The sequence below is a fragment of the Mytilus edulis genome, chromosome 10 (assembly GCF_963676685.1).
Source record: "Mytilus edulis chromosome 10, xbMytEdul2.2, whole genome shotgun sequence".
NCBI lineage: Eukaryota > Metazoa > Mollusca > Bivalvia > Mytilida > Mytilidae > Mytilus > Mytilus edulis.
In genome coordinates, this window is record NC_092353.1 from 53012637 (window position 1) to 53134532 (window position 121896).

Below are 121896 nucleotides of genomic sequence, written 5' to 3' on the forward strand. Positions count from 1 at the left end.
GGATGAGTTTATCCCTTTTCAACTGAATTGTTTAATTTGTTTTGTTTGATTTCATGTTGTTAAACCCCTGTCCTAGGTAAGAGAAGTGTTCGGGCCTTCCAACAAGTTTGGCCGAGCGACATTCTGCTTGTGCATGTCTAACGTCCGGATCCTGTAAATACGTAGTTGTGTATTGTTGCTGTATATCAGTTTTGCTTTCCGTAAATTATTTTGTTCATGAATCAGGACATTGTTTTCTTGTTTTCTTGTTTACATTCTACATTTCAGTGCCTTCTATATCCCACTATGCCATATATGTGTTATACGCATAGTAAATGGCCGTACGGTAACCTATAGTTTATTTTTGTGTCATTCTTGTGAAGAATTGTCTCATCGGCAATCATACTACATCTTCTTATGTTTATATATATACATGACTAACTTTTTTTATTGATTGGACTTTCAAAAGCTGTTTATCTTTTCAATTTACAATAAGTTTATGTATGAACTTATTAATAGAAAGGCACCTATCATCACAATCGCATTATTAATGATGTAATGTAATGTATAACTTCAGTTTAAAGCTATAATTATGGGTTAAAAAAATATACATAAATTAGCAATCATCATTTTTTTTAAATATGATGTTCTATACAAAACAAACCAACAATTTGAGACTTCCAAAATTAAAAGCTTAAACACATCAAACGAATGGTAAACAACTGTCATGTTTTATTTTTAGTATTCTTGAAAATAATCCAGAAAACAATGCTTTTGCGTAAATGATTTATTAACAGCGATTGTTATTAACTCGTAGATACAAAACTAAAATACTTACAGAAAACGTATAAAAGAAATACCATTGTCGTATACAAAATGACAAGATAAGAGTTTCACTTATAGATAACACTACACAACTTGTTCGATAACCTTGTTTTGGTCATTTTCGAACTATTAAATGATTTATTGTACCGTTTTACACTGAAAAACAGAATTTGTAAGAGTCATGTAATATACATGATATATGTTTGACGTTCTTCAATTATGTTTGTATTTTTAAAAAAGTACAAATGCCTACATTTACATTTAAGGATGTGGTCATGTCAGGTTTGCAAATCTTTGTCAGCATGTTTGTACTCTTTGTTTTTTTACTACGTTAAAGGGTAAAATATATACTACTTTTTTGTTCATAGAAGATTTCAATAGTTCCTGAAAAGGTGATTGTCAAATCGTAGATGATTTTAGATTTTTTCATCACGATTTGAGACCCAAATAGTGCCGTTGCTAAATATAAGGTTATACTCCTTGTCAGCCTCATCTAGCCATTTTGTTTTTAAATCAAATACCCTTAACCAAGGAATTGTATATTTAAAAGGAATGGAAACGCGGCCGACTTCAAAGAAAATATTATGATGCATCTCTTGCTTTGACCGGGTGTTAATTACACCCCATCGCTCTAACTGGCTCATTACTTATCTGGTAGAAGTTATCGAACGTGGTCATTTAATCTGACACTAGTTATCTAACTTGACAATGATATTTTTTTCTTCTTAGGCATGTTTCTGTAATAAAAAATAATGACTAAAACATCATTCTAAGGGGCATTCTGTTTCAATTTGCTTGGCGTAAATAAATCATATTATTGTTATTTTTGAAGATAATTCGAAATACACATTCTATTGTAGAGTAACGGTACTTACATTGTGTAGTACGAACGTGGTAAAGTAGCTAAGTGATAAAATAAATTAATCCAAGAAAAAAAAATATAACAATACAACCACATGCAAAGTTAGTAATAAAAAACTTATTATTCAATTTTTTTTTTATCGTATTATTTCATGAAGGTATGTCATAATCAGATGATATCGGACATTTTACGAGTGTTAAAAAGTTTTCATGCAAAATAAAGAACATTTTAAAAATGTAACTAAATGACTGTTAAAGAAAGAAGTTAATAAATTATTATGAAGGAAGGAAAATTTTAACAACTGCAGTATATTATCTAGATAAAAGAACTCAGATTACAGGTGTTATAATAAACAACGGCATGCAGGATGTTCCAATTTGCAGGTATAATATATCATGTATCACTGATAAGCTAATTTGTCTCTGGTCTTACATACTTTTAAGATGTTAAAAATTAATAATGTCGAGCTCACCTGTTAATTAATGCTAAATTATGCAGAGATGCAATAAATTTTCTAATTAGAAACAGTTCAAACTTTCCCACATTCGCATTTTATTTATTTAAACATGCACCAAAGGAATACTTTTGCGGCCTATAGACTACTGCTCTGGGAGAAAAAGGAAGGAACAGTTTTGCTGTTTCGTATGGTAATTTGCGGCAACGCTTTATAATGGCAAACTGCATTCTAAACAACGATTTAGTATCTAAAGCAGCATTTGAAAAAAACTTGAAATGCATAACATCGTACATGGTATATTAAGGCACAATAAATCCCAATCGTGTGTCTTTTATATATATATCTTGTCTGTTATTTCAAACAAAATGGCGTCAATGTGAAATATAAACATGGGATTTTGAAAAATCATAACTAATTCGTTTTTATCACCATTTTCATAAAACCAACACTATGCGATAGAAAAAAGACTAAGCTTTTAAATTATATGTCAATGTCACATCTATTTCAAGTAGTTATTTAACTTATACCAAAATACAAAGTGTCGATGTATTTGTTGACGCACAACTTCAAATTTTCAACATGTTTCGAAATAAAATCATATATATTGTACCAATTACATTTAGCATTCGTAATTTAGATCAAACTGTAGAAAAATATTCCTTCTTTAAAATGATATCTCATTTTCTCACTTTTTTCTTTCTACTTTCCAATATAATAAAGAAATCGTAGTGCACTCCCAGATTGATAGACATATTTTGACAGAATATTGAAACTCAAAACTGAAATTTCGAAAAATCGTAGAAAATTCTTAAAAGTTACAAGAAACTTCAAAAAGAGCCTAAGCGATAGAATAAGGTTTCAGCTTCATAATGATATCAACTGTTTTGTTTTGCACTTCGCAGTTTTCAAGTTTTTAGAAAAAAATCAAAACACAGTATTTTTTGTTTAGTAATCCGGATGAAACTCCCTCAAGTTTCAAGACCGAGGTCTATTCTAATGAGAATTTACTCAATACAATATTACAAACGTATGTTTGATGAGGCATTAAAATGATACCTTAGGCCTTACTTTTTGCTAGGAATAAAAGTTTATTCTTGATTTCGGGTTTCTCTCTCATTTATATCGTCTCAAGCAAGATGACCCCGTGAATTAAAAGACCGATTTATATGACAGGAAATGGAACTCCGTCATGATTTTTTATATTATTCATCATACTTCCGCCTGAGCCAGACATGGTTTATAACTCTGCGGGTGCGCTGTTGGTATCCCGATTGATCTCGAGCCGCGTTTCCATTCCTTTTAAATATACAATTCCTTGCCTTAACCTATCAATAATTTAAGCTTATTCTGTTGATAATGCTCTTTGACTGATAGCATCAAGCTTAAATTCAAGATCTTTTTAAATTTCAACTAATTACATCCTTAAATGAACAAATTGCAACACTATTACATGTTGTACCCACATTATAGAATGGTCCTTCTTAAATATTGTTTCAATCAAGTTCATAATAGAACTTTTGTAAGACCAACATTAGTGAATAAAGTTTTTAGGAATGCATTTTACTATGTTTTTTTGTCATTTTTTTTTAATTTAACCGTTATATCTATTCTTATCTGAAATCATAATTTTATGATATCAAATGATGCAAAAACGCCCCCAAGTGGATCATCAGGTGCAAAGCGCGTCAATTTTGACGATTTTGTGTCCTTAATATTGATCCCGATGACCCAGTGATCCTGGTAAAGGCACCCAGCTGTAGCCTGCATGTAGAGGAGACATAAGTGAACAAATTAATTCTAACAGTTGTTAGGTGGGAGTAAATCTAATCTTGGTTCAGCAGTTTACAGAAGGTCGCTGTACCAACAATACGGAATTTCACGATTCTTTGCCGATTTTTGATTTCAGATGGACTGGAAACCGAAAGTAGTCGTTTCCTATGCGTATTTCAATAATAATTACGATCCATTGTTATATGCCTGCGGGTTTGTTCTGTGTTTGCAAGTTTTAGGCCTCTGAATTCATATGAAAGACAGAAAAGGGAAGCTAACCCCGCCAGAAAACCGAGTTTCATCCAATTTCAATTTTCCAAGTCCGTATTTGTGCTCCAAATACAATTTATACATGATAAACATGACTAAAGATAGCCTCATGTTGACGGGACATGCATAACTTTCGAAATAAGTTTCACAAAGCTGACTTCTAAATGTATGGAACGCCATTAGAGCCAATAACGGTGGTCTGGGAACGCCCGTCATATGACGGGTACTGCATAGTAAGGTGAAAAAGCTAATCCGTGTATCTGGAAGCCATACTAACCTATTCTGACCCAAAATAAGTTGAAAAACATCCAAATTGTAGCTAAAACTTGGGGGGAATGGTTTCAAAACAAAAATTACCTAAATAAGTAATTAAAAAGGTTATTTGTTTTAGTGACGACCTTGACTTAGAACTTATTCTTTTTTTTTATCATTTCCTTGATTAAATGGTGCTGTCAATCGTCAGCATTCGTTCAATAAATCGATAGAAAGTAAATCAATAAAAATCTATGTTTTATATGAAATAATTAATTTGTTATGTTTCAATTTATGAATTTGACTGAAAAATGCTCCACAATGGAGATTTAAAAAAAAGGTTTAACCATCATAACATGTAAAAGTCTCACTAAAGTACCTTTAACATAATTAAGGTGAGCAAAAATAATTTCTAGATTGAAACCAGTTTAATTTGTTTTCACCTAAAGCAAGTAATACATTTGTTTGATATTTTTATAAATGAGAAAGGAATGAGCAAAACCCATACCGTTTTTATAAACAGACGTAAATTGATAATTGATTTTCTAATTAAAAATTTTGCCTCAAAGCAATATACTTTTTTGTATTACTTAAGAAATTTGAAATTTATTTTGTAAATAGAATGACAATTTTATGGCATAATTAGCTATCAAAGGTACCAGGATTATAATTTAGTACGCCAGACGCGCGTTTCGTCTTCATATGACTCATCAGTGACGCTCAAATCAAAAATATTTATAAACCCAAACTAGTACAAAGTTGAAGATGTACAGAAGCATGGTTTATACATTTCTTAAAAGAATTATCGTAAACTACAGTGACATTAATATTAAACAAACAGAATCAGGAATAATGTTTTAATAAAAACATGCACAATATAAATGTAGGAATGTTTTATATGAAGTTTAAATTACGCAAATACCTATTTTATTGATTAATTCATTATCATTATAAGAGGGAGCAGAACCTTATCATTGTTTTCCTTACACCAAACGTCAAAGACATAGACGCGATAAGAACAATTATGAGATATTCTTCGATTTTATATCATAATTGTAACAGAACTTGAAGTCTGTGACTTTTTTATATTTCTTTTGGTTTCTTATGAGACATGTTGAAAGATATTAGCCTCAAACAGATAAAGATATAAGTCAGTTAATAGAAGAAAAAATGATTCTCACCAGAATGAGCTAAAAAGCGAATAGATGTCTAAGAAAATTTACATACTTTTATTTTCAGATTATATTTCCTTTTATTCTGGTTTGAATCTTGTTATCGTTGATAATTATTTGATATTTCTTTTATGTAAGCTTTAAGCTTATCATTTATAAAATTCATACAAGTCGCCGATTTTGTGAATGCGAAATTATTGTGTAAAAGACGAGGAGTACCAATCTGTCAACACCGTCTCTGAGTATGGAATGTTAACGCTATGCAGATGATCCATTAGTGGATTTGGATTGTTTCCTTTTCTGCTGTTTGTACGGGTTGTTGTCCATTTGACGCATTAATCCTTTTCTATCTTTCTATCTGTTTGGTTAACGCATCAATGTAAATATAACGGCATTTGACGAGACTGTCATCAAAGTGAGAGGGTTGGCGCTATAAAACCAGGTTTAATCCACCATTTCTACATTTGAAAATGCCTGTACCAAGTCAGGAATATGACAGTTCTTGTCCATTCGTTTTTGTTTTGTTATTTGATTTTGCCATGTGATTATGGACTTTCCGAATTGATTTTCCTCTAAGTTCAGTATTTTTGTGATTTTACTTTTTTTTTATACAAGTCTAGACAAATAGATCATATTTCTTCTGACAGATTTTCAATTTGTTTAATAACCATATTTTTTGGCCCTTCAGTGTAATCAAACCGTAACATTATGTAATGGTTTTGAATGCTAGGAACACAAATGTATAATACTAGAATTACGAGGTCCAATGACGGAAAAACTATTAATCAATTAGTGCAACTTACTTTATCAGTAGATAATATTGGACCGACATATTATCATCAACAGGTTCCATAAGGACATTATGGTGTTGGATTGGCTCATTGAAAACGGCACTTTATTTCGTCTATTCGTATCATTGGCTTTACACAACATTTCCTTATTTTGATTAAAGATATTTATAACCGGTTTCGGTTTTTAATGAACAAATTTTAGTTTCTTGTGTACAATTTGGAAATTAGTATGGCGTTCATTATCACTGAACTAGTATATATATTTGTTTAGGGGCCAGCTGAAGGACGCCTCCGGGTGCGGGAATTTCTCGCTACATTGAAGACCTGTTGGTGACCTTCTGCTGTTGTTTTTTATTTGGTCGGGTTGTTGTCTCTTTGACACATTCCCCATTTCCATTCTCAATTTTAAAGAAGAGTCGAAAAATATCAAGGTCACATTAAAATCTCATAAGTTGAAAAGAATCTAACATCGTCATTGCAAAAAACAATTTAACAGACGGAATGTATGTGAATGATTTTTTTTAGAAACAATCGTACTTTATTTGGCCTTTTTAACTTACTTTTATTCCAGCGTCACTGATGAGTCTTTTGTATACGAAACGTGCTTCAGACACAAATACGAAATTTCAATCCTTGTATCTGTTTATAACCCTGTTTTGCCTATAAAAAAAATGCAAGCCTCTATATATTTACAGAAAAAAGAACTTTTGTGCCATCGAAAGAAGGGGAAATCCATAAAAACTTTCAAAATCAAATCCTATTAATTAATGGTACACATGAAAAACAACTGCCGTATTTCTGACTTGGTACAATCATTTTCATGTTTTGCCCTTTGTCTAACATGTTGGTTGTCTATAGCGTATAAATACGACACACGTGTTGTGCGTATACAATTTTAGGAGTGATATTTACTTTGAGTTTATTTTACACTGGACGATACTCTAAACAGATAATTGAATTAAGATCGAGTTATACAAAGTAATACAAAGGAGCTAACAAGTTCTGAAGACTATTTCATATTTGATATTTGTAATCGTTTCAAATACATACTAATATCCAAAACTAAAACAATACGTTCTCTGTAAGCCAACATATATGTAGCATTCGCCTTGTTTCTGTGTGGCAAAAATAAATAATATATAAAGCATTGATCAAAACAATTATTTGGAAGCAAAACAAATTAATAAAATAGTAAATCTCTTTTCTTTGCAAATTAGAAAAACGTTAAATAATACTATTATAGATATTTGGAATAAGAAAAAAAGGATCAACAGCGAAATCTTTATAAACAAGGTTGGAATTACTTATAACGTAATCGTGCCAAAATAAACTAAAAGCTACACTCTAACCAACAATACAATTGGCATTAAATTCAAATAACTTACAACTCAACAATAACAGAAAAAAAGAGAATAATCAAAATGAAATTGCAGTAAAATTAAATTTTTATTTCTTCAAACTTTTAAATAATTCCTGAATTGTGAAATTAACTGAAATATTGAGTATAATGCAGACGAAATATAAAAATATGAATATGTTCTGTGAAAAAAAAACCAAATAAAGATCAATACAATAAGACAAAAATCGTTCATAAACATGTTTTATACAGAGCAAATCTGTTCAAAATGACCAAATACAAAGACAGTAAATCTCTTTAGTGTAAACCAGAAAACGGAACACTCACACATCTTTATCACAGCTGCAACATTAAAACGGTTGTAAGAACATATTGTTGATCAATTCATTTTTTATTGAATATGATGTCTCATCAAAGATGTACTTTGATACTGAAAGCTGTCAATATGTGTCACGATATAACAATTCCTACACTGACACAACTATCTCCGTGAAAGGATCCGTTTCCTTGTACCACAAGTCAAGGACATATTCAGGTAAGTTAACTGCATATATTTAGTTGTTTATAACAGCAATACATATATAACGTATTATTTCATTATAATTATATCCACTGCTGGTGGACGTTTCGTCCCCGAGGGTATCACCAGCCCAGTAGTCAGCACTTCGGTGTTGACATGAATATCAATTATATGGTCGTTTTTATAAATTTTCTGTTTACAAAACATTTTGAATTTTTCGAAATACTAAGGATTTTCTTACCCCAGGAGTAGATTACCTTAGCCGTATTTGGCACAAATTTTTGGAATTTTGGATCCTCAATGCTCTTCAACTTTGTATTTATTTGGCTTTTTAACTATTTTGATCTGAGCGTCACTGATGAGTCTTATGTAGACGAAACGCGCATCTGGCGTATGAAATTATAATCCTGGTACTTTTGATAACTAAATCATCTAATAGTATATCCTCTTTATTCGGTACTCGGAGTACAACATGGGTGCTCAAAACACCATATCCGATAATTGGAATTACATTCAAAAACGTTCAAATTAAACGATAAAAGAAAATAGTAAGTAATCACAAATGAAATTACATTCAATTTGATATCAGATGCTTTTTCTATAAACTTTAATATAGCTTCAAAACTGTAATAACTGTAATCATGGTAATCGTGAGTATAATGCAACATGGGATTAAAATGTTAATATGTTCTGTTGGAAAGCAAATTAAATAAGTCTTTCAATCGATCGTTCATAAATATGTTTTTAACAGAGAAAATTTGTTCAAAAGGAGCAAATCAAAGAACAGTAATTGTTATTCTAGTATACAAGACAAAGAAAAACTCACACATCTATATCACAGCTGTAACATTAAAAATTTGATAACAAATTGGTGATACGTTAAAACTGTTTATGCCATCAATGATAAAACTGATATATTAAAAAGAACGTATTAAGCAAAACATATATAATGTCAAACCAATACCATAACAGACACAATCAATAAAAAGGGTTATATAAAAGTCTAATGAAACATCGTTTTTGTGGCATCAATTCACAATTGATGCTATGAAAACGGTTGCATAAAACCGTAAGCGCAGACGACGTATGACATATATTAAATGTATATTTTTTTAACTTTGTCTTCTATCAGTTGCCTTATAATGGAGATAACAATATTGTATATGAAGCTCCGACAATATCAATTAGTGACTTGATGGTCGCAAACACCAGTTTACTGACTCCGCTAACGCGTCACGAGTATATATAATATTCAACAATCAAATCACCAGTTGAAACCGTCGGAGCTAGAAATGCAATACAGATATCTTTATTTTATATATGGAAATGTCATTATCTTTACAATGTTGACCGTGAATATTATATCATATATTAAATTTTATCCTATTGTTCATTGTGCATGTACTCGGCACAACATGTGTGCTCGAAACTCCATTTCCTAAAAGATTAATATCAGAGTGAATACGATATTCGGGATCAAAAATTTTATGATTACAAGACCTGATGTTTTTTAAATCAGCAAGCAATTTTTGGAATTTCATCGGATATTGAGCTCCTTATTTATAAACTAGTATCTATTTCCGGTTAATGGTTGATTTTTAATCAATTTTAGAATACATTTTGTACTATATCAAGATTATACATCGCGTAGGTTTAAATATAATTAATAGGGTTTACTTTAATACATAATATACGTGCTGTGTCCTTGTTGGAGAGGTGAACGACTTTGATGTTCACATTTGTATTCAGTTTAAACATCAACACATCTTTAACAACATTTTAATTGCAATTTCTGAGATATTCAGTTACAGAAGATTTTGTTAAATGTTATATCCAAAGGACGTCTATTAACCCCCACACAGGAAGCCATGACATGGTATCTTTATGGAAAACTCTACAGCAAGGCATCCGATCATCTGGTTTCTTTCTAATAGTTCTAAACGTCCTTTAAATTTGCCCTAAATGAAATAAGAAGTGTTATGAGGACACATCGAGCAATCTGTTTAATATTAAGCTTTAATTATAAAAAAGAACACATATCTACTACGGACCAATTAACTTTGGTATGAGCAATAATACATTTAAGTTCGGCATTCTACAATTAACTAAACAAAACCATAGTTATTGACATTACACAATTTTAAACATTTTAAACAAGAAAATTAGAAGTCTGAATTTTATGAAAACAATAAGCAAAACACAAACAAATAACAAAATCACAAAAATGACATACAAAAACTAACGAATACTACTGAATGATAGACATGCAACAGTGGTGTAAAAGGTCAAACATTAAAATAAAGTTGAAAAATAAAGTTAAAAGGTTTGAACAAAAAAAGAAATTTCGACATTTCATATTCGGCTTAGAAATTGTCTGTTCAACACAAACTCTGAATATTGAACATCATTGGAGAGACATTAATTGTCAAAATCCGGATATGGCGTAAAAGTTGTTGCACCTCCTGTTTGCGGTATACCATCCTCTCCACAAGTCTTTTTGTTTTTGATGGTATTACATTAATAATAAGATCCATGTTACATCTTGTGATCAATTTATTTGGTAATCGTCAATGGCAGTCATCATAGTTTAAAAAAGTCAGTTGTTCTACCTGTTAGTCAAATGCGTTTTCGCGCTACTAGGGGGAAATAGGCTTATCCTGCTTTTTTACCTATTACGCTAAGGGGAAGAGTTGGATCATAGTATTGAGAATGGAAATAAGGAATGTGTCAATGAGGCAACAACCCAGCTGGCCTTTAAACTAAAATGTGGACTCATTCAGTGATAATGATACGTCATACTAAACTCCGAAATATATAAAAGAAACTAAAATTAAAATTCATACAATTTTAACAAAGCTCAGAGGCTTCTAACTTTGGACAGGGACAAAAATGCGGCGTGATTATATATAATTTTTTTTATATCTAAATCCTCCTCCTATACCACTAGCTAATGTAGAAAAACAAACACATAGCCAGACATATAGTAAAACTCAGTGTAAAAAAAGTCCGAGTCCGAAGTCAGCATAGATAACAAAAGAAACTAAACAAAAAGACAATGATTCACAAATTAACATAGAACTACTAGCATTTACTGACATGCCAGATCCAGACCTCAATCTAACTGATTGAAGGATTATGTCTTCATCATATGAATATCAAGCACAATACCTTCCTTTAGGGGTTTAGTATCATACCATGATAACATATAGGAGACGAACATAACCCGTATTATGCCAACAATTGGTTTTAGAATAAATGTGGTTATTGCCGATGCAAAGATCCTATAAGTGAATCAAAATTAAAGCCAAAAGACACCATCTTTAATTACCTTATAGAAGTCAAAGTAATATGCGGATTGAAAAAAATTGTATTGATCTAGCTGGGAAATAATGGCTTTAGGAAACCGGCATATCGAAAAGTGTACACACATTTTTATTTTACATTTCTTTAGTTATCTGTATCATCTTTGATTGAAAAAAATGGCAAATGGTAAAAATTAAAAGTAAACAAAAACATTTTTTTTTATGATAAAAGATCCTAATGTCATTTAGGAAGTAGAGAAAAGCAAGTTGTTTATTTAGGACTTTAACGATTAGCAGCAAGATATATTCAATAAAACCGTATCTTTTGTTCAAGACACATCCTGAAATCAAAAGGCTTTTGTATTTATTGTGTAAACTACTTATAACATATTATTCTTTTTATCAAAGCATAATGTGAGGGAAAAGACACAGACAACAGGAACACATTAGACAATGTACGCAACAACTTTTGATAAAAATAGTAATTTTGAGATTGAATAAAAATGTCAACCAAAATCAATGAAACCATATCCCCGTAAAAAAAATCTTTCTTAAAATCTACGTAAACTCGTGAATGCATTATTTTACTATGACTTTTGCATAAGAGGGGCTAGAACTAAAGCCTTTAAAATGTTTGCCTTATAACATAATCATTTGAACTGTTTACAACTATGCATGTACTATGGTGTTCTCTAATTTTGCAATCAAAATCATATAAGACTCCAGAGAGAGAGAGAGAGAGGAAGAAATGAACAAAAAAACATTTAGTTGTCTTAAATTAAAGTGTACTTTATCTTATTCCGTTTGATTCATTCAATTGCATTTAGTTTAAATCAAAAAATATATACAAGAAGATGTGGTATTTCCTCTTTTTATTCGTAAACTTTAAATTCTTATTCTCTTTTGTTTGCTTTATTTACTAAAATCAGAATCAGTAGTTTTCCAATTTCCAATTAAGCTTAAAGATTTCGCTTCAAGCATTCCTGTTCATGATAAATTCGGAAAAAGCGCTTCAGTCGAAGATCGATATCTCTGCTCGTGGACTATCAGTCGCCGAGGGTTAAATCAGGTCAGTAGTCAGTAGTTAAGTCCTGAAATAATTCACGGCAAACCTTACATTTGTACAAGAGTAATCCGTATTTTATTAATTGTTATTTTAGATTTTCATAAATTACTTGGAGAAAAACTAAGGTTATACCAATTTTGATTAAGCAGTTTATAAGCCCTTGTAAATCTTAGTACTGTTCAATAATGTTAGGAATAGATAAAAAGGAGTCCTTTTACTTGCTTTATATTTAATGATTATAATGAATTGCAAAATGCATCATTTCCCAATATGTGAGGGTTTAATCTCGAATAAAAAAACTACATTAAGCAACTGTATTGCATATCCCTTAAACGTTACAAATATATTGTCAATATAAGAACTACATGACAATCAAAATCTAATTAGCAAATATTTTAACTCTAGAAACAACTTTGAAATTTAAAAAGGCTTATTTCAGCTTCTTTTCTCTAGCAGTAAAAAAGGGACGAAAGATGCCAAAGGAACAGTCAAACTCATAGATTGAAAATTAACTGACAACGTCATGGCTACACATTTAAAAACAAACAAACAAATACTAGTACAGAAGACAAAACATAGAAAACTAAAAACTAAGCAACACGAAACCCACCAAAAACTGGAGGTAATCTCTGGTGCTCAGGAAGGATAAGCGGATCCACATGTGTGGCACCCGTCTTGTTGCTAGTGTTATTGCCGTAAACTAAACAAAAACAAAATTTTCTAGTTTTCTATTACTCACTTCACTCCCGAACGAATCCAAATATTTGTTTAATCAGGTTGAGAAAGAGTAAACGAACAATTAAAATAACAATGTAATATAATGAAATTTGCTGATAATTTTTAGAAAAGTTTACTCAAAGGGTGAAATATGTCAAAACTGCATCATGTAGAATTCTTATTCATAACGGGACAGAGCATAGATACAGTTTTGTGATGCATTGTTTTTATACACGTCGCACGTGGATTTAGAAAAAATCCATTTAAACCCATTGATCCTATCTACTATAATTTTAAAACCGTTTTTAAATCTTTAAATATATGTACTAGTTTTATCAATTACTTCCTTACATTGATTTTCTTTAAAAAAAAAAATTAAAGACTGATCTAAATAGTTATCATTTTATACGCACATATATAAGACAGAGAACTAATGATCCTAAATTATGTTAACTTATGTTTTGACATTTGCCTGTAGCGGGCTGGCACTTACCTTTAAGCGTTTAAAATTTCTGTTTTAGTTTAATGATAATTTGAACTGTCTTCAACTATGAGCAAACAATGAATTTCTTTGAGTAATAAATTTAAAAAATGACACCTTTGTTTTGTAAATCCAACAATGTAATATAATAATGATAATGAAACTTCGATAGCAATCATTGACAACCTTTTAAAATAGTATATGTTTTTTAAAGTAGCAGTAAAAATAAAATTTATTAAACTTTAATAACTTTTGTAAAAAGTAAAGACAACGCATATAAGAAGCACTTTAATAAAGTTCAACTACCTCAGTACATGTGTGTACAGCGAAAAAGAAAGCCCAATCTGTTCATAAACTCGTGAATTATTTATCATGTGTTTCTTTGTCTAATACGTTCTCCTATTTATTTGTATTGTAGTCCTGTAATATTATGTTGTCATTTCAATGTTATATTTAACATTGCCATTAAACCAGGTTCAACCCACCATATTTTCCTTTAAAAATGTCCTGTACCAAGTCAGGAATATGGCCATTGTTATATTATAGTTCGTTTCTGTGTGTGTTACAATTGAACGTTGCGTCGTTTGTTTTCTCTTAGTTTTGAGTGTATATTGACATTGCGATAAGACGTGTCACGGTACTTGTCTATCCCTAATTCATGTATTTGATTTTGATGTTATATTTGTTATTCTCGTAGGATTTTGTCTGATGCTTGGTGGTCCGTTTCTGTGTGTGTTACATTGTAGTGTTGTGTCGTTGTTCTCTTCTTATATTTATGCGTTTCCCTCAGTTTTAGTTTGTTACCCCGATTTTGTTTTTTGTCCATGGATTTATGAGTTTGAACAGCGGTATACTACTGTTGCCTTTATTTATCTATTGAATTTAAAAGGCTCTGCAATTTATGTTTAAAATGATATTAAATTTATGAACTAATGGTATTCAGAAATTTTATACTCCAAGTGTGATTATCTTTTTAATGAGTATGTCCCAAGCAAGAGGTATTACTTTATACATTACCAGTAATCAGAAGAACAAAGTTATTTCTTTCTTTATTTTCTTTATCCTTTTTTGATATATATTATATATAATATGTTTCAAATAAGAAGGATAATATATATATATATTTCAGTTATTTTGTTGGCTGTTGTTACCTCATTAAAAGATACGTATATAACTAGTGTACTGTATGTAACCATGAAACCTATGTTATTTATGAATATACCAAAATTGTCTAATTAGTGAATATGTTTAAAATACGCAACAGATATAAAATTTTCGTGAAATTCTGAATGATTGATATTATGTAGTCTTTCCTCCGATTGTAATTAAATGATAAACATGTTTATATCTATGATATAAGCTGTATTGCTTCTGGTTTAAAATAAAAGTAATAGTTTAGGTTTACAAGGGGAAAAACACCTGCCAAACAAAAAGCACGTTAATGAGGTTGTATTACCAGTTATCAGTAAAATAGGTGTGTTTTTAGGTAAGAGACATTTTTATTGATATCAAAACTCTAAAGCTTTAAAATCGACAGAATTAAATTATCATTTTTTGATTGACCTGAGAATGATGTAAGGATGTAAAAATCTGTTGATACAAATATCTTTATTTTATTTGGCCTGTTGCCATGTCTGTAAAATAGAAATTTATTGTAACTGTTAAAATTAAAAACACAGTTAAGGTTATTTGGTCAAGTATGGTTTTGACTGGTCGAGTATTGTTCAGACCTTTGGTTGAGTATGGTTTAGACTGAAATACATATGTCGAGTACAGGTCGGGAATGGATTAAGACTGTTTCAAACTGGTCGAGAAATACGTGTAGTTCAGACAATTTTCAATGGCAAAGATAAGGGTCAAGTACAAATCAATACAGTCGAGAACGGTTAAGAATGGGTTCGAGTAATATCGAGTAAAATTCAAACTAGTTCAGACTTAATCAGACTGGTCGAGTATAGATCAGTACAGTCGAGTACAGACATACATGTACGACATTTTAGACTTAACCACGTTTGTTATGTAAATAAAGAGTAAAATAAGAATGCATTCCCTTTAAAATGATGTATTCATAAAATATTGTATAACATCTTATTAAAGCGTGTGTACTAAATTAAAATATAAAAAAATAATCACTTTGATTAAAAATGCTCTTATGTTCGTCTGTAACACCATTGTAACACAGTTGCTGAGGTAATTCGGCATTCAAAAACATGTGTAACCTCATCATTTTCTATATATACCTGTCCAAAGTAAGGAGCCTGAGATTTTCATTCGTTAAATTTCTGATTGTTGTATTTGTTTCTCTTTTATTATTTGCGTATAAATCAGGCCACCGATTTTTGCAATTAAACGGTTCAGATTTTGTCATACAGTACACCTCTTTTCCCCTTCTGTACGGTTTGTCGTTGCTTATTGTTAACGGCTATATGGTGAGGTATACTTGATTACACGATATCATTCAAACTTGGTTTGGTAGTTGTCTCAGTAAACACTGTCAAACATGTTACTCTAATTTAAAAGTTGCATGCGATATCGATTTAAATACATCATAGTATAGCTTCATTATCAATTGTTGGATAACAGTTATCGTCAATTATTTTGTAGAGGCAAACACGAAATCAAATGTTCATCGAATTTCCAAAGGTTTCTATATACGAAAATCAAGACTCATAGAAACATGAGAAATATGATTGGTTCATCAATCCAAAAAAAAATTAGTACCCCAAAACAAAATGAATTCACAATAGGCATAAAAATAAGATAACAACAAATGATATGGCATAAAGTAAACGCAATTTGGCATAAAGTTAATCAAATAAACTAAGTTACAAGTTGTCGTTTCTGTTCCATAGATCGTGAACTCCAATCACCAAGTGTACGACCAGAAATGTTTTATCAAATCATAAAAAAAGGGAAATTCATGCCCTGTGTATTGGTATTTTTATTGTATTTTAAAATACTTACATTAGCTAAAAAACCATGGTTTAATGAAACCTTTTTTACGTAAGATATACCAGAGAACAATTGTAATACAACTTCCATTAGTGACTCTATGCCAATTCCAAATAACCCAAAGTCTGACAAAGGTTGCCATAAGGATGAAACTTCCCTTTGTGGATGGTAATTCATGACTAGATGTGCAGGATCAATGCGAATAGGACAGTCACACGTATATCCAACATCAATAAATGCTTGAGGGCATGTTCGATTGAAGAAAGTTCTACGAATAATTTCGCACAGATCGTCGTAAAAACTGAAAATAGAATTATTGTTCTCTCAAAAAGGGATCTTTTGAATCATAGCTAAACAATGACTAGATAGAAAAAAAAGCCTTTTCATTGTAAATTTACGTTCCTTCATTTCTATAATGACGTCATAAATAGTACTCATTTTGATATTCCACTAAAAAGTCGAGGAAAATGGGTAAATATTCATCGATTATTGGACATGAAATATAGAGCGCATACGTCGACAAGTAAGAACTTGTGTAATAATGTTTGTAAAGACATTGTATATATGACTAACTTGAATATATGGTTTGTCGACGCTCTATGTTTCATGCACCTAACATGCCTAAATTTGGTTGAAATCCTTGCAATTTTGTCACATTTTGCCAAAATCTCTTATCTTGACATATTTGAAATATAAAATTCAACGCTGTAGAATAAAAAATATCTTAAAGTCAACTTAAAACATGTTTTATCTTGTAACATTGAACTTTATGATCGGGGCGAAATATGGTCCTTGTCGAATATACTTTCTGATTTACAATACCATCATTTGAATGACCAGTAAAAGTCAATAATATTTCAATAAACCTAAAACTTACACATATTAAGAAACTTCTACTATTATGATTTGCACCACGTGACCTGGGTTCTTTTGATAATTTTCTTCACTTTAGTTGTGAAATAAAATTATCAATTAGTATATTCACCAGTAAGTCTTGTGTGAACAAAATGCACTTCTGGCGTATTAAATTTTAAATCTGTTGCCTTTTGTTAGCTATTATTCGTGTTTCTTTGTCAATGGTGTTCTCCTATTTATTTGTATTGTAGTCCTGTAGTGTTGTGTTGTCATTTTAATGTTATATTTCACATGGCCATAAAAGAGGGAGGTTTGGCATGCCACAAAACCAGGTTCAACCTACTAATTTTTCCTTTAAAAATGTCCTGTACCAAGTCTGGATTATGGCCATTGTTATATTATAGTTCGTTTATGTGTGTGTTACATTTGAACGTTGTGTTTCCGTTGCGTCGTTTGTTTTCTCTTATTTTTGAGTGTGAATTCATATTACCATAAGACGTGTCACGGTACTTATCTATCCCAAATTAATGTATTTGGTTTTGATGTTAGTTGTATTTGTTATTTTCATAGGATTTTGTCTAATGCTTAGTCCGTTTCTGTGTGTGTTACATTTTAATGTTGTGTCGTTGTTCTCCTCTTATATTTAATGCGTTTCCCTCAGTTTTAGTTTTTTGCCTCGATTTTGGTTTTTTCCATGGATTCATCAGTTTTGAACAGCGGTATACCACTGTTGCCTTTATTTACGGAAAAACCAGTCTGTTTCCGTCTTGAATTTTAAACCGACGATAAATTCCCTAAGATGATATTTACAAGTTATTGTGTAATTCTAATGGAAAATGCACAATGTTTAACTATTTACATAATGGGCAGAATGAAATAATCATGGTTAAAAAATTGCTTCGACCTAGGGATTAGACTTTCATTTTATATAGGGTATGTCTTATCTTATATGGCCAATATGCAAAATTGCAAAATTACAAAGAACCCATAATTTTCCGTATGCTCCTTGAACAAGTAGTGGTAAAATTAAGAAGGATACTCGGTGGAATACTGTACATCATATTTTATTCTTATATAGCAATATGGCCAGTACAGATTCATTTTGAGATTAAAAAAAATAAATGTTCTAGAAACGAAAACAGCACTAGCAATCTAATCTTATCACAAAATTTTAGTCGAATTCTTGTTTCATTTGAGAATCTATGAATTACAAGGCGGGCATCTTAAATTCACGTTGATTGTCATTTGTATATTTACAAAAAGACAAACTAACAGTTGCATACGTGTGCATGTATATAATGAAAGAGTGATTTTTTTTCATTATACCTTATACATTGCTGTAAAGAATTTGTTTAAAAATTTTATTTTTTTTACAAAAAGGAAATGCATTAAAGAACCGTTGCAACTGTCCCAATTTTTTTTGTCTTTCCAAAACTCAGGAGGATTATAACTTGTCTATATAAAATATGGAGTAAGGTATCAATTTAGTTAATATTAAAATAGTTGAATGAAAATCTATACTAACCATGTACCTATCTGATTGTTACATGGCACAGCATGCGAATTACCCATTAGTATCTTATCCAAAGTAACGTTCAATCGCAAAGGATTGTATCCACCAATTCTTCGATTGATCCTGATATCGTAAGCAGAAGTAATATTTCCTGGAATACGTATAGGTTTTGGAGATATGTCCAGATATGAAAAGCTGATAGAACGTGTTGCTGGTATACCTAAAAACACAACTGAATATAAATTTAAGTAGAAAAAAAAATGTGTTACAATGAACAACACTGTTTCCTGTTGAGGAGTTTGTAATTATCTGTAGTATCAATTAACCAGCTCAAGCGTATTAGTTAAAGATTTGTCCACTTCATATATTCAGAGTATTGAAGATCGTACATATTCTGTCATGGTTGCGTTGCTAGAAATATCCTGATTTAAGTATCTTATGAAATAAAGAGTTCACTATGGTACGGCTGAAGTCTATTTTCCAAATGTTTAACAAATGGGAAAATGACTAATTGCTTTGAATTCCTTCTTTTGTATCTTCAACTTTTGTCAAAGGACACTACCATAAAATTGATAAAAATTAATCTGCAATAAAAGAATAAAACTATAACAGAAAGTGACTTAATATGATAGTTCGTATTTGATAGCATATATAGTCTATCGAAACTTAAATACTCATCTAGCGATGGTCTAGGAATGTGTTAAATTTTAGAAAAGGGGAACAAATCGTTAGACAGTTCTTTATAATCACGAGTAATGGTAAATTATCTGTATTAATGACATATAACGAGAACTACAGCATAACACACGTAGAATTGTTTTCCTCGCTTATGCCGGAGTGATTTGCTACACAGCAATAGCTATTTTTAGTTAGGCCACACCAATTTAGTTTATTGTTCTACGGATTTTTGGACTCCAAAATTTGGGCCTAGCGATCGATTTGAAAATTTAACAAAAAAAATATTTAATTTGCTAATTTTTTAGGCGAATCTTGAAAAGTAAAGGCGAGCGATTATATTTGTTTTTTGTAAACATAAAATAGTAGGCTTTGATACAGACCAAACAGCAAGCTATAAAGGACCCCAAAATTATAAGAGTACACAATTCCAACAGGAAAACAAACGATCTAATTTATATATCCAAACGGGACAATACCAATAAACAACATAAATAAACGATAACTGCTGAATGGCAGGTCCCTGAATCAATCAGGACAGGTGCATAAACATGTAGCGGCTATGGATAGTTTTGTTTCGCCAGCATACAATATAATTGCAGTAGAAGGCAAATCCTTCAAAAGTTCTTTGTACTTTATTCTAACAACGAACATTTTTTTATAGGGAATATAAGTAAGGGGGAAAGAACCCAATTTTTTGTTCTTTGCAGGTATTTTCACTGCTATAAATATAAATCAGAGCACTCCCACTTTGGATAAAAAGGTTTCATGCTGAAACAAATATTTTCATAGATATTTACACAGACTGTGATTTTAAAAACAAATGTTAATATCTTTTCATAATATTTACAAAAAAAACGGTGCGGGAAAAGGACATGATAACATTTCCGGATGCGGGAAGCGGGAATTTGAAAAACATAGGTGCGGGCGGTTCCGTCGAACAAAGAATCAAATTGGTGTAGCCTTATCAGCAATTATACATGGAGATTTATCAATAATTTTGAAATAATCTATTACAAGTTACACACGAAAAAATTAGACAATTCATAAATCTTGTGGATGTATATTTTGTCAAATGGTTCATATCGAATTCTTTTAAAACAGTACTGCTTTGGAATAATGATGCACTTTTCTAAACTCTTTTTTTCAAATGGCTCCTAAAATTGCTACGTAGTTTATATATGTTCTTGCCTCTGAAATGTAGGATTGACCTTACCTTGCGAAACGCTATCCTAGATTGATATTTGGGTCTAAAATTACTCGCGAAATAAACTAAAATACACTTTTGGTTTACATTTTTCCAAGGACTTCAGTGTTAAAGTGGATGTACATTGTAGCTTCAAAGCTTCAATTCAATAGTACATTGTATTGAAAATTATGAGCGTATTTGTTTCTTAAGTTTTAATCTAATTTAAACTTAACGTCTGTGTACACTTATGATCATTCCGAGTAATAGATAGAAAAAGAAATATATTTGACTACATAGATATAGGAAGATGTGGTGTGAGTGCCAATGAGACAACTCTCCATCCAAATAACAATTTATAAAAGTAAACCATTATAGGTCAATGTATGGCCTTCAACATGGAGCCTCGGCTAACACCGAACAACAACCTATAAAGGGTCCCAAAATTACTAGTGTAAAATCATTCAAACAGGAAAACCAACGGTCTAAAGCCTCGGTCGCACCTTACCGGATAGCTCGAACGGACGCCTAACGGATAACTTTTTTTTAAATCCGTTCATGTCGGTTTAACGTCCGTTCTTATCCGTTAGACGTCCGTCCATATCCGTTGCATGTCCGTTAAAGCGTACGTTTTATCCGTCGACGTCCGTTCTGTCCGGTTGAAAATTTTGAGCATGTTCAAATCTTTGAACAGACGTCCAACGGATAAAATGTACGTTGAACGTCCGTTAGGCGTCCGTTTTGTACGGTATTCGTCCGTTTGGTGTCCGTTTTGTATCCGTTCCATGTCTGTCTTCACAATCAAGCAGTTTTTAGTCAGGCCAGACATTGTCCTTTGGTGACATTTTGAAGAACAGACCAAAATCATTTACACAGAAACATTTTGAATATTAATACGATTTACATGTATTATTATTGTCGCCTTTAATTTTTCCATATATCTTGTTCATCCGTTTTATCCGGTACGCTTCCGTTAGGTGTCCGTTTTATGCGGTACTCGTCCGTTGGAAGTACATTCGACATACGTTCTGTCCGGTTCGTTTCCATTTCTCGTACGTGGTATATCCGGTGTGTGTCCGTTAGGCATTCGTTACACGTCCGTTTTATTCGGTCAGTACATCAACGGACTCCCAACGGATAACAATTTTGTCAACGGACAACATTTATTTTCATCCGTTAGGCGTCCGTTCGTGCTATCCGGTAAGGTGTGACCGATGCTAAATCTATATAAAAAGCGATAAACGAGAAACAGGTATAAATTACATGAACAAACGACAACTACTGTACATCAGATTCCTGACTTAGGACAGGTGCAAACATTTGCAGCGGGATTAAATGTTTAATGGTACCAAACCTTCTCTCTTTTTCTAAAGCAATAGCATAACATCACAACATAGAAAAACACACGATAAAATATTAATTGGCAGGCTTAACTCAATCAAAAAACGAAAATTAACACACTATGAACGAATAAATTTGATCTGCGATATCTGAATGCAATGCACAGTAAATAAAATATAAGGGACAAAAATTCAAGGCCAAAAAGCAAACAAACAAGTCCAAACAAAGCCATGACAAGACACCACTGCTAAATATTTAACCCTTAAAAATAATCATTTTTAAAAAAAAAAACGGTTTTAATAATACAGGTAAATGAAAAATAACTTTGTCGTTTTAGGTATACTACAATTATGTGTATAAAATTCTTCCAATAATTAGGAATACCAAGAAGTTCTGTCATATAAATACATAGACACAAATTGGGGTAAATATCAACAATAAAACTATACAATTAGAGCTAGCTAAAACTTCCCTGTACAGATTAAGGGAGAATAATCTTGAACTTCATACAAATGTAGTACCAAAATTTGAAAATTAGAAGATATTCCAAATAATCAAAGCTGGTATATTGGCAAGATCCATATCAATATAAAATAACAAAAAAGCATTATAAGCAGTATCAACAGTTCGAATTAATAAGAAAATACATTTTGAGAGTACTCGCAGTTACTGACAGCTAGTTAAAAGCCAAAAACAATTAATAATATAAAAAAAAACATGTATCAGAGACTAAAATCAACTAAAACACATTCCATCAATTAAGTATTTTAACGTCATAAACAGTCCAGAAGACATGACTTGTGCAATGCCAAAAATAAATGTAACGACAGGTAGTAGGATAATGAGGAGCGACTTCTATAGAGATAAAAATTAACGTGTTTGTGTCGCTGTACATCCCGCCTCAAAAGAACATACAATTTAGTTATGTTTAAATTTGCTAATGACAAAATCGATATAAGGGCCAATGTAAACTATATTCAGAGATCTAATTACAATATTGGTACGATAACCCTTACTTATAAGTTTTTTATGGTTCGATGAGTTTAAACGGATCACATTGTGATTTCCTCGCTTTGAGTACAATATTACCGTAAAATTTAGGATGTGAAATGACATTTTTAATAAGTTTTCTACAGGTACACAATTTATGTAAATAATGGCAACATTTTAAACAAACATGTTATTCGCATATCTATGTACATGTCAAGGTTTTACCGAGTGTAAGCACAGTGGGCAAACGATGACAAAAGCGATAACTAGTAACATGTGGCGTATCTTCCTCTGTTAAACGGAAACGATTATATTTTGATTGAAAAGAACACCAATGTAAAAAATGAAGCACAGATCCTTCATTTGACTTAGAACAAAACAAATATCTTTTTCAACAAATGCCTCGTTATATATTAAGTTACAAAGTTGTATATTTCTAATAACGATTTCTATCAATGGTGTACATTGTTACATTGATAAAATAAATGCTCAAGAGTTTCAATATTATCATTTTCATCACATAAATGACATTTCCCATTAGACATATGCATTATTTGTAGTCTATTTTCGGTGTAAATAATCCTGTGTATACATTTCCATTGAAATTCTTTAAATTGTCTATTATTATCCATTTTACTAAGATTAAGCTAAATTTGTTTCCAATTTATATTTTCGATATACAAATTTTCCCATTTTGTTTGACACTAAGGGGTCTTAGTTATGTCCAAGATTAACTGAAGGAAGATATATATTTTAATGTCAAGCCTTTGATTTTAAGGATTTGATTTTATTATTTTTGTATGAATTGATCAAACCCCAATTAGATTCTTTTATAATTTTGTTAATTAGAAACGATTTCTTGAATCACTTGCTCGTAAAAGGCAATTGCTATACAGAAAAATAAATTTAATATGCTATTGTACAAAACTAAACTATTTTATCAACTAATAAATGCAGGTACATACTCTTTATTCTAGTTGATACATACAGTGGTTTTATTATTATTATAATAAAAGAGTATTAAACAGAATACATACTGCAGTCTTTCCATCTCCACAAAGGTAGTGCTAAAAATACAGAAAACGAAAACATCTTTTTTTTTACTTTTCTTTTCACAAAAAAAGAGGCTCATAAGACCTTTATAGTATTTACCTGCAATTTCAGTGTCAGGCATTTAACTTATTTGTAGATCTCACTTATGTATACCGTTTTTCTCTCTTTCTATAATATTATATAAGATAATCACCCTAACCGGTAACATTTCCTAACAATAAGCTATTTCTTAAAATAACCCAACAATGAAATGTCCTATTAGTCTTTAGACGACTTCACAGTTAGATCTAAACAAGTTTAACAATTACAAAAAAGGTACACCTATATATGCGAGTTTTGTTCTTACCGCTTGAGATGAGAGCTAATGTTTTATGTATTTGACCTGCCGTCACGTTTTTAAAAAGATGAAATTCCTAAATACTATCTATAAACAAGATACCATTAGTAGCATTGAATTAAAGTTTTCAAGTGTTTGCACGAGTAGTTTCAGAGCAGAAAATTAGTGAAAAAGTAATAAGTCCTTTACAAAAAAAGGTAAAAAAAAGTGTTTAGGGCAATTACTCCTTGATGGGTCAATTGACTTTTTTGATTATGCTGACTTATTTCTAGAACTTACTTAGCTGAACTTGTACACATTTATAATTTCTCTCTATTTATACTAACATTCAAGAAAAGAACAAAACAAGAATGTGTCCATAGTACACGGATGCCCACTCGCACTATAATTTTCCATGTTCAGTGGACCGTGAAATTGGGGTCAAAACTTTAATTTGGAATTAAAATTAGAAAGATCATATCATAGGGAACATGTGTACTAAGTTTCAAGTAGTTGTGACTCTAACTTCATCAAAAACTACCTTGACCAAAAACTTTAACCTGAACTTCGCACTTTCATTTTGTATGTTCAGTTGACCATGAAATTGGGGTCAAAACTATAATTTGGCATTACAATTAGAAAGATCATATCATGGGGAACATGTGTACTAAGTTTCAAGTGGATTGGACTTCAACTTCATCAAAAACTACCTTGACCAAAAACTTTAACCTGAAGTCGGACGAACGAACGAACGGACGAACAAACGGAGGCACAGACCAGAAAACATAACGCCCCTCTACTATCGTAGTTGGGGCATAAAAACAGAAACATTTTATTAAAATTGTTTTCAACACTAGCCTTTTAATTGTTGTCTGAAAATTTCATAACAAAAATATCATGACCCGTTTATCACTGCAATTCCTATAAATTTTGCTTTATTGTTTTTTGATATAATTGAACCAAAAACTGCCTTTGTCCCCTATGTTCCAATTTTAGTCACAGCTGCCATGTTTGTTGATGGATCAAAACTTTCAATGCAATTGTAAACTAGATACCATATGGAATTTTCAGTTAAAATTTGAAAGTATTTTGCCCATTATAAGAAAAAGATTTGGGAAAGTCATAGGCTTGCACATTTGAATATCTTGTCAATACTACTTTTTACACTTTCTCTTTACCTATTGAAAGATAAGAGATAATAAACTAAAACAGTAAAATTTCAGAAAAAAATCGACGACTGACAGACGATGACGACGAACAGACGACGACGACGAACAGACGACGGACGCCAAGTGATGAACTAAGGTCACATGTCCCCTTTGGGCCCGGTGAGCTAAAACAATGATAGTGTGATCACCACTATTTGACATTAAGCTTAAGTGAATTGTGTTTTTTTATCACTAAATACATGAATAAAATTTACTCAAATTACTTACAATTTAGAGTAAGAATAATCTTTTTTTTTTGTTAGTCTTGTAATTTTAGCTAAATATTGTATGTTAGTGTTGTTCCCCACAAAACTTTTTTTATTTTATTCGTTGTTTGAATAATTGAAACTACAAGTTTTATGTAGTGTTATTCCTCGAGATCAGGACATGAAAGAAAGTCATTATTATAGTATTCTTAACTTTTAAACAAAAATATTGCAAACGACCCTAATAAATTGTTTTGATACTAGTCAAGTATTTATCAGATATTGGACAACCTAATTAATAGCTGAAAACTAATTATGTTAGCAGAAAAATACGAATAAATGACTATATATGTATTTATATGTACCTACACGCATCTCTAAAATACGATCCGACATAGAAGTTATCGCTACATGTATAAGTATTCGAGTTTGTTGTTGGTTTAAATGGTTCAAGAAGGCATCACCTATCTAATTAGTTATGAAAGGTACCAGGATTATAATTGTATACGCCAGACGCGCGTTTAATCTACATAAGACTCATTACTGACGCTCAGATCAAAATAGTTATAAAGCCAAACAAGTACAAAGTTGAAGAGCACTGAGGACCCAAAGTTCACAAAACGTTGTGCTAAATACGGCTGAGGTAAACTATTTCTGGGATAAAAAAAATCCTTAGTTGTTCAAAAATTCTAATTTTTGTGACAGGAAATTTATAGGAATTACCATATAACTGATATTCATGTCAAAACCGAAGTGCTGACAACTGGGCTGGTGAAACCCTCGGAGACGAAACATCCACCAGCAGTGGCATCAACCGAGTGTTAAAAGTTATTAAAGGTACCAGGATTATAATTGTACACGCGCGTTTCGTCTATATAAGACTCATCAGTGACGCTCAGATAAAAATAGATATAAAGCCAAGCAAGTATAAAGTTGACGAGCATTGATGACCTAAAATTCCAAAACATTGTGCCAAATACGGCTAAGGTAATCTATTCCTGGGATAAGAAAATCCTTAGTTTTTCGAAAAGTTTTGTAACAGGAAATTTATCCAAAACAAATACCATATAATTGATATTCATGTCAACACTGAAGTGCTGTCTAACATAATATCGGCATGCGTGTAACCTCTAGATCTGTTAACGGAATATGTTTTAAAGATTTTTTTAAGATTTTAAGGACAGTACAATATAAGACATCCCTATTCCTTATCACTTTATCAAACTGATCTAAAGCTTACAAAAGCAAAACTTCAATGTCATAGTTTTATGAACGCTTCTCTGTAAACGCAAATAAACCCTTGTACAATATACTTTTTCTTGGTAAATTTTATGTTACTATTTGCTTAATGTGTACGTTTATTGGGTATAGTATTTAGTATCCTACCTGTCTCACATGTAGACCCAGTATATCCATAAGAGCAAGTACAGTCATACCCATTCGGACCTTTTCGACATGAGCCATGATTACATGGATTTGGCATGCAAGCTGGGGTAAAAATTAAATGATTAAATATGTATTTTCATCGACTTGATATACTGGTGACTTGCATAATGACCATATTTTCCCTTAATTATAGAAGTAAATATAAACATGAAATTAAGTGATGTCGCGTAAGACAAAAATGTTAACTTTCAATACATTGTAAATCTTAAAAAAATAGCGAAATTGAAGTCATCTCTTCGTGCATTTTTATGAATGCCATCACGAGTTGATTGACCGATATTTAGCTTTGTTCAAAATGTTGTTTAAACAATCCCGTCCTCTTTCCACAGATGTGAACTACCAAATTAGATTTATCCCTGTATTTGCACTTAAATGAGCAACAAAAAAGGGTGCCACATGTGAAACAAGATCTGCATAGATGTCTGGAGCACCTGAGATAACCCGACATTTGTAATCGGCCTCGTATTGTTTAGTCTTTAGTTTTCAATGTTTTGTTTTGAGTACTTTTGCTTGTCTGTTTTCTCTTTAAATCATGGCGATATCAGTTTAAGGTCGTAAAGGAGATGCGAAAGATACCAGAGAGAGATCCAAATTTATAAGTTTTACAGCCTTCAATACCTAATCTGTGGTAGTTTGTATAACCAAAAGTTTTGAAATTTGTTTTTTTATTCGTGAAAGGGTAGGTTTATCACTGTTAAATATACATAGTATGGAACGCCGGAACTGTCTTATAGTGTAAACATTTAATGTGTTCTGTCGCTTTGTCTTTACGTCCTGTCGTTTCTTCTTTATGTTATGTGCAAATGTCTGTATTTCATGACACGGCATCTCTGTGTTATGTCAAATTAGTTACTTGTTTGGTCAAACAGTAGTATGATATGTCATTGCTAAACTTTGTTGTGTACAATAGGCATTACATTATGCTTTAACTACTATATATTCTGTGAATACTTCGAAACTTTTTGATCAACCATCTTTACATTCTCTCATATTTTATCTATGTTGTGTCTACTCTTCTTTTACGTAAGTCAGTTAAAAATTGCGTCCTGTCCTAAATGTGATTGTTATGCCGAATATTCTAAAGATTTTGATTTGATACACCTTTGTTCTATGTAAACATCATGATATTATAGTCTTTTGGACTTATGTTGTGTTTATACATATGTATCTCCAGTGAAAAACACAACACATCATTGTATAATTCATATGCGTTTTGCCGAACAATTGATACTCTATGTGAGCATTCATTACGTCATGTGCAAATGCCTTTTACATCATGTGCAAACAACTTATACGTTTTGTGCAAACTTCGTTTACCTAATGTGCAAACATCGTTTACCCTATGTGCAAACATCGTTTACCCTATGTGCAAACATAGTTTACCTTATGTGTAAACACCTACTGCGTTATGTGCAAATACCTATTAAGTTATTCATAAAAACTACATCATTATGTGCAAACACTATTACGTTATGTGCAAATACCGCTGACATTATGTGCAAACACCGATTACGCTATGTGCAAATGCCTATTACATTATGTCCAAACATCTATTACTTTATGTGCAAACACCTATTACGTTATGTCAAAACACCAATTACGTTATGTGCAAACACCTATTACGTTCTGGTAAACGCTTTTTTGACACAGATTAAAACAAAACGCATCAGTGATATACACTTTGAAAATTAAGAAAATTATAAGTTTTAGCTTTCTAAAAAGCTCTGAACTACTTCGCTATATTCTTTTTCAAGGTAATATCCATTGGATGCTGAATGTAAACTGAAGGTAATAGTTGTGCATCGGGTTGTTGATTTAGTATTGAAATGTGGTATTTTTATGTACTGATTGATATAAAAATGTTATATAAATATTTAGTTTTTAGGGAAAATTATGTTGTTCTACTTTAAGAGTGTGCGTTATACATCCTTTCTTTTTATATTTTGTTCACTTTACTTGTTGAAAATTAAAATATTTACAAATATATAGACACGATTCCCGAGATGTGTCTCTCTGGAGGTGTGCCTAGATTGACAAAAGTCATAAAATACATTTAATGCATTTTTGAAAACATTGTACAGGAACATTGTTCAGCAAACAAATCGTGCATATTGCAGATTAGCAATGCAAATAAAGACGTTTTAATGGTTGATATTTTTATTTTCAATTTCAGTGTGTAATATATGCATAATAAAACGACCATGAATTAATAACATTTGATCTGAAATGTAATACACATAGTTAATTTGATGGCTTAATATCCTCAGAAGAGAACAGTCTGTAATTTTTTATTTCATTTAAGCCAATAGTTGTTGCTGAATATCAGCCACATCATGAAGCAACCAAACATAATTTATATGTGGCAAGTACATTTTGTAGTTATTTCAAGATGGCGTGTATATCGACTGAAACTAAAAGCTCTGTCCTGTTATTCGAAGCAAAAAAAAGCTACATGTAAAAAAACAAAATGCTACCTCATTTCTTTACGGAAAATTGACACAGAAATTAACAACTTTAGGTCACCGTACGGCCTTCAACAATGAGCAAATCCCATACCTCATAGTCAACAATAAAAGGCCCTGAAAAGATTATGTAAAACAATCCAAACGAGAGCACTAACGGCCTTATTTATGTAATTTTCTCTTTCATCAGCATCAAGCGGATCATTTCATAGGTCGCCATATCTTGCATACATAATCATAACATGGTTTTGGAAGGCATTGAATTACATTTATGAATTGCAGACTTTTATACATTATATATGCGTCTATTTAGATTATATTGACCGAGGACGAAGATATTTTCTCGCCACCTCTTATCTTGTATTTTTTTTTAATTAGCAGGGAGTTTTGACAAAACTGAGTCCCGAGCCCCCTCTTAATCAAACTGCTTATAGATCCAACAAACGCAGCTCCATCATTTTCAAAAATTCTGGTTCCGCCACTGGTCATTGAATGAGAAATCAAAAAGAGAAAAAAAAGTAGGTCCGTGTGTTTGTTTATTAAATGATATCTTAATGAACAGCTTCTCTATTTATTTTACATCGGATGACAGCGAGGGCATTCATGCGTATTGCTGTCATCTAAATTTCCATTACGTAACCTTCGTTTTGAAATAATAACCGATCTATACACATGATAATAATAAATACGGGGACATTATCGAGTGCAACATTACATTCTATCACTAGTCCTTAATTCATTTTAAATGGATACTCCAAAAAATATATTTTTTTTAACATAAATTAATAATATGAAAATGTCGTTAAACTCGTTAGATACATAAATAAAGGAAAACATCTTTAATATTTATACACACGTACAGAAAAAGTGTGTTGCCGCATGCGGAAGAATATCTCAAGAACGTTTGCAATCTCCCATGCAGAGCTATCTGTCTTTGCTCCCTCTCTCTGCGTGGGACATTGAACGTTTTGCTGGAAAATATGAATGCCCACTCAAATTCAATCTATTAGAAAAATCGAATTATTACAGAAGAGTGTCCACCATGCACTTGCACAGCACTATAATTAATATAGTGCAATAGAATGATATACAAATGGATGAAAATTATATATACATGTAACTGTAATTTACAAATATTAAAATAATGTATAACAAAAAAAACTTAGAGTTTACTGATTTGTTTCACTACTACGATAGTCCATCAGCTAGTTTTCAAAAGCGTTCTAGTTAAGGAGTTTGTGTTACACCCCAGGGTACCGCAACTTTTTTTGATAGAATTCAACTTCAGTATCTTATTGATAAAATACAAGGTGTTAGACCCCAAAAAAAGTGTCAAAAAGAGGTTAAAAAACGTCCCTTACAATGGTCCCCTTATTTAGCTATCACGACTAAGTAATTTTTAATTAATTTTTTTTAATATAAAGAGACTGAAAAAAAATAAAGTATAGGTTAAAACAACTAAAACAGATATAAAACTATCATATTTAATGTAAAACTAAAGATTTTTTGTTTAAAAAAAAGTGTGTATTTACATTACAAACAATCCGATTTTTTGGGGTTAAAATTAAGGCATATTTTCTCATTTCATAAAGAAATTCGTAATACAATTATCCGTTTTTGTGAATTAAACTTTAAAATTGACCAGTATGCAATGTTTAAACTATTTGCAGTATGTATATATCGTCTAAAATATGAATTATTCAATAATACATATGTACGTGCAAATACTCGTGAAATACCGGAAATCATCAAATTACCGTCTTCAATTCAGTTGACAATATATTCACACATACGCACTTTAAGCTTATCAATTTGCAACTGAAATCAAACATTTAGTTGTCGATCATGTTGTTTTTTTGAGACAAATTATTTTATAAAGTAAATGTGTAACAAAATATTTATGAAAAAAATACAAATTAAAGTTAATTTTTTGCGTTTTGAAAAGGTGCACTCTATCGAACTCAATAAAAGTGTGCTTGTTTACATTTTGTGTTTTAGCTATGTGGTGATTGAGTTAAGATTGTTAAGTCTTTCAATCGACAAACATTGCTTTGAACGTAGGTCAGTTGGGGAATTTGTTAAGACTTTTTACTTTCTTTGGCACACAATTATGTCGATTTGACATACCATCTGGTTACTATTTATTTGCTTTTCGTAATATTTACATTGTTCCTCATTTGATAGTGCTTTTTATCATTTTTCTTTCCTTTTTAATTGGATATATTGCTTCACTATTGTTTTATAAATTTTGTACATATTGTCACACTACATGTGCTTTTATAGCAGTCATTGGGAAACGGTTTGGCGATGCAGGGCTGGGCGATCTCCTGTTGGAGTCTGGAGTTATTGGGTCAGGTTCTTTGACTGGACTATTTTAAGGTAAACATTATAATCGAGCGCTGCGATTGCTCAAAATTGTATCGGAAGCTTTTGAACGATTACGTTGGGAAGCATTTGGTTCTTGGCTTAATTCAAATGATGAGAATGAATTTCTCGATCCTAATTTTCAGCATCTGCTTTGTCAAACTTAGTTCAAATCAGACAAAATTTAACAGAAAACAACTTAAAAACCTTGCTAATTTCACCTTCTGTTGGTAAACTATTTGAGGCATTTAGTGTATATTGCAATCTAAGTGAGGGACTAATGAAAAAGTTCTGGAATTCTTACATAGAAATGGTCGAACTTTTATTGGTATGTATAAGAGCAACAAGGGAAGGTAAGTGGGAACTTCATGTGGCATGTGTTGAAATAATGTTACCATGGTTTTTCGCATATGACCATCAAAACTATTCCCGATACATGTCAGTATATTTGCTTCACATGCAAAATCTGCAAAATACATATCCTGATGCCCTGATGTATATCTTTCATCGGGTGATTTTTGTGTTCAGAGAAGCTCTCGTGGATTTTCTAGATCTCCAGTTGACCAAACAATCGAGCAAACGTTGAACAGAGATACCAAAATAAGAGATGGCATTGTTGGTTTAAGTTTGAATAAAGGTTCTGTTAAACGTTGTTTGCTAAATGCACATGACAGAGCTTCAATATCATCAAAATGTCGAGATTTGGCATGAATAGTTAATCCTAAAACATCCACACAAACAGAACTTGACAAAACTCGAATGAAATGAGATGAAACTGACGTTTTGAAATTGGTTCAAACACTGCAAAGGTGGACAACCCCATTTGAGACATCTGAGCAGCTATCAGGCTTGTCCTCGGGCACTGTTTCTTCCTCTGAATTAATGTGCAACGCCTATAAAAAGGGAATGTTGGCATCAGACAATTTATCAGTGAACGGCTTGTTCAAAAGTCTATCGGCAAATGGAAGCTATTCCTGAGGAAAGCATGTGGATATTTGATTGCATGGCAGTCATTCAATCCATCACAAGGATACCAAGTACTTTTTCTGATTTGGCAAATGTTGTTTTTAAAACCATCCTTTCAGTTTCAAAATGAGCTCACCGCATTGATTTTGTCACTGATCAGTATCCCACAATATCCATAAAAAATAGAACGGGATCGCAGGTCCTTGGGAGGGCAAATCATAACAATAATTTCGAGACCATCACAATCGTGTCCTCGGCAATGGAGGAAATTGTTGTCAGTTGATAGAAACAAAGTTGCTCTTGTTAAATTCTTTGTGTCGGAATGGATTAAACAATCCTATAGATTTACACTTGAAGGAATTGATTTATTTGTATCACTGTTGAAAATGAAAGTGACAAGTGTAAAATGCACTGAGCTTCTAAGCAAACAGGAAGAAGCCGACAAAAAAATTTTCTTCATGCAAAACACGCAGCTGACAAAGGTTACGATTCCATTGTAATAAAATCAATCTCATGTGGAAGTATTGGCCTGCTATTTTCAGAATCGCATCAGTTCAAATATTATTCTTCTGATAGGTACGTCTTCCAAATGCAGATTATTAAATGTGCAATCAATGTGCGCAAAATTTGGGGAGAATGTTTGTAGAGCACGGACAGGATTTCACGCCTTTAGTGGTTGTGATTCAGTTAGTGCTTTGTCTGGTAAAGGAAAAAGCAAAGCATTTGGCGTTTTGAATCGTTCTGTGGAGTTTTCAGAAGGTCTATCCCGTCTTGGTGAAAATTTTAAAAGAGGTAGGCGAAGAACTGTCAAAAACACTCGAGATGTTTTTGTGTGCTATATATGGATACGATTATAATAACATCAATGAAATTCAGATTTTTTTTTGCAATGCAAAAAACATTCATTGTCATCTACTGCCTCAACAAAAAATGCAATGTTAAAGCACATCAAACGATTCAACTTTCAGGCAAAGATTTGGAAATCTGCTCTATAACACAACACTGTTCCATCGCCAAACAATCAGGATTTGATTGTTAAGAACGATTTGATCAGCATCAATTGGCTAGACCAACCGCCATGATTCCATGTTTTCCCCTTTCTTACCTTTGAATTTATTCAACTGCCATTAGTTACTTGATGTTCTATGTTTCAATGTAAAAAATATACTTTTTTTATCAAGAAAACTAGTATGTATGCTTTGGTTCATTCAACATCATGAATTTTGGATATTACCCTCCCCCTTTTTTTCTTGGTCCTATACGATTTAAAAATTAAATAAAAATTAGCCTCCGTATTAATAAGATATGATTTGTTCAATTTAATAAGGATAATTGTACCGAATACTTGGTTATTTTTTCTTCTTTCTGTATATATGTGTGAAACAAAATTTTTGATATATTCTTAAATAAGACCCCTTTTAACCCCTTTTGGACACTTTTTCAAAAGTCTAACACCTCTTAAAATATTCTTCAGACATTACTCTTTAGACTTATACCAAAAAATTGCGGTACCCTGGGGTGTAACACAGAACTGAAATTTTGCCTTACCAGCTGATGGACTACGATGAGGTTGAATGTATCATCCACGCACGGACTTGTCTCAGAAAAAATATATATCTGTACTTTAACGTCCCTTTCAGGTAAAGAGATGTGATTTGGTTTTCTGAGACAAGTGCTTGTGACCGTCCACAAGAACTTGCGGTCATCCGATGTTCAGTACTTCAGTACTTTGATTCATATCTTTAACATAAAGATGTTCTCAAAAAGTAATAAAACATAACAAGGGTTTTATATTTTTTACAAATGTCTTATTATCCTTATTTTATCTTGATTCATTTTGAGAACTCAAATCGTATCAATGACATACTGCACATTTAAAGATTTTTGAAAACTGGGAGTTAGCTGGTAATTGTTTCATGGTGCTTTAAACGGATGAACAAGAGGGTTCCGAAATTCAAACAATACAAAACATGACAAGTGAACTTTCTTAATTTATAATCAGTAGCAGAAAAATTACAGAAGAATTTAAGCCTTCCCTTTCGTGTTAAAGTCTGTCACAGTTTTCTTTTCGTTATATAGGTGATTTCTTAAAAGAATTTTGACTAAATATGTTACGTCGATTTTCAGGCGTAAAAGATTGCATCAACTTAAGATTGTTTCCGCACTTTGAGGATACATTGGATTGAATCATATGAACTGCATGCCTCGCTAGCTATTAATAAAAAAAAATGTCTCGCTTTAACAGTAGCCGAGAAAAGGGGGACCGATATATCTAAAAATGGCAATATTTAACGGAAACTGTAAAAACATAAATTTTAGAATGATAACATTTAGATCCAATATATAGAATATATCTGTATGAAATTTTATATTTTTTTTAGAATAATGATGTGCAGCGAATCCATTTTATGAACATTTAATTGTGTATTTAGTTATATGTATCAAACCATTCGCGTTCATAACTAAACGCATCGAAGCTTACCGTTTATACCGTATATCCCGCAATAATATTCATTGAATTTTTTCTCTCCGTTCGGAAAATAAGTTGATGTTTCTAATTTATACGAATATCGTTGAAGTATTGAACAAAAAGATAAATTCATATCACAACTGTGGAATAATGTATTGATTATAAATGTACTTTGTCGGTAAACGTGAAATTTGTTTGTACGAGCTTTAGAAACAGGACGAAAAGCGAGGCCTGCCGAATTTTCTCCTGTTTCGCAGCGAGAACTACAAATGTAATTAATACATTTTATATTTCTGACAATGTACATGTATTGTTTACAATTTACACCTGGTATTTGAACATAAGTTGTTTAAATCTTAACCATTGTCTCTGATTTTTACAATTATTGAAACGCGGACTCGAAGAAAAGCCCAAAATGAACTATTACCCAGAAAGAAATATCCATATTGCCGATTGATCAATATGAAAGCGGTTAGCAGGAAAATTTATTTGTACATGAACAAACAAAGCAAAAAAAACTGTGTTTATCTGTTATTTGTATACAATAACTAGCTAATTGCAGGATAAAAGCGAATTACTTAACTGTAACCGTTTTTTTTTTTTAAACTGGTGGAAAAATTAAATGGGGTAAAAAAGTAAATAGATTAGCTGACTATGCGGTATGGGTGTTTTGTTAAAGGCCATCAGGGAATCTATTGTTATTTATTTCTTTGTCATGTGGTCTCTCGTGGACAATTGTCTCATTGACATTCATACCACATCTTTTTTATAGATAGTCAGCTATTTTTTTAAATTCATAGGGAAAATTATGTTATGATGACCATTTTAGCAACGAAATTATTTATTTATTCTTATAGCATGTATAGACAACAAAAGAAACGGTATGCACATCACTTATAAAAAAAATAATAGAAGAAAACAATAACAATTTACTAGAATATGTATTTTTTTGTATCGTTCTTGATGACACGGTTCGAAAAGTTACCGGACCAAATACGGATAAATGAAAGTCATTATCTGGAGTTTCAAGTTGCGGTATCTAATTTCGATTATGGCCAGTGAAGGTGAAACAAGGCTGATAACCTTTTCATTCAGAATAAATATGTGTATGCGTTATTTTGTGGATTACAGGATAAGACAGGTAAAAAAAAATAGTTTTTTTTAGAGAAAATGCAGCTTTTTGTTACACCCTTCTTCCTGTCTGATCCAAAACCAGATTAAATTTTTCCAAAATCCCTGTTTGTTTAAAAAAAAAAGAATGACAGACAAGAGGGGCGGGTCACCTGACCACCCCTTTTCAGGACACCCACCCGTCTCAACACGCCTTGTCAGGGACGGAGGAAATAGTAAGTCTTAGGAAGGTTATTCAGAATAATATTCACAACTGTTAAAGGAAATGAACGAAAATAAAATCTTAAACATTTTGTAGGATTCCTTAGCTGCTACATGAATCGTGGGATACGTCATTACATGTGTAGCATTAATTTAGTACACGTTTCTCGCTACATGAAAACCCTACTGGAAGGGTAATAACAAATCATCCTAGTCTCTTGTGAAGATTTGTCACATTGGCATTCGTACCACATCTTCCTTTTTATATCGTATTGTTCCTTTCGGTTGCATCATTAGAAACTAGAGTCGTGTCTGTATATTGGTTAAAATTTTCAACAAGTGAAGTGAACAAATTTTCAAAGCATGGATTCACTTATAGGGTCTTTGCATCGGAACTAAACATATTTATTTAAAAAAACAGTTGTTGGCATGACACGGGTTACGTTCTTCTCATATATTTTATGATAGTATGATACTAAACCCCTGACGGGAGGGATTGTGCCTGATATTCATATGATGAAGACATAATCTTTCTATCAGTTTAATTGAGGTCTGGAGCTGGCAAGTCAGTTAACTACTAGTATAGTCTATTGTTATTTATGAATTATTGTCATTTTATTTATTTTCTTTGACATCGGATTCGGACTTCTCTTGAACTGCATTTTAATGTGCGTATTATTATGCGTTTACTTTTCTACATTGGCTAGAGGTATAGGGGGAGGGTTGAGATCTCATAAACATGTTTAACCCCGCCGCAAATTTGGGCCTGTCCCAAGTCAGGAGCCAATGGCCTTTGTTAGTCTTGTATGATTTTTAATTTTAGTTTATTGTGTATAATTCGGAGTTTAGTATGACGTCCATTATCACTGTACTAGTGTACATATTTTTTAAGGGGCCAGCTGAAGGACACCTACGAGTGCCAGAGTTTCTCGCTACATTGAAGGCCCTTTGGTGGCCTTCGGCTGTTGTCTGCTCTATGGTCGGGTTGTTGTCGCTTTGACACGTACATTCCCCATTTCCTTTCTCAATTTTATGCATAACGCACACTCTTAAAGTAGAGCAAAATAATTTCCCATAAAACTAGATACATTGTATGTATTTATCATTTTTACACCGATCAATATATAAAAATCCACAGTTTGTTAGAAAGGTCAAACTTTTAATTTTCTTTATTTTCAAAATGCATATCATTGATGCGTTTTGTTTTAATCTGTGTCAAAAAAGCGTTTACCAGAACGTAATAGGTGTTTGCACATAACGTAATAGGTGTTTGCACATAACGCTATAGGTGTTTGCACATAATGTAATAGATGTTTGGACATAATGTAATAGGCATTTGCACATAACTTCCATGGTGTTTGCACATAATGTAAGCGGTATTTACATATAACGTAATAGTATACCATGATGTATTATGTTTTTCACTGGAGATACATATATATAAACACAACACAATGCCAAAAGACTATAATATCATGAGATTTACATAGAACAAATGTGTATCAAAACAAAACGTTTAGAACATTTGACATAACAATAACACTTGAGACAGGACGCAATTTTTAACTGACTTACTTAAAGGAAGAATAGACACAACATAGATAAAATATGAGAGAATGTAAAGGTGGTTGATCATAAAGTTTCGAAGTATTCACAGAATATATAGTAGTTACAGCATAATGTAATGCATATTTTATACAACAAAGTTTAGCACTGACATATCATACAACTGTTTGACCAAACAAATTACTAATTTGACATAACACAGAGATGCCGTGTCAGGAAATAAAGGCATATGCACATAACATAAAGAAGAAATGACAGGATGTCAAGGCAAAGCGACAAAACACATAAAATATTTACACTATAAGACAGTTCCGGCGTTCCATACATAGCATTAAATTTAGTTTCTGGTTATGCACGGCTGCGCGACTAATTTTAAGATTAAAATGTGTTATTATTGATGCTATAGATGCTTAAATCCCCGTCAATTGGTCTTACGCAGATTGTTGATTCATTTGCAATCATACCATATCTTCTCATCTTCTTTTTAGGTGGCAGTGCACTACTGATTGATCTTGCTGACGTTTAGTAAATAACATTTGTTTTAATATTGGAAAGGATAAGGTATGATTGCCAACAGGAATTTTTCTTACAATGTTTACATGTATCTTTCAACATCGTATTGCAATTAATACTCACGATTCAGTTCTGTTAAAAAAGGGGGTAACTGATTAAAAAATCATAATAAGATAAGCACTTACATATATTTTCCATTATTCAGTATAGCGTGTGCATAACTTTGAACTATTTTTTTATGGTTTATCTTGTCACTAATGTGACAAATGCAATAGATGTAGACTTCTTAAAAAGGAAGTGTGTTCTGTCAATTTCTGTAGTTTTCGCTGTTCTATATTGCTAAGGCGAACGCGTAAAAAAAAACCCATAGCAATTGGTATTGTCCTGTTGATAGTAATGCTTTGGAAAATTTAAATTACTGGTCCCGAAACAGACTTGAAAAAACGATCATTTAAAGCAGTTTAATATTGTATATCTACTTCTACGGTATCGTTATTAATTGCTTGTTCTTGTCAAACAGCAGCTAGTGCTCTGCTGATGATTGATTCTTTGCTGTCATTTTTTAAATGGAAATAAATAAGTCTGTAAAAACTCAGTTTATAGATATTTTATTGCAATGAAATAGCACTGCTAATTTCTAGTCAAAGATTGACCTTAAAGATTTAATTTGTCCCATTTATTTTGTTTTCAGGTATTCCTGATGAAGTGTTTCAAAAAAATGAAATCGGTACTAAAATTGGATGATGAGTGTTGGTACCAGGGTTTCCGCTGGCGGTCGCCATTTTCGCAATTTGCGAAAAAATAATAATTGTGGCGATAAAAATTCGTCATTTGCGAAAGAATTTGGCGAAAGAAATTTATAGAACGATTTATTTTCCTCCATCTTGTTTATTTACTTTTTTCGAGTTTCTCGGACTTTACCTATCAGACAATTCTCGGAATTCACCTTGACATCATTAAGATTTGGACAAAAAATCAATAATCAGCTGATTGCATTTTATAGCTATCGACAACAAAGGACTAATTAATAAAGGTGTTGATTGAATTGTTTGACAAAATGATATGGTTAAATGGCTTCCGCTAAATGTCACATACAGAATTTATTTACCACTTTGCGACGCACGTGTTTGAAGCAAACTTTTGACGTCTCCTCTCTTTTTAAAGATAGTTTAGAAAAGATAGCTGTTGTTGTGACGAAAAATTTTCAAAAACAAGAAAAATCTCCGATTTAAAACTGTAATTATCCTTTGACTTTAATATAGGTATTTGATTAGGGAGACTACTTTAAAGTCGTTTGAGTGACACGTGTGTTTCAAGCATAGTTTTATGTCTCAACTTTTTCATTTACGATGGTCAAAAAATGAAACCTGTCGTTATGAATAAATCTATCCAAACGGTTGGGAACATTACCCCTTGAATGAGAGTAGCCCTTCAATGTTATGACTACACATGAAATGAGGGATCAAAATATCATGTGATAAAAGCTTTTGTTTAGTTATAAAAACCACTTCTTAGTACAAAATTAAAGGGCACATCAATATTTTTCTTTTAAAGAAACTTTCCCTATGGTATTATATAATCAAAACCTGTGCATTAATTTTGTTGTATTCCAGGACTTATATCTTCTTTATTATTAAAAGTATAGTGGCCCCCTCATTTAGAAAAGTTGTTTAAAATACAATGAATATTTTTCCCTTTTATGTTAAAAACAAAATCTGTTGTTTTAAAGTAAATGTTTAGTGTTTATTCATTAAATGTAGACTCTAGAATAATCATAGACACAATTGGGCAAAATCACCTCATGTAAGGGAAAAAGGGGGTGGGGTGTAAGAAAAAAAGGTAAATCTTTAAAGAAAAATATAGTTATATCTTACTTGGCGAAAAAAATAATAAAGTGGCGAAAAATATATTGTTTTGGCGAAAGAGGTGGCGAAAAAAATAATTGACCCAGGGGAAACCCTGGTTGGTACTGATTGATACTTATTTGGTCGTCTTTGTTACACAAATGTAAGTAATTTTACATACATTTATATTTTTGCATATAAAATTTTTGTTACAGTAAATTTTAAACCATATTGGCACATGTACACTTAGTGGGTACAAGAGAAACCTCCCATGTGTGCAACTGCTATAACCTGAGATGGGTATCCACAGGTGTTTTCTATATAAACTTGTATATTTAGATTGCAGTTTACAATGGATTCGAATATTTCAGGTACATACATTATAATTTAAACTAATAATTTAGAAATTCTCTTTAGTGGTTTGTGTAAATAAAACTCATCATAAATACTATAATTGAAATTTGGTATTGCGGCAGACGCGCGTTTCGTCTAATTAGACTAATCAGTGACGGTAATACAAAAAGTTAATTCGATCTTAACAATAAAAAAAAACGTATATATGACTGTATCCACTCAAGTCAACTATAACCATACAGATGTATATGCAATTTAATAGCAAAGATAATACTATCAAACATTTCTGTATTCTAGCTATAGTGTTTACCTGTACATGTAGATCCCTCATAGCCAGAAAAACAGCTACAGTTATATCCCTGCACACTGTTGTTACATATTCCATGTACACAGGGATTCGGGTTGCAATCTGTTGTTATAATAATACATGTAGAATGCAATGTACCACGAAACTCAAAACGAATGTCAGTATTGAAAGAGGATCATAACCGGTTTTTGTTTTTCAACGCGTGGTAGTGGTTTGTGTATTTTCTCTACTTTTTTTATTTTGTTTTTCAATCTGTACATTTGTGAGTAATGAAAACATCGGATACCGATAACTTATCCCGACCTCTTTAATGTCAGCAATAGAACATCAAAATATATATCTGTTAGTATTTGTAAGTACATTTTACAAAAAATTATATAATCTGTAGTTACTTACTATATATAATACCACATTTTCCATTTGCATTTAAAGAGAAAAAAACAACATTATAGAATGTTAAAAAAGAAGGACTACAAATAAATGTCATTATAGATTTATTGTTTAATCTTCATGCCTCAAAAATACATTCTGAATTCCATTTAATTAAATGTGTCCGCATGCTTTATTTGTGTTTTAAATGCTTTACGGTTGAAAGCAATCCATGTAAGACGTAGAGGTTTATAATACAAAATAAGTGTTATGTAATCATAATGTTGAAAAGAAATGTATGCTGTACGTCATATTATCTGCAAATTAAGATTTGTTAGTATGAAATCTAGATATACGTATTGAATAATCACCATTTTATAGGTAATAGTTTTGGCATAAGTTCGATTCTTTTTGGATTAGCTGGGACATTTTTACAGTAGGCATTGATATAATTTTGAAATAGGCTTTACTCTTACATTGTACTTTCTTGTTAATTTGACCTGTTGATACTATTTGTTATGCTTTTTTGTTAGTTAATAGTACTTGTCTATATACCAGCTTGAATTATTTAGAATTAGTACAAATGTTCACTTCTTCCTATTATGACTTTTAAAACTATGTATTTGCATGCAGGTATCACAGATCAAATTTATTTGTTCATTGTGTGTTAACTTGCGTTTTTTATTGAGTTTTATTAGCCTTCAAACTGATATTTTATAGTGGTGTCTTTCTATGCTGTGATATTGTTTCAAAAAAGGATAAGGGATAATGTGTACTACCATTATAACGTTTAATCCCGGTGCAAATGTTTGCACCTGTCCTAAGTCAGGAATCTGATGTACAGTAGTTGTCGTATGTTTACGTCACACTTTTATCACCTATTTTTGGAAGTTTCAGTTTTATATTTGCACGATTATTATTTATATTAAGTGGAGATTTTATTCATTTGGTTAATAACTTTTGTACTTTGTATCATAGTTTACGTTTAATTAACTTATGATGCTTTTGTGAGATAAGAATTTTTTCCATTATGTTTCCCTTCATATTAACACCAAATACACAAAATTAAATATGAATCTTATTATTTTCATTAAAATTTAAATGTTGTGTCGCTTCGTATTCAGTATCAACTTCTTCATTAATTGAAAGTTCATCAGCAAAAGATTAAGAAATAACATTCTAAAAAGAATAACTTCTGCTTTTGGAATGAGTATCTCAATGTACCATCTTTTCATGATGATGCGCTGACACAATCTGTCACATATCCTTACTTTATTTGTCTAATATAGAATTCAATAAACACCAAACGTGCAACATACTTACGATCTATAACTGTAAAAAAAAGAAGAAGCAACACAGTATTACAATGTTTAAATTGATTAACACATTATATATGCATTGTAAAATGTGATGGTATACATCAAGATGATTTTTTAAACTTTGATAACTCGAGTGAGAACGATTACGTACACAGTCCAAACAGAGGCAAAAGATATCAAAGGGATCTTCAAACAAATATATCGAAATGAAATTCACAAAGACAAACTACAAGTAACAAAAAAAAACCCAAAGAATCTAATACTGTGCGACAAGAACCCAATAACACTCATGTGCTCTAGGTGTACCTGCTACGTACGGCTAAGACTATCTATTTCTGGGATGAGAAAATCCTTAGTTTTTCGAAAAATTCAATGTTTTGTAACAGGACATTTATAAAAATTACCATATAATTGATATTCATGTCAAAACTGAAGTGCTGACAACTAAGCTGGTGATACCGTTCGGAACGAAGCGTCCACCATCAGTGCCATCGACCAAGTAGTGTTAATAATTATTAAAGGTACCAGGATTATAATTGTATACGCCAGACGCACGTTTTGTCTATATAAGACTCATCAGTGACGACCAGATTAGAATATTTATAAAGCCAAACAAGTATAAAGTTGACGAGCATTGATAACCCAAAATGCCAAAAAGTTGTACCAAATACCGCTAAGGTAATCTATGTCTGGGATAACAAAATCCTTAGTTTTTCGAAAATTCAAAGTTTTGTTACAAAAAAAAAATACCATATTATTGATATTCATGTCAACACCGAAGTGCTGTCTAACATTATATCGGTATGCGTGTAACCTCTGTAAACGGATTGAAAGGATAGTACAATATAGAACACCTTTATTCCTTATCAATTTTTAAAACTGATCTGAAGCCTACGAAAATGAAACTTCAACGTCATAGTTTAATGAACGCTTCTCTGTAAGCACATATAATCCCTTGTACAATATACTTTTTTGTTGATACATTTTATGTTACTATTTGTGTAATGTGTACGTTTATTGGATATTGTATTTAGTATCCTACCTGTCTCACATGTAGACCCAGTATATCCAGCATGACAGGTACAGTCATACCCATTCGGACCTTTGTGGCATGAGCCATGGTGACATGGGTTTGACGTGCAAGCTGGGGTATAAATTAAATGATTAAAAATATATGTTGATCGACTTGACATACTAGTAATTTGCATAATGCACCATATTTTGCATGAATTATAGAAGCACATATAAACATGAAATTAAGTGAGATGTCGCGTAAGACAAAAATGTTGCAATATGGCTAAATTGAAATAATCCCCTTCGTGCATTTTCATGGATACCCTCACGAGTTGGTTGACTGATATTTAGATTCACAAACTGCTTTGTTAAAAATATTGTTATAATAATCCCGTCCCCTTTCACAGGCTTTGACCTACCAAATTGGACTTATTACTGTATTTGCATTTAAATTATCAACACGAAGGATGCCAAATGTGGAACAAGATATGCATAGACGTCTGGAGCACCTGAGATAACCTGAGCCGGTTCGTATTGCTTAGTCTTTAGTTTTCAATGTTTTATTTTGGATATTGTTGCTTGTCTGTTTTCTTTTTAAGTCGTGGAGGTGTCAGTTTAATGTCGAAAAGGAGATGCGAAAGATACCAGAGTGAGATCCAAATGTATAAACTTTACAACCTTCAATACTAATCTGTGGTAATTTGTAATACCAAAAATTTTGAAATTTGTTTTTATTCGGAAAAGGGGAGGTTTATCACTGTTATATATACATAGCGTTAAATTTAGTTTTTGGTTATGCGCGGCTGCTCGACTAATTTTAAGATTTAGATATGTTCTAATTGATGATCTATAGTTGACTGAACCCACGTCAATTTGTCTTACACAGATTGTTGATTCATTAGCAATCATACAATATCTTCTTATCTTCTTTATATGCGGCACTACGCTACTGATTGTTCTTGCTGACGTTAAATCTAAGTTCACACTGCCGATCAGATCAATTCGACCAAGCCCGATCAAGACAAATTGCGTGATCGGGAGACTGGTCTCACTCAATCGACAATTGATCGGGAAAGGATCGTGTAGAGATCGAGATTGGTCGGAATACAACAAAATTTCCGATCAGTACTCGATCATTTCGACCTTTGCTCGACTAATGTCTGATCATTTCAGAGTGGTCGAATGTTGTCGCAAAGGGATCGGGTATTAGTCGAGTTGGTCTGGGGTAAAATAAATAAAGAAGTCGCAGTGATCTGGAAGCTATCGGACATTGGTCGAGTTAATCTGGAAATGATCAGACATTAGTCGAGCAAAGGTCGAAATGATCGAGTACTGATCGGAAATTTTGTTGTATTCCGACCAATCCCGATCTCTACACGATCTGTTCCCGATCAATTCGACCGCTACTCGACAAATTTTCGATCTATTCTCGAGTGACTTGCTTCTCGGTCCTTACTCGATTGTTTTTGACATATCAAAAACTCTCGGGTAGATGGTCAGATCGATGACGAGTAGGGTAGACTATCCCGAACATCCTTGCCGATTAAGTCAGACCAGTCTCCCGATCACGTAATTTGTCTTGATCGGGCTTGATCGAGTTGATCTGATCGGTAGTGTGCACCTAGCTTATTTAAATAACATTGTTTTTAATATTGGAAAGGATAAGGTATGATTGTCAACGGGAATTTTTTCTCACTATGTTTACATGTATCTATATATCAACATCGTATTGCAATTAATACTCACGATTCAGTTCTGTTAAAAAAGGAGGCAACTGATTAAAAAAATCATCATAAGAGAAGCACTAACTTATATTCAGATCCACTATTTTAAATATATTTTCCATTATTCAGTATAGCGTGTTCATCACTTTTAACTGGTTTTTTTTATCTTGTCACTAAAGTGTGCCTACCACTGGCAAATGCAATAGATGTAGACTTCTTAAAAAGTAAGTGTGTTCTGTCAGTTTCGTTAGTTTTCGCTCTTCTATTCTTGCAAAGGCGAACGCGTAAAAAAACATAGCAATTGGTCTTGTCCTGTTGATAGTAATGCTTTGGAACATTTAAATTACTGGTCCCGAAACAGACTTGAAAAACGATCAGTTAAAGCAGTTTAATATTGTATAACTACTTCTTTGTCGGTATCGTTATTAATTGCTTGTCCTTGTCGAACAGCAGCTAGTGCTCTGCTGATGATTGATTCTTTGCTGTCTCTTTTACAATGGAAACTAAATAAGTCTGTAAAAACTCAGTTTATAGATATTTTAATGGAATGAAATAGCACTGCAAATTTCTAGTCAAAGATTGACCTTAAAGATTTCATTTGTCCTATTCATTTATTTGGCTTAAACTGTTGCTTTTTGGTATTCCTGATGAGAGGTGTTTCGAAAAAAATTAAATCGGTACTAAAATTAGATGATGAGTGTTGATACTAATTAATACTTATTTGGTCGTCTTTGTTAAGTAATTTTACATACATTCATATTTTTGCATATTTTTCTTTGTTACAGTAAATTTTAAAACCATATTGGTATATGTACACTTAGTGATACAAGAGAAACTTCCCATTTGTGCAACTGCTATAACCTGAGATCGGTATCCACAGGTGTTTTCTATATAAAGTTTTATATTCAGATTGTAGTTTACAATGGATTCGAATATTTTAGGTCTATACATTATAGTTTAATCTAATAATTTAAAAAAACATTTAAGAATTGAATGCTTCTTTTTGTAACTTCATTTTGGTGTAAAACCGTTGACCGAAGTACATTTTGTATGAAACGCGGAAGCGCTTCATTCTAAAAATGTGCGCAAGGTCAACGCTTTTACAACCCTATGAAGTTACAAAAAGAAGCATTCAATACTCATAATTACATTTTTTAGCTAGGATCATAAAAACACAAATTTTGTCAATCTAATTCACTTGTGCACTTTATTGTGGGACCTCGTGTTATCATGAATGAAAAGTTTTATTGAGTAATGCAATTGCTGAAGGAATAACACGTGATGTACATTTAGGCAATCAGAATAACGTATTATAGTGAAACATACATCTAATGTAATTATTATCCTCTTTAATGGTTCGTGTAAAAAAGCTCATCACAAATACTAGAATTGAAATTTGGTATTGCGCCAGACGCGCGTTTCGTCTAAATAAGACTAATCAGTGACGCGGGAATACAAAAAGTTAGTTATATCTTAACAATAAGAAAAACGTATATATGTCATATATTACTGTATCAACTCAAGTCAACTATAACAATACAGATGTATATGCAATTTAATAGGCAAAGTAGGATTCACGATAATACTATCAAACATTTCTGTATTTTAGTGTTTACCTGTACATGTAGATCCCTCATAGCCAGAAAAACAGCTACAGTTATATCCCTGCAGACTGTTGTTACATATTCCATGTACACAGAGATTCGGGTTGCAATCTGTTGTCATAATAAAACACGTAGAATGCAATGTACCACGAAACTCAAAACGAATGTCAGTAGTGAAAGAGGATCTTAACCTTCTAGACCATATGAGTTCATCCCAGTATAGTGCAGAAAGTGTAGTGCATTTTGAACTTTTTCCCGGTTGTCATTTTTCAACGAGTGGTAGTGGTTTGTTTATTTTCTCTATTTTTTTTTCATTCTGTCTATTTGTTAGTAATGAAAACATCGGATACCGATACCTTATCCCGGCCTCGTTAATTTTAGCAATAGAACATCTAAATATATATATATGTTAGTATTTGTAAGTACATTTTACAAAAAATTATATAATCTGTAGTTACTTATTATATATAATACCACATTTTCCATTTGCATTTAAAGAGAAAAAAAACAATATTTTAGAATGTTAAAAAAGAAGGACCACACATAAATGTCATTATAGATTTATTGTTTATCTTTATGCCTCAAAAATACATTCTGAAAATCTGGAGATTTAATTAAATGTGTCCGCATGCTTTATTTGTGTTTTAAATGCTTCATGGTTGAAAGCAATCCATGTAAGACGTAGAGGTTTATACAAAATAAGTGTTATTTAATCATAATGTTGAAAAGAAATGTATGCTGTACATGCTGTACGTCATATTATCTGCAAATTAAGATTTTTTAGTATGAAATCTAGATATACGTATTGAATAATCATCATTTTATAGGTGATAGTTTTAGCATAAGTTCGATTCTTTTTGGATTAGCTGGGACATTTTCACAGGAAATAAGCCGTAGGCATTGATATAATTTTGAAATAGGCTTTACTCTTACATTGTACTTTCTTATTAATTTGACCTGTTGATACTATTTGTTATGCTTTTTTGTTATTTAACAATACTTGTCTATATACCAGCTTGAATTATTTAGAATTAGTACAAATGTTCACTTCTTTCTACTATGAACATCAACATTCTCAATAAAATGCTGTTGTTGCACCTGTTCATGAAGTTTTATTTATCACTAATGGTATGGTTTTATTGTTGATATTCACCCCATATATACCAATAAGTGTCAGATTAGTTTTATTGATATTAAAGAAATTTCTTGGTATTCCTAAACCGAAAATATAATACACACAGGAGATGAGGCATATACTTAACAACAAAATTATTTGCATTTACCTGTGTGTTATATGACGCAGTTTTTTTTCAAAAGTGATGATTTTCTAAAAATCGTTTAAAAATTTCACAGTGGTATCCTACTTTAACTTTAAACCTGTTTATTTATTATACTTTTAACTTATTATCCATTATGATTTTTAAAAATATATTTGCATGCAAGTATCACTGATCAAATTTATTTGTTCATTGTGTGTTAACTTGCGTTTTTATTGAGTTTTATTAGTCTTCAAATTGATATTTTATAGTGGTATCTTTCTATGCTGTGATATTGTTTTAAAAAAGGGAGAATCTTGACTGCCATTATAACGTTTAATCCCGGTGCAAATGTTTGCACCTGTCTCAAGTCAGGAATCTGATGTAGAGTAGTTGTCGTATGTTTACGTCACACTTGTATCACCTATTTTTGGAAGTTTCAGTTTTATATTTGCACGATTATTATGTATATTAAGTGCAGATTTAATTCATTTCGTTAATAACTTTTGTACTTTGCACCATAGTTTACGTTTGATAAACTTATGATGCTTTTGTGCGATAAAAATTTGTTCCCTTATGTTTCCTTTCATATTAACACTAAATACACAAAATTAAATATAAATCTTATTATTTTTATTTAAATTTAAATGTTGTATCGCTACGTATTCAGTATCAACTTCTTCATTAACTGATAGTTCATCAGCAAAAGATTAAGAAATAACATTCTAAAAAGAATAACTTCTGCTTTTGGAATGAGTATCTCAATGTACCATCTTTTCATGATGATGCGCTGACACAATCTGTCACATAGCCCTTCTTTATTTGTCTAATATAGAATTCAATAAACACCAAACGTGCAACATACTTACGATCTATAACTGTAAAAAAAAAAAAAAGAAGCAACACAATATTACAATAATGTTTAAATTGATTAACACATTATATATTCATTGTAACATGTGATAGTATACATCAAGATGATTTTTTAAACTCGGAGTTAGAACGATTACGTACACAGCCCAAACAGAGGCAAACGATATCAAAGGGATCTTCAAACAAATATATCGAAATTAAATTTACAAAGACAAACTACAAGGAACAAAAAAAAACAAAGAACCTAATACTGTGCGACAAGAACCCAATAACACTGATGTGCTGAAGATATGGGCTATACCTATCTGTAACTGTTGTATCCTTTATATCTTTTTTCAAGTTTTATGAGACGGATGCTTTTAAAAAAGTCATCAAAATTTGAAATCGGAATACAGCATGTATATAGCGGAACGTGTAGCTCAAAGGAATTCCTAATACGGGAATGCAATTTTTGTGTAAAAAAAACATTTCATGCACACGTACATATAGCAAGTAAACTGTTGCATGGTTATGAGGGAAGCAAGCCTCTTGATATTGTTATTTTCAGAAAAAAAATGTTTGAATCTAAATAAATGTTTACAACGTACGAGTTCTACCACAGCACAAAAAACCTGTATCTCCTTTGGCTATTATTTCGAATTAAATAAAGCAGATCAAATTTTTTAAATGTATCGTTTGTTTTTGAATGCGGAATATTATACAAAGTGAAGAAAAGTCAAATGTGTTTATACTATGAAAAGAGCGGACGGACTTAGATTATAAAGTGTACTCTCACAAAAATTTAAATTTGGCAGTATCAATATTTGATTTACGTCACCAGTAGTTAAGGTGGCAGGGGAAAGGCACATAATTCACTTGATTTTCTAAACAATATAATATAAAAAGAAGAGACCAAAATGACACAGACATTAAACAACTATCGGTCACCGTACTGACTTCAACAATGAGCAAAGCCCATACCGCATAGTCAGCTATAAAAGGCCTCGATAAGACAATGTAAAACAGTTCAAACGAGAAAACTAACGGCCTTATTTATATAAGAAAATGAAAGAAAAACAAATATTAAACACATAAACAAACGACAACCACTGAATTACAGGCTCCTGACTTGGGACAGGCACATACATAAATAATGTGGCGGGGTTAAGCATGTTAGCGGGATCCCAACCCTCCCCATAACATGGGACAGTGGTATAACAGTACAACATAAGAACAAACTATAAAAATCAGTTAAAAAGGCTTAACCCATCAGATGGACAAAAATAAAAGTGAATATAAGACTATATTTATAGTCTGTCAGGATAACTTATTTATAATACATAAACTATCACTGTCATAACAAGACAATTTCCATTCTTGAAACAATGATCGTACTAGCAAATACACTGATAATTTGTCATAACGTAATAAAAGAATAAAACAAAAAAGTAAATATTCAAGCAATTTTACAACTGTTTGCAGATAACAGAAACATGTTCAAACATTCCACACAACGATATACTAGAAACAAAACTTATTTAGATAAAGCAAAAAAAATAAAATGTCGGCATATCATAATCATAATATTTACCTCTGTCGCAAATAGACCCTGTGTAACCAGCATCGCATGTGCATTTATACCCCTGTTGACTGCTTGTACAAGTTCCATGAGTGCAGGGGTTATGAGTGCAGTCTGTGTGTGTATAAATGTATGATATAACAGTTGATTATTGTATGAAAATATCTGTGAGGTAAATTCTTAAAAAGCATTTAATAACCATATGAAAATTTCAGAAAGCAAAATATGGAAAAATCAGGAAGAAAGCATTGAACACAAGTCAACAAAAAGATTACCGTTGAAAATTAAGATATAAGTGCGTGCATTTATTCTGATAGCATACGAAGTTTGAAGAAGGAACGTAATAAAACAAAAAGAGGCCGATATAATAATCGTGGTTTCGACAATTGGAACATATCAGTGGTCAACCTTTAGTTTGATATCTTCATGTTAAGCAGCAGCGAATGACGGCGAATGTAAGCTCTTGAATACCGTTGTAACATGAAGATATATTATCCATATGCAAGAGCTGCTGGAATGTTGCTTTATAGATATTGAACGTTCACAAGTAGGTAGCTGAAATCATATTTGTTGTAATAAAGTTTTGCTACACAGAAATGATTCGATGAGAGAATAAGCCAAAATGCACTCAATATCGGACATTAGATTCATACACTTGAAACATAACTTTGTAATAATAAAACTGTTTAACCATGTCATAAAACATTACTGTTTTAGTTCATGTTTTTGATTAAAGTCGGTTTTTTTATAGAATAATATGTTATCTTTTCTCGATGACTTGTTTGTATTACTCTATGTCGGGACGTCTCACGAACAATTGTTAGCATTTTTCTTAAACATAATGTATTCAATGTTTTTTTTAATATTTTGATTTTACCAATCGCATTGAACTTGAAACAGAGGATATCACATATATTACATTGTCTGCTTCTTCTGTTGTTGTCGGTTTGCATTTAGAAAAATAAAAACAATAGCTATTCATCAATGGAAGTCCTATATTTTAAAGTTTCTTTACAGTTTATTCATTAATTTATGTTAACCATTTAAAACTGTCCCTGTTACTCTCTAGACTGTGTTCGTCGTTTATCATTTATATTTTTTAAATGACGAAAAAGCGAGAGAAAAAAAATTGCTAGATAAACAAGAACACACGATTGAAAGTGGTGTCTCAATCATATAAAAAATTATAATCCAAGAAAACGATGCAGAAAACTTACGACATAATCCACAAGACCTTGGACAGACCGCCTGAAGTTCCTTTGTTGAACAAACAAATGACTGGAATGTTGTGTTTGTACATGTTTGTGACTTATCAACACATGATGCATCTAAACAATCACGAATAAAACAAAAAAAATAAATAAAATTTATGAAAACAGTTCTTTTATCGTGCAATTAACGGAAGAACTTGAGTCATTATAAAAAAAAATGCCATCCAATTATATATTATTTGGTCTTTTTAAGTCAAAGACCTGCAAATATATCAAAATAACACTTCTGTATGTTATACATGGCTGTTTTATGATACACTATATACAATGATATATAATTAACAGTATAAAATGTTAGAAAAACATCCTCAATGTTTCTGAAACCCTTGGATATAGCCAGAATTCACTGTTATTTTGACTTTCAAACCTTTCAAGCCTGAAATAGGACTGTTATTCCGTTAATTTGTTAATGAGATTTAGTACTAATTATTACATTTTGCTACATACAAACATATTTTAATGAGAGCTTTCCCAGAATTAATTGTATGAGGGGAGAGGGGGGGGGGGGGGTCACTTGAATTAAAATTTAATTGGTGGTGGTTATTTAAGAAAGAATGCTTGAACAATTAAATGAAATATCCAATTTAAAATGTATGCATGGTGGGGCAAATAAAAATGTGTATTCCTACAATATTCCCCCATACATTTATTTTTGGAACATCATTGATTTTAAATTTGGAGGTGCTGTATTGGTTTTATATTTAAAATTTTCAACAAAAAGAAGAGGTTCGTTTGTTTAAGTCACTGGTGTAACCAAAAGGACAATTGGTTGGGTAAGAGTTATTTCTCTCAAGATTTCAACATTTACAATAATTCATCGCCTATCACTGTTACTTGTGAGCATGTTATACTTTCAGACCTAAAATAGGACTATTATTTCATTAATTTGTTATTGAGATTATCCCTATTTATTGAATTTTGCTACATACAAACATGAATTAATGAGAGCTTTTCCAGAAGTAACTGACGGGGGAGGAGGAAGGCGCTATCATTAAAATTTTAATAAAGTAACACCACGGACTAGTTTAGTAACACTACTGAATATACTATATGTATGACAATTAGCATTTTTTGTGTTTTTCTTTCATGTTTGACAAGCGAAACATCATATTATCTATGAAATATGACTCTTATTTAACAATGTTTTAACAATATAATGTATTCCCTAAACAAAGTTTTCACAAACTGGTGTATGCTGGTAACACCAATGGCACTTTTTAGTAACACTATTGACATTTTTAGTTATTGATATTATGTTATATAATTCAAATTTTTTTGGTCTAATTATTTTTTGTCTTTTTTGTTTACTCAATGTTCTTTATTTTGTGTTCAGTACTTAATAAAAGTAAAATTAGAACTTTGTTGTAAGTGCTGATACTTTTGAGTCATTGTCGTTACTGTGCTACTGTATAAAAATGCAATAATGTTTATTTTTCATTAACAAATGAATGTATTGTAGGCCGTATATAAAGGATTAGTCATTATCTAATCACTCAGTCTTATATATTTTACATATATTCAGTTTTAGTGTATACTTTAATATTAACTGTATTCCTAATTAGAACGAAATGTTTGTTATAACAATCTGTTCTGAAATTTATGTTCAAATATAACCCATACCTCAATAAGTCGTAATCAAACCCTTGATAACAAATTGGAATAGTTGTTTGGTATTTAACAGTATTTTCAATAACTAAATGCATCATATAAAAAAGACATTATTTTGTCAAATGTTAATTAAATGTAATGTTTGCTATACACATTACTTTATGTCTCATACCTATGAATTGGGATAAACAGTATGCAAGATCATTCATCAGATAACCAAGAACTGTATTAAATGTATTGTAAAAATAAAGTTTGGACAGTGGAAGCTGGATAGTTTCTGAGTATAATATTCACAACTCATCTTAAACTAGGGACGATTTATAACATGGCATATTGTATAAACACCAATCTATTGTTTAAAACTCTATCGTTACATTATGTGTTTTATCTTTTTCGTCTTAAATTGCTGTCAGTCACATTTATCCGACAAATCGTTTAATTTCCGTCCTAAAACTGTTTTAAGAACAGGTTATAGGATCTTATAGTGAGTTTTTGGTGATTCCCAAGTGGCGTATCATCGGTCATTTTTTTGCTATACATTGAAAAAACATAATGGCCGCCGAATAGAATTCTTAATGGTAATGCTCAACAAACAATTGTCAAAACTGAAGGAAGTTGTTATTATCAGTTTTGAAATGAAAACAATGTAAAGCCTTTTTTTATTTCCTTTAAATATGATCAAGTATTACACCGTACCTGTATTGTTATTAGAACACTTCATATTGCATACATCTGAAGTACAACATGATGACAAACACTCTGTCCCTGGACTAGATTGTAGTTGTTGACACTTTAATTGAAATGTGTATAAAATAACATAGAAAACTACAAAAAAAAACAGTCTCGCATATGTTAAACGGAACCATTTAGCTTGTCGAAGAAATGTCTTTTTCATGGAGTCCCTTAGAATATCTCGGTCAATTAATTACATGAATTTTCAAAATGAAGTTACAGATGTTTATTGATACATGTTTGTTTTCGAATTCCTCATGATCCTCTTTATTCATAAAAGGAGTGACATTAGTTATACCTTCATCCGAAACAGTGTCAATATTTATTCATTGATCCTTTAACGGACCTTTTTTAAACACAAGATATGATTTGTAATCCAAAACATTCAACACGACATTGTTAAGCAAAATGAATATAGACGAGTTCAAACGTTAAGAAGAGCATAATCAGTCCAATACGTAAATAGTGTAAACGTTGTGTATGAGGTTTTATCCTCTCTAACGTCATCAAGAAATATTTCATACCATTTTAGACGTAGTTGGTATCACAGAAAAGGATCTATTTACAACAGTTATGATGTGTTTATGATGCATGTATCATTGGTCATTAGAAGGATGATCGCGCATGTTGCTTTATTTGTATTGTAGTCATGTCATGTAATGTTTTCATTTTAATGTTGTATGTAACATTACCATATACGCAGGAGGTCAGAAAAATGGCCATTGTTATTGTTGTGAATTATTTATAGTATCAGTTTAGTATTTTATACTCTTTTATTGCTTAACGTTATACCGTTTGCCGACGTCTCTTTGTATATTTTGGACTCTAGTAAAGCATACGAAACATTGAAGACGCTTTTGTGTTTACTCGCCTTTATTATCGAAACGTTCAAAACATTGGTGTCGTGACCAGAATTTCATCGCGTCGCCGGAGACCAAAGCGCACATGTGAAAATTGGTTCCGTCGTACAAATCATGGACAATTCACCGAGAATGATGTGGAAACTGGCAGTTATAGAAGATTTGATCACTGGGAATGATTGAGTAGTTAGAGCAGTCAAACTGCGTATATCAAATGGACTGATAACAACTAGACTAATTGTGAAACTGATGCTTTTGGAAATATGAACTGTAATTGTTAAAAGTGTTTTTTAATCCCATTTTTATGAACAATATATAAACAGTAATTGCATTTTGCGGTCTCCAGAATGTTGTGAATTAGTAATAAAATTAACGGTATCAATTTTCTTGCACCAGATGCGCATTTCGACAATACATGTCTCTTCAGTGATGCTCGTGGCCAAAATATTTGAAATCCAAAGCTTATATAAAAGATGAAGAGCTATATTTCAGTTTAGTATTTTATACTCTTTTATTTGCTTAACGTTTTAACGTATAGTTTCAGTTTAGTATTTTATACTCTTTTATTTGCTGAACGTTTTACCGCCATTTTGACGTAACAATAGGCCCGCAACGTCGTCACTTGCTGACGTCTCTTTGTATATCTTGGACTCTAGTAAAGCATACGAAACATTCAAAGCACTTTTGTGTTTACTCGCCTTTATTAACGATAAGTTCAAAACAGTTATATTGTAGTTCGTGTCTGTGTGTGCTACATTTTACATTTTTTGATGTTGTGTTTCTGTTGTGTCGTAGTTCTCCCCTTATATCTGATGTGTTTCCCTCAGTTTTACTTTGTAACCCGGATTTGTTTTTTTCTGAATCGATTAATGAATTTCGAACAGCGGTATACTACTGTTTATTTGCCATGATATTTAAAGTAATAAAAAAGAGGCGAAAAAGACAGAAGGACATTCAAACTCATAATTCGGAAATAAACTGACATCGCCACGTCTAAAAATAAAAATTCAAAGCGACAAACAAAAGTTGTACATATTTTGGTTATTCATGAATGAAACATGTTGCACAAATATTATTTTTACCATGCAAATAAATATTGTTGTGATATGTTTGAAATTAAAAAGACAAGTCACATATAATATAGTTTACATATTCATACCTTGTCATTATGTCGGCATCCAGTCTTCCATACACTGTTTGAAGTACTACTATTACCAACTTTCTCGATGAAACATTTCTGAAAATATTGGGAAAAAAGCATTTTAAAGAAAGTTTAAATAAAATGATGCTTTTTGTGCTGCAAATAAAAGAGGGGAAAAAAAGACATAAAAAGTAAAGTATACACACATACGAATATAGTCGATACTTTATTTCAAAAGCACAATATAAAGCATACTAAATCTTGCGGTGCTCTCTTATTAGTTATTCCAGAATAGGCCAAAGATAAAAACGTAGGCAAATATGGTAACGACTAGACGAATAACAAACAGCACCATTATTATAAACATGCAGACAAATCTGTCAATTACAGCGTTCTATGGCTTAATTAATGGGTGCTGTTGTCCTTCTTCGGTTCTGTTCGGTAGTGTTTATTGTGTCATGATCATTAAGACATGTTCTTCTATATGTCGTATGATAATCATAAAATCTGTTTTAACGGTTTAATTATTTTTATGTAATACTAAAAATATACATATTGTATTGTGTATAAAGAATCAATTTGAGTGTTTTCAATCACTCTGTTGTCTAAGACCAATACAAGTGTGTTCATCCAAACTCTAACTTAATGCGACATAAAAATCAACTGCAATATCCCAAGGCTTTCTAAATTCGAGAAACTCATTTTGTTACTGTTTATTTTGGGACTTACAATGGACGTGTGTCTATACATAAATAAAATGTCGGTTATCAACACGATAACCGACATTTTATTTATGTATAGACACATGTCCATTGTTAAATGCCGTAAATGTTTATTGATCTCCAAATGTCTTTTTATATGTGTCGTTTGGTGAAGACTTACTGTGGATTCATTAATATTCGTGGGATACCAATTTTCGTGGATTTCGTGGTTATAGGTGAACCACGAAATTAAATGATCAACGAATGACAAAATTCATGTAGGCTTGTATGAAGACTTCGGAGAAACCACGAAATTAAATATCCACGAACATGCAAGTTTTCCTTAATCCACGAAAAATGATACCCACGAAAATAAATGAATCCACAGTATTAATGTATACCATACATTTCTAAAAATGATTATAGTCATATAGTATATATAATTGAAGGTCTTTGATAGTTTGATTTTTAACAAATTGTTCTACGCGTCACTGATAAGTCTTATGTAGACGAACTACGCGTCTGGCGTGTCAAATTTGATGCCTAGTACCTATTGTAGATAGATATTTCGCAATATCATTAGGAGTTTACCTCGTTTTGGTCACATAATGCGATAGTGCTACATCCGTCTTCATTTGTAGAAGTACAATTAAAACATAACATTTCATGCAGAAATCCTATAATTAATAACAATCATCAGTACGATAATCAATCAATTAATAATTTTATTTTATAAATTGGTATTTACCCAAGACTTTTATGAACCTTCTGAGATTTTTATTTTGACGGAGAATAATTCTGATGAGATTTTATGAAATGTGGCTTGTAATGATCATACAATAAAGAGTAGAGTAAACAAACACAAAGGGAATAAAAAATGACACACTGAAATCAAAATTATCGAACTTCGCGGTAAATTTTGAAAGGTTCCATCAGAATTCACAAAGTGAAACTTTATTTCGGCTTTATCAATAAACAGCATGAGTTGATACATTTGTCGTATTCTTACATTCCTTATATATCCCTCATACAAAGATCTGATTTCTTGCCTGGTTTTTGTCGGAATATAGCTTTTCATCCTTTGAATTTTCAAATATTTTGATATGCATCACTGAAGAGACATTGATTGTCGAAATGCGCATCTAGTACAAAACAAAATGGTTCAAGTTTAGTTATTGCAGGAAGAAACATAAAATGTTCGTAAAACTTGTTTTTATTAATAGATGAATCTCCCGTTTGCATAAAATTAAAGTTGTGTTGAATTATTCCCAGAGTTCACACACGTTTACATATATTATCAGATGTCCACATGGAATAAATCATAGAAACACCATTGTTGAAGATGTACGTACTCATGCAGTTTGTCGAGTTTTAAAATTCTAAGCGTACTAAAAGAATGAAAGAAATGTCTTCTGAAGCAATCTTTCATAAATTATGGTTTCAGTTTGGGTATGAAACACTGAATATACATGTAAACTTTTATATAGTCCAAAAGATATGATTCGAATGATATAAACCGAAAGATATAATCCGAAGGATATAATCCGAAAGAATCCGAAAGATATAATCCGAAAGAATCCGAAAGATATAATCCGAAAGATATAATCCGAAAGAAGTAAAGGGATAGATGCGGAGGGTGTTTGGAAAGTACATGCATCAGAATAGTTTTCCTTTAGGGAAGTTACAGATTTTTCTTTTCCAAAAATTGATCGAGAAGTATGTACTACACTATGCGGGGAACAATGGAAGATAAAAAAAAAAGAGAATAATGATTGATACATGATAAAAGAACAGAGATGATAAAGGTGACATATGCTTGAGAGAAAAGAAAGCTGTACAAGTTTCGGGTGGCGAGCGGAACTGAAGGATATAGCAGCAGCATGTCCTCACTTGAAACCATCAAAAGGAAAATTAAGGCTATATTTGCTTCCTTAGTAGTTTACAAAATTGTTTCATAGAATATAATTTTGGTTTGAAGGATTGATTTACAAGAAGGATCATTTAAAACAGGGTTTGTATTAATCGCAAAAGTATTTATCAAGGAGTCGATATGAAGAATTGAACGATGGAAAGTCAGTGCATGAATTTTCCTTGCTACCTGATTGGAAGATATTACGAGACGTGAATAATCAAAGTTTATTGATTGGTTAGGACAATCCAAACCTAGTTAATGTCCTTCAATCCCGTAGAGTATCGGATTTGTCCTCTCAATTTTAGCAATTATATTTTGCCTGGTCATTAATCATGCATATTCATGATATTGGTACACATGTAACTTTTATCTATAAATAGTCGAATCTTCTGGAGTTTCGTAAACAACAACGTTAAACGATATATACTACTTCATAACGAGTGACCTCACGTGTGTGGTAAAATTTGTTGATTGATGCACGTGGCTATTCTAGTAAATGAATTAATATAAAAAGCGAGAGCACTTTCCATTTTCATCAGCTTTTTGAAAGGTTAACGCTTGTAAAGACATTCAAACTCAAAAGTTTAATTAATAAACTGTTATATATAAAACAAAATGCGGATAGTTCTTGAACTTATAATTTTGAAGTTTAATTCAAAACTGAACACTGAAATCTGTTGTATGATTTGCATATTTACAAACGATTAAATACTAAGTATTATTGGTCCATTTGTATTGGTTCCATGAATGTACCCTTTATTGACGACCTCTTTTGTAATATAATCATTCGCGAAACATTCATTGGATCCAGCAGTTTTCGCAAAAACACTATATTAAAGAAAAACTCTTCTAATTCATCATACCAACAGTTCCACACAATGACCCAGCATTACAGATATCACCAGAACAGCATTTTTCACATACAATTGTATCCCCAGCTGAACGGACATAGTTGGATTTGATATTGTGCCTTCCATTTTGTCTTAATTTTGATAATGGAATTAGTAATAGTCCGTCATCATCTCCCCTTTTTCCAAGAATAGAAGTAATCGGAGAGCATCGCTTCAATAAAAAAAGTGTAAAATTTAAAGAAAAAAAATTAAAAAATTAAAAGACATTTTTTTTTTCTAATGAAAATAACACTTTGATATAATCAATGGCTTTTCTCCATAAAAAGAAGATAATCAGATACGCCCTTACCCAAAATATTTTAAGTCCAGATTGTATATCTAGTTGTAAACGTAAAGACCTATTTAACGAAAAGAAACATAAAAAGAAAAGCCATCTAACTTTTTTTTCATTAAATATAGCGTATGACATCAATATATATTATGCATGTTATGATGGGTTCAAGTCTTTATTGTACAAACACGTATATAGGTTTCTATTACATGATACCTGTGAACTGCTGCAGCCTACATCGAACCACATGTGACCGTTGTTTGTGACATATTTCCGCATACTACATAACTGAAAAAATAATGTGATTTTGTGGTTTATCAAATCAATACTAGGAGTTAACCTTAATATGATAAAAAGCAAAACAATATATTCGTTGATTGAAGATTAACTTGCGCTCATTCAATCAAAACTTACTTCTACATTCAGTGAAATCTCATACAGAATTCATTTGACTTTTTAGACGATGAACTGCAGTCGACCTTATTGATTGCAATATCGAAAGGAAGTTCACTTCGAGTTCATACCGTTGTTTATATATATAGATGTATGAATCAATTGATAAGAACCTCAGACATAACCTCGAAGTGGAAGTAAAAGGTTGAAATGGATAAGGATTATTGTTATAAGCTCAGTATCAGGTAGATTCATGGTATCGCCATCTTGGATTGTTCGATCGCAGTATACAATTGGTCTAGATCTTAGAACAAATCTGCAAATTTGGAAACAGATTGGCAATATATAGGTTAGACTGTTTAACTAAACAAATATCGAATATTTGTGTTTTAAAAATCATTTTTTAAACTTGGCCATTTAAGGGGAGATAACTCTTATAGTAAAACAAGAATGTGTCCAAAGTACACGGTTGCCCCATTTGCACTATCCTTTTCATGTTCCATGGACTGTAAAAATTGGGTAATAATCTAATTTGGCCTTAAAATTAGAAAGATTATACTATAGGGAACATCTGTACTAAGTTTCAAGTTGATTGGAGTTCAATTTCATCAAAAACTACCTTGACCAAAAACTTTAACCTGAAACTCCCACTTTCATTTTCTATGTTTAGTGAACCGTAAAATTGGGGTCAAAAGTCTAATTTGGCTTTAAAATTAGAAAGATCATATCATAAGCAACAAGTGTACTAAGTTTCAAGATGATTGGACTTCAGCTTCATCAAAAACTACCTTGACCAAAAACTTTAACCTGAAACTTCCCCTTTCATTTTCTATGTTCAGTGGACCGTGAAATTGGGGTCAAAAGTCTAATTTGGCTTTAAAATTAGAAAGATGATATCATAAGCAACAAGTGTACTAAGTTTCAAGTTGATTGGACTTCAGCTTCATCAAAAACTACCTTGACCAAAAACTTTAACCTGAAACTCCCACTTTTATTTTCTATGTTCAGTGGACCGTGAAATTGGGGTCAAAAGTCTAATTTGGCTTTAAAATTAGAAAGATCATATCATAAGCAACAAGTGTACCATGTTTCAAGTTGATTGGACTTCAGCTTCATCAAAAACTACCTTGACCAAAAACTTTAACCTGAAACTCCCACTTTTATTTTCTATGTTCAGTGGACCGTGAAATTGGGGTCAAAAGTCTAATTTGGCTTTAAAATTAGAAAGATCATATCACAAGCAACAAGTGTACTAAGTTTCAAGTTGATTGGACTTCAGCTTCATCAAAAACTACCTTGACCAAAAACTTTAACCTGAACGGACGAACGGACGCGCGGACGCACGGACGCACAGACGGACGGAGGCACAGACCAGAAAACATAATGCCCCTCTACTATCGTAGGTGGGGCATAATAAGTTACACTGGACTGACATGGAAATTTTGTTATTTTACTGGTAACAAGTAAACAAGTTCGGTGACACCATTTCTTCTTTTTTTTTGTTTTCTTAAAGCATGTTATACAACCTAACTTTTTATTTCAAAATTCTATCTTAGCAAATTTGGGCAATTTTGTACAACCCGTATCTTGCAAAATTGCACGGTGACCCATTCTTTTTATTAAATTTGTTGGAAAAAGCGTAGAAAAATCTTTATTTTGTCAAAGTATAAAGAGTTCTGTCTGAGGAAATATATACCTATGATGTACCATAAGTGTCTGTGCTTACAAAACTGTGACAACATAGGCATGTATCGTTCTATTTTAAAAAGCATTTCGTTCATGCTGAAAGTCAACCCAGAAAAGCCCTTCGGATGCACGAAATTAAGCTGGTAGACTGTTCATTTTCAAGGTTCCAGTGTTTTTTGTACTGACAGGTTCGATTACAACCTTAAATTTATCGTTGATTAATTAAGCAATATTTACCTCTTGGTCTCCACACCGTTTTATATTTCTACAGTCCGATGGTTGAGATACTTGATCACATTGTAAACAAACTGGTCCTCTTGCTGAAATGTAACATTGAGAATATAATTTGGGAATGTGTCATAGAAACAACAATCCGACCAAAGAGCGTGTAATTTTTTTTAATTAAAATAGTGATAGATATATATTTGAATATATAAAATGGCTTAAAACAGAAAATGTATGTCAAATAATTTAAGGCAAATGTTATCTCAGTGTGAGGTAAACATCTCACAAAATCAGTGCAAATTATTTATACACTTCAAATAAGTTTTCATATACGGAATGCCATCATTAGGAAAATTTTCAACGGTTGAAGTTTATTTTTAATATAAGAAGAGAATAATGTGGATTTTCAACAAAACAGCACAGCATGTATTACACACAGTCTTTCTTTTTCTTCACCAATAATGGTTTATGAAACGGTAACGCGTACAAAATCGATTCATAACAGTGGATACAGTCAGTAACGACAATTGTAGGGTATTTAATTTTCAAAATCCCATATTTGTTTTAATTTTTACCTATTATGTCTGTTTATTTTGTTCACGCATCGTTGTCATTATAATGGAATTTGATGCAACTCACATACAAGTGAAAAGTTTAGCTAGGTAGCTATAACCAGGTTCAATCCACCATTTTTTACAAAAGAAAATGTCTGTACCAAGTCAATTACATTTTAGTTGTTATCCATTCGTTTGATATGTTTGAGCTTTTAATTTTGCCATTTGATTAGGTACTTTTCGTTTTGAATTTTCCTCGGACTTCAGTATTTATGTGATTTTACTTTTTATATTACAACGTACCTTTCGGATGAAACAATTATATTGTAACATTTGGGAATTTGTCAGTCGTAAAATACTATTAATTAAAATCATGTTCTCAAAACCAAATTTCTGTATGGATTTGTGTAATGCAGACGTACTGCAACGGGTTGTTTTCTTAGTTTGAATATAGTCATATTTCGGATCTCTGTATCCTGGATCGTAATCCAGTTTGCTTGTTAGCATAGGGAACCCGCTTTTTTATGTCTCTGAAAGCTTACAACTACATGTAAGTATATTTAATGTTCACATGTTTAATCGTATAGATATTCATATATTAGTACATTTTTAATATAAATATATAGGTTCACGGTTATAATTTCCAATTTAACTTGTTCATGTTGTTACTTCATACTCAACAAAACAGCTTGTTACCTTAATCTAATTTATAATGCAACTGACAATTAAAGGTTTTTAACAAGATCGTGCTATGAATCTCTGTTCTTCATTTAGAAGAAAAATTCTTTATGGTCTTCAGTATTTTGTTAAACTTATAAATGTCATTGCAACTCTACTGTGCAACCAATGTACCGGATAACCTGACAAATTTATCAAGACGAAAGATTATTAAACTGATTAAGTATTGACCCTCAACTCTCTGATGTTATTGACCATGCCGAATTTCAATCATGGAATTTCCAACTTTTATCTTAAAATTATCAATTTTGGAATTATTAACTTCAATCTTGAAATAATCAACTTTATTCTTGGAACAAAAATAATGAGGTTTACAACCCGATTTAATTTTGTATAAAGGTGCAACTTATTAGTAATTTCAGGTTAATTCATTGTATGTGTATTGTTTAAAAAGGTGAATGAGTAATACATTTTGTATCATCTTGTTTGTATTGTAACTGCTTTGCCATACTGTTAGTTTTACTAAAAACTTCAAAACCAGTATATATCAGGTTTTTTATGGCCCCGCAATGAAATTGTCGGTGTCATATAGTTTTACCCTTGTCCGAAATTCCGAAATTCTGAAATTCTGACATTCCGTCTTTCCGAAATTCCGTCATTCCGAAATGACGTCATTCCGTCATTCCGCAACAAACCATTGTACGGAGTTTTTTTCTAAACGCCTTCAGATATTGTGCTGAGTTTTAGATTGTTAGTTCACCATAATGAGTTACAGATCAAGTTTAAGTTTCGTTCCGCTCCGCTAATTTTTGCTGAAATTACGGGCTTTGGACTTTGATAAATTGTTGAAATCACTGACAGTTATACGGAGGTTTTTTTTAAACGCCTTCAGATATTGGGCTGATTTTTGGTTTTTGAGTTAACCATGATGAGTTACAGATCAAGTTAAAGTTTTGTTCCTCTCCATTTTTTTTGCCAAAATTAAGGGTTTACAACTTTGAAAATGGTTGAAAATCACAGTTATACGGACTTTTTTTCTAAACACTTTCAGATATTGGGCTGATTTTTGGTATGTGAGGTAACCATGATGAGATACAAGTCAATTTAACGTTTCGCTAATTTTTGCCGAAATTACGGGCTTTGGACTTTGACAAATTGTTGAAAATAACAGTTATACAGACTTTTTTCTAAATAAAGGCAACAGTAATATACCGCTGTTCAAACTCATAAATCCATGGACAAAAAACGAAATCGGGGTAACAAACTAAAACTGAGGGAAACGCACTAAATATAAGAGGAGAACAACGACACAACACTACAATGTAACACACACAGAAACGGACCAATCATCAGACAAAATCCCACGAGAATAACAAATATAACATCAAAACCAAATACATGAATTTGGGATAGACAAGTACCGTGACACGTCATATCGCAATGTGAATTTACACTCAAAAATAAGAGAAAACAAACGACGCAACGTTACAATGTAACACACACAGAAACGAACTATATAACATTTAAAGGAAAAAATGGTGGGTTGAACCTGGTTTTGTGGCATGCCAAACCTCCCTCTTTTATAGCCATGTGAAATATAACATTAAAATGACAACACAACATTACAGGACTACAATATAAATAAATTCGAGAACACAATTGACAAAGAAACACACGAAAAACAGCCAACAAAAGGCAACAAGTTCAAAATTTTAATACGCCAGAAGTGCATTTTGTTCACACAAGATCTACTAGTGACGCCAAGGTACAAAAGTTTGAAAGCCGAAACAAGCACATAGTCGAACAGCATCGAGGACCAAAGATTAAAAAAGTTGTGCCAAAAATGGCCAGGGTGTTCTGTTAGTTACCAGAACATCCCTATTATTTTGAATAATTAATACTTTTGCAAACAGTAAATTTATAAAATTACTATACAAAAGATGTACATGATTAAACTGAAGTATTAACTAATTACAGAAAACAACTGAAATACATTACATAACCAGACATTTGCAACACAAAATGTAGACACATCCGAATAAGTTTAAACCTCAACGCCAAGTGACGTCATATTTGAAATTGTACAAAATGACGTCATTTGAATTTGTAAAACAGATCATCAAAAAATGAAAAATGACGTCACATTTGAATGAATAAGATAGAATTAGGATTGATTTAAGATAATATTTGAACTAAATACTGATATTGCATTTAATAACAATTCTCATTTTAATACTTATTAATAGCAAACTAAGGTAGCAATTAACTATATTATAAGTAATGTCCGGTTTGTTTTGAATCTACATGTAACTCCAAACTTAAAATATCGTACTGATTACGTTGAACAAAATCAAATTTTAATAAATGAATGCGGTGATTAATTTTCTTTACTACAACACATAAATATAATAGAAAAGACGTCAACAAATTTGACAAAATCCGATGAGAATTACAAATATAACATTAAACATTTAAACTAAATACATGAATTTGGGATATACAAGTACCGTAACACGTCTAATAGTAATGCGAATTGACACTTAGTAAAACAGTCACAATCGGGAATAAGTCACGTTTGGTAATTAAAAGATTAGACGACATAATGACAAACCACAATCTACTATGTGGTAAAAATGTCCTTAGCTAGTTTAGTCAAAGACACATCGTATGGATCCACCAATTCGTGATGGTGTTCATAAAATTTACGGAGTGTCAATTTTAATCTGTCATCCTCATAACTTTGTTGGAGCAGTTTCTGCGTAAGGAGCACACTAAACACTTTCAGATATTGGGCTGATTTTTGGAAAGTGAGTTACTTATGATGAGTTATAGATCAAGTTTGAGTTTTGTTCCTCTCCATTATTTTTTGCCAAAATTAAGGGTTTACAACTTTGAAAATTGTTGAAAATCACAGTTATACAGACTTTTTTTCTATAGGCCTCCACATTTTGAGCTGAGTTTTGTTAACAGCTATACAGACTTTTTGTCTATAGGCCTCCACATTTTGAGCTGAGTTTTGTTAACAGTTAATTTATAATTATGAACATATCAATGTGAGACACCATCATGTTAGTGTCCACATGTGTTATTGAAATTGCAGAATTTTCAACTTTTTGGGACGGGGCCATTCGTGTCGCTTTGACACATCTAGTTTTTAAATGACAAGAGTGAAATCAAACTTATCTAACCAAAGAAAAAGATTAGCTTTTTACGATTTACTAGTTATCGTGATTTCCAGATCTCAATGTGTAATTTTACAAACCTTTTGATTGGTGTCCTTGAAGCAGAAATAAAGTTAAGAAATCTGAATCATAAAATAAAAACACCTTGTAAATTCTTACAATCTATATAACAATGTATAATTCACTTAATGACAATAATGGGTACAGTGCAAAGTATTACAAATAATCATATTAGGCATAGGAAAAAAGTTATCACCGGGTCCGGAAATTTTTATAATCAATCTTTTAGATAAATTTATTCCAAAAGGTTACAAATTCAACGAAGGACGAAAGATACCAAAGGGACAGTCAAACTTATAGATCAAAAATAAACTGAAAACGACTTGGCTAAAAACGACAATCAGACATATAATAGTAAACAAGACACAACATAGAAAACTAAAGTCTAAGCAACACGAACCCCATCAAAATCTAGGCGCGGGGATCTTCTCAGCTGCTCCGGAAGGTTAAGCAGATCCTGCTCCACATGTGACACCCGTCGTGTTGCTTATGTTATTACAACTCCGTTAAATAGTCTAATTCAGTAGGTATCTTCGCGAAAATGGAAGGGAGTTGTATGTATGACATAAGGCGCATATCCGATATCATCTATGAAACGGTTATTCCAAAATGGTCAACCAATTCATAATCAGAAAGTTTTAAAATACCATACTTATTATACTGAACGACTTTAGAAACGCAACACTCATTTTGTTGCATTTTTTTTTTTATCAAATCTTGTTTAATTCCCTACAACTATTTTGCATGCTTATCATGCTTCTGTCTCTTACAAAAAATCACTCTAACTTGCCTGTGGTTATTGAACATACCAAATTTTTGAGGTCGCACATATTTCTTGAAGCGAAATTTTGGACCCATGGAAGATTGTTTCAGTTTGTTTTTTTGCTTTGTAAAACAGTTCTTTTGATCATTTGCCTCACTTTAATCAGTTTAAAAATGTTGCATCTCCATTTTGCCAAGACTGAGAAATAAAACACCGAATTAGCCCTTAAGAATACTGCAAACATGAAAACATAAACGTGCTGCAACCATACTGTATGACTTCAGAAACTCGTCTTACTAGCCTTCCGACAACGATACAAGTAGACAAGATTTGTTGCTGGCCATGAATGAACAGATCAACGTGTAGTGACAATGAAACGTCAACAGAATTTGATTATGCAACGTCATTTGCCAGACATGTTTACGGCTGCAACGTCAACTGCTAATCAAATTGCCGAGTGCCACTGAGTACAGATTCATGTCATTAATGTTTCCCATCAACTGAATTGCCAAAGAATCGCCTGATGGAAAACATTTAAAGCCCTCAAGTTCAAACCGTATAATTGCGAAAACCAATTAATGGGTTGAACAAATGCAAAATCAGAAGGTGTAAAACAGAACCCAAAACATGTCAGACAAAATTTGATGACCTTTCTGACAATCATTTTGGCGTTTGTAACAGGCAGTCATCGCTTTTGACGGTTACACATTCATTCAAAAATAACACAAAAATAATCTAGTGATGCGTTTCTAAAGTCGGTCAGTATAGTATAATTATACACGTATGCACTTAAACTATACCTTTCTTTTGGTATCGCACCACGTCATGTTTTTTCGCTGACGGTTTTGCTTTTTCACTGACGGTTATGTTTTTTCGCTGACGGTTATCGACATCTTTTTACCAAATCCATTGGATATTGAATTTCTTCTGATTGACATTTAAGTGTTAAATGCATGTATATAAGTTGTCACATACTGCAAGTAGTGTCAGATCTGTAATACGTGTCTTTTTAATAGGATGAGGGACCCTGTTACGTCAGGTGTGCGGTTTTGTTCGATATGTTTCTACTTTGAATCGACCTGACGAGTTGAAGATTGATTATTGTCTGTCATATTTGTTTTTCATAAATTGTTTTGCTTTAGATTAGGACGTTTGTATTCTCAATTGAATTGTCAATATTTTACATGTCGGGGAATTTTACAGCCTACAATAAGGTATGGATTAGTCATTGTTAAAGGCCGTATTGTGGCCTATAATTGCTTACATCCACTTCATTTGAACTTTGATGGATAGTTGTTTTTATAAAAAGAACGGTGTATGCTTCATATTGCTGCAACACTTGCGATCAAAACGGCTTATATTGTGAAATAAAATTCCTAAATTTATCTGAATGAAAATATAACTTTGAAATTTCCATTCATCCAAAACGCTTTTAGGATTGACCTTCATAAGGAACGTACAGAAACATATGAAGGCAAGTGATATGTTAAATGGTTCTGATCTAATAGACTGAAAAAAATCCCATGATTAATATAAATATAAGATCAATTTTGACCGAAGGAGTTGGAACCTTAGCTTCTTAATCTATTAACCCAGAAAAACGATATGTTATATAATTATGTTTGTTAGTTGTGTCGTTCTTATTTATAAGAAGATGTGGTATAAGTGCAAATGAGACAACTTTCCATCCAAGTCATAATTTGTACATGTAAACCATAATAGGTCAAAGTACGGCCTTCAACACGGAGCCTTTGCTCACATCGAACAGCCAGCTATGATGGACCCCAAAAATTGAGTAGTGCAAAACCATTCAAACGGGACAACCTATGGACAATCCTAAATAAAAAAACGAGAAACGATAAACACTAATGAACCACATAAACAAATTATTACTACTGAACACAAGGTTCCTCACATAGGAAAGGTGCAAAAAGTTTTATTTTAACTTGTTCATCCTTTTTCTGTATTTTTATAGTGTGTATATAACTGTTATTTTTTAAAATGGTACTTCCCAAAAACCAGTTTTTTTTCAAAAAATTTCCAAATACTAGAAGATAATCAATATAATATTAATATAGATCTAACATTAAAAACAAAAACCTAAAATACCATAGCTTTACAAGGTTGCAACTGTTCGGTCATGTAATCAATTGACGGTAAATTAAATTGTATTTATCATATCTAAACACAAGAATAGATTAAACTGTTGTTGTTTAAGCATACTCATTTACATTATGAAATATTTAAAAGATAGTATGTTTCAAATCCCTTTCGAATTTCCGGTATGCTCGTTATTTTTATGGATTGAAGTGTTTTACAAGAACTATCTTTTTCGTCTACATTGTATTTACTTTAGTTTGAACAATTTTACTGTGAGCGCAATCTGTACAAGATCTTAAATGATAAGAAGAAGTTTTACAGTGTTTACAGAAAGAATTCACAAAACAATTTCCCACATGCAAATCATCAAAATAACAACGTAGTCGATAGAGAACATTATGCTTAGCATACATTTGTAGCAACTAAATACTTACAGAAAACGTTTATACGGAAAAACATACTCCTGTTCAAAATGACAAGAACTGTTTGTATTGCTAAAGATAAGATTGACACTTGTACGAACTATACATACATCAACATGATCAAGTATTTGTCCTATCTGTGATATATTACCAATAGATTAGCGACGTTAAAAATAGATTGACGGTTCTTATCAAAATACATAGAATATACCTAATTTGCGAACATAGTCGTAAGTCAAAGAAAGGCAGGGAAAGGCAGAGAAGTAACATTGTTATGAAACATCACTGTAAAAAGAGATGTACATATATTTATACCTTATACATATATATTATATAATATAAGGAATCCTATTAATATCACCTACATGGTATAGTAGTTTCAGGTTATAATGTTTGTTATTATGAAAAATGAAAAAAAAAACCAAAGCGATCGGTTCTATAGCAAATGCACCTGATATTGGATCTCTACATTCCTAGTTTTATTGTGTTCTTTTTCTGGAAATAACCTTAATATTGATATGATAGCTCCTGAATGGACAAGTTAATCCTTCAATTTTCTTGAAGTCTTGGTCAGTAAATTACCGATGTTCAAATCTCGTTTATTGATTGCGAAGACACACATCAAGGAGACAAACAAAACTATGAATGCATCACTCACCTTCCGAATCCAAACTCCTTCAACTATCATGATTTGGAATAAGACCATACGGGTTACATTACAGATAAAAAGACTTTACTTATATTTAGATCTTAGACCATGAAAATATGCCAGACACAACTGATCAGACAACCGATTAGTTATGCTGACTGCATACAACTTATGAAGTGTTGAATTAAACTTTTCTATCTTGACACTCTTTTTGGATCAGATTTTATGTAAGAAGCTCACCACGTGTAATTCAGTTAGTATGCTGTGAAAATGCACGGAATAACATATAGTATTGCATAGCAATATAATATTTCCCACAGAAAGTAACCAAAAGTTAGCGTGCAATAAATTCCAATTTGCACTAGTGCAATAAATCTTCAAAATTAATGACGTCATCAAGACAAAATCTTAGTTTAAACCAATTTTTACTTTCAAATATTATATTGCTATACAATAAAAGGGTTATTTCATGAATATTGGGTAATATTGTCCCTCGTAGAAGATATATTGCACTCACAAGCTCGTGCAATATAAAATTCTACTCGGGACAATATTATGGCACGCCTGAACCACTTTTATAGATAATCCTAGATTATCTCAAATAAACCAGGATTTTCTCAGATAAACTAGGATTATCTCACTTTTTTACATTAAGCTCAGATAAACCAGGATTATCTCGATTTTTTCCAGATAATGCGGGTTTATCTCAGAATTTTCAGACAAATCGGGATTTTCTCCAGATAATAAATTTCTATATTTTCTCAGATAAACTAGAATTTTCTGAGAAAATCCGGGATTATCTGAAAATTCTGAGAAAATTGATTATCTGAAAAAAAAAGGAACCAATAGAAAGTCACGACACATTGGAAGATAATTTCATGGTCATAAGGGATAAGATATAGAGACCATGGTGCATCTATACAGACAGAATAATGAAAGATAAGACTGCTACGGGAAACGTTTTAGAACGTTTAATTTTTCTAAATTTTATAAAAAATAACAATTGATTTATTCAGGATGTACATGTATTACAGGTATATCGATATTAATGAAGATCAGAGGGAAGTTGTCTTGAGAGTTTCTTTTAAGAGAATTTGAATGTAATATCCGTATTTTTCTTTATGAAGATAGTGAAATATGTTACATAAATCTGACATCCGCACAATTAACTAGGACAAATAACTTTAATGTTGAAATAAGTTTAGCACAGATGAAATACATCATTTAGAAGTCCTAAAGGGTTTCCTTTTAGAAAGTTATAATCTTAATTAAAAAAGATATCACGCTCCATTTTTCTTTCCGTAATTTTCTCTATTAAAACAGTGAAATATGGTATCATACATTTTATTGCTTAATGTTACATTTTAGTACTTACATTTTGTATTTTATTAGTAAATTGAAATATAAAGTTTTAAGTGTTTTTTGTTAATTAGATAATCTAATCATGATGATGGCAAATGCCCAATACCTGAAATATTTATTACCTTACAACTCTATTATATTGTTTATTAGTTTGTTATTTAACGACACGTGCCCAGTGCATTGTTAACCATTAAACAAACGCTGTTAACACGGGTGTTTGATCGCCACATTTTGCATTGAATTAGATCTATTTTTTTGCAACTTGTATCTTTATTTTTGTTCTAAGAAAACCTTTCGTACTCAGTGCAATCAGGAGGTCCTGGGCGGTTTTAAGACTTTCTGGAAAATTATTTTAAACCTATAATCGAAAAAGTTACTCATGAGGTCTCTATGTTACTTCAATTTATTTTAATATAAAATACGCAATGGAGTACGTATGAGTAGTGTAACAGCCTTCCATTCAAAACAAAAACATTAGACATGTGCTCTAAACCTGTTTTATTGTACCATGTGACTTTACTCATTTAAATAACTCTGGTCATGTGATTACTGAGCTTTCTGTATTCAATGAGAAATACAAAAGCATACACACATGACCAGAGTTATTTAAATGAGTAAAGTCACATGGTATGTAAATTTTCTATAGAAAAATAATTAGGGGTGTCACGGGGTGTAGCGTGGTGATAGATATACAAAGTGATTGTAGATATACAAAGTGGTGTTAGATATACAGAGTGGTGATTAAATTCTTTTAAATTCGACGTCCAATTGTTTGATACTCAAATCGACGCCCAATGACAATGTGCCGTCATGTATTGCCAAAAACGACGTCCGATTTATAGTAGTCTTCTCTTATCGATGTCCACTATTAATGAATAATAGAATAACAAATTGCTGCACTTACACTTATACATGTAAATGCATATTGATAAATGACATGCGAGTATACTTCAATAAGAACCGAACGACAAAGAAAACTAAACGAAATATATATATAGGGCAACACTCAGTCTTCAACAATGGACAAAATAAAGAAGTATAAATGATAGATATACAGAGGGGTGATAGATTATAGAGGGGTGATAGATATACAGAGTGGTTATAGATATACAGGAATGATAGATATACAGTGAGGATAGATATACAGAGTGATGGTAGAAATACAAAGTGGTGAAACTACCACTCTTTATTTCTGTAATATTTCTTTATTCATCACCAGACTGTATATTTTCATTACCTTGTATATATACTACCAGTTTGTATATCTACCCCTACGTTTTATATCTACTATCAATCTGTATATCTAAAACCACTTTTGACATCCACCACAACGATTTTATATCCATCAACAATCTAACCACAACTCTGTATTGCTATTACCACTCTTAGTACTTTAAGTGTATCTACCACCACTCTGTATATCTATCACCATTCAACACTGTTGAATGTCATATTGGTATAGTAGGATATTGTTGAATATCCTATATATATATACCCAATATTCATGCAAAAACCCTTAACATAAGATTAAAAAATCATATATATATGACGAAGCAAAGGTAAGTTACTGCGGGGAAATCAGATGCTGAACCTAGATGGTTTTGGTGATTGTTTTTGTAGGTTCCTTTTGTTTGTTCAGTTATAAAAATCTGGTTCGGTACTTATACATTTTACGTGCTTCCAAGTATGTGGCATTAAACGCTCTTGATGAAACTAGCCAGATCCAGAAAAGGCACTCCGGAGAAATAATTATAATCCAGTGTACTTTTCATTTTTGAAATCATTTACATTGATTCTAATTTCAAACGACCATCTGAGCCAGTCAGTGCTATGGTAGGGGGAAATGAGAGATGAAGCTGACCTTATAGTGTCGATAGAATTCTGAATATCACTTTGGATATATGACATGTGAGCACATATTGAAATGAGGTTTATTGAGTGATATGATGTCAGCAATGTATTTTCAAGTAAAATGGGGAATACAATGCTAAAGTTTTTCTTTTTTTTTCTTTCTTTTAGAAGGTTCTATATGAATTCTGCTTGAATTGAGAACAAAACCATGAAAACCAAATCGCCCAGTCCTGGTTCACAGTTTGTATCAAGTTGAATACAATGTATTAGTTATAGGAGTCAATGTGATTCTATATAAAAGAGGTACGAAAGATAGAGGAACAGTCACACTTGTAGATTGAAAATAAACTGACAACGCCATGGCTAGAAATTAATGACAAACAGACAAATAATAGTACAGAAGACACAACATAGAAAACTAAAGACTAAACAACACGAACCCAACCAAAAACTGAGGGTGATCTCAGGTGTTCTGGAAGGAGAAGCAAATCCTGCTTCATATGTGGCACCCGTCGTGTATATAAAGAGAGATTTTTTTATCACAATAAACAAGTAACTTTATTTGAATCTACATTTAATATGTTGTCGTCAATATTCAACTTGGAATCTGATGTACAGTAGTTGTCGTTTGTTTATGAAATTTATACGTGTTTCTCGTTTCTCGTTTTTTATATAGATTAGACCGTTGGTTTTCCCATTTAAATTGTTTTACACAAGTAATTTTGGGGCCCTTTATAGCTTGTTGTTCTGTGTGAGCCAAGGCTCCGTCCTGTAATGGTTTCGATTTATACATTTTTATTTGGATGGAGAGTTGTCTCATTGGCACTCACACCACATCTTCCTATATCTATGTATAGTAGCAGGATTGGGTAGAATACAGGTTAAGATATAACTGCAAAATCGAATGAATATTTTGAAGTATATTTTCGATGACTTTGATATTCTACAGTGCTGGTTAATGTTCCTCATCTCAATATTTTTGAAGGTTATCCTTCACTATAGAAATATTTGTGGTCAGAACTAATTGACGAATGTTAATTTACACATCTTGACCGCCTGGCTTAGGATTTTGTGACGTTTAGTTTTTTCTGTATAACGATGTGATATTTTTTTATTATACTCTTATATGTAAAAGTAAAGGAGATCGATTACATAATTTTCTAAACTCTCCTCTTTCGTAAGTGAACGGCTGCAGAAATTATGAAAAAGTTTCTTTTCGATTATAATTACAAAATCAACAAGGTCTTTACATTTGAATCACTGGAGATGTCCAACAATGTGACATCAATCTATATTCTAACAGGTTATTTTTGTTCTGTTTTTGAATTGTAAAGATGAAAAGATAATGCTTGAGCCTTTTTACATTCTTATCGAGCGATACTGACGAGTCTTTGTAAAATCATAACGTAAGTACGTTATAATATTTAGTAGTTAATTGATTATTAACAAATAGCAATGCAATGATTCAAATACAATTTGTGAATGATTTTAATTTGAACTCATGTGGATGATAAAGGATACATGTCAAACGATTGGTAACCCTTTTGGATATCTGACAAATTTTCTTTGAAAGAATCTATGTACCTACTGAAAAATTATCTTCAACTTTGTACTTCGTTTGGACTTTTTTACCTTGTTGATTCAAATGTCACTAATGAGTCTTTTGTAGACGAAAAGGAAGGAGTACAAAATATTCGTCCTGGATTTTATTGAGTTTTTAATCTGATAGTTAGACTGCCTTTTTTTTTTTAAATATAAATTTTCCATGTTATAAAAGTCTTATACTGCTAAATGTTGAAGTATTCTATCGTTACAAAGGGCGAAAGATACCAGAGGGACATTTATAAGCATAATTCGAAAATAAACAGACAACGCCATGGCTATAAAAAGAAAAAGACAAACAGACAAATAATAGTACACAAGACACAAAATATAAAACTAAAGATTAAGCAACACGAACCCAAGGAAAAACTGGTATTTAAGGTGTTCGGAAGGGTAAACAGATCCTGCTACATATGTTGCACACGTCGTGTTGTTCATGTTATTACAAAGCCCGGTAACCACACGATAAATATGTTTTACATGGTTTTACTATTATTTGTTAATATTTTATCATCTCAATGGAAATTCTGCCAGTGGTGACATCAGCAATTTTAGGGAATCTTAATATTTTCTCCTTCCACACGGATATTTAAATCTAAATTAAACAATATCTGACTTTGCGCAGGCGTTATGGATACTGAAATAAGATTTATGATTCTATCTATAAAAAAAATTGATACCAGTTTGACGTTAAATTTTATTCAACCTACAGCCTTCAATTTCAAAGACACTGTTTCAAGTCATGATCACGAAGTCAACCAACAATTATTCCGATGATAAGAGATTAGGGAATTTTTAACGAAATTTACCGAAATATATGAATTTTGGATCTACTGTTAACTTTCTACTTTTTTACTTAGTATTCTGTCTCCTCTGAATCGATCTAAGGCTCAAAAATTTTTTAAGGAATATACTGAAATATTTTCGGAAAGTCATTATGAAAAAAGAGAAATCAACTAGCTAGTACTTCATAAAACATCATTGGTGTTTGAAAATCGTCTGTGTTCTTTGCAACTAACCTGGGTTTTTTTTATTAAGCATGTGCTAGCTTATGATAAGAAGAACAAAAACACATGTTATATCGTTCATGATGTTTATTTAAAGTCAATAAACGATCACTATCCGAAAATACAACCAAATCCTGTACACTTGTGTGCGAATGTAATCTGAATATTGTAACATCCCATTATCTCCCCTGAATCTTTGTTAACCAGTTTGACATCAACTAGTATGTGGTTTCCCTAAAATATGAATGATAATGAGAATTGTTAATCATGAAAGCTGAAATAAAAATACAACTAATCAAATCATTTTAAATAAAGAATATATCTCCCTCATGAAAAGCTCTTATTGTCTGGTTTTGGCTTTACCTTAGGTAATTTTGGTTAATCAGCTCTTTTGTACCATTTGTATTAGGTTTTTGGATATTCAAATATTTTGGCATTGATCATCACTGAAGACATGTTGGTGGTCAAAATGGGTATCTGCTGCAGTATAATGGATACCGTTTATATTATTGCATTTGAAAATTATCAAACATAAAGTAACGAACATACGGATACATAGATATAGGAAGATGTGGAATGAGTACCAATGAGACAACTCTCCATCCATTTTTTCAAGTATTTAAAAAGTAGAAAAATAGTCTACATTATTACAGGGAATGTGAAATAGTTTATATGAAGTGGAAATAATAAACAATTTGATTATTATGCAAACTGTGTATTATTAGTGTATATAAAAAGAAGAGGTGGTATGATTGCTAATGAGACAACTTTCCACAACAGACCAAACGACACAGAAATTTAAAACTTTAGGTAACCGTACGGCCTTCAACAATGTACAAAGCCCATATCGCATATTCAGATATTAAAGGCCCCGAAATGACAATGTAAAACAAATCAAACAAGAAAACAAATGACCTAATTTATGTACAAAAATTAAACGAAAAACAAATACATGTATGTAACACATAAATAACTGACAACCACTGACCTACAGGCTCCTGACTTGGGACAGGCACGTGCACACAGAATGTGGCGGGGTTATACGTGTAAGTGGAAACAAACCTTCCCCCTAAAATGGGACATTGGTATAACAGTTCAACATAAGAACGAACTATAAGAATCATTTGAAAATGCCATTAGATAAAATCCGTTGAATAAATAATCAGATTATGATTGTTAAATAGATGTTGTGAAATATCATCTGCTCCACACAATATGTAGCCTTTTAAGGTCATTAGCTGTGCTTAATCGTCAAAGAAGTAAAAAGCATATTATGACTTTAAGCTTATATAATGAATAACACCAAAACCTATCAAACGATATGCTTAGAAATAAATCAACAAATCTGTATATAAGCAATTTTTGTATTTCGATTCCACTGAAATAACAAAATGGTCAAACATTAAGAAATATCAATTGCAGACAAAAAAATTGGTGAATATGTCAGACAACGTTAATTTTTAAATTACTTGGTATTGTTTGATAGGTTTTGATTTTATTTATAATATAAGCTTTGAGTCACAACATGCTTTTGACTTCATTTGATTTTATTGCATAAGCCTTTTAAAATTCTAATTTAACTTCAATATCATATCTTACTCAATTCATTATCCTATTTAAATATAACAAGCTCTTTTTTTTGCTGTAAAAATGTCTTGATATGTGACTTAAACTTAAGGATGCTTACAGATGAGAGATAAGACAAAATGGAGGGCAATGGTGGGATTGTCCATACGTTTGGATTCAGCGTGTATGTTCCTGCTTGTATTGGGCAAGTGCATGGAAGGTTCTGTTTTTCCAATTGAGGAGGGCATGATAATTGTCCATTGACATTGAATCTTGAACTCAACATACTGCACAAGTCGTAAGTACTGAAAAGTAAGATGTCAGTGTTAAATAAAAAGTAATGGAACCGGTCTATACAAAAGTAATGATTTATCAACATATGAAAGAAAATATCAAATGAACGTTCAATTTATGTCGTAGTTTTGCTTTGGTAAAACATTTAATTGATTTTCTTTAAAAAAAAAAAAAACATTCTTCTGAAGCGCTCATTGATACAGTTTATACTTTTAATTCATTTAATAATATGATTGTGATGTAGCCTTTGCATTCTTTTCTAATTTAACGGTTTTATCGAATGAAAATTTCTTGCAGCGGGTAGTATCACATATATATTAGTATGACTGGAACAATTTTGACGATTAACTCCTGGAGTGGGGGGGGGACTTACTATCTACAAGGTGATAGGACGTGCCGCTGGAATAGGTCACATTTTCAAGCTTGAAAATATGTGAATAGGTCGGGGAAACTATCAGAAATATATGATTAGGTCAACAAAGTTCCCATAACTTCTTTGTCTGTCATCTTTCTTGGTGTTCCCGGCTGTTTTTATCAACCAATGTTTCTCTTTTAGCACTTTGGTATTCCACTCTTTCATTACAGAACATTACACATAATATGAAATCCAAAAAATATAGGAAAAGGTTACATTTTTACCTACGCAATATATATGATAAGTTATACATTTTCAAAATATAAAATATAAACTCTCTCAAAAATGTATGATCTGAAATTAGAACTTGACTTAAAGAGAAATTTTCTGTAACCACCAACCATTTCATATTAGGAGGGGGTGGGGGTGCTGGTGGGGGGTCGGCACACATTGTCCCCGATTTTCCTGAAACTTAGCCAAAACATGTGATCATGTAAAATAGTAAGAAAAATGCCAAACAAAATGTTGCTAAGCCGAGTTGCCATGACAACCAAGTAAAACAAGTTTCTCGTTCATTTTGAGGAATTTATCATGGAAAAACAACTTCTCTGCAGTCATTCGTTATCAATAACAGTTTTTTTTTTTAATGAAATTTGTAAATATGTTTCAGAAACATGAACCTTAACAAACAAAATGGCAATATCATATATAATTTTTTTTTTTTGCTGATTGTTGTCAAAACTAAATAAAGGCAACAGTAGTATACCGCTGTTCGAAACCTCAGAAGCAGAGGTAATTTTTCATGGTAGTTGAGTAGACAAAATTTACACATTTTGCATGAACAGAACAGATATTTTTGCATTCAGCTTTATTTAAGCTGTGTTTATAAATAAAAAGTATCCGTGTTTCTAGTCAATAAGTTATAGCAAAATGATTGGGATATTTGGATCTAGGAAAGTTATGTGTATACATTTTTGGTATTATAAATCGTTTGTGGCTGAATTGCATCTGAATGTACAAAAACATCCCTTTCTGCATGTTTTGTGCAATATTATTGATCTTCAGTTCAAGACACCATCACATTCATTTCATTAAGCATCCATTATCCCCATCACAAAATAGTAAATGGTATTTCCTAAATAATAGAACTATAAAAAGAAGATGTGGTATGATTGCCAATGAGAAGAATCTCCACAATTGACTAAATGACACAGAAATTAGCAGCTTTAGATGACAGTACTGCCTTCAACTATGAGCAAAGACCATACCGCATAGTAAGCTATAAAAGACCCACAAATGATCCGTGCATTCGCTTATTGCAATGTTGGTATTTTCACATTAATGATTTATTTCAACAGTGGAAGATTAAAAACAAATGTTTCTTAGAAGAAAAAAAAATGTTGTGTGTTTAGCAAAATTAAATTTTTAAAATAGAACCGCAGTGCTCCAAGTGAGATTTTCTCATAACATTGGCTAGTCGTCGTTAAACATTTCAAAAAATATTCTCCTCTGAAACTAATCAAATAATAAAACCGACTAGACCAATCAAGACCCCTTTTTGGCCCCAAATTATAGCAATTTGGAAAGTTGCTAAAATTATAAACTATTGAGCTATTTATAAGAAATTAGTAGGTGTTTGTTTGATAAATATGAGTTGTTTTTGACAGTACAATGGACACGTGTTAGGTACTATTTAATATAATCATTGTGTCATGCAAAAATAGGGAAATTTTAGCATTTGTTCTAATTGTAAGACGGTTTTTGTCTAAAATGGAAGTGGTGGCACTTATGTTCAGTCTTAATATTAGAATACAAATATTATATTTAATGATTATGCATCACATATATAAATTTTGTGACTGAACATGTATTCGGCAACTTCCATTTAGAACAAAAACCATCTTAAAAATGAAGTGTAATAGCAAATGTGATAGATTTTTATATTTGAAATTGAAATTTAGCGTTTGTAATAACCAAATCAGTTCAAATCTTTAACACAGACTGATTTGATCGAGTGAAGAACACACTTAAGGGTTTAAAATGTAACATTTTGGGCAACATTATCTTTTTACCGGACTTCTCCTTAAGGGCATACGATACAGTTACAGAAGAGGTAATGACGTTGCTAATGAAAATTGTTATTTTCGCGACGTCAAACTATGACTTATCGGGAAAAGATTCAGTTTTAGACTGATTTTTTATCCTTCGAACTTATTTAACTTGAAAACGAGTTCATGGACCCCTGTTTTTTAAAATGCCATTTGGTTTCATTACGTAAGGAGATTATGTGTGCCAATTTTCATAAATAAGAATTTTTTTAATATGATAAATATACAGCAAAAAAATATGTTTTTTTCTACATTCGTGAACATTTGATTACTATTAAATTTTTTGGGGAAAAAAAATGCACAAATTTATGAGACGGTTTTATCAAATTAACTCATCATAGATACCAGGACTAAATTTTGTATATACGCCAGACGCGCGTTTCGTCTACAAAAGACTCATCAGTGACGCTCGAATCCAAAACAGTTAAAAAGGCCAAATAAAGTGCGAAGTTGAAGAGCATTAAGGACCAAAATTCCTAAAAGTTGTGCCAAATACAGCTAAGGTAATCTATACCTAAGGTAGAAAAGCCTTTTTTATTCAAAAATTCAAAATTTTGTAAACAGTTAATTTATCAATACAACCATATATCAATGATAATTCAAACATATAATTTAACAAAAAAGAACTTGTGTTTATCTTTTAAAACAAAAAAGTTATGTATTTCTGTCGGAATGAAAAATACGTCCACAAATCCTAATTTTGAGCAAATATATAAATTTCAACGTCATTTTACTCAAAAAGTAGCACATGAAGGTATATTTTTCATTAAATATTTGATTTAATCAGGCAAAAAATAGCCTATATGCAAATTTTCAGCAAAATTTCAATATGGGATTAAAACTGTATCGTATGCTTTTAACAAACAGTTCTTCCTTTTTTTGTCAAAACGATTTTTTTTATGAATATTTTGACCTTCTTCATTTAAATATTCATCAAAATTGAAAGTATGCATGATTACTTCTTAAAATGGGTAGTTTTTTTGTTCGTCAAAATATGCATTTTTAAGACAAAATTCAAGGGGACCCGTTACCATGGCAACAGGGGCATAAACAATTCTTTTGTCAACATATTTCTATTTTGTTTATCGATAGCTTCCAACAAACCAAATTTAAAAAAAATCCGAGACTTTGCGTGCCGAAACTTGGTTGGTGGTTACAGAGAACTGCTATTATATTACAGTTGTACCAATTAGTTTTCCACAGTTCACTTTGACAAAATGGTTTTTATGGAAGCTATGGTATGAATAGATCACAAGTAGTGGGTTTAAACCTAAAAACGCATAGTAATTTTAAAACAGCTTTTACTGATCAGTTTTCATCTTGGTTACATTATCTTTACACATATTTCGCTAATTTTTGGTAGGTTAAACATGTTGAAACATAATTCAAAGATGATATTTTAGAGGTCTAAAGTTAACCTAGTGATGAACGATGTTTTTGATGTTGATTTGTTTAAAAAAAAAGTCAGCGGTCAAAATATCATATATTTACTGACTGTTAACTGTGTAAACTATGTGTATTACATAATGATTGCATAACAAAAATATTGCATTCACTTAAAAGATTAATCATTTATCTATCTTTATATACCTTCATTATTAATTTATATGCATTCTTTAGAAAGTAACAGCATTTTGAAGGTTGGATATTGGAAGTAAAAAAAAATCGTATTGTGCTACCTTAATGAAACTATACATTTAAATTAGTGCCATTGCCAAAGACGATTTGCAATTTGTACAACTTTGCATTTTGAATCTGTAAAGTTGCAACGGATTTACATCCGCTTGATGTAAAGGGTCTTGGTAATTTCAATAAACTTCGAGTTGTATATTTATAAATATAATTAGAAATATCAACACAATCTTATCAGTATATTAGTTGAAGTGTATATTCTAAAAATATAAAATCAACAACTAAAAATCTTACCAGCTGCCGAAGCCCGACACACAAGGAACTGGGATCCAGAAAATAGCATGAACATGAATGCTGACTTGAAGCTCGATATGACCGGATATATTTCTGCCCAGAACCAGATGCCCGGAAACTGTAATATTCCCAGGTATGATTGGTGGGTACGGGTTTAACTTCACAGAATCAAAATGTAGTAATGCTTGGTTACTGCCTAAAAAGATATCTGATTTATACCATATATTCGCATGTGACAAGTTTAAAAAGAACACTTTTAATCCAAGAGGGTGTGTATGGGATTCTCCCTCCCCTGAAAACTTGAATATTTCGGACCACTCTTGAATACTCTGGAGTATGCCTGAATCCCGGTCCCCTCACTTCGGAATATTCTTGAATCATCTTTGATTCGATCTCCGGCCACTTAGCAATAATCCGGACTCACTTACCATGTCCAATATTTATGCTACATAAAAAGGACTCAATCCAAATGAAAGACGAAACTCGTTACAATCACTGAATGAAGTCACTTCAAATTGCTAGAAATTAAATATGAATCCAATATCCAGGATTGATAAAAGGGGACGTGTCTTCATGCGTGAAGTAGCTACATGAGATGACATGAATTAGACACATGTTAGAAGAACAATATAAGTCAAAAATTATTTAACAAAAAAACAACCAAAAAACAAAGAAGAGATATATGACTATTCAACTTGCTCTGCATTGAACGACAACATTATTTTATATCTCTTCCTGTGTGACGTTTACATTCTGACGTCAAACACGCGACTTTACACAAGAGTTGGTGTGAATTTTCAAATATTTCAATCTTTTATGGGTTATATAACTGAAGGTATACCTTATTGCAGGAGAGTGTGTATAAACATGAGCAACATACCGGGTTCCACATGTTGAGCAGGATCTGCTTCCAACCCTTAAGCATCTGATATCAACCCTAGTTTTTTGGATGGGTTTGTGTTGCTCAGTCTTTAGTTTGATGTGTTGTGTTTTCTGTACAAGTGTGTGTACAACGGGCCCATAAAGGAATAAACAGCCAAAGAATTAGAGAAATTTGTATACTCTATATGTGTATAGGTATGCTTCATAAAGTGACCTACATTTGTATGACATAACGTATCATTAGAAATTGTTTTAGCAAACATATACTTACTACAATCTGTATATCTAAAAGACGATCCTGTTGAAGATATAAAAAAATTATAAAACAAAACACAAATAAATAAAGGTAACAGTAGTATATTGCTGTTCAAAAGTCATAAATCCATTGACAATGAGAGATACAAATCTGGGTTAAAAGCTAAACAGAGGGAAACACATCAGCTATTAGAGGAAAACAACGCAACAACACAAACAATGGAGTGCAACGAGAACAAATGACATTGCAACATGCATAGAAACGAACAATTATATAACAACTGCCACATGCATGACTTGGTGCAGGAAAACATGGTGCCTTGAACCTGGTTTTGTGGCTGGCCAAACCTCGCATGTTATATACAAATTAAATATACAGCATAAATGACAATATAATATGACAATATAATATGACAGGAATACTGTACAAATAAATGCAAGAATTTACACTCAGGACAATGAGTTACATAAATAAATAGTATTATAAAATAGAATTGTTGACATGTTAACCACAGAATAACAACGAATATCTTAAATGATTTAGAACAGTACACAAAAGCAGCATAAAAAAGTACGAACAATACGTCACACTAATGTATTAACGCAATAAAAATGACGTCACAAATAAATTTATAAAAATATGATATAAATCATTAGCTTTGTAATAATGTTATTTGATGTTTTTTTTATAACAATTACAAACATATCAATATAGAATCGACAATGAATTGTGTAATTCATTGTATTATCTAACTTTGTCGGTATTTCTTCTAAATCAAACAAATAAATCCTGTACATCAAGTTGATTTAAACTAAAATCCTATAAATGAAGTGGGCGATTACTTATCTTTACTTTTACATACAGATAGCTAATTTTTAAAATGGAATAACAACTACAAACGAAAGGATATTAAACAATATCCGATCAGAATTATAAATAAAACATAATAACTAAATACAGGAATGTTGGGTAAACAAATACCGAGACACGTCTTATAGCAATGTGAAATCACACTCAAAACAGTCATATTCGGAAAAAGATCAGATTGGATACTAAAAAGACCAGATGATGTAAATGGTAAACCCCAATCTAAGACGTGGTACTAATGTCCTTAATTAGAAACAGACACATCGTTTGGATCAACAAATTCGTTATGGTGTCAGTTTTAATCTTTCTTCCTCATAAATGTGTTCAAGCAGTTTCCGCAAAAGGAGCACACCTCTGTATATGAAGTCCGTATAGTGTGAACATGCACGAGCATAATGTATGAACTGAGACATGTAAGCAGTATACGATTGGGCAGAGGGTATGTCACTGCTAAGAAACTTGAAATTGATAATAAGGAAATTGGAAACGTCCCGTTTGCTATAAATTTTAGTGTGAAAAGTGAAATCACAAAAATACTGAACTCCGAGGAAAATTCAAAACGGAAAGTCCCAAATCAAACGTCAAAATCAAATGATAAAATACATCAAACGAATGAACAATCACTGTCATATTCCTGACTTGGTTCAGTCATTTTCAAATGTAGAAAATGGTGGATTGAACCTGGTTTTGTAGCGCTAAACCTCTCACTTTTATGACAGTCGCATCAAATTCCGTTATATTTACAACGATGCGTGATCAAAACAGACGTAATGGATAAAATAGTCAAAATATGGTTACAGCAGTCATCCATGTGTTACAATCTTAACCAACAAACACACATTTACAAAAAAAACCACAAGTGTGAAGTCGTCCATCTGTGTCAATATTTAGGAACAGATCAAGGTATAAAACAGTCCTTCCAGTATTAGTATTATGCTTAATTTCAAGTTCACGGATATTTGTGATGTAAGAACTGGCTGAAATGTGAGTTCTTCAGTAATAGAACATCATCAATATGTATGAAAGTAATCTAAAAGAATTTCGCAAGGTGTTTTTTTCTTTTTGTCTTTAATAAGGTTCTAAATGAATACTGCTTCATACGAGTATAACAAAACTCAGCTAGTAGTGTCGCATAATTAGTACCCATAGAAACAACGAATGTCTGTTGAAATATCAGTCCTTCAAACTCAACAAATATATTTTTGATCAAAAGGTCCAGCATTTGGAAAATATCATTTAAAACGTGTATCTATGGTTCTAAATTTTTGTAGAAAAGCTCTGTTTTAATAGATGGTTAAGTCGATCTTTCAATAGAGCATGGAGAATAGTATAAAGCGTTGAAAAAATATAAGTCTTAATGTTGCTGCAAAATTGTAGAGGTTGTGATCTGAGACTATTAACATTTTACCAGGTGTGTAATAACATAAGGAAGTCATCTTAAAAAAATCGAACTTGCTTACAAATTGTGCTTGCACAATGTTGTCAATGCAATCGTCTTTCCTTGAAATCTAATAGAAATCAGATTTTGAAACTTACTTTGTGTAATATACTTCTCTGAAATAAGTTTCGGAACAAAAGGTTTTATCTAGTTTGGGAACAAGGAGACAAGGTGAGCTCCCTTGACACAGAGAACTCGTGAAATATAAGTTTTTGTCACAACAGACGGCTTATTATGTAAGTATACTGTCATGCTGTTTGATACCAGCTACATTTCAAAGACTGATGAATAATTTTATAAATGATAAAGACTGTTGTAATGCTTATATTGATGATCTAATTGTACGTATTGATAGATGGGAACAGCCTTTTTAAAACACTATTTAAATAAAACATAGCTGAGACGGTGATATAGATGTTTGTTACCCCGAAAAAAATAGTAACAAACACGGCGAAGCCAAGGTTGACATTGCTCTTCGAGGGGAACTTTCAATCTGCTCTATCACCCTCTAAGCTATGTGTTATCAAATGTATTATACTTAGTGTCATTTTTGTCTTTTACAGATGAATTTTGTGCAAAAACATTTTCTATGACGTCACGTACATAACAACGTTACGGGTACTAGAAAAATCAACAGTGAAGCAAGATGTTTTATTTTTTTTATTTTGACAGTCAAAATAAAGAATCTTTGAAAATCTTGAAAAAGCATTGGCTTTCATAACTTGATGAAGTAAATTCAATTCATTGTCCTTTAAATTATCGATTTGTGATTGGTCCGGATGAGAGGGTGACATTCAAATTTTTTTTAACCTGCTCAGCCATGTGATAGAGTAAATTAACACCCTCATATAAGCCAATCAAACCATGGCATTTTAACGTAACGTATAATAAATTGAAATGACACTTTTGATGTCACAATCAAATTTACTGTTAAACTAGGTAGGAGTCAATTTAGTCATGCCACTGTTAATTATCTAAGGCAGATAGTTGGTCAATGTCAAGTACAAACTATAATGGCTAAAGTAGTTGCAATTAGCAATTGAGGAACAACAAGTTTAAAAGGTTATGCTTAACACAGCTAAATTATTTCTGGGGTATATAATGATTAGTGTTTGGAAATATTCACAGTTATGCAAACAGTTAATTTATAATTATGGCCATATCAATGATAATGCATTCATCAGACAACAAATATTAAATATACTTACCATGTATAACTATAAAAACAAAATAATTACCAATTTAATAAAACAAAAATCATACATACATTATAACATGTGTACATATACGATTGAATAGTTTTTGAAAACTAAAATATTTACGCGTCTATAAAAGAGGGACAAAAGATAAAACTAATAGATCAAAAACAAACTGACAATTCCATGTCTAAAAAGTAAAAAGGCAAACAGACAAATAATAATACACAAAGACACAACATAAAAAATTGAAGACTTTGCAAAACGAACACCAACAAAAACTAGGGGTGATCTCATGTGCTTTGGAAGGGTAAGCAGATCCTGCTCCCAATTGTTTTTCGATTTATAAGTTTGACTAATCTTCTGGCATTTTTCGCCCCTTTTTATTTTTGCAACATACATTCTAAAGACTGAGCAACACGAACCGCACCAAAATTACGAGTACGATTGTTCCCACTCTAAAATAGGATACGTCGGCCATAGTCGTTGATAAAACAGAGCAGGGACATTTCTTTCAATTTGTCGTTTAGGTTAAATAAGAAAAAAATGTTGGATAAAAACCGCAATTTCTATACGTGTGCATGATAAGCAAATTACGTTGTAAAGGGGTTTAAATACAGCACAAACAACTTTTGCCAAAAGACCAAAAAAAATGAAAAAGTATATTTTAAGAAAACGCATTTGACTAAAAGATCGTAAAACTGCTGACTGCTACTGACGATTGTCAACCAAATTGATCACAAGATCTAACAAATGGACCTTTATATTAATTAATACCAAATAGAAAACAATAATCTTGCGGCATAGATGGTAAACATGTATATACATGCTCTCACTACATCAAATGGAATAGCATACAAAATATAGTTTTAAAAAAAAAAATGGTCTGCAATTTTATGTGTATAAGTACTTAATATAATATATTGTTCTGCTTCCTCTGTTCTGCTGCATGCCAAATGAACATTGTACATTTAGAAAACGGTCATACTGGATAACTAATAAATCAAAATGAGTAACTCTTGTCAAATCTAGGTAAAACGAACAAGCGTTGTCAGATTAGAAAATCACGTCTAAACATTGTATATTTTAATACACGAGTAAAACAGATTATTCTGATAAATCAAAAAAAGAAATCAGTTGGTATAATATATATATATAAAATGACAATATTTACCGCTGTCGCATGTCAATCCCATATAGCCAACAGTGCATGTGCATTTATACCCATGTGGTCTGTGTGTACAAGTCCCATGTGTGCAAGGGTTTGGAGTGCAGTCTGTATGTGAATGAATATTGAAATGTAGGAAAACAAATAAATTTCAAATTAAAACAGTCTTTGACTACTGTTTTCCACATCTTAGTGATAATCACGGATGATTATGTAAGAAATAGTAACGCTAAGTCAAGATTATCAATCCGTAACAAAAAAAGTAAAATCACAATTTAAAATACTGAAATCCTTGGACGGAAATTTAAAGTCAATAATCCAACGTCAAAATCAAAACTTCAAACACATCAAACGAATTCGAATGAATAATAACAATGCCCAGAAGGCATATAAACCTTACATCCACTGCGTCTTATCTATTTAATTTTAGTGTGTTCGTAGATCATATTTTTATTTAAAAGCGAGTCAGTATTCATTTGAGAGTTCATTGTTATCTTCTTCCACGACATGTTCTGTATTTCGAATGAATCAGACTTTAAACATTAAACTTCCATGAAAATCTGTAAGAATCACCCGTTGATCTTAAACAATACATTCCAATTTATGGATGATAACTTCTGACTGACTATTGTCGATTTTACCAGTCGCATTGAATTTGAAATGGTTAGTGAAACACAGCTAAGTTAAAATTGCTTAGTACTTGGAAATATAAAACTAGTTATGACAACCGTAAATTAATAAGTATGGTTATATAATGTATTCATGAAACACAAAACATGGTTTATACTTACGGTCTATATCTGTAAAAGAAATTTCCAAATTGATAAAAAGAACTGATAAATAAATCATTCATAAATTGTAAAAAATTAAAAAACAACTTGTTTAATAATTTATTGCGTCCGAAGCGCTTTTCTGGATTTATCTTCATCAGGAACGCTCAAAGCCAAACATTTGAAATCTGAAGATGGATAAGTACCGAAAATCGTTGAAGAGCTATACGTCAAAAATACCTTTAAAAAAATAGCCAAATTCATTGAGAACCAAAATTCCTGAAAGTTTTGCCAAATACAGCTACGGTAATCTATGCCTGAGGTAGAAAAGCTTTGGAAGGGTAAGCAGATCCTGCTCCCAATTGTTTTTCGATTTATAAGTTTGACTAATCTTCTGGCATTTTTCGCCCCTTTTTATTTTTGCAACATACATTCTAAAGACTGAGCAACACGAACCGCACCAAAATTACGAGTACGATTGTTCCCACTCTAAAATAGGATACGTCGGCCATAGTCGTTGATAAAACAGAGCAGGGACAATTCTTTCAATTTGTCGTTTAGGTTAAATAAGAAAAAAATGTTGGATAAAAACCGCAATTTCTATACGTGTGCATGATAAGCAAATTACGTTGTAAAGGGGTTTAAATACAGCACAAACAACTTTTGCCAAAAGACCAAAAAAAATGAAAAAGTATATTTTAAGAAAACGCATTTGACTAACAGGTCGAAAAACTGCTGACTGCTACTGACGATTGTCAACTAAATTGATCACAAGATCTAACAAATGGACCTTTATATTAATTAATACCAAACAGAAAACAATAATCTTGCGGCATAGATGGTAAACATGTATATACATGCTCTCACTACATCAAATGGAATAGCATACAAAATATAGTTTAAAAAAAAAAATGGTCTGCAATTTTATGTGTATAAGAACTTAATATAATATATTGTTCTGCTTCCTCTGTTCTGCTGCATGCCAAATGAACATTGTATATTTAGAAAAACGGTCATACTGGATAACTAATAAATCAAAATGAGTAACTCTTGTCAAATCTAGGTAAAACGAACAAGCGTTGTCAGATTAGAAAATCACGCCTAAACATTGTATATTTTAATACACGAGTAAAACAGATTATTCTGATAAATCAAAAAAAGAAATCAGTTGGTATAATATACATATAAAATGACAATATTTACCCCTGTTGCATGTCGATCCCATATAGCCAACATTGCACGCGCATTTATACCCATGTGATTTGCTTGTACAAGTTCCATGTGTGCAAGGGTTTGGAGTGCAGTCTGTATGTGAATGAATTTTGAAATATAGGAAACTAAATTAAGTTCAAATTAAAAATAATCTTTGAATTGACTACTTTTTTCAACATTTTAGTGACAATCATGAATGATGATATAACTTATTGTAATGTTTAGTCAGGATAATCAATCCGTAACAAAAAAAGTAAAAAAAAACTGAACACCTTGGACGGAAATTTAAAGTCAATTATCTAACGGCAAAATCAAAAGCTCAAATACATCAAACGAATGGATAATAACAATGCCAAGAAGGCATGTAAACCTTACATCCGTTGCGTCTTATATATTGAAGTTCGGTTTGTTCTTTTTAATTAACATGCTTTCTTTCTTTCTGTATATTTTGATGACGCCCAGGTGTTCGAGTGATTTAGGGCGATGGACACGATTAATTATAGTATGAAATATCTGCAGAAAAATTCTCAAGAAATATCTTATAATCATGTAAAAATAACGGAAGACAAAACAAAGAAAATCAAAAACACAGATCAACAAGAAGATTACTTTTTAATAAAGCATCGAAGTAAACGAATTCAAAGAAGGAACATAGTACGAGAAAAAGAGGATGGTTAAATAGTTACGAAAATTGAAACATATTGGTGGTTATATTAAACAAACAAGACAAAGATTGTCTATACAACGGTAAAAAAAAACCCGAAATGACATCATATAAACTCACAAAGGGACGAATTCAAATCTACCAATTTGAACCGTAAAATGCAACTTTTGGAATATCGATTAACATGACATATGAAAGCGCTTACATAAAACAAACATGTCCATGACGAGGTATTAGCCAAATGCCATGAATACTGCAATCTTAAATTCATATACAACTTTGAAATCCTAACATCATAATTGTTCGTAGTTCATATTTTTATTTAAAAGCCAGTCGCTATTCATTTGAGAGTCCTCTGCTCTCTTCTCCCACTCTTCTCCCACGACATGTTTTGCAATTCGAATGAATCATACTTTAAATATTGACTTCCATGAAAAACTGTAAAAATCAATCATTGCATGGTCTTAAACACTACGTTCCATCTTATGGAACTGTCTTTTTTTCATTTTTAGCCATGGCGTTGTCAGTTTATTTTTGATTTATGAGTTTGACTGTACCTCTGGTATCTTTTGTCTTACTTTTCTGACTGAAGAATTCAATGTTTACTGACTATTGTCGATTTAACCAGTCGCATTGAATTTGAAATGGTTACTGAAACACGGCTAAGGTCAGAAATGCTTAGTATTTGGAAATATCAAATTAGTTATTTCAACCGTCAATTTATAACTATAGCCATATAATGTTTTTATAATACACCAAACATGATATATACTTACGGTCTATAACTGTAAACATGGTAAAAGAAACAAAATAATTTTCAAATTTATAAAAAAAGAAAAAAATTATCAATAAATCATTCATCAATTGTAACATTTGTAACATTTACAAATGAATGTTTTTACACTTAACATTTGCTCTCCTGTAACACAAGTTTGAATGGTTATTTTTACCGCAAAGAAAAAAAAAACAATGTCTGGGCCAAAAAGAAAAAGACAAACAAAAGTTTGCAACACATAATATAGAAATCAACATCTGATCAACACAAATCGCATCACAATCCAGTGCTCTGGAAAGGGAAGAAGATCCTACTCCACATATGATATTCGTCATGTTGCTCATGATAAGTCTACTTTGTTATATAATGTCAAATTCGTGAAGAAGACGAGATTTTTTGTTTTGATATTTGGAACATATCTGTATTAATCATTGAAACACATATTTCATAATAATCAACCAATTCGTTGTGGGATCAGAAATATTTTTTTCAGGATATTGGTTCAAATTCATCATTGGGAACTCTTAATTAAATAGCTTCCTTGAAAACAGGAAACCTCTATCAACAAATTCAGAATAGGATAAGCTCTAGAATATATTTTTTTAACTTGGAATATTAAACTCCATAGTCAAGCGCTGCTGGAGTGTTGCTACATCTTTCTGCTCTACCGACCATCCTTGTTAATTTATAAGATGGATGCTTTTATCATAGTTACTTTAAAAGTAGTTAGACAAAATCATCTGTTTAGCGGTAGGTGAAGTTGACAGATATTACAATGTTCTTTTTATTCTTCCATGTAAGTTTCTGTATCATAAGTCAGCGTCTTTGAAACAACACATGAAGTGAAGATGAAGGTAATACGTTGTTAGTCCAATTGAGTCTATTGAAAATTGAGATTTTAATAATTGATATTTGTGCAAAGAGTAGAGATGATAAACGTGCTGATACTGTTGTATGTTCTCTGGCTAACAGGTTTTTGCATTTTAAGTTTCCAAAACTCATTGAATTATGAATACGTTTGTTAAGGGAAGAAAAGTCAAATGTTTAATAACGTAGCAAGAATTAATATGTCTTTGGAATTATAAGTATCCAAATCTGATTCACGTCACCACTTTAGTATGTGACAGGAGAAACAATAATCGATATGTTCTTCTCTCATCTACAGATTAGAGTGCTACCTTTACGGATTGGTATACGTCTGTGAAACGAAAAGACTAAACAAATGTTTGTGCTGCCATAGATCAGACATAAACCTCAATGCAAACGACATTCTTTATTAGTATTTCAATCAGCCTGATCATTCTATCGTTTATATAACATTACACCACAGGACTAACAATCCTCATTTTACAACGCCTCTCCGTAGACAGAAAGCGGACTACTGGATTATATTATTTAGAACTGCGACACCATATTTGCAATGACAAAACCGATGGTACCGGTATTCTATTTAGTCCTTCGTGACGCTCGGTGGTTGTGATGAATATTTGCAACCCTATTCCTCGACGTAGACGCAGACATAAACATCGTCATTATAATCACCTACTCTGCATGCTGTCTCTATTAATGACTTGCTGCAATTTATACAAAAGCCGTTAGGCATTCATCACATTCGCATGAAACTTTATTCATTTCCTTTTCAAAACTTCATCTTTGTTCCATTTATGTTTGAAAACCACTATAACAAAACCAAATTCAAACCGATACAAACTTCCAGCTATCATTTTGGATATTGCAAGTCACAGACTTTTCAAACCAAGATGAAAAAGAGAAAATATTTTGTTTATCTATTCTCTGCCAACTAAGGTCTCGATGGCATCAACTTATGCAATATCCTTCATCGTAAATTAGTTCAGTCGAAAAATTTATCAAAGGTACCAGGATTATAATTTAGTACGCCAGACGCGCGTATCGTCTACATAAGACTCATCAGTGAAGCTCAAATGAAAATATTTATTTATAAAGCCAAACGAGTAAAAAGTTGAAGAGCATTGATGATCCAAAATTCCAAAAAGTTGTGCCAAATACGGCTAAGGTAATCTATGCCTGGGATAAAAAAAAATCCTTATTGTTTCGAAAAAGTTCAAAGTTTTGTAAACAGGAAATTTAGAAAAATGACCACATTATTGATATTCATGTCAACACCAGAGTGTTGACTACTGAGCTGGTGATACCCTCGGGGACGAAACGTCCACCAGCAGTGGCATCGACCCAGTGGTGTAAAAGTTGTCAAAGGTACCAGGATTATAATTTAGTACGCCAGACGAAAATACCTCCTTATTTCAAAGATCAGATTGTACCAATTATTTCGTATACATATACCAAACCAATAACAACTTACATTTCAATTACAAACACATTTTGCAAAATCTCAAAATTGACAACTTCAAGTCTAAACCTCCTGATTGCACTTGTGCTAGTTCCCAATTCACATATAATCCGGCTGTCCACGTTATTACCGGTGACCTCAACATAGTTAATAACATTTCCCTGCGAAATGTGTTATCCAAAGGTTCGACATATCGTGAGCCTAAATCAATCATTAAGAAAAACAACATCAAAATACTGATGGATTCAGTCGATGATTTTGCCAGGCAATGGCGATGGTTGAGCGTGAGAAGGAAGACGTAGATACTCTTTCCGAACAGGTTAAGGCTGTGAGGTCGTTGCTACAAATTAGAATAAAGAAACTGAATGGATCTATCAATACTTATGCTACGTCAATATTCAAAGACCTAAAAGTTACAAAGCACTTGTCCTACCTCAATGACTACAGACAATCTTAGACTCTTTCATCTTGCAATAGTATTAAAACATTTGACTTTTCTACACTTTACACAAGCATTACCTATTTCAAACTTAAAGACACATTGAAAAGGTTGTTATTGCTTTGTTTCCTTTAAAAATAATGGCCGCGTAGAAACAAATATCTTGTGTTAGGAAGGGATAAATCCTACATTGTGAAGGATCACTCTGAATCAAACAAAAAAAAATCTCTGAAACTGACATTATCAAGATGCTTGATTTCTTGATTGACAACATATTTGTCACGTTTGGAGGACGTGTTTTTCAGCAGACTGTTGGCATTACAATTGAAACCAATTGTGTCCCTAATCTTGCCGACTTGTTTCTTTATTATTATCGAACTAGAAATAAAAGATACAGCAGATACAACAGATACAGTTAAGTTGGCCTCATATATTGGCTTACATCTAGAAATTGACAATGAGGATCGGTTGAAAAATAAAATTTTACGACAAAAGTGATGATTTCAGCTTTCCGATTGTAAATTTCCTTTTCTAAGTAGCAATATTCCAGCAGCGCCTGCATGCGAAGTAAATATCTCTCAATTGATACGACGTTCCCGTGCTTGTATTTCCTATCATGATTTCCTTGATAGAGGGTTGCTGCTCACAAGAAAGCTATTAAACCAAGAGTTCCTCATGGTGAAATTTAACTCATCTAGAATCTTTCGCCCCTCAGCTTAAGATAACTTATATAGGACAATGCTGATACAACAGATACAGTTAAGTTGGCCTCATATATTGGCTTACATCTAGAAATTGACAATGAGGATCGGTTGAAAAATAAAATTTTACGACAAAAGTGATGATTTCAGCTTTCCGATTGTAGCTTTCCGATAGAGGGTTGCTGCTCACAAGAAAGCTATTAAACCAAGAGTTCCTCATGGTGAAAGGAGTAGGTCCGGTAAGGGCCGGTTTTGGCCTCAAATTTGAAGTTCATCTGACGAAAGATTTTGGACACTTTTTAAACACTTAAGTGTCTATTTCAATCGATTCAATTAGTTTATGTGAAAGATTTTAATTGATTTAGTCATTAAAAACGCTCCGTTTCAAGCTTAAATATGAAAAATCTATCAAATATGCCCAAAACTGTCACTTTTCAGATGGTTTTTGTCAAAAATGAAAGTTGCCGCATCCGTGTTCATCCTCGACCTTCATATATGTTATGTATTATCATCAAACACAACTTACATTTCAATATCAAGAATGAACACGAATGCGGCCAAATTCATTTAAGACGGAAACCGTCTAAAATTTTACTAAAATTCTGAAATTGTGAAGATTTCAGTAATTTAGCATGACTTTATGATGCAAGTACCCGATATATGTGCATTATAATGCCAAAAAACGCCCATATTTATGTAGCAGAGGCATTATACTTTACAAAAAATAATTAAAAGGTTACATTTTAACAATTTTGTAAAACTGCTATATTTTGGGGCCAAAAAGGGGTCTTACTGAACCTACTCCTTTAACTCATCTAGAATCTTTCGCCCCTCAGCTTAAGATAACTTATATAGGACAATGCTGATACAACAGATACAGTTAAGTTGGCCTCATATATTGGCTTACATCTAGAAATTGACAATGAGGATCGGTTGAAAAATAATATTTTACGACAAAAGTGATGATTTCAGCTTTCCGATTGTAAATTTCCTTTTCTAAGTAGCAATATTCCAGCAGCGCCTGCATGCGAAGTAAATATCTCTCAATTGATACGACGTTCCCGTGCTTGTATTTCCTATCATGATTTCCTTGATAGAGGGTTGCTGCTCACAAGAAAGCTATTAAACCAAGAGTTCCTCATGGTGAAATTTAACTCATCTAGAATCTTTCGCCCCTCAGCGGTAGACATTATTTTAAGTTTGTAATGATCAATTAGTTATAACAGACACACATATTAGTATGTCAGACTAATGTTATTAGACATGTTATCATGAAAATTTAACAAATTGACACAATTAAACTCGAGCAAATTAACATCTATTACAGCATACATAGCATATCTGGTTAATTGAGCTTTTATCAAGATATTCTATAAAGGAGCATTACCTTTGATGAGTTATATCACCAATTATCATAAATATAATCAGGTTCTTAGAATTTTTGACATTCTGACGTTTGCTTTGTTTCAACTATTATTATGAAGTAATCAGTTCGGGTTAAGAAAATATAGTCTACGTAATCATGTGCATAAGCACATAATAAAATATCGTCTTTTACCTCTCTAATCTGCGGTATGTCAAGAAAAAGGTAACAGTATCTTTTTTATTTAATTACGTGACAAGAATAAAAATTAACACTGCATATTTATAAAAATTGTCATATTTGCAAATAAATAAATCAATGTGTAATAAAAACATAAAATAGATAAACAATTTAGTAAATGTTGTGAAAGAAAGTTATCGAACAAGTGTTCTAAGATTACAGGAACACGTTCAAACATTGTATATAATGCTATACTAAAAAGTACTAGCAAGGAAATTATTCAAAATAAGTTCACATTCTGTCGGCGTATGATGCTTGGTTGAGTTAAGCACTTACCTCTTTCACATATAGATCCAGTATAGCCAGCATCGCACGTGCATTTATACCCCCGAAGACTGCTTGTACAAGTGCCATGTGTGCAGGGGTTTGGAGCACAGTCTGTATATGTTCATATAGATATATAAAATTAACATATTGTTCGAAATATTTGCAGGGTTAATTCAAAACGCATTTGATAATCATGTGAAAATTAAAGAAGACATAAAATAGAAATTTCCCAAATTCAAAGAAATTATTTCTTGAAATTTTCTGAAACAAGTCATTGTAAACAAAGATTAAAGACAGTACATACATGTACTTATACATACAAAGCTCGATATCTATAATACTAAAATTACGAGGTCCAATTTGTCAGCCGTCATCGGGTAAAAACGACAAATCAAAGAATTCAACTCTATATATAACTAATATAGGACAATGGTGTAGATTAAAAATTACACCACTCCAGACCCTTTTGTTTTCAGCATGATTAATATTGCCAATAATTAACAAGTTCCGGTCGAATCCGATACCGATACAAATAGTATATTCAGCTATTACCTTATCTGTACGTTCCGCATTTGACAGGCGCACCACCAAACGGATATTTAGGATTTTGCTATATACACGGGTCATAATAAAAGGACTGACACTACTAAATTCAATCATTGTCAAATTGTTCCCTATTGTAGTTGTATTCAGCAGTCAGCAAGACTTTCTAAGATAACTTATATAGGACAATGCTGTTGATTAAAAAATACTTCATTCCTGGATAGCCAGGACCTTTTGTTTTCCAAATAATTAATATTTCCAATAACTGATAAGTTCCAGGTCGACGGGTTCAAACAGAAAGATTTGAAAGCAGATAAAACTGTGTATCTTATAATCGACATGACTTATCAGATGACAATACCAATTACTAAAATAAGGCTTAGGCATAGTTATATACTTTAATTCAGTCACGGACCCGCGATATCACGGGTGTGTACTTGTAATAATAATGATTACGACAATTCAAATTTATCAGTGGTCGAACAATCTTTGATGATATCGTAACAAAATTTAAAAAAAAAGTGATTTTAATTTTATTACTTTGAACCTTCAGTTTGCTACCTGTATTTGAAGCAGCAACATTATGTTGAGAAAAAAAACACTAGGAAATGCAAGCTCTGAAATACCGTTGCAACATAAAGATATATATATACTTCATATGCAAGCGATGCTGAAATGTGTCTACAAAGAAATGGAAAATTTACGAACTGGGTAGCTCAATTCATCTCTTTTGTCATTAAGTTTTGCTACACAGAGTTTTTATCTTTTAGAGTATTAGTCAAATGCCTTTTATATCATGATCTTCATTTTATTCACTTAAAAAGTATATTTGAAGTCTTTTTATAAAAACATACGTGTTTTGTAGTTTCATGTTTTTTAAGCACATTCAGCATTAATTTTTGAATAATTTGTTCTCTTTTCTCGACGACTTGTTCATATGACTTAATCAAAAATTGTAAGAAGCGAGTATTTTCCCAACTCAATGTATTCAATGTTTGTTGAATATTTTGATTTTATCAATCGCGTTGAACTTGAAAAAGTGGATATCACATATATAGTATGGTCTACTTCTTTCCTGAATATCATTTAGTAAAACAACAAAAATTAATTTTCCTTTATTTTTTTCCACCATACAGGAGTAAAACGGTCTTGCGTTTTATAAAATTACTTATTAATAGAGGATATTTGTGTCAAAAAACGGTTGGAACTATGGAAGTTATACATTTAAAGTATCTTTACAGTTTGTTATTAACCTCATCTTAACTTAAGCATTGAACAATTCTCTGGCAAATCGAACAATTCTCTGGCAAATCTTTGCACTGTCATCTTTTTTTTATTAAAATTTTTAAATCACATACAAATCGACGAAATGACTGTTACACAGACAAGAACACAATTGAAAGGTGTTTCTCAAGTGTTTTAAACGAGAACAATTGTTCATCACTACAAATCAGTAAAAGTCTGAAATGGTCTATATCTGTTACTCGACCAGTCTGAATGGGTCTGAAAATTACTTGATGTTACTCGACTGCAGTCTTTACCATTATCGACCAAGTCTTAACCATGCTTGATCTAGTCTGCACCGTGCTCGACATATTCTGAACCATGCTCGACCTTGTCTGAACAATACTCCACCAAGTCTTAATTTGTTATATATATCTATTGTATTTCATCAGTTTATGAACTGTTATAACAATAGCTGGTTCCCTGGCTAAAAATTTGAAGGATAGGTGCCAACACAGGTATGGTGTCAGTTGAGTTCAAGTGATAATGCAGTAAACATTTTTTTCCATTATTATATATATAATATAGATTCTATCACTGCATCGATTGTTATGAGATATTCATCTATTTGATACAGTATAATTTTAAAATTTTAAACGTGAGGCTCACCAAGCGTTTTAAACATCTAAAATGTAACTTTCGATAGTGGATAAATATCGTATTACACGAAATTTGGTGGTGAAATATGTTTCTCTAATGATTTTTATTTGATATGCTGACAATTATTCTGTCTTTTTGAACGATCTACAAAAAGATGTTTCTTTTATGTGACAAAATCTGGCATGGTCGCCTTTTTTCATGACGTCACAACTGTAATTGCACAGGAAATTTGACGCCAGAGTCACGCTTTGACCAATGAAGATATGAATTCAAACAAACCACACTTTGCTCAAATAAAAATAATCAGCAGGTAATGAAAGCGACAAATCATGTAAATATAAGAGAAATCAGTATATAAAGCAACGTAGAGAAATTTCAAAATGACGCCTTTTGTTAAGTAAAACCTAGAATTTAATATAATCCGGATAAAAGTTTAATAGTAATCCTTTATAACCTTTAAAAAATATATGCTCTAAAGTTGCGGTACAAATTAATTACAATTAAATTTTAAATAAGTTTTGTCAAAATTAAAAACATGACATACACGAAGCACTTAAAGAAGGTTTGATAAACTCAGTGCATGTGTTTTTACAGATAAAATGAAAGACCTCTTTTTCTTAAACTCGTGTATTACTTATCTAGTGAGTTCAAAAGGCCTTGCAATTCAAGTTTTAAAAGATGCTACAATTTTGAATGCGTTATTTTATTTGTTTTACTCTCTGATCAGGTGTGATCTTTTTAATTCGTTTGCCCCACGCAGGATGTATTACTTTATACTTAGCACGAATACGAAGAACAATTGTACTCATTTCTTTAATTTCCTATCCCTTTTTGATATATATTATATATACTATACCCTAAATTATAATAGATATATTTCTGATACAAGGTTAAATAATTTCAGTGACGTTGTTGGCTGTTGTTACCTCATTAAAAAGATAGTCATATAACGAATGGAGGTAATCATGAAACCTATGTAATTTCAATTTAGGAATAAAGGAAAATTAGATTTAAAAAAATCACATACCAGACACGCACCTCACTAAGGTTTTATAACCCTAATTATAGCTGCGGTTTTCAGGTAAAAGAAACTCATTTTAAACAAGACACTAAACTTTAAAACTTATATAATTAAATAATTATATAAGATTATCTATCAATCAGGGAAACGTGTAAGGATGTAAATATCTGTTTTTATTGATTTCTTAATTTTATTGTGAATGTTGTCATTCATGTCATTTAAAAAGAAAAATATTTTAACAGTAAAAAGTTAAAAAGTAAGGATTTTTTGGTAACGTATTGTTCAGATTAGTCGAGTATTGTTCAGATTGGTCGAGTATGGTTAAGACTAACAAAACATAGGTCGGTAACTGGTCAAGTATGATAATTGGTCGAATACAAGTCGGAAATGAATTAAGACTGTATCAGACTGGTCGGGTATTAATTCAGACTACTTTGAATAACAAAGATAAGTTAGGGTCAATTCCAAATCAGAACCGTCAAGTATGATTACGACTGACGCCAAGTAATGTTGCGTACAATTCAGACCAATTCAGACTTGGCGAGTTATAACCAGTGGATAAAGGCAATCTCAAACATTAACTAGTTTATACATTTTAGTATATGTATTCTACCTATATTTGGTTTGCTCTGGATAGACATTACCTTGTTGTATCTAAAATATTCAACGGCTCATCCGCATAAAAAAACTACAGTGTAAGAAAAACAGACGCACAACAGAAATGATCAAAATGGAAAAATATAACTTACGACACAATCCACAAGACCTTGGGCAGACCACTTGAAGTTCCTTCGCTGAACAAACAAATGACTGGAATGTTGTGTTGGTACAGGTCTGTGACTTATCAGCACATGTTGCTTCTAAAAAATTGAAAATTTAAATCATTCAAATTTATAAAACATTTCTACACCGACGTCGGTGGAATTAAAAGACATAACTTTGGGGCTTCCTTATTTTGAGCAATTAATTTTTAATGTTCCAAACTGAGACACATATATATCTGGCAAACATCAATCTAGACCAAGTTCTTGAATTTAAAAGAAAAATTAACTCCGCCCTCTGTATTAGGTATATTGTAACTAGGCAGGTATGTCAAACTGCTATCATAGATTTTGATTAATATATAATGATGCTTCAGAATTAATTGAGAGCAAGATAAATTCGAACATGACTATATCTGGAAAAGGAAAAATGACCTAGGGAACGTCATGACAACAGATAACAAAAGTCTCAAAATTGTGACCTCGGTCAACAGTAGTCCTCAGCACGATTAAACTTATTAATATTTTTTTGAAATGTTGTGTTTTATGTATTGCTTAAACGTACATAAAACGGAAAACGTTTGCAATACACCCATAACTTTATGTCTTATATCTTATCAATTAGGGTAAATGATAGGCAAGATAGTTTTTGTTAAAAAATCCCCTCATGGTTTAATTAATTGGGGTAAGTGATAGGCAAGATAGTGTTTTGTTAAAAATCCCCTGATTTGTTTAATTAATTAGGGTAAGTGATAGGCAATATAGATTTTGTTAAATATCCTCTTATTTGTGTAATTTTAATACTTTTGATTGTTTCTGTGATGTGCAATTAATTGACAAATGGGGACGATTAGTAACATGGCATAGAGTAAAGACACCAGTATATTCTATGTTTCCTAGGTATTTATATCCTTTTTGTCGTTAGATCTTATTGACATATATTTTCTTTCACAGTACATTCAGTATAAGGTAGCAATTAACAGTTAGGAAAAAATATCAAAATTTGCCCTCATGAATTTTACCATTCCCTTTTCATGTCTTGCAATATTTAGCTAACTATTTGTGTCATATATGTGCATATGTATGGAATCAGAATCGTCCATAGATTTTATATCCAGTATATAAAATGGTAAAATATAGTTTCTTTTCGTATCCATGGCAACAATCTGCATTTATTTGCTTTAAAATAGTGAAAAAAGGGGAAAGAGATGTCATATATTTCCCCAAAATTTGACTTAAAGTAGAATTTCAATTGCTTGAAGTAATACCTTTTCTGAAGCTGATTACATATATCTTTCAGTTAATCCAATGAAAATCATATGTCTTCCATCTCATTTTTTTGTAAAATTACGTCAAAAAGTTCGTGTAGAAAAAAGTGTTTGTAAACATTACATTAATTTCTGGAACGATGACTGGTCTAGCTATGAAAATACGTAGAGTCCAACAGAAAATAGCCAATAAAACATGTAAAAATACTCTTGATGTTCTCTTAAACCATCTTTGAAGGCTAAATTAGTACTCAGCTGTCTAAAAATTAATTTTATTACACAATAACTTTCATATTTGAAAATTCCACCGGGTCAAAAATGCGAAACTAAACCCCTAACTTAACTGTGTATTGCTACCTAAAACTGTTTTAAGAGGACGTTGTAAAATCTTTCAGAACATTTTTTTGAGGTTTTATAAGCGCACAATGGGCGTAAAATAGGCATTGTTTGGCTATACCATGAAACAAGAGAATGGTCATAGAATATAATTCGAAATATAAATACTTAAGAAACACTCACCAAAAAAATGGAAGTTGGTAACACCAGTTATGAAATTATGAAAATAGGATCTGTTGATTCAAGGGGTGTTTTACATAATCTTACCTGTATTGTAATTTATACACTTCATATTGCATAAATCTGAACTACAACAGGATGAAGAACAGTCTGTCCCTGGATTGGGTTGTAGATGTTGACACTTAAATTGAAATAAGTATATCATTACATAAAATATAATTCTTTTCAGCTCGATATCTACCAATTATGGACTTTATACGAAGTTAAAACGTTATATATGGACCTGTTAAAATTATATCAATTATGGACTTTTTACGAAGTTAATACGTTATATATGGACCTGTTAAGATTAAATTGACTAGGGACGAAGAAACACCAGACCATATGTTATGTATCATCGTATAGTCATTATACGAAAGTTGTGATTGCATAACATATACAATGACAAATATCAGTATTTAAAACTTTCATTGAATAAGAATCGTATCTTGTTGACTCCGTTTTGGGTTAAGTACGATAATTTGTCATTATGGTTTTCTTGGTTAATTACATGAATATAATATCTTTTAATATCAGTACTAATTTCGGTTCAATACGGTTGTAAAGAATATGTTCTAGTGGTTAAAGTGTATATTCGTCTGTAATATATATTTTTTAATAAATGATGTCTTTGTCATAGCAGATGTACGAATAAGAAGTGTAACTTAAAAACATTAATGTAATATCTGACCTATTTCAAATGCATTTGTTATCCTCCCAATTTAATTACAATTGTGTAGTAAACTTGAAATAGAACAATTTTGACCAAAACAACAGTCAATGCATAATTACTTACTGTAGTCTGATACTTCAAACTATTTTAAAGTATGTATATATTATATCAATTCCCGAGTGTCATTTGGAAATATTTCATACCCGTTTTAGTCGTTGTTGATACTACAGAGAGGGGCAGACGTACACCAGTGTCGTTTATGGTGTATGTAACGTAATGATTAATTGATAATAATCGCATAATCTGTCATGATAATTGAAGTGATAATTTGTAAAGTGAAGGTTATTGCATCTTAACACTTATTCTGAATGATGATTGATCTTTAATAAAAAATTTGAAACAATTGTTATTTATACCGTAGACCCTTTTTTTTTATGAATTTGAATTTAAGATATCATATACGAATAACATATTCATACCACGTCTTTATGTCGACATCCAGTCTTCCATACAATGTTTGAAGTACTATTATGATAAGCTTTCTCGATAAAACATTTCTGAAAATAGAGTTTATAGTTTTGAAAATAGATAGTATAATATAAGATAATGCTTTATGTCCTGATGAAGAGAGAGTAGACTGTAAAAGAAAACAATTGCACATAACGAATCGAATTAAGATTTGAATATTACAAAATTAAAATTAAGGCATACATAACGATTCATAAAAACAAGTGTATTATATATAAGCAATAGTTGTTGAAATTTCATATATCGATTTTAGACATTGAATAGAAAGCACAAACATGACCACGATAAGGATAGAAGAAAACGATACAGAAATACACGTTGACAATAGAAAGCCGTATTCAATTCTGTAAAAATCGCAACGGTTTGTATAATTCGTGTAAAGAAATCGGTCCGATCTCTTCGTGTAACCTTTGTCATTATTTTGGACGAGTCCATATGTAACATATTACATGTTAGATATTGAATATTCAATTGATCAATTTGGTCATTGAGGATTTTTTTTCCGTTTTGAAAATTCCTCGGAGTTCAGTATTTTTGTGATTTTACTTTTTTTTAAAACGTGATTTAACGTCAACGGTAGGAAATAAAATAAGACTTAAGTGTATTTGAAATTTGATTTAAATGTTTGCTTTATGATTTATAACTTCGCGTTTTTTAAACATATACAGACAAAATACAGAATAGAATTGAATATTGCCGTTATAGAAACAACCATCTTGTTCCATAAGCACAAACTTAATCTAAATTGTACATTTTTATTTGTGAATAATGCTAAAAGGACATATGAAAAAGCAAGTCTGCAGAAAGGTTCCAGAAAAAATACCTTTATAAATTTGTCATTAAGATGTTTTTACTTCTTTTGTACTGTAAGAGGCATAATGCTAGCTCTTGACCTTTTTTTAATCTGTTTATTAGTTTGTTTCATTTCATGATCTTTAAGTGGTTTTTTTTCTGTTTGACTTTATTTGATAATCATAAAATATGTTTACAACATTTTATTATTTTGAAATATTAGTTTTAACTTACACAAGTTATGGTGAAGAATGAATTGAATTAAAAAAGACAAGTTTGTTCATCCATTCGCATGCTAAATGCAGTCACAACATGTTATCCCTTTCCGAGGTCGGGAATCTTATTTGTTAATTGTTCATTTTTCACCTTGGATTATTAGTCATTTAAGTTTTGATAACCTATTTTAAATAAATTAATACCTTTCAAGACTCGTTTAGATTTACAGCTAGTCATTTCCTGTGTTGATCTATACATTTATATTTTTTTAGTATCGTTTGCAGATTATTGGTGTACTCAATACATTTCTAAATATAATTAGAGCCTACACATATTGAAGAAGAATATTGCTCGATACCATAATAAACTTACCTCGTTTTGGTCACATAATGCGATAGTATTACATCCATCTTCATTTGTAGAAGAACAATTAAAACATACCATTTCATGCAGAAATCCTGCAATTTATTGCAACTATCAATATGTGTACATTAAAATCAGAGCAACAGTTTAAAAATTATAGCCATTATTTTTTATCAAAAATTTGTCATTAAAACAACAGCAAAAATATGTACTTGCCATCTAAACTTAAAGGATTCTAAGCGATTGTAAAACCTGGTGTCTCACTATATCGCACTACATAACCTAACAATTTACGTTTTCTTTTTCCCTTTAACAACTTTAGTTGCCATACTACTCATTTGAAATGATATAGCAATTTGTGTGGTAAAAAGTTCTAATTCGTTATACCAATAGTTCCACACAATGATCCAGCATTACATATGTCACCAGAACAGCATTTTTCACATACGATTGTATCCCCAGCTGAACGTACATATTTGTGTCTTGCGTTTTGTCCTAGTTTTGATGATGAAATAGACAATGATTCGTCGTCATCATTCCTTTTACCGATAATGGATGTAATCGGAGAGCATCGCTTCAATAGAAAAATGTCAAAATTAAAAGTAAAAATAAATATCTGAATTTGGAAACATAAAAATTGTCAGTTTGGGAAATCAATGACCGAATTGTCATGGCAGATGAATATTTTTGACAATTAAAAGATTATTGTTTTGTATTAAAAGCTTAACTTTATCTTGACTGTCACGTATCCAGTTAAGATAGCGACAGGTAGCGAAGCTGGTAAACGGATATTTTCAACATTAAATACAAGTGTGCGATGGTAAAGGTTCAAATACATTTTTGTTATCTCTATCCTAATGCAACAAAAATAAATTCGTCCATTACAGTCATTACTTCGGTGTAAATTTTAATGATGTTGTCGTCTTTGGCTACTAAACAATGTGTCGTCATAAGAATGCTTCCTGAATCAAATGTAAACACGGAGCGTCTTAAGTCTTCTTGAATAAGATAGAGAAAAGAACATTTTAAGTGAACACTAGTCCAAATCATTATGACGTCTTGAAAAGGCTATTTAAAAAAATATCCGTGACGCCTTCCTACGACGTCATAACGCCGAAGCTATTTTATCCGTGTGTACTTTGAGATACAATTTTTGGGGGAAGCTCTGAGACCAATTTCTGGCACAAATTTCTGCACTAGGTGAACATGTGAGATTTTTTTTTTATTTTACTTTACTACATTGGTTAGAGGTATAGGGGGAGGGTTGAGATCTCACAAACATGTTTAACCCCGCCGCATTTTTGCGCCTGTCCCAAGTCAGGAGCCTCTGGCCTTTGTTAGTCTTGTATTATTTTAATTTTAGTTTCTTGTGTACAATTTGGAAATTAGTATGGCGTTCATTATCACTGGACTAGTATATATTTGTTTAGGGGCCAGCTGAAGGACGCCTCCGGGTGCGGGAATTTCTCGCTACATTGAAGACCTGTTGGTGACCCTCTGCTGTTGTTTTTTATTTGGGCGGGTTGTTGTCTCTTTGACACATTCCCCATTTCCATTCTCAATTTTATTGAAGATATAACACGATGGCTTTCCTTAGCTTCACGCTTGATGCCTTCCAATCAGAACAGAGAATATACAATGATTTCATTAAAATAACACTTTTATATAAAAAAAAATTAAATACCTATATCAGATACGCCAAAACCAAAAACAAAATTAAAGGCCATATGTTCTTGAATACTTGACAAAAAAAAGTCATAGAAAGAAAATCTAAATTCACCGAAGGTCAACTTTGACTGTAGGGGCGTGAACCTTAGTTTTATAAGAATTTATGATTTTATTAACGAGAAAATGCTATATATAAAATATATATATGTTATCAAACTACACCGTTATAAGTCATGTATTCATGCTTCGATAATATTTTCAAAAAATCGATATAAGTTTGTAAGAAAGAGGTATTGACACAAACCAATCATACATAAGTACCTTAATAGATCGAGTGTCCTCCGTAATCTCTGATAGTTAAATAGCAGAACACAATCGATCAAGATCTTTCATAAAAAGGTAAAATTTGAAAAAGGAATGTACTTCGTGTGTTAAACTTTTCATCTAAATCAGGAAAGGTGTGTATTATATTACAAATACGACTTTCAAACTGTGAACTAGATAAGACTAACACTTTAAAATTTTAAGTTGGAATCCTTGATGAAATATTCATTATAAGCAGTGGCACTCTATCAATGGAGTAATGATACGAAAGGCAAACCATAGAATACATTATTCATTGTAAGACCATCATCTTTATAGCTGGAAGTAAAATCAATGAATAATGGACGTTTTGTTTTCATTTTTTTAGAGAAGGTTATGTCTTAAGCAGGGATGGGGGGGGGGGGGGGCAAAATGGGTCCTCATGGAAATATGCATTCACTGTTGTAAAAACTCGCATTTCTCATTTTGAGAGAATATAGTTTGTTGGAAAATATAAACTTTAAATTTAAGGAAATTATACCATAAAATTAAGAATGGAAATGGGGAATGTGCCAAAGAGACAACAACCCGACCATAGACAAAAAACAACAGCAGAAGGTCACCAACAGGTCTTCAATGTAGGGAGAAATTCGCGCACGCGGAGGCGTCCTTCAGCTGGCCCCTAAACAAATACATACTAGTTCAGTGATAATGAACGCCATACTAATTTCCAAATTGTACACAAGAAACTAAAATTAAAATAATACAAGACTAACAAAGGCCAGAGGCTCCTGACTTGGGACATACCTTTTTATTTTTCAGAAGATGAAATTACCTACATCTCGTGAACGCACACTTATTTAATATGTTGGTATAAAGAAATACATATTGTGACAACAATATATATTTCAGTCACATATTACAATGGCAAGGTGTTTATTGCATGAATGTATACGAGTCTTATGTTATATAACATGGTACCTGTGAGCTGCTGCAGCCAACATCAAACCACACGTGATCGTCATTTGTAACATATTTCCGCATAATACATAACTGAAAAATAATGTGATCATTGCTGTTTATCACATAAAAACTCACAGGTAACCTTCATATACTGAAAAACAAACAATATGTTCATTGATACATACGAACATACGCTCTTGCAGTTAAAACTACCGTTACATTCATTGTTTTCAGTTCAAATCTCAGGCAAAATTTAGTATGAACTGATGATTTTATTTTTCAGACGCATGTTGTTGTTAAGATATAATTCGATCAGCACCTCAGACATAATTCATAGAAATTACTTTCCAGCTCAACTTCAGTATAAGTTGTCAAGCTTACAAAAGTGCGATAACAAGCCATTACAATGGCATATTCCGTTCCTTTTCAAATTAGTAAATTGTCGAGATAGATTTTTAAAGTGAAACTACATAGATCACTCCTGACAGTGTGTTAAGCATTACAAACCAGAATACTTATAAAGTATTGAACTTATATCTGTCATGTTGTTTGACCATATATAAGAATTTCTTATAGAAAAATTTACAAGGCATATGTTATTATGTCTGTTGTTATATGTATTATTGTCATTTTGTGTATTTTCTTTTGTTTCATATTCTGACATCGGACTCAAACTTCTCTTAAACTGATTTTTACTGTGTGTATTGGAGTGCGTTAGTTTTTTCCACATTGGCTAGAGGTATAGAAGGAGGGTTCAGATCTCATGTTTCATCCCGTAGCAGTTTTGCGCCTGTCCCAAGTCAGGAGCCTCTGGCCTTTGTTAGTCCTGTATGATTTTTTATTTAGTTTCTTGTGTATAATTCAGATTAAGTATGACGTCCATTATCACTAGCTTGTATGCATATTTGTTTAGGGGCCAGCTGCAGGACGCCTCCAGGTGCGGGAGTTTCTCGCTACATTGAAGACCCATTGGTGGCCTTCGGCTGTGGTCTGCTCTATGGTTGAGTTGTTGTCGCTTTGACACATTCTCCATTTCCATTCTCAACTATTTATTCTTTTATAACTATTTAATATAAAGTTATATTTAAAATAAGCATTTCTGTTGAAAGTCAACCACGAAAAGCATTCCGGACGCAAGAACTTTGTTACTAGCTGGTAGACTCATTATACCGGAAGGTAAATGCAGCTCAATTGTCAGTATTTATGTTTGGTATTGACATGTTCTTTTACATTCCTTGTTGACAAATTTAGGAAATATTTACCTCTTGATCTCTACATCGTTTTATATTTCTACAGTCCGATGGTTGAGCTACTTGGTCACATTGTAAACATATCGGTCCTTTTCCTGAAATGTAAATAAGAATACTACATGTAGTAGTAGTTGTATAAACTAGAGGCTCTCAAGAGCCTGTGCCGCTACCCTAAATCTTCAACAATGGCTACTTTGACTGTTTTGTAAAAAGCCTCTTCAAAGGGAAGTAACGACTAACGATATTGATTTATTTGTAGATCTTGTCCTGCTGATCATTTTTCCTTCTTTCAAGTTTTTCGAATTATTCTATAATCATTTTTTTTTATAATAGTAGACAAAATGTAAATCAATGGTGAAAATCGTCATTAAAGAACATTAATTCAATAAGGAGTCAGTTGATGATTTTATTTTACTAATACCGGTAAAAGGTTCTTTGTTACTATAAAATATAAAAAAGAAGGATAAAATTTGACATTCAAGGGCAATAACTCCTATAAGAATTCGTCTAACACACAAATTACGAATATTTCATTCAATGTTTTAACATAATAAATTTACACTTTAAAGCGCTGTAATATTGTTACAAAAAACTTGGAAAGCTGATCTTATCGCAAAGCTGAATCGGTTTCAATCCGTCAGAAATTTATATTTTAGATCACATTGTCAAAATAAAAGCAATTGTCAACTTCCGTTCTATAGGCAGTAAGATATCCCCTCTCAACATTGTGTTTACATATATTTCAATTGATAGTTTAATACTAATCGTGATTTCTGGATTTATATCTGTCATCTTACAAACCTTCTGATTGATGTCCTTGCAACAGTATTAAAGTTGAAATACCTGAATCATAAAAGGGCACATTGTAAATACTAAAGACCTTTATAGTTTACTCAATGCCAATATTGAGTACACAGCAAAGTATTACAAATATATTGAGAGTTATTTCATTGGTAAACTGCATTTAATGCATTTAATTTATTATTATTCAGTAGGAAAATAACGATGTACGCTTTCATATATACATGTGACACAACACATTAATTCCTGTTTATGGTGGAATTATTTTCCAAACTTAATTGAAACCAACCGAAATAAATAGGCTGAATTGTTGTTTTGTTGTAATCTTTTACCCTTTCATCTATATAGTCATAATATTTGTTTTGTCAATTTGTCCGACATAGATATCCGTTTCTCTCATCTGATCATAGTTTTGTGTGGACGTAACGCACGTCTGGCGTATATTTTCTTAAAACTTGGTACCTTTTGATGGCTTTTATTTGTTTGTTTCTCTGTCCTATATTTTCTCCCATTTATTTATTGTAGCCCTGTCATGTAATGTTGTCATATTAATGTTATAATTAACATTGCCATTAAAGCGGGAGGTTTGGCATGCCACAAAACCAGATTCAACCCACCATTTTTTCATTAAATGCCCTGTATCAAGTCAGAAAATTGCCATTGTTACATTATAGTTCGTTTCTGTGTGTTATATTTTGGCGTTGTGTTTCTGTTGTGTCGTAGTTCTCTCATATTTGATACGTTTCCCTCAGGTTTAGTTTGTAACCCGGATGTGTTTTTTTTCTATCGATTTATGAATTTCGAACAGCGGTATACTACTGTTGCCTTTCTTTGTACATAGATGAAAACGGATATGGTCCAATCGATGTGACTTCAATCACGACCCGTATTCCCGAATGCGACTTTCTGAAATAACCTAAACTCCGGGCTTGTACTAACATGAGCAACACGATGTACGCCACATGTGGGGCATGGTCTTATTACCCTTCTAGGGAACCTGAGATCACCTTCAGTTTTTGGTGAGGTTCGAATTGCTTAGACTTTAGTTTTAAGTGTTGTGTGTCTGTTTGTCTATTTTATCTTTTTCAGTCAAGCTGTTACCAGTTTGATTTCGACTTATGAGTTAAGTTTCCCTTAGGACTCCTTCTCCGCATTTTTAAAGGGAACATTTCTCAAATACAGGAACTGTATCAATTTCATGTATTCTCAGAATTTATATAGATAAAATATTATACTTGAATAACCATCTACATCTCATTTCTTTTAAGTTGAGCAGTTTTACTACAATTTGTGCTACAGATTTTAGTTATAATTAGAAGTTAAAAATTGTTTCCTTTTTTAATCAATTTACACTAAGTGTCATAACTTCAAACTTCAAAACAACCAATGCAGGCACTAGAAATATTTTAGCGAATCTTAATACCAAGATACTTACAGAAAAAGTTTATAAGGAAACACATAACCCTGTACAAAATGATAAGAACTGTTTGTTTTGCTAAAGATAAGATTGACACTTGCACGACCCAAACATATAATTCGAATAAATATCTTATCAGAATTGAAATTACGCAGAGAATATCAATTATACGACGTAGAAAAGAGGCATCAGTGGCGGAACGGTCTAAGTGGATAAACTATTGTATCCCTAGACTGTCAACTCCGAGGTTGGGAGTTCAAACCCAACGCGTTGCAGTTACCTTCGTCTCCGATCTTGTTTGTTAGGGATTTTCAATTTTCGAGTGATTTTTAGGGGCTCTCAGACACACCTCCGACCCCACTTCAAAAAAATAATTAAAAAAATCACACGAAATAGTCAAATACAGCTGTTACTTATAGAATGTGATGTTCAACACAAATCCATTAATCAATCAACCCAATAAAAAACTTTAAAAAAAATGATAACATTTTAAATAGAAAGAATATACAAAATTGTCAATTACACACAGCAAGTTAAAAAAAAGATCATTATGAAATACAGCTGTAAAAAGGCATGTCATAAAAACCACAACGGTGTCGTCATGATGATTGACACATTTATAAGAAACACAACAAACACACATATATATTAAACAAAAGAAATCATTTCATCACATTTAAGTTCTACACAAGTAATGTTAATAGATTTATTTTCAAGTCCAAAGTAAAATGAAAAAGCATAAAGCCTCAGACAATATTGTAAAACATACACATACAAAATACGTTCACCCTTTTCAGGTTTATTGTGAAATTTTTTCTTGATATTAACCCACATAAGTTTAAATTAGTAAGTAAGTATATTTATTAAGCCGGCAAGTGTATATTACCGATGTTCAAAATTCCTAAATCGCTTAAGAAGAAACTAATCAAATCAACAGTAACATAACCTCGCATGAACCCGAAAAGTATCAATAAATCCGTGAATCGACATAGTAAAAGTCTCCTGTTATAGAGAGAAAACCAACGATCTAATCTATATAAAAAAATCTTAACGCTTTAAAATGAATGTCATATCAAACATTTATGAACCACAACAACTGAACATCAGATTCCTGACTTGGAATAGGTGCAACCAGGCTTAAACGTTCCAATAGGTACGAACCTTCACCCTTATCTGAAACAATAGTATCATATCATAACATAGAAAGACACACTATAAAATATCAATTAGAATTGTTGAACTCAATCAAAAGACATATTAACACAACAGAGCATACACTGAACGAATAAATTCGATGTCACAATGTAAATACAAAATCAATGAAATAAAGGGTGAATAAATAAAGGCAACAGTAATATACCACTGTGAGATGCATTACTTATCTTTTGAATCCTCAATCAGATACAATGTTATTATCGGGAAAAGGTCACCTTTGATCAAAAAACAGATCTGACGGCTTTACTAGTAACATTATCTAGATGTAAGAGTGCGGAAACTTGACGCTTATGAATTGAGATACGAACACATTGTATAGATCTACAATTTTGTTATGGTAACCGTAAAACTGTTGTAGTGTCAATTCAAATTCTTCCTTATAACTCATCTGAGCAGTTCATGTGGAAGAGGCATCCCCCGTAACAGGGTCCGTTCGTGTGAACATGTACGAGCTTACTAATATCATGATTAAAATATAAAACGCAACATTTAGATCTTGTTTTATTCTTAATTGACATTCTGTACACATCTGTTCTGGGTATTGTGGAAGATTGCGTCCTCTCGCTTATTCGATGAATTTGCTGTAATTACAATCAACTTCAATGAACAGCCATCAACATAAGAGTGTACGTACGCAAATTATCATATATACCAGTAGTTTAAGAGCCTTTAAGATTTAAATATGTGTTGTTTACACTTCTTTTGTGCTTTTTATGTTTTTTTTTTTGTTTTTTTTTTGGTAAATCAAAATAAAGTGTGATAATGTGCAGTTTCTTTGTACTTTGTTGAATCTTTTGTTAATCAACTTTGAACGGATGGAGTTTATAGAAAAAAAACATGTTTAAATCGCCTTATGTGCATGGACATGTTCTATGTTCAGAATGTCCATACTACTGCGTCAACGTTCTGCTAAAGGACATTGCGCATGCCATTGAATGGACGTCTTCTGCCAAGTAGCAAGAACATTCTTGAAATACGAAAGCAGATAGAAAGTGGGACAATAACACTATTTGTCTTTATGCGGCCATATCCTTTTCAGTTGGAAGATATTTTAGATTTTAATAACTCTAAAACTGCTCAAAAATCAAAAGCAGATAATTCCACGAGTTAAGATGATCTTAATTGACAAGAAGATTATATTGTTAACTAAGTTAAGTGTTAAAATAGAGGATTGTTATATTCTGGAAAACAAATGTTGGCCAAAAAAAACGAAGGTGCGGTCATATTAAACTAGCCATCAATGAATGCATATATAGAGGTCTTATCGTTTATCAGTGTTTAAAAACCATTTCACATAGCCTTCGTAAGTCTATGTGTCATCATCGTACGTCCATCGTGAATAAATCGTAGGATTTACAGACGTTTCACAAAGCCATCGTAAGTTAAGATGATCTTAAATAATACGTAAATCTAGGCGTAACAATATATGTAACTGACAATACTAGTATATAATTCCATCTCAGCCGACGTCGTAATTTAATTTCAATGAAAATAAGTATTTGAAAGCTTGGAAATCTCCCTGTGCAATAGGGTATTAAAAACAGTAGGCAGAACAATTTTCAGGAATATTTGCATATTTTTTTTTTTATCGTAAGTTATATATTCAATTTATATCTATAATAAAAGTGTCATATCTTGAATATTGAAAACGGGCTAAAATTCTTTACTTGCTTTAATATTGATATAAAAACATCGCCATAATTGGCCATCCGTAATAATTATTAAAAATGTTTATTTGGCATGCCATACTCGATAAAAGTGATGACGTGAAAGAAAGCACTCCTCCGTTTTACAATAAACGTACAATGATACACAGAACATAACTTGCGATTAACTTTATAGTAGTGCTTCAAACATCTTATTGCAGCACTTCTCTGTAGAAAAAAATATGTGGTACAAATACTGCAACTTTCTTTCGATTAAACATTGACTAGGATGGTTTTGTTTTTTTTAATTTAACAAACAACAAATGAAATGATTTGCCAAAAAAAAAGGTTGCTTCAATTTTTTGTAAAGAGAGTAATGAAATATTCCTGGATTTCAAAGTAATCATGAAATAAAGACAACAGTAGCTAGCATACCGCTGTTCGAAAGTCATATTATCGATTGAGAGAAAACAAATCCGGGTTACAAATCAAAACCGAGGAAATCGCACCAACTATAAGAGGAAAACAAAAAAGGAAAAAGAGACATTGATCAACTTGCACTTAAAAAAATAAATTTGTGTTCCTTATGACAACACTAGCTATGTGTCTGCTTAGCATGTGATAGTTTATGGTAGGAAGAACAAATCGAAGAGCATGATTGCTCTGAGGGATACGATTGCCATTGTTTTCATTTATACATGCCTTTTGTATTAGTATTATATTCAAAAATAATTCAACTGCACATGTAAAATGTACTTTACGTAATCTGAATAGTTATTCAACTTTAAAAATAGCCAATCATCGATACAAGTGTATGGATAATGTAGTTATTGTGTTTTATTTTTGTACTATCAATTCCAAGTTTACATTCCACGGCAGTCACTGAGAGTAAGAGAAGGTATTTCACTTCGTACCTTATCGCCTATTTTCCTACGTGAATTCTAGTCCGGGAATCCCATGTCTAACTCTTTAAATATTTAATTTCTTTTGCATGACTCCATTCCGTACACCTTCCTCTGTTTAAATTGCGATCGCTTTTAATATAATACGACGTCTATCGACTGAACGAGGTAATCTTTCTCGACGTACCGTCGTATTTTGATTCAGAATTGACAGAAGTATAAGGGAGACAACTCGAAGCGATAATATGGAAGACTCCATTTAGTTACACCTTTAACTTGTGGACTACATTTATTTTAATTTAGATGATGCATATGATTTAAAAGTATGCAACAACAATAACCCTCAATAGCAGAGAGACATAGAAAGGATCTCATGAGTTTCAAATTGATTAATGAAGTTGGGAATCCAGAGCAATCATTCAATCTGATACCCCTTGAAGTCAAGAAAACTATAGGCATTCGCATAATAACCTAAACAAACCCTAGACTTGCGATTTGTAACAAGGACGTATATTCAATTTTAATTAAACGACATAAATGGTTTTCCATTTCTTTATGGAAGTACAATATCAATTATCAGTTTCATAACGGTGACATATAAGAAAAACTTCACTCCAGTTCTTATATTACAGAAATAGATTTATCGGAATTTAGAGAACCCTCGCATTTTATAAAATCTGGGGAATTCCCTCTGGAGTGTTTCTAATTTTATAAAAAAAAAAAACACTAAATATAAATACTGCTTAATTCTGATTTTCCGTGTTGTTAGAAACACGCATATAAGTCGAGTGAAAAATCGAAACATGAAGATTATGAGAAGAACATTAGAGGACAGTTGTTTTTACTTCAATCCTTGTGTTTGTTTTTACCTTTTAAAGCAAGACAAATCAATCTTAAGAATCTGTTCCTTAATGTTTAAAATAAAACGGTTGAGGTGAGAGCATGGCCCTGAGTCAATGGTAAAAGTGTACAGATTGCTGGAAAGCAATCGTATCTCAAAAACACATGTTATATCAATCATGACGTTTATTCAAAGTCAATCCGAACTATCCGAAAATACAGCCAAATCCTGAACACTTGTGTGCGAAGGTAATCTGAGTATTGTAACATGCGATTATCTCCCCTGAATCCTTGTTAATCAATTTGGCGTCAACTTTGTAATCTCCCTGAAATATAAAGGAATAATAAGTATTGTTTATGAAGAAACCCATAATATGATGAATCTCATAAATAAAGGCCCTTTTTGCAACCAAATTAGCACATATAAAGTATCTATATTTTTTTGTCACAAATAATAAAAAAAAAGCCAGTCGTATATACATATAGACCGTTGGTTTTCCCGTTTGAATGGTTTTACACTAGTAATTTGGGAGACCTTTATAGCTTGTTGTTCTATGTGAGCCAAGGCTTCGTGTTGAAGGCTGTACATTGACCTATAATGGTTTACTTTTTTAAAAATTGTTATATGGATGGAGGGTTGTCTCATTGGCACTCACACCACATCTTCCTATATCTATAGATGCAACTTAATTTGTTCGGGTAATGTAATGCTGTCGTACATGCTATAATGCATGTAGTAGTTTGAAGAAAGAATTAAAATACATACAACTAGTTAACATGGAACTTGATATAATTAGTTGTAAATGACATATGACGATTGATAAAATTGAGAATGGAAATGGGGAATGTGTCAAAGAGACAACAACCCGACCAAATAAAAAACAACAGCAGAGGGTCACCAACAGGTCTTCAATGTAGCGAGAAATTCCAGCACCCGGAGGCGTCCTTCAGCTGGCCCCTAAACAAATATATACTAGTCCAGTGATAATGAGTGTTGATATTTCACAGCATCTTATACTTATTGATTGGGTATGAGTGGAATAGTAAGTTTATTGTCTCCGAGGTGCAATTATTGCCATGAGGTGTAGCCGAGGGCAATAGTTGTATCTGAGAGGACAACAAACTTACTATTCCACGAATATCCAGTCAGTAAACCCTCCAATCCCGTAGCTGCATTTGAAATTCCGCGAAAATATAATGACGCTTGCGGTCAAATAGTTTCACACAGGTCCAATAGTTGTTCAACACTTGTAATTTGAAAAATAGTGATTTTTTTTTGTATCTATTTTATATAGAAAATACTAACTGAGGTATAATAATATGTTTTAGACGATACAGTGGTTATATTCTATATAAAAAAAAGTATAACCAACTGTTGTAACGTTACTGTAAAATATCTAGACACGTTACTAAATATTAAAGATACTTACGGATGATAACCAAGACAAAAGGGAGGGCAATGTTGGGATTACCCACATGTCTGGATTCAGTGTGTAAGTTCCTGCCTGGATGGGGCAAGTGCATGGAAGATTTTGTTTTGCCATTTGTGGAGGGCATGATATTTGTCCATTGACATTGAAAGCTGTATTCAGCATACTGCAGAAGTCGTAGGTACTGAAGACATAAAATATATATGATAAACTAAAGAAATGGAAAGGTAATGGAACCGAGAAGTAGTAATATGTATCTGATAAACACTAAATATATTTTTTATGCAATAATACTACGTTTTTGAATTAAGTTAAGCCATTGCAATTGATATCCTATGAGTACGTTGTGATGTTACACTTTTGTTTCAGATAAGGGTGAAGATTTGGTATTATTAAAACGTTTAATCGCGCTGCAATTGTTTGCACCTGTCCTAAGTCAGGAAACTAATGTTCACATATGCAAAACATATGCTTTATTCCATATTAGTATCGTCCTGAAATTGCATGAAATATTTGCCACTGGACGGTAAGCAACTAACAATCAAGCAATTCATATTGGTATTATCTTAGTAGATTTTTTATCATCATGAATTTAATTTTAAATAAAACTGAATTTTCTCCTAGGGAAAAGTAGTATTCACCGCACAAAACGTCACGTTGTTAAAATTTCTTTTGTTCAATTGTTTTAGCCGGTTTATTTGTACATAATTGACATCGCAATCATTTGTCGATGTCTCACGGGATATTTAATAAAGCAATGAATGTCTTTTGTTTCGGAACATTATGCGGTTCAATTGACTTTTGAATACCTTAACATTAAACAATTGTTTACAAAATGAGATTTTTTTTTTCTTCTTCCAATTTTCTAAAAACCAAACAACATAAAACTTACCAACTACCGAAGCCTGAAACACAAGGAACAGGGATCCAGAAGATAGCATGCTTATGGATGCTGACTTGAAGCTCGATATGACCGGATATATTTCTGCCCAGAACAAGATGCCCGGAAGCTCTAAGATCGCCGGGTATTTGTGGTGGGTATGGATTTAAACTCACAGAATCGACATGTAGTAATGCTTGGTTACTGTCTAAATGAGATAAAATGTAATATTTAAAAACCCAAACTGAGCTAAATACAAACGGGGGAGATGAATAAGGGTTCAAATGCATGTTCATTTACTTTATTCTTATTTACATTGTTGAAAAACTAAGGCTTTTCTTCCTCAGGCAAAAATTACCTTTAAGTTAGCAAAACGTTTAGGAATTTTTGGTCCTCAATGCTCTTCAACTTCGTACCGTATTTGGCCTTCTCCATTTTTTTTTAATTCGAGCGTCGACGATAATGTTTTGTAGACGAAACGCGCGCCTAGCGCAAGTACAAAATGTCAATCCTGGTATCTATGATGAGTTTATTCTATCGGTTTTAAAAGAAATTGTTGAAATAAATCATGCTCATGTATACAGAGAATACTTGATGTTTTCACTACAATTAAAATTACCAATGTACTTACTGCAATCAGTGTATTTTAAATTCGCTGAAAGACATCCAGTAATGGCCAAAAGCAACAAACAGCATACCTTCTCCATATCGAATGTTGAAATGGACAGATACCAGGGCTAGAACTGACCTAATTCTAGGTGACTGGAGGTCAATCGTGTTGAAGTACGTAAGATAAGTCACGAATAAATTACCGAATGCATACAATTGTTTATATACGTTGGTGCCTTCCGAACGGTGACAGTCAGATCTTTTCTTTTTAATTCGATTTCGCAGAATTGTTTGCCTCTCTCGTTAATTTTCTTGGTATATTTTAAGTGCAACAGGATATTTTCTTAAATTGGACAAATCATGACAGCTATAGTTTCCGGATACCGTGGAAACACTTTAGCCGCTATTCGTGGGCGCATACATGCACTGTTCGCCACATGAACAGGAACATTGTTTAATTTTAAAGTAGATCAGCTACCACGTATTTTTATTCATATTCATTAAAATAATGCATCTTATTCAGAAAAATAAACAACAGAAAAAAATATGTAAACATATCCACCATGTCCACCTACGATTACATTACATGTGTTTTTACTTAATACTAGCTACAGTAATTCAGAAATGGAATACCAGAATAAATAGAAAGGTGGCCTAATTGCTGTTATTTTCGTTTTATGAAACCTTGTACGTATTTATCTCATTGGCATCTCCTTATCTTTATTTAAACTTATGTCCTACTTTCTTTTTTGCAAGGGCCACGGTATGCACATGTATGAAGTAGAATCGTAACTACTATCTATAGTGTCCCGTATATATATATATATCGGTGGTATTGGCTGAGTGTTGAGATATACAAATGGCGAGATTTCGTATGATTGCAAATGAGACAACTGACAGATCCACTAGAGTTCAAAGACAAAGATGAAAGCAATTATATGTCATATGTGTATATAGTAATCAAATAAAGGCACCCTTACAAATTTCAACAATGACTTAAACATGTTAAACAAAATACATAGCGTATAGTCGGCTGTTAAAACGTGAAACAATTCAGAAGAGAAACATGAGAAAACTAACGGCCTTATCTATAATAATATCATTTACGAAAAATAAAAATATATCAGACACGATCTTGATGTCAATCATTGCTT

The 121896-nt window shown here is 31.9% G+C and overlaps 4 protein-coding genes and 1 long non-coding RNA gene across 5 annotated transcripts in view; all 5 read right to left on the reverse strand.

Annotated features, from left to right (window-relative positions):
* Positions 1–860, reverse strand: part of LOC139492830 (delta and Notch-like epidermal growth factor-related receptor) — a 15374-nt gene extending 14514 nt beyond the window's left edge. The window contains exon 1 of the mRNA XM_071280983.1: positions 818–860. Within this exon, the coding sequence (XP_071137084.1) occupies positions 818–842 (25 nt within the window). The 5' untranslated portion in view covers positions 843–860. The remainder of the gene's footprint in view (positions 1–817) is intronic.
* Positions 861–19175: 18315 nt separating this feature from the next.
* On the reverse strand, positions 19176–27604 carry LOC139492487 (uncharacterized). Its single transcript, XR_011656857.1, has 3 exons — positions 27503–27604; positions 24371–24400; positions 19176–19361 (listed from the first exon to the last, which is right to left on the reverse strand). It is a non-coding gene; the product is annotated as an uncharacterized lncRNA (long non-coding RNA).
* Positions 27605–49803: 22199 nt separating this feature from the next.
* On the reverse strand, positions 49804–67703 carry LOC139492831 (protein lin-12-like). Its single transcript, XM_071280984.1, has 10 exons — positions 67663–67703; positions 63181–63263; positions 61081–61152; positions 60546–60744; positions 58362–58447; positions 57088–57165; positions 55033–55126; positions 52675–52785; positions 51470–51571; positions 49804–49904 (listed from the first exon to the last, which is right to left on the reverse strand). The coding sequence occupies exons 3-10, from the start codon at positions 61141–61143 to the stop codon at positions 49804–49806; spliced, it is 834 nt and encodes a 277-aa protein (XP_071137085.1). The 5' UTR covers positions 61144–61152; positions 63181–63263; positions 67663–67703.
* Positions 67704–77509: 9806 nt separating this feature from the next.
* LOC139492832 (protein lin-12-like) lies at positions 77510–111838 on the reverse strand. Its single transcript, XM_071280985.1, has 13 exons — positions 111804–111838; positions 111015–111097; positions 109771–109842; positions 107206–107392; positions 106828–106913; positions 105399–105476; positions 104295–104388; positions 102412–102522; positions 98224–98325; positions 84801–84827; positions 83648–83843; positions 79086–79269; positions 77510–77632 (listed from the first exon to the last, which is right to left on the reverse strand). Exons 3-13 carry the CDS (start codon positions 109831–109833, stop codon positions 77510–77512), a joined length of 1251 nt encoding a protein of 416 aa, XP_071137086.1. The 5' UTR covers positions 109834–109842; positions 111015–111097; positions 111804–111838.
* Positions 111839–117991: 6153 nt separating this feature from the next.
* Positions 117992–120925, reverse strand: LOC139491471 (ganglioside GM2 activator-like). Its single transcript, XM_071279177.1, has 4 exons — positions 120765–120925; positions 120146–120341; positions 119254–119437; positions 117992–118149 (listed from the first exon to the last, which is right to left on the reverse strand). Exons 1-4 carry the CDS (start codon positions 120838–120840, stop codon positions 118030–118032), a joined length of 576 nt encoding a protein of 191 aa, XP_071135278.1. The 5' UTR covers positions 120841–120925; the 3' UTR covers positions 117992–118029.
* Between the last annotated feature and the right edge of the window lie 971 nt (positions 120926–121896).

What these genes read in the sequence shown, in the direction of transcription:
- LOC139492832 (XM_071280985.1), bottom strand. Translation starts at nt 109,833, where the DNA reads ATGCGGAAATATGTTACAAATGACGATCACGTGTGGTTTGATGTTGGC. An exon ending in TTTTAGATATACAGATTGTA is followed by an intron (nt 83,844 to 84,800) that starts GTAAGTATATGT and finishes ATATCTTTTTAG; the next exon opens with GCAGTAACCAAGCATTACTA. An exon ending in GTGTCGGGCTTCGGCAGCTG is followed by an intron (nt 79,270 to 83,647) that starts GTAAGATTTTTA and finishes CTTACTTTTCAG; the next exon opens with TACTTACGACTTGTGCAGTA.
- LOC139492831 (XM_071280984.1), bottom strand. Translation starts at nt 61,143, where the DNA reads ATGCGGAAATATGTCACAAACAACGGTCACATGTGGTTCGATGTAGGC. An exon ending in CATTATGTGACCAAAACGAG is followed by an intron (nt 57,166 to 58,361) that starts GTAAACTCCTAA and finishes CAATATTTTCAG; the next exon opens with AAATGTTTCATCGAGAAAGT. An exon ending in GTGTTCTAATAACAATACAG is followed by an intron (nt 52,786 to 55,032) that starts GTACGGTGTAAT and finishes GTGATTGTTTAG; the next exon opens with ATGCATCATGTGTTGATAAG.
- LOC139491471 (XM_071279177.1), bottom strand. Translation starts at nt 120,840, where the DNA reads ATGGAGAAGGTATGCTGTTTGTTGCTTTTGGCCATTACTGGATGTCTT. An exon ending in GTTTCAGGCTTCGGTAGTTG is followed by an intron (nt 119,438 to 120,145) that starts GTAAGTTTTATG and finishes TTATGTCTTCAG; the next exon opens with TACCTACGACTTCTGCAGTA. An exon ending in TTTTGTCTTGGTTATCATCC is followed by an intron (nt 118,150 to 119,253) that starts GTAAGTATCTTT and finishes TTTATATTTCAG; the next exon opens with GGAGATTACAAAGTTGACGC.